The sequence below is a fragment of the Lacerta agilis genome, chromosome 16 (assembly GCF_009819535.1).
Source record: "Lacerta agilis isolate rLacAgi1 chromosome 16, rLacAgi1.pri, whole genome shotgun sequence".
Classification (NCBI taxonomy): Eukaryota; Metazoa; Chordata; class Lepidosauria; order Squamata; family Lacertidae; genus Lacerta; species Lacerta agilis.
In genome coordinates, this window is record NC_046327.1 from 19,397,479 (window position 1) to 19,506,361 (window position 108,883).

A 108,883-nucleotide genomic window follows, 5' to 3' on the forward strand; every position below is an offset into this window, starting at 1 on the left:
TTAGTACAGTACAGACGTCTCCCCCTAGTTAGAGAAAGGAGAGGGCAGGTCTTTATCACTGCCACTTTTTATAAACTTTGTATATAAACTATATCTCCATGTGCCAAAATAAAAAGTGATCTTGTTTTCTAAATGGCGTGCTTTTTTTTTTTTAACCCACTAGGGAGGCATGGTGTCTTTTTCTATATCTGCAGTGCAACTAGTTTACAGAAACGGGCCTTTTACCAAAGAGTACTGGTACAAAACATATGTTTGATTCTAACCCTGAAGTCTTGAATGTGGGTAAAGTTTTCAGTTCTGTGTAGATGTGAGTACGAACCCTTTGTCTGGAGCATGGGTAGGCAAAGTAAGGCCCGGGGGCTGGATCCGGCCCAATCGCCTTCTAAATCTGGCCCGTGGACGGTCCAGGAATCAATGTGCTTTTACATAAGTAGAATGTGTCCTTTTATTTAAAATGCATCTCTGGGCTATTTGTGGGGCATAGGAATTCATTCATTCTCTCCCCCCCCCCCCAAATATAGTCCAGCCCCCCACAAGGTCTGAGGGACAATGGACCGGCCCCCTGCTGAAAACGTTTGCTGACCCCGAGCATTGAAAACAGGGATCCTCCTTAGTGACACCTATTTCTTAAAACAGGTCTGCTAAAATATCACCATATTTAAGTAATCTTGTGTTGCACTTGGTTGATTTTACAGGAGAGGAGTGTGGTTTATGATAGCTGTATAGGAAGGGTTCTGACCTCATGTGACCACACTTAATCTTTTTTTAAACTGCCATACTTGCTTGAATTTACTCCCGATAAGTATAGTACTTGTTAACATGGTTGGATTGGATCTGATGTCCTTTCCTCCATATGGTTATCTGGCCCACAGCATACTTTGAATTTGGAGGTTGCTTATTAAGAACATCTAATGTCTTAATTTGTAAATACCCAAATTAAAGGATTTAAAAACCAAAGGAAAAGCCATTTAGGTTTTCCAGAAGAAAACAGCCGAAGAAAAAGGAAAATGGTAGCCTCAGGGAAAGTGGAAAGGAAACACTTTCATAAATACAGTATATTAAGCAGATAATGGGATCCTTATGAAAACGTAAATTGCATTATTAAGTAAAAATGAAAAAAGTCATTTTTGTTGCGCTAATGAGCTATTATTTTGCATGCTTTTGCTCATAATTATAGTCGGCTTGACTGAGTTGAAGGATTCACTTTAGTAATTGAAGACGAGTTATGCAGAAACCATTTTTAGTGCGTATGTAGTTTGAGAAACTACATTTTGTGTGTGCATATTTTATTAAAGGTACTACACCATTAAATAAACCCTTAGGAATATGATTGTCCTGGGCTACCTCTAAGAGAAGAACTGTTGCCATCAAAGCAAAAGTGGTTTGGTAATATCTATGTTTTGTGTTTTGCAGTCTGTACTCGTCTACTAAATAGATATTTCAGAATCATTCTAAATCAGTACAAGCAGAGGGGGTGGCCTTGGTAGTTCCACCACCTTCAGAAGTTCCAGGGTGGCAGTGGCCTGGAAGAGGGCGTTCTCCATGTGATTCTCCCTATGCTGTAGAATTCCATCCCCACAGATGCACTGGGCACTTTCATTACATAGATTTGTCATAAGCTGAAGATGCAACAGGTAGGCAGCTGAAGTGGTTCAGATAATTAGATGTGCATGACAGAAATCTGAACATCTGAAACAGCCCCTAGAAAAAGGTAGCCTTAAGTAAAACAGAAAAGGAATTGTTTAGAATGGGCATTGTGGAATAGAACAAGAACTAGTGGGACAAAATTATGGAAGAACCACATCTCAGCCCTAAGCATGTTTACAATTACATCCTGCTGACTTCATTGGAGCTTATTTGCAGTAAGGACTGTGGCTGTTGCCTGCTTATGAGAACAATCTGTGAAGCCTGTGGGATTTGAACTTAGCTTCCCAGGGGATGCTGTTGAGATTCTGTCAACAAGGGCATTTGAAATATACAAAGCTTTGGATTATGGGCTGTAATGGTAATAGCCGTGCATTGGCACCTTTGCTACTAGGATATCCTCAGTTTAATAATTTTGTTCATTGTTCATTCTTTTTTCCAATGCTTTTTCTATGAGTCAAGCAAATGTCAACCTCGGGTCTACCTCCACCAAAACCCTACCGATCACACTTCCAGTTCTGGAATCATTGGCCTTGGACAGAAACAACCCCACTGGAGCCAGGAGAAAGAAATCTTATCACCTTTTAATTTACTGGGCTGACTCAGTGCCAGAGCAGCAGTTAGAGGCATTAGAGCAGAGACACGACTGCTGTGTCAGAGCATGAGCAGAACCAGGGTATCTGGTTACACATCCCCCCCACAGTGAGCCTTTAGCTGGAGCACTCGCAACTTCAGTTTTGTCCCATTCCATGATCCTGCAACCGGGAAACAGAAGGGGAGGCACCTCCCCCGGGATGCCCAGTTTCCCCATTTGCAAACACTGGATATGACTGGAGACAACCGTCCAAAAAGGACATTACGGTATCAGCAGACACTGGTGAGTACACTGGTGTTGCATACTTCTCATTTACCTTGGGCACCAGCCAGGGAACCTTCAATTGTTGTCTTGTACCCAGTAATCTGCCACTTGAGAACCACTGTTTGGGATGCCTTTAGTTGTCCAAGCATCATGGAAAACCAGTGTAAAACGTGAAAAGTCATTCCTACACTTTCTGGGTGGAGAGAAAATTCTTTGATAGTTTGAGAGGCAAAAACAAAACAAAAAACAGTTTCTCCCTCCCCAAACAGATGTCCAAGCAGTTAAGTTCACTTAAGAGATAACTTGCAGTTTGGTTTTTGCCTGTGCTGAATTGGGAGGTAAGGTTGTTTGAGGTTAAAAGTTAGAAATAGTGCCATTTAGCTTCCAACTGAGGTGAAAAGTTGCCCCAGGATAAGGAAAAGGCAATAAAACTAATGCTTGAGTGCTTCGATCTTTGTAACGCCCGCTGCAGTAAAATTACTCTTCTGTCTTCCATCTATTGTGCTGGCAGCTATAATGTTTGGGTGGTTTGAGGTTACATTAGTATTCTGTTCTATATTGCTAAGCAGGAAAACGTTCAGCTCTTAGATTCTGGATTTTGTTTTTATTTGTATAATTTTGGAAGATTCCTTTCTCCAGGGTATGCATTGGGGAATTACTGATGAATATTATAGAAGGTGTCTTAGCTACTTCTTTGAATGATCACTGCCAGTGACCTGTATACTGTAATGCAAAATAATGAGTGCTCTGTGCTGTTGTGCAGAAATGATTAAGCAGTTTGCTCAGACCGGCAGTGGTTATCCAAGGTCTTGGGCAGAGGTCTTTCCCAGCTTGTTACTGGAGAGTCTTTTAACTGGCAATACCTGAATGGTGATTCTGTTCGCTGCCTTGAGCATGTCAGTGGAAAGGCATTATTATCAATCTAACAAATTAAATTTTCACCACTCCAGAAAAAATGGAATGATGGAATCACAAGAGGTGGACAGATAATGTGGGAAAAGTAGTTGCATGACACATTCGTTGTATTCACATGTTTTCGGATATACTATATACTGAGAAAATCTTCGGTATACACCTTAGAAACGGTGTTAGAAACTCAGATATAGAATCTAGGTGCCAAATAACTCCTTAAATCAAGGTTGCAGTCACCAAAACGGAATGTCTAGTTGCCATTTTGGGGCAAGATGGCTCTAAATTCTTGTTTTTCTAATGATAGACTGACTCTGATTGATTCGCAGTTAAACATCTGGGTTGTTCAGATGACAATCTTGAGCTAGGCTAAGAGCTTTGAGAAGAAAAGTTACTTGATCCAGGGACAGTCCACATATATATTGACCTATACCAACTTCTTTTTCTTAATGGTGACTGCTTCTGCTCAGGCTGCACAGAAAAGCATTTGGCTCTTGAAATTCATTTTGATGGTGCAGGTAAAATATAAGTTATAAAATTCTACAGGTTGTGATATTAGTGTGTGAAAACAGTCAAGAACTAATGATCCCCAGGCATGCACCTCCAGATGATGGAGATGTCAGGTGCCACCCTGGCACCCAGGTATCTTCACTTGGTTGCAAGTGGCCGATAGCTAGGTGCAAAATGCACCAGGCGTCTGGTTAATTTCAAACACTGGTTAGAAACATAACTTGTTACTTCAGTGTTTTAGTAGTAATGGAACAAACTGATAAAAACGTTGAAATTGTATTGGTTTGTAAATTTCAATTAAAAATAAGTCAGTTATTGGCAAGGGATATCCTTTCTTGGAGCAAGATATTGGACTAAATAGCCCACTGCAGGCCTACCTACACCACACCAAACAAGAACCCTTCATGCATTCTCATAGCATACATTCATTTCAGTGGATGCGGTAGATCTGTGGAAATGCTGTTGGCGTATTTGGGCAGTGGCGTTTTGTGGACACAATAAAGGTCCCATGCCCATTAAGAGTTCAGTGGGATAGTGTTCGTTATGGAAAGGATCGTAGAGTGGGCCTACAGTTAAAATAAATTAGTTGTATGTCTGCAAGATTGTGTTATTACAGGTTACCTGAACAAGCGATATTTAACAGGTCCTGAGAGAGACTGACAGGCCATAATTCATAGCAATAACTCAAGGCAGCTTTATTGCATTACAGTTAATGCCAAATACCCAGAAAAGCTTCAGCTTGAAGGCAGGGATACTTCGTGCCAGCTGTCATCTACTAGGCTCATTTTTTTAAAAGGCAAAAAATAGTATAATCATAACCCAAAGAATTTAATCACATTGATTTATTCACACAAAGTAAAGCATTTTGGCATAGCTGTGATGTGGGTTGGCCTATGAATGGGTGTAAGTTTCTTCTTCAGCTGAGATATTTGGCCTGTAAGTAGGGGCTGGCTTACTTGTGGCTATGAGGGTCGCCAGGCTAATTGATATAATTCCTTTGGGAGAAGAACAATTGTACTGATAGTAGCCAATAGTCGTTGCTGTGTTATTAGATGTCTGCTGAATACTCTCCACCCAGAGACTTGAGTTGGTATCTGTCTGTCTTAAGCGACAATTAAGTGTTCCTCCAGGGGTGAAGTCAAACCGCTGTGATAATTTAACTAATAATTTTTATTATTATTATCTAATACCATATGTAACTAACTATACATGCTTTTAAAATCTTGCTGACTTTATCTATTTAGTGATAATTGTATTATTTTTGTATACTGCTTAGAGATTTTTAATGATGTTTACTTTTTTTCTAAATAAATAAAAGCCTTCCTGTGTCTGCAAACAGGAAAGCTCAAGACGGTGAAAACATGCCCCATTCATCCACAAGATGGAGGGAGTAATTGTCTGCTGTTATGTATTTTTACATTTATTTTATGAATTTGTTGTTAGTTGCCTTGAGTGCTTTTTTAAAAAAGCAGAAGAGAGGGATTTAAATATACTACTGACTCATTTGTGTTTTGGAAATGCTTTTTGAGAACGGCGACTCTCTGAACTCAACCACTTTCATGCAAGCATCTCAAATGCAAAAGAGAAACACTGGCACCACTTTATGACACGTTCCACTCGAGGCCACATACCCTACTTTATAGAGGTATGTCCCCTGTTTGGAGAGTAGGGAGGGTTTTGAAGTTTCCCAGTTTAACAGCAGGGTAGCAGGCTGAAGAGGCACATAAGTCACCTTGTCATGAACTTCTTCGCTATTGGAAGAGGCATTGCTTTCTGCTTAAATTACTGTAATTTATAAATCTGCATATAAACTTGTAATATGTACATATTCAAACCCGTGCCCTCTTTTGTTTCTTTTTGGGAGATGCATTTCTTCAATTTTGGCATTGTGCTAGTGACCAAACTAAGCTAGAGACTCCAAGTTAATCGGGACTAATGCGGAATTTCAGTTTCCAGTGTTCATTACGGACAGATCACTTCCTTGTGAGGTTTAGACATGTGATGTTTTTGACTTTCTGCACGAGTGGTGGACCGGTTATGACAGCCACCTCCAGAGGTTCATGGATTCCTAAAGGGCACTGAAGGGTTTCCAGTTTGCATAGGTAGTACCCTTGTTGAGCCCTGGTCACTCTGTGTGGAAGTCGGAGATGACCTGGTAGAAAGGGAAATGCCATGTGAGAAGCAAAGAGGTAGAAGGAAGAAGAGATTTTTAATGGGCTGTGCAGGCAATCCCAGTGCATCTTCTTTTGATGCCCAGCTGTTGCTGGACACCCTTTTAAAAAATGATAGATGAGATCTTATTAAAGCTCCATTTAGACAGTCCACCACTTTCCCCTCATGCTTAAGACCTCACTGTGGTGGCCGCTCCCTTTGCTATTTCAAAGTTGCAGGAACTATTTGCCATCTTAGGGTTGCTTGGAAGCTTTATCCGGCGCCAAATGCAGCTGTCCATGTGTCAAGCTATATTTCTTTTGGGTGTTGGGTGTGTCCCAGTTTCTGTGCCATAAAGGAATGGCAGCAGAGAGTTCTCTCAACGGGTGGTGTAACAAATCTACTCCACTTGCTGAAAACAGCTGATGCCATTTTTACATAAACTGTTTTCATTTGTACATCCATATAGGATGAGAGAGTATCTACCTCATTCAACCTTAAAGCTAATATTACAGTTTTACCCTTGTTAAAAAGTGCAATAGTCACATGTAAGATCATGGAGGTCTTTTTATTTCCGAACACCTTAAGTTGATTCAGACCATCTCTAATCTAGAAATGTATGTCAGGGCTCTATTGATTCATTTGTATGGCGTTCTGGATATCTGTGGTCCTTCATTCTCGCATTTAAAGCTTGAAGTGGGCATTTGTTTAGCTAAGAACTATCTCCAGCACTGAGAGATGTTCAGGGAACCAAGGTGGCTGAGCTTGGCTGTTGCAAAATATGCTGGCAGACAAATACGAAAGCACTCTGGTAACTTCCAAAATGGATTATTGCTATAGACACCCCACATTAGTCAAATGTTTAGTCATTAGATGCACTGAAATAAATGAATATGACTAACTTAGGTTCATTAATTTCAGTTAGTTTACTCTGAATAGAACTGGGTTGACTACAACTCAGTTTTCCTGTTTGTTATGTTTCTATTTATTGTTGGATCTAATATTACCCAGCTGATATTTTGACCACATGGAATGCTCATTGTCTTTCAGGTCTCAGCACAGGCAATAGAGAGTAGAGGTATGCTATAAAAGGATGAAGTAGCAGGAGCACCAATGAACATTTTGAGAATCCTAAGTTACTCTTCCAGGGACAAGGGCAGCAGCAAAGTCCACATTTGGTTGCCGGGATAATTTCAAGTTGGTAACTGTGTCTCAGGTTGGTTCCAGTCAACCTGTTTGTTGAGCATTCATCCTGATTTGCTTGCACAAGATGTGCAGGGAGGTTAGACGAGGCCAGCAATTTAATGAGCAGTCTTTCTGATTTGTTGTACAAGAGCACTAAATCAACTTTTAATTGTGTGCAAGCTGAATTTGCTGGAATGTGATTGAATCCCACTCCAAAACAATGACCGTCTGTTAGTGCCCTCTGAGTCAGGTTTGACTAATTTGCACTAAAAAAGGCAAACTTAGTGAATGTGGCACTCACATGTGACACTTCTCACTTGATTACCGGTAGGCACTTCACCTGTGTGTTTCCAGCCATTATATACCAACTTCTTAAGGGTGGCTTTAGAGTCCCTACCTCCCTACAGCTACTTCATTCCGCACCGGGCAGCTTGAAAAAGTACCACTGAAATTTAGGTAAAGGTAAAGGACCCCTGGACGGTTAAGTCCAGTCAAAGGCAACTGGGGTGTGGTGCTCATCTCGCTTCAGGCTATGGGAGCGGGCATTTGTCTGCAGACAGCTTTCTGGGTCATGTGGCCAGCATGACTAAACTGCTTCTGGCATAACGGGACAGCATGATGAGTGTCAGAGCGCACAGAAACGCCATTTACCTGGAATTTAGGTACACTGGAATTTAGGTCACCTTCATAGAGAATCTCAAGTTGCTGTTGAGCAGCTGTGCATGCAGGACAAGGAGCTGCGGTTGAGCAGCTTCTCAAAGAAGAAGTCACTTGGGCTTATGAATCCACAACCGGGGGTGGACAGGCAGAGAAACTATTGCAAATGCATAAACCTAAAGTGGCTATTTGAATCCCACACTTTATCCAAAATCACTCTGAATATTCACCTTTGATTCCTCCTTCTTTGAGTTGCCCTTTATACGGCTTTATTATTTAATGCTAAAAGGTGTATCCTACCAGCTGGCCCGGATATGGCACCTAACCAACAACAAGAATAGATGTGCAATAAAAAGTGATTCAAACAATAAAATATTAAACAAATGAATTATTCAAGCAACCTTACAAAGTATTAAAAACAGGCAGCCAGCACTAAATGTGCTGCAGATTCCCATGATCGGGAGCCCTGATTCATGCTGAAAATAGAAGTAAGCAGTAGGAGTGAACACTTAATCTGGAAGGGAGAAGCAGAAGGCAGGGGATGGGTTACTTAACCCTTACCCTCCTGCTGCTGTTCCCCTGCACTTCTTTCCCCCATCATTCCTCCCCAACAAGCACATCTATGCAGCCCTGCTTTGATAGCCATTCTCCTCCTAGCTTGGTCCTAAACAGGAATATATTTACTAGCTGCCTGTCAGTCCTCAGTGAACTGTCCAAATTGGCCTCGCTCATCAGGGAGCAAACTGAGGAGGAAATTGTTTCTTGTTGCTGCTTGTCTTGTCTCTTGACAGTGAAGCCACCTGAGGCAGAGCCTCATCTGAAATTCTTAGCATCCAGGGAGCCACATTGGGCATTCACACAGGCTTCAAAGGTTGACACCAAAGGGTGAATTGAAACTAACTGGGTTTCCTCGAAACACTTTTGAGGACAGGTGAAAAGTGCTCACTTTTAAATCCCTGGCTGCTGCATTCTAGATAGCCAGCTAAACAACAAATTGAATAATTATGTGTGGGTGATAGCTTGCGGGCCGGCTACCTTCATTTAGGAGGCTTCCCCAAAAGAGCAAAACACGAGGATTTGTTTCTGCACAATCTGATTTCAAATGATAGATATAAATGCTTTCTAACAAAACTTGTTCATGCAATTTTTTAAAGTATCTAGGTTGCACTGTGCTGTCATGTGCAAACAGTGGAAATAAAGCCCAAAAGCCCACAAGTTGTATCCAGATATGTTGGTCATGCCCAGTGGATCCCCTCTGAATAGGGCTAACATTGGATTCAGCTACATATCTTAATTAATTGCATTGTGTATTTAATTCAGTGCAATGTGTATGACAGTCATGAAAAGATGTTTGCTAATTTCCTTGGCCTCAAAAATACGAGATTCAGTGTCATGTTCACTCTTTCAATGGTCATATTTCATGATCCCCCTGCAACTCCAGTGCATTGTGGGGAATTTTTGGAGCAGCTTGTTCAGTGTGGAACACTGACATGACAAAGCCCATCTATCAATGGCAATTCCTTCATGAAGTCATTCGTTATATTTATAGTACATGGCTGGCCGACTAGGACCGGTTGAAGATTTTGACACACTTTTCATAAGCAGCTTCATGTTGAGTGCATTGCAGGAAGTCATCCAAGAAGTTACCACAACAGTCCTCATCTTGTTTTTATGCTGTAATTTGTTTTTGTTTATTTGTGCTTTGAGCTCTTTGGTTAATACAGGATAATTGATACAGGAAAACAACAGTGACCTGCACACTTCCTTCTGTACCGTATTGCATTGAGAGTCAAAACTATTAATTCCCAAATGGGAGCCCTGACCTGATCGCCATCCTGAATGCACCAAGATACACCTCACTGCTGTTGGTACAATTTGATACTCCAGACATGTGATTTCCTTGTCGATATTCCTTCACCTTGTTTGCCTGGGAGACTAATTTTGCATGACACCTTTTTCACAGTTCCTGCCACAGATCATCACAGAGGCTCGCATCCAGGTTAGTCAGGTGAAATTGTTCCTGCAAGCTGTCAGTGGCTTGATGTGCCTGGCTCCTTCAAGTTTCTTTACAGCTGCTCCACAGGAGAGCACTAGACTCCCAGTGGAGTTTTAAGTCACATTTTAAATTTAAACTCCTCACATCCTTAAATGTGGCAACGCTCGTAGCTTTGGACCAACTCGATTTTGCAAACCACATTTCAGCCCCAGGGATGTATAAATAATCGTTCCTGTAGTGTAACAGAACGTTTTGTTAACTGGATTTACTTACTAATCTCAGAAACCCTGTTATTAAAGATTGCCAGTGTGGCACAAGTATACCTATGTTTATTCTACAGTAAATCCAACTGAGTTCAAAGGGGCCAACTAAGAAGGGGGCAACTCCATAATGAAAGGGAAGTGAAAAACAGCATTAGGGGAATGCTACACAGGAGGACCATAATATACTACAACAGAAAACAGAGCAAACTGGGATAAGATATTTTAAAGTGCCAGCTCCTCCTCACTATCTTTCAGAGTCATTCATGGAATTTAAGTGTGAATGTACATTTTAAAAACCCAGTGCATTTGACCTTGATTGTGCAAATAAATACTTTGCAAAACTGCTTCAACCTTGTGGGGTGGTTACATGTGCATGAAGAAGTGTGCAGGCACACGAAATCTCATACCAAGAACAAACTCAGTTGGTCTCTAAGGTGCTGCTGGAAGGAAATTTTTTATTTTGTTTTGACTTGTGGGGTGGGCATGTCTCCTCTTGGTTTTTGCTGTCAGTGGGGTTGTGTTACATCTGTGAAAGTTGGGAGATGCTTTGGATATGACTTGTTTTCTCCCTGTTTATGGCATGGAGGGTTTGAGGGCAAAGAGGTTATTTTATAGGATGGATGGATGGGTTTTTGCTGCACTATGAGACTGGGCAGGAAGCTGAAGGGCCTTGGGGGCACAGGTGGCTTTTTCATCACTTGTTGAAGGTTACAGCCTAGGAAGAGAGCAGAAAATACTGGAAGTAAACCACTGGCTGCATAGGTGGTATCATCAGGAAAGGTTTGGCTTCTTGGATCATGGTCTCTGCTTCCTTGAGGAAGGACTTCTGGCAAGAGATGAGTTGCACTTCACAACGGTTGGCAAGAATTTGTTAAGATTCTCACAAACCTGATCAGGAGAGCTTTAAACTAAATCCTGAAGGGGAGGAAGACAATATTATAGACAACAGGGGAACACCTAGTACTGGGGATAATTGTGCCATTGATGCACAGAAAACTACAAGAAGGAAGCAGCTAGAGGGAATAACTCATAGAATCATAGAGTTGGAAGAGACCACAAGGGCCATCCAGTCCAACCCCCATGGTTTTAATTGTCTCTGCTAATGCATAGAGTATGGATAAGAAACAAGATGAATTTGAGCTCTTAATGCAGGAAGGCAAATAAGACCTAACAGGCCTGAAGCCTAGTGGGATGAGACTCATCACTGGAATGTAGGAATTAAGGTGTATAACCTGCTCAAAAGGAATAGACCAAACAGGAAAGGAAGTGGAGTACCATTATGTGTAAAGGATGTGTACACTTGTGTAGATATTCATGGCCTGGAGCATGGAAGGCAGATTGAGAATATATGGGTAAAAATTGTAGGAGAGGAAACAACAGTGACCTTATTGTGGGTGTCTGCTATAGACCTCCAAGCCAGACTGCAGATTTAGGTTATGCCTTCCTAGAGCAGATTACCAAACATTCAAAAAGTAGAGATACAGTAGTCATGGGAGACTTCAACTACCCCAATATCTGTTGGAACTCAAACTCTGCAAATAATGTACGGTCCAACAAAGTCCTTGATATGCCTCACTGACAATTTCATTTCCCAGAAGGTGGAAGAAGCAACATGGGGGTCATCTGTTTTGGAACTGGTCCTCACCAACAAAGAGGAACTGATTGACAAAGTGGAAGTACTGGATACCTTGGGAGGAAATGATCGTGTCCTCTTGGGTTTCATGATGCAGAGGCAAGAGGGAGAGCTGAGTGCAGTTGGACATGCACTTTGGGTTTTAAGAAGGCTGATTTCAAAAAGCTTAAGGAACTACTAGGTGAGATACACTGGTTAGAAATACTCAAAAAGAAGGCCATCCCATTTTATGATTCTATTCTAATTTACTCAGCATGAACAGCCAGGTCTGGTCAGATGGTTCACCACCTCCCCTTCCCAATATGTTTAATTCTTTCTTTCTGAGAAGATGCTCTATATTCCTCCTTCATTTATGTCTCTCTCTCCCTCTCTCCCATTTTCCCCTGAGGAATATTCTAAATTTGCACACACAGTCACTCTCCATTAGTATATATATGTGTGTGTGAGAGAGAGACAGAGAGAGAGAATTACATTTCACTGCTGTATGCCTCCCTGGCTGCGTCACTGCTGCAAGACTTAGTTCTAAAAATATTCCACCATGCTCTGCTTCTAAGGGGTAGGGTGGGGATCCTCTGGCACATTGTTCTCTCCCTTTGTGCTTCAGAAAAGAATATTGGAGGGTGGGAAAGGAAGGGTGGGCAAGGGGCAGAACTGACAGGGGATCCCATTGCTAATTCTAGCCCTGGAGAGAGAAAGGCCAACCAGCCGGATGAAGATCGAGCCAAACTATGCAAACAAGGATACAAACAAATGCCAGGTGTTTGCTCCAAGCAAAGTGGAGAAGGGATTGAGATTTCTCTTGCTGTGGTTTGGTGGGATCAGACATTGCATGGGAGTTATTTGAAAGTGCTGTCAACTGCTCTCAAGGAAAGTGCCAATATTTTGCACTGCAGGGGTGGGGCAATAAAGGATGGTGGCCTTTTTGTGGAGGCAGGCAGGGGTGGAGAGGGGAAATGGTTTGTTTTCGATTGTCTGCAAGAGGAACTGGACTTGCCCACTTTGCTCCTTGGCCTCCCTTGCCACCTTTCTGTTCACCGTGGCCAGATTTATAATGGTGCAAGTGGTCCAATTGCCGCAGGACCCAAGTAAGACTTTGGCCCTGATGGAAGGAAAGTTATTAAGCAAAATGTGCAGGCAAGCTTCTACATGATTTCTGCAAGATAAGCCAGCCTGATTGCTCCCATATTTCAGTGTTTTTAGCCAATGAGTGAGGTGATGGATGAATTAGTTATTTGAGCAATAAAAAGATAAAGGGACCCCTGACCACTGGGTCCAGTCGCAGACGACTCTGGGGTTGTGGCACTCATCTTGCTTTACTGGCCAAGGGAGCCGGCATACAGCTTCTGGATCATGTGGCCAGCATGACAGCCGCTTCTGGCGAACCAGAGCAGCACACAGAAACGCTGTTTACCTTCCCACCAGAGCGGTACCTATTTATCTACCTGCACTTTGACGTGCTTTTGAACTGCTAGGTGAGCAGGAGCTGGGACTGCGCAACGGGAGCTCAACCCATCGTGGGGATTCGAACTGCCGACCGTCTGATCGGCAAGCCCTAGGCTCTCTGTTGCCCTAAAAAGCTACTGTTTTGCCTTCTTCAGTGCACTTTTCTTTCCTTCTGCTTTTTAGTGCACCCTTCTTTCCAATCCTTGGAACTTCAATAGTTCTTAAAGATGTCATGGAATCACCCTTTGTCCTTTCTTTACTCCAATGTGATTTTGGCTGAGAGAACTTACTCCCTGCAAGTTAATTATTTTCCGCAAATGCATACCGGTAATTTCCCAAAATCCAGTCATTAAGTATTCACGGTAAAGGTAACTTTTAATACAACACTTTACATATTTACCCCCTTTTGCAGCTGTTTTATGCCTCCTTCTGCATCTTCACAAAAGCCATTTGAGGCAGGTTATTCTGAGTGTTGGTGAATGACCCAAGTTAGGAAGGGAGCAAAAACGACAAGAAGTAAGTTTAAAATAAGAAACTGCGCGTGCTCAGAGTATTTCCTTTCTGTTTGTTAAGGGTGCTAAAATGTTTTTGCATTCTGTTGAGGATTGTGAAACTACACGTGCTCAGGCTATTTTTGGTAACCCACAGAAGCGTATGTAATAATAAGTTTGTCTCAGAACGTATTTTCTGTTACCTTATTTCATGCATTCCTTTTGGGAGGAAGGGGCCCCCTATTATGAGGCCAGCACCAGGGCCCCCAACCACTTTAACCTGGACTTGTTGACAACACTGTCATAGTTGCCTTTGGGGTGTGCAGGGCTAAGAAAGAGATATCATAATGAAAGAGATATCATAGTGAAAAGGAAGAGCAGGGAGCCAGCAGGGGCTGTTATCTTCTGGTGAGCTGAACTGATGCATTTAAGAAGCAATTGCTATGAAGATGGACGCCCTAAATTTCTCTCCCCCACCCCAAGGGCTGCAGGCCTTTCTCAGTGTTCTAGACTCTAGAGGCTTGAAGAAAATCAGTATTGAACAAAGGTTTTTTTTGGATTCTTCCAAATGTATTGAAGGGCATAAGGGAAAGAGGATGGAAATGCAATGTTCTGTTAATTGCACTACTATAAACTTCACAGCGCCTTTTCCATTTCATCCCTGCCCCCGCCCCCCCCCCCCCCAAAATCTGCCAGGTTAACTACCTGAGATGAACAGTACATCAGGGTTATCATACACAACCTCCACCCTTCCTTCAGTAATATGAGTATAACAAGACTGGGTTACTTTGCATGCATCTTGTAATATGAGCTTAATAACGCTGGATTTCCACCACACCAGCGTTAATAGTTTTTTGTTTAAATGGAAACTGGAAATCATTTTTAATTTTGTATGGAATAAACCTGAGCTGGAATGATCATGAGCTGCTGTCTTTGCTGCTACGTTTTGCTTTTGAGTTGACATATTACATACATCTCAACAGTGCTTTTTTTTTCTTCTTCTTCCGAAATTTATGGGGTACTCTCATCTTGGCTCAAGAAAATCACCATTTTATAGTTCAAATCAGGAAAAATAAATACAGTAAATGGACAAAAGTACAAAGATTTACAAAATATTTAGAGGTCTGTGTGGCCCCCCCTCCCCCCCGGAAAAAGCACTGCATCTCAGTCACTGCTATGCTACAATCCGAGATTCCTTCATTGTTTTCTATGGGGAAGCAATCGACCTTTCCACCAGGGAAGACCAGCGGTAAAGCCAAAAACAAACCAAGAGTACATATAGGGTGTTTAAGCCTTTTCTTTTCTAATGGCATAGATCCGCATTCCTAAATGTCAGTCCTTGCTACATTCCTTGGTTAAAATACTGAAGGTGGGGAGGAAGGCTACTTTTTCACCAAACAAATAAGTTGGATGGAGCCTGCTCATTTTTGTCTCATATGTCAGGTTGTACAAATATTAGAAACTTTCTGGTAAAAAAGGGGGGGGGAATAGAATTGAAGGAATTGGGCACAGCAGAGGGGACCCATGCCTGAGAGACTTAAGTGCCAGTTACAGGTAGGTAGCCGTGTTGGTCTACCATAGTCAAAACAAAATAAAATAAAAAATTCCTTCCAGTAGCACCTTAGAGACCAACTAAGTTTGTTCTTTGTATGCGCTTTCGTGTGCATGCACACTGAAGAAGTATCTGAAGAAGTATCTGGCATATTTCTGAATATCTGAAGAAGTATCTGAAGAAGTGTGCATGCACACAAAAGCTCATACCAAGAACATACTTAGTTGGTCTCTAAGGTGCTACTGGAAGGAATTATTTTATTTTATTTTGTTATGACTTAAGTGGTTACTGTTAATCAGTGCTTTTTCTGGGGGGGGGTGCAGGGGTACGCATACCCCAAAACATTTTGTGAATCTAAGTTTGGCCTCATTGAGGGGCAGTATTTCAATATGAGTAGGAAAATGAGAGTACCCCTAAACATTTTTTTTAAGGAAAAAAAGCACTGCTGTTAATTCAGACATAATAGTCATGTCAGTGGCTCCACAGTTCACCGCAGGAAAGCGCCAATAAAATAAATATAGCAAGGTCTCATTCTTACACTCTTACCAAGCAGGAAAGAGGGGGGAAAAGATCCAACCCTCCCCCCATTAATGTGTTAAGTCTTTAAAGAGCCATAAGACTTTTCTTTTGGCTGCAACAGACTAACCAGGCTTCCACTCTGGCAATCAAGCTGCAACTCTGCAGGACTGTTTTGCAAGAGAATACATGTAGTCGTCGCAGGAAAAGAAGATTAAACCTTCAAGAGAGTGTTGTTTGAACCTCCAGTGTATTGACCCTCTGACATGGATAAAAATATAGGTAGTCTCTAGGAAAAGTCAGATGTTATCTGAAACGAGGAGACCGATGACCTTCTCTGAAGGGGGCACTCGAGACACTTCATCATCCCATACTATCAAATGTATATTGTCGAATGCATTTGGTGCACCTAGGGAAAGGGCAATAAGTCTGTCTGTATGCGAGAGACCAACTTTTCATTTCTCTTCCTATCCCCATAAGCTTCTGTTTTGATTAAGTTTACGTTAAGTCAGGAAGTGTCTGGCATCTCCAGGAGCCAAATCGGGCTCCAGTAGGAAGGGTATCAGATTACAGCCCTGAGCAACCTTGGACCAGCGAAGCAATATGTTTGAGGTTGCTATGACACTGGCTGCCAAGCAACCCACAGCGTTTTTTGCAAGTGGTGCTAAGACACTTGTGAATGTTGCTAATGCAGGGCAGAAAAAGCAGGAAGGAGTCAACTTGAAACTGAATGTGCATTGCCACCAGTTACAGTCAAATGATAGATTCGAGGAAGCTAGTGCCACAACAAATACAACGGCATGCAGACATGAAGGAAAACTCTTATTCCACCCCCCCTCAATTAATGGTCAGTTTCAGCTAAATGCGCTTCATATTGCTGGTAGGAAAACCGCTGTCATTTAATACAGAAGGGTATATTATCCACTAGTCCTGGATACAAACCTGTAAACTGCAATCCTTGCTCTGGGAATAAGCACCACTGAATTCATGGTTTCTGGATTGACATGGTTAGGATTGCAGCCGTAAGCATTTAATAAAGGTTAAATGAGAGAGGGAGAAGATGCCCCCTCTATCTCCTTTCTCCACAAAGTGCCTAATTTTATACACATCTATTATGCTTTTTGAAAAACTTAAAAGCCCCAGATGTTGTAGCCTTTCCTCAAAGGAGAATTCCTTTAGCCCTTGATCATTTTGGTTGCTGTTCCCACCTCTGCTATATCCTTTCTGAGATGCAGTGTTCAGAATTGTACCCAGCAGTAGTCATGACATAGGTTTCCTTGCGGAAGGAGACAACCAGGTTGCAGATCCTAGCACCACTTTTAGAATGTAATTGCCATTTCTGGCATGACCAAGGGCCCAACCTTCAGGGCTCAAGTGTGTCATCAAGGCTCCTTTCTCAGCCCTGATCCTTTCTACTTGAAGGATGGAGATTGAACCTGGGGCCTTCTGCCATCCAACTCTGTGCTCTGCTAATGTGGCCCCTTTCTAAATGTACAGCTACCCAGGGATGTTCCCTGACAGCCCACATGGTCGGCAAGAGACCGCATACTCTGTGCATTCTGTATTCCTGGCTTTCCGGACTAAGCATGGGAAGTGCCCCAGGACAAAAGCTGCCTGTTTTTTTCTCTGGGGAACTTCTGACATTCCCAATGAGTGTCCTGATGTCACCTGAATGACAAGCCCATCCTAGATGAACAGGGGGACAAAGTTCAGTCATTATCAATTATACATCCTCTTCCAAATCTGCTCTCTGCGTAAGTTACAGCCTTGAATGTGTTGTAGATAAGAAGATAAGCAAGTGCCATGACGAAAGACTGAGTTACAGAATGTAAGATCCGCTAGTAAATTCACACTGGGTTTTGAAACTGGGGAGGCTTCCCTAGCCCGCCACCATCCAGATGTTTTGGACCACAGCTGCCATCACTCATGGCTACCACAAGTTCAAGAAGGCTGATCTACACCAGTCATTGTGTTTAACACTTTCCTGTGTTGCTATGTTTTCCCCAAATTACTCCTTACGAGATGTGGATGGTAAAATGTGGTTTTTATGTGGTTAGTTACAGAAGCACAGCACCTACAGACCCCACTCCCGCCCCTATTTTTTGACTGTATCTTTTACTACATTTATAAACTCCCATATCCTGTAGGATCACAAGTTGGTGAACACACACCACAACAAACTAATTCAACCATCTTTAAAACAAAAAAATAAAAAAAACCAACCACTAGTCCAATAAAAACAGTTCAGTAGCAGCAGCAGAAATAACCACAGCCACTCGCAGATGTCTCCCAAATGTTTGGCTGGAAATAGATGTTTTAAAAGCCACACAAAATCTATATAGGAGGTAGTTGCACAAACCGGGAGGCAGAGAAGGTACCAGAAGGAAGACCCTCTTCCACATCACATAGTGAGCCATGCTTACCAATGGGAACAAGAGGCACGCCTCCCCTGCACATTGCAGGGACTGTCATGGCAGACATGGAGGGAGGCACTCCATCAAGTCCCTGGGTGGAATTCGACATCGTGCTACCACAAATTTTCCATCTGTGCAAGCATGCCCAGCTTGCCTTACTGAACATTCACTTTTTCCTTTCCCCGGGGGGGGGGGGGGCTCTCACCCACGAGCCACTTTTGGAGGGTGCTGGGAGAAAGCCCCATGGCGCGTGTTGAAGTCCTTGCGCTTTGGGGGGGGGGTCCTACTGCTTGCAGGACTCCTTAGGTGAATCCCACTCAGTGTCTCCTAAGTTGTTTAGGGCTTTGTACAATTGAAGGCAGCACCTTGACTTCAGTCCAGTAGCAAATGGGCAGCCCGTGCCCCGTTTGTGCCAGGTCAGTGTTATGTGATCCTTCTTGCCGTACCACTTAAAACATGTGCGGCCGCCTTCTGCACCAGCTGCAGTCTCCGGACTGCTCTCAAGGGTAGCCCCATGGAGAATGCTGTGGCTGTTATTCCCCAGTCCTTTAGTTGCTTCTCTTGACATATAAAGAGAATGTGAGAGCTCCGTTCTCAATTAAACAGAGGCATTACCCCCCCACACACACTTTTTTTATCTTTACTATAGCCAACATTATGTCTGAAGTGGAAATGATATGTGGCAACATGGGAAACCTGAAAACGTGAGGATATGTGTGTGTGAGGAAATATATTGCTTTTGGTTAAGACCCTTCTGTTCCTTCCTTGCCCTTATGAATTCCCTATTTCACCAAATCCTTGGTTAGGATGCTTTTGCCTCGGTGTCTTGTTTATTTAGTTATACAGTGGTACCTCTGGTTAAGTACTTAATTCGTTCCAGAGGTCCGTTCTTAACCTGAAACTGTTCTTAACCTGAAGCACCACTTTAGCTAATGGGGCCTCCTGCTGCTGCTGTGCCACCAGAGCACAATTTCTGTTCTTATCCTGAAGCAAAATTCTTAATCTGAAGCGTTATTTCTGGGTTAGCGGAGTCTGTAACCTGAAGCGTATGTAACCTGAGGTACCACTGTATTACAGTTATTTACATCCTGTATTTCAGGCTCTGGATACTTTTGAGGCAGCGTGCAAGAAACATCAAACCACACTTATTAAAATAAACAATACCAGCCTATGAAGAGTAATTGGGATCCTTCTCATGAAGCAGTTAGTGCTGATGTTGGGCGGGGGGCAGCCTTGAAGGTGGGCTTCACTTGCCTTCCCCTCTTTGAGAGTGATGCTGGCCTTTTGCAAGGCACTTGTTTTTCCCAAAGGTAACAGCAGCAGAACTTCCCACTAGAGGGAGCTCGGCAAGAATAATAACTGCAGTGACTGGTCAAAACAAAACAAAATAAAATAAATGCCTTCCAGTAGCACCTTAGAGACCAACTGAGTTTGTTCTTGGTATGAGCTTTCGTGTAAATAACAGTTATTTACAGGAAGTAAATAACTGTAATACAGTGGTACCTCGGGTTACATACGCTTCGGGTTACATACGCTTCAGGTTACAGACTCCGCTAACCCAGAAATATCTGAGTTTGTTCTTGGTATGAGCTTTCTCAGTGCTACTGGAGGGATTTTTTTATTTTGTTTTGTTTTGACTATGGCAGACCAACACAGCTACCTACCTGTAACTGCAGTGACTGGTGAGAGACAGACATTGTTTAAATCTAAAGCGGGAAAACAGGCGAAGAAGAAGAAGAAGAAGAGGAGGAGGAGGAGGAGTTTGGATTTGATATCCTGCTTTATCACTACCTGAAGGAGTCTCAAAGCAGCTAACATTCTCCTTTCCCTTCCTCCCCCACAACAAACACTCTGTGAGGTGAGTGGGGCTGAGAGACCTCAGAGAAGTGTGACTAGCCCAAGGTCACCCAGCAGCTGCATGTGGAGGAGCGGAGACGCGAACCTGGTGGGAGCAACAGGAGCCCACACTGCCGCGTGGATTCAAACCGCCAACCTTCCAATCGGCCAGCCCAAGAGGCTCAGTGGTTTAGACCACAGCGTCACCCTCTCCCTGGCGCTAGGAATTACAAGCAGGGAACGTGATGCTGCACTCAGGTCTTGCTTACTTCCCATAGGCATCTGGTTGGCCACTGTGAGAAAACAGGGTGCTGGCCTGAAAACGGGGTCTTTGTCCTGATGTAGCAGGGGTTTTCTCATGTTCTTAATTTAATAATAATAATAATAATAATAATAATAATAATAATAATAATAATAATTTTAAAAGCACCTCTATACTATGAACATAAACGTTTTTTTAAAAAAATCAGCTGCTTCTCACAGAGCAGTTGGGGGCCGAAAGGCCCTGTGAAGTACAAGAAGCAATCTAGACAGTGCAGGCTCTGAGGTGGTCTTTGCCTGCATCCTGCCGTCTCCTGACAGTGGATGGGGAAAGTGAATTAGTTTTGTGCAAAGTGTAGAGCAATCGCCACAGGGGTGACACGACAGCCTTTCTCTCACCCACTTGAACTTCACCACAGGTAATCCAGCCACGAAGCCAGACATTCCTGTAATTAAGCACATTAGTCAAACAGCACACATCTCACAGGATGAAAGATGGGGAAAGATCTGGGAGGCGTTTGCTCCCACACACAAAGGGGAATTGTGTGCCCTCTTTTGCGCTCGCGTCTGAGCAAGGAGGTTGTTCTCAGATGAGATTTTTAGGCCACACACAGAAACATGGAGTTGAGCAATTTAACTGACCTAACTTAAAGTATACAGTACAGCTAATTCGCACTGTAACTTCCCACCAGAGGGGCCTCTTCATCACTGTGGCCTTGATCTATCATAAACGTGTTTAAATGCCTCTTTATATCACCTTCCTGTTTGTACTAGAGTATCATTTCCCCCTGCAAGGTCAGACCTTATCCAGAGCCAGAGGGTTTGGCAGGCTATTGTCCAGAATGCTCATCTGCATGACAAATTAGTCCATTCTGCCTTTATTCATGAGGTATATATGCGTTTATGCCTCATGAATGAAAAAAAGAAAACTCTCAGGTTTTGTTGTGGTTGAGAATTAAGGCTGGGCTGAAATCCCCCTACCCATGTCTCTCAAAAACACTGTCATCATCACCCACTCCTGAAAATGGGGGCCGATTTTCTACTGCTTTCTTTGGAGGGGGGTATTTTAAGGGGGTGATGTTGCCACTTGGTTAACCTTACAAGTTGGCTGTCAGTCGGGGGAGGTGGGAGGTTGTGTGTGTGTGTGTGTGTGTGTGTGTGTGTGTGAATTTAAGCCCCACACTGCCTGCAACAGCATGAATCGTGTGTTTGTGATAGTCTGCTGGCTATACTTCCCATAATGCTTTAGGAGTGATGTCATGTTACATTGCATTGCACTGCACAAGCTTCCAGGGCATTTCAGGAAGTGCAACTGGTAGGAAGCTGTGGAGTGAGCACGCCCCCCCCAAAAGAAAAAGCCCCGAAGTAGCGCGATTTGAGCATTTCTGTGCATGCGCAAAGTGCACAGAAGCGTTCTGCACATCCGGGGGGCGCGTGCACTCCAGAAACGCTTCCGGGTTGCGGGCGTTCTTAACTCAAATGTCCGCAACCTGGGGTGTGCGCAAACCGGGGTATGACTGTATTTCCTTGACATTTGATGTGAGGGTGTTCCATAAATGTCACTGTGACCAAATCCATCTTATCCAGGAAGGGGCTCAGTTGGCACACCAGTTGAAGCTAAGCAAAAGCACTTCTGGCCACAGCAATGACCTGGACATCCAAAATCAATGTGGTATTCAAAAGCATCCCAAAATTGCAAACCTGATCCCTTAGAGGGTGTGCCACCACATTTAGAGAACATTGTACTCCCAGTTTTGGATCACTTTGTCTACTGACCATCAGGACCTCCGCCCTGTCTAGACTGGCGATACCTAACTTTAAAATCGCAGGTGGCGTTTCCCAGCAACTGTATGTTTTAAAGCATGTGGGACAAAATAAGGACCTGAGGAACCTCACAGACCAGTGTCCAGGGGGCCGAGAATAAGTCCCTCAGCACCACCTGGGAATATTCATTAAAGGATGATGAGAACCACCATAATACAATGCTCCACAGCCCATGTCAACCAAAATGACCCAGGAAGATATTACGGTCATTGGTATTGAATGCAGAACTTCCAAGTGTCCCTATTTTCCATGGATAGTCCCAAATATACAAATGCCGCCCCAGCTTCTGATTTGAAAGCAGAACGACCTGCTTTTCCTTAGAACATCCCTATTTTCATTGGAGAAATGTTGGAGGGTATGGACTTATGTGACCCCCAAGCCAGGGAGATAAGTAACTATACAACCTTTAGAAGACATTTGAAGGCAGCCCTGGAGAGGGAAGTTTTAAAAGGTTTGATGTTTTATTATGTTTTTATATATGTTGGAAGCCGCCCAGAGTAGCTGGGGCAAACCAATCAGAAAGAGTGGGGAATAATAATAATAATAATAATAATAATAATAATAATAATAATGGAATAGGACATCCCTAATTTCTTTGAAGAAATTTCTTTGAAGGGCATGTGAATGCTATTGTTCCAGCAAAACCAGCATTTACACACTCCCCAAACCTGGCTAAAACTCAAAAGAATTCAAAAATCTGCCCCAGCCACATAAAAAGAGGGAGTGGGGCCAGTTTTTAATAGCAAAGTGAATAGGAAGGTAAGGAAGGTAGGACCCCAAACAACGGCATATCTCTTCTTCAATCTGCCCTCCAAAGTGTCATTCTCCTCACTTAAGCTCCTATCCCTCACAGGTATTCAGGTGAGAGAGAAAAACTTGGAAGGAAAGGCTGTGGGGAGGTAAGCAGTGGGTTGGGGAAGTTTATGTACTCCTCGTCAACAAATGCTTCTTTGCTGTTAAAATGGTCACTCACACACACACAATTTTGATGTGTTTGGGGCACCTCCATATTTTCCGGCACCAAGCCTAGTTCGGCCTTCTTTAAGGACCAGACTGGCCCTGCAGCTCACTTGCCCAAATTGCACCCCCTCCAACATTTCTCTGATGAAAATAGGGACATCCTAAGGAAAGGTGGGACATTCCAGGATCAAATCAGAAACTGGGATGGCTTCTGTAAATCAGGGACTGTCTCTGGAAAATAGGGACACTTGAGAGGTTTGAAATTGATTAGCCTCCAGTGGGCTAATTTTTTTTTTTTTTTTTTTTAAAGTCTGTGCTGCTTCCCACGTTGGAATTACCAATGATTATGTCACAGCAAGTGAGAAATGAGGGAGGGGGGGGAAGCAACTTCCAAGACTGCCAAATGTAATAAATCCCTCACAGGCAAGGCCAAAGCCATCTACTTGTCTTGTAAAACAACTGTCACCGGCCTCTGATAAGGGGATGACAGCAAAACTCACGGTGACACTTGTGGAGCCTGGGAGTGTGTGTGTGTGTGTGTGTGTGTGTGTGTGTGTGTGTGAGAGAGAGAGAGAGAGAGAGAGAGAGATTTCAGCGAATAGTTTTTTTGGGGGGGGGGCAGTGAGGCTGTTAGGACGTGTGTTGCGAGGCTGTGCTGAAACTCTGGTAGTGCAGAGAGCTCCGGCTGGCGCTGAATTTATTGCATGGCACATCAGGCACTTTGTCTGCAAAGCTCGTAAAACCAAAAGCTGGCGAAGATTATGCAGTTGAAAAACTGTGGCTGCTGCAGTGAGACCTGAGGGTGAGGGACAGCCGGCAAGGGCTGAGGGAAGCCACCTGCTGGGCACTGAAGCTGGCACGCTCTTTCCTCTGCAGAATCAAGGGGCAGGTGGGAAGGACAGAGAGACACTTGATAGGGCCTGAATGGGTGTCCTGGGCCAGAATATGGAGGGTAGGGGTGAGTGAATAGTGCATTAAAAACGGGGCGGAATCTCTACATTAAAAAGTATGAGTTTTCCTTTCCAGAATCAGACTTTTCTGCGAATCACATTGGCCATCCTGACAGTACGCACATGAGGGCATCATGTCTCAAGAGGGCTGGTGTGAACCAGAGCTTTCTCTCTCTCTCTTTTTTAAAATAAGAATTTATTAAATTTTAACAATAAAACATACACAAAATACAAAATAGAACAACAAAAAACTACAAAACTACAAAAAATACAAAAAACTTAACACATAACACTTATTTAACTATCCTTATCTTATTCCTAACTTTGTTTTGGGACTTCCTCTCATCTTCCCTTCTGCGTTCATTTCTAATCTTCTTTAGTAACTTTGTAACATTGTAAAATCTTCTTTCTCACCTATCTTAATCATTATAAACAATCAATTATTAATCTATTAATCCTAGTAAAATCAACTTAACATAGTTCTAAACTACTTCTTATATCCTATCTTTAACTAACTTATGGCATTATTGTAGCCGTAAATGTCCTCTGATTTTAATTTCAAATGTCTATCTTTTCACATCGTTTCAAATATTCTTTGAATTTCTTCCAATCCTCTTGCACCTTCTCCTCCCTCTGGTCTCGGAGTTTCGCGGTCAGTTCTGCGAGTTCCATGTACTCAATCAACTTCATCTGCCCAGAGCTTTTCCTCTCATCTTACAACCCCCTCGTCTTCCTTAGCTATAAGCACTTCAGATATTAAGGCTACGTCCATGTTAGCAGCTTAAAATGCCGCTCAGTGCTTTCCACCCAAGTCTCATTTGCACATTGCTGTACACGTTAGAGAGCCGGTGGTGATTACCTTCACCTGACATGCACGATCTCTTTGGTTTCCCCAACCCACTAAGCTTTCACTTGTGTGTGTGTGCAAATGCTGCATCAAATGTACACGCTTAAGTATGAAGTCAACAAGGCTTAATTTTTCTTGTTGGGTTGAAGCTGGTGGAGAGGAGGGAAAATGCATCAAGCAACAGTATTTCTCAAGAAAGTACAGGATCAATATGGATAGCAGCTACCGCTGTGTGTACATGGCTTCAAAACTAGCAGGGGGAGTTCACTGAATGCAAAGCAAGCTGTAAGGTGCCTACAGCCAAACTCTCTGTATCAAGATGTTCCTGCCCACACAACCAAGCACTCTCGGTTGAGGAAGGACAGCTTGGAGCAGTTTAGAGATTCCTTTCACAGTGGCAGGATACAGACAAATTCTAACAGATTGTGTTTGTGATTTGCTGTGCGGATAGCAAGGTACTGTTCATGAATTGCCTCTTTTCATTGGAGAGCTGTTGAAATTGATCCCTCTTCCAGGAGGCAGCTGTTATTTTAAGGCTGTAGCAACCTCAGAGTCCTGGCACCGTTATTTAAAAGGTACCCTTACTGAGATTCCTGAGAATGAGCACTAGGAGGGGATCTGTCTTCAGGATATATGCTTTTCTGGAGTGGCTTGTTCCGTTTACAAAACAGACAGAACACCTGCTACCTTCAGATGACTCAAAACTCAAAACCTTGATTAATTACTCGGGGAAACATTTATGGTTTAATTCCATGTGCTTTATTTACAAGAGGCGGAGCATCTCCAGACTGTCACTATTTTGCAGGATTCAAGCACAGAGCAGAACTTTAGGTTTGCACACTTAAAGTGGATTAACAGAGCTCTTTCATCCTAGTGCAGCAAATCTGTTTAAAAACACCGACAACACAGAGGCCGTTTGCAGTTTGGAAAGTGACAGAGTAATGCATTGAAAAGTATGGAATGAACGAACAGCTGATGGAAAGACATGTAAACACCCCACAAACAAATTCAGGATGAATGCTCATTGTCACAACAGATTAGACATGATCTAACCTCCATGTAAGTTTTGTTGAAGCAAATCAGGATGATTGTTCAATCAATTAGTCATCTTGAGGGGCCCTAACTGATACTTCGCATGTAGCATTGCTGTATGGGCACAGCCATGATTTTTATTGGGGGGGGCAGAACCTCAGTTAACCATGTGTTTTTATTGATTTGGGGGGGGGCAGCTGCCCCTCCCTACCTCTCCCCCTTGGCTACACCCATGCATTGCTGCCGGTATTAAGTTAACATCCCTTAGGAAGAAACCACGTTGGAATTGCCAAAATGAAACGAAGAAAAAAAATCAAACTGGATTTTTCTACGTATTTTAAAATGGCACGTGAATTCTGGAAGCTGCTACATGCTCCCAAGGTTAACATAAAATATTAATAAAATTCTATGCCATGGAAAGTTGGACTCTGAAGTCTCCATAGGGTATTCAGAACCAAGCAACTATGCAAATATGGACAGCCCAGTTCTCTTAAGGGTAAGGTACTTCTAAGCCCATAGATTTCAGTGGGCTAAGGCAACCTTATTTAACCTGATGCCCTCCCAATGTTGGGTAAGGTTCAGTTAAGGCATGGCTAGCTCTATAGAGGACTGGAGTGCCATTTATGTTTATAGGTCAATGGGTCTGGGCAAAAAGCTGAGAGGCACTGGAGCTTTGCCCTATTGGAAAAACACCACCCAGACACCCCTTTCACCTGTCAATGCCCACATGCTTTAAACATGCCTTGACAGGCATAAGGACTAGAAAATAAATATATGATATTCTAAATATACTGAATTTTGCAACTGGTATGGAATATTTCCTATATCAAAGTCATATAACATAAAGTCCAAATGGGTTTTTAATAAATTATTTTACATGAAATGTTTTAAGTTTTTTTTAATATACCCTTTATATCATTTGTGTCTGGAAATAATCCCATTTTTGTCTCTGTTTCAAGAACACCCTTTTATTAGAACCATTCATATTCACAAAATGTAGTAATCGTGACTCATAAACAGACAAGGCTTTTGCTGGCTTTTGTATTAATTCAGTCCATGTTCTGGTATTTGTCGCACGGGCCTCTTTCTCTAACATGCCTCTGGCGTTTCCACCTTTTTTGCTCTTTTCATTTCCACCTGATTCCTTCGTGTGCAAACCCCCCAATCCGTCTTTTCTCACCTCCTCCCAATCCCATCCCATCTTCCCTATGGATATCCCAGTATATGCTATTCCTCATACTTTCCCTCAGTATTTCTTTCTTCTCACACTGACCTCATCCAGTCCACCATTCCAACCCTCCCTTGCAAAAAGAACATTTTGCAAATCTGCAGCCTCCCACACAGCCCAGCCCCAGATTATTGCTTCTCAAATAATCTGTCGCATATCTTTCTGGCATCCCAGGCAGGCTGTCACATAAAAATATCAAGCCACATTAACTCTCCTCCTCCTCCTCCCCCCTTTCTCCCCTAATTAACAATCCTGGTATTTTTCTCTCTCCTCCACATCCAGGATCTCTATCTCTCTCTCTCTCTCTCTCTCTCTCTCTCTCTCTCTCTCTCTCTCTCTCTCTCTCTCTCTCTCTCTCTCTCTCTCTCTCCTTTTGCTCTGTCTTTCCTCTAACATTATCAGCAGAACACACATTATTACACCTGCTATTCTGGGCACTGGAAACATGTTGCATATAAATTTAGACGTAGCTAGGGTTGACAGGTGCTGGAGTTTGAGCCAAAATCTCAGAATCTGATGGCAAAATCCTATGCATGCCTACTCAGAAGGAAGACCCACTTAGTTCCAGGTAAATAGATAGGATTACAGAGGTAAACATCCTCAAAGAAGGAAATGCATCTTATGGGAAGGGGCCAGAAGCAAGACTGCAGTTTATTTCTCCACAGGGCTCATTCGCTCCTTTGCTCCAATTCCAGAGCATAACCCAGCCAATATTCAGGGCATTTTTCTTCCACTTCAGTGTTTTTCTATCTGCCAGACAAAGAGACTGTGAGGTAGACATCAATACAGGCATAATCCGTGCTATTTTTCTAGAAAAAGCTGTGCTGGAGCTCACTATGAACCTATCCCTTGTTCTCTTAGAATGGCAATGGCGCCCACCTGAAAAAAAGAGAGAAAGCCCTGGACATGATAAATCTATTTTGAAAAGACATGGGAAGGTGCCTTGGATGTCAGTTTTAATAAAGCTGACAGGACTGAAACCTTCATTGCTGGAACTAGGATTCTGGGCAACGTGGACAGAGATTCAGACCTGTGGATTTAGGGAGGTCCAATTCAACCTCCCATGATGGGCTGTGCCTCTCCAGGTCTGTGGTGGCTGTGCAATGTATGCATTACCAACTAAATATCTGGTACTGGCTCTTTCGAGACAAACAGCTGTGACCCAGGAGGGCATCTCTCCTGCAGAGTTGACTCCGAAACCACACTTGTCCCCCAGGCCTAGAAAGGTTGGGTCTGAGAGGTTTCCCCCTTGCCCCTGTTTTCTAAACATGGATTTGAGCGATCTTTCGTTTGCCACACCACTTTCCCAGGGAAAGTTGTTTGTTGCTGATTCAGAACAAGTGTCAATCCACAGAAAAACCTGATTGACATTTGTTCCGATTCAGCAGCAAAGTGACCGGGCAAATAAAAAAACTCCTCAGAGAAAAAGCAGGACAAGCGGAAGTGTGGGCAAGCTCTCCAAGGTGTTTGTCTGCACACAGTTTTTCCGGGTCATGTGGCCAGCATGTCTAAACCACTTCTGGAGAAACCAGAGCAGCACACAGAAACGTCGTTTACCTTCCTGCTGGAGCAGTACCTATTTACCCGGTATCTACTTGCACTTTGACGTGCTTTCGAACTGCTAGGTCGGCAGGAGCTGGGACCGAGCAACGGGAGCTCAACCCGTCGCGGGGATTCGAACCGCCGACCTTCCGATCAGCAAGCCCTAGGCTCAGTGGTTTAGATCACAGCGCCACCTGCGTCCCATCATATTGAAATACTGCCCCTCAATGAGGCCAAACTTAGAATCCCAAAATGTTTAGGGGTATGCATCTCCCCAGAAAAAAAGCACTGGTAATAATAATGCCTATTTTCTGTGCCTCAGCCAGATTTCACTGCCATCATCCTCACCATGCTAAACCTCTGCTGCAATGCTATAAAACTTCCATCTTTCCACCCCAAGCAAACACCTTATTCCTCAGGGAGAGGAATACCTGGGAAATCACAGACCTTTTAATTCTGCAGCTTCTAGATGGGAACAAGAGGCACTTACTAACCCAATGAGTAGGAAAACAAATAGGTGTAAGTGAGGGGGAGAACATAAAATTAATCCTTCCCCCAAGTGATAGATAGTGGTAGCATATGAGGTGATAAATCTCCCCTTTGGCAGAACTATGAGAGAGGCATTGTCATCCAAGGTCAATCTGTGTATTTTCCTCTTCCTCGCTGAGCCAGGGATTGCCAGGGGAAGTCTCAGGGTTTTCACCATAATGCTGAAACTGTTGGCCTGAAGGTGGGGAGGAGTAAGAGGCCGGGCACTATATTAGAGCAGCCTGAATATTAGCCTGCGAAACAGGTGAAAGAAAGGAGAATTGGGCTTCAGTGGTAGGTACAGATATGGCTGCCCAGAAGAAATGTCCACCTCAGGTGAGCTTCACTTCCCACCCCCCTTTCCTTTCCTTTCCTTTCCTTTCCTTTCCTTTCAAGGCTCTGCCATTCTTTAATCACATGCACACATGTGTTATTTGAGGACCAATTTCATGTTTCTTGGTCGTATGGAAGGACTTTTTAACAGTCATGTTGAGTGAGGTGGCCAGTCATGAAGAGGATTTGCAATGCCGGAAAGAAAAGAAGAAAGGGAGGGGGAGGACACAGATATGCATATGGAAATGTATATGTACGGATGCATGTTTTTGAAATAATTACCACAATTTGAATAGAAATATAATACATCTGATCACAGTGGGGAAAACACCAGCAGAAAACACCAGCAGAAAACATGGGAAAACACCATGCTTGCTCTGATGACTAGAATCTGCCAACTGTCAACAAGCAACATCAAGTCTCCTGTCGTCTTGTTTTATGGTTCCTTATCTTCAAACCAGACTTGAATTGGAGAGCCCTCAGACTAAGGACACTTTCAGATAGATGGCTGTCCTCTGAGAGCCCTCTGTAAAGTAAGACACAGGACCACCCTAATTTTGAGAGAGACATGCGCAAGGATACCAAGTTATTTCCATATGAGTAGTAGTTGTTGTTAGTATTGTTTAGATTTCTTTCCCGTCGTTTGCCATGAAGTCCCTGAGCAGGTTACAACAATTTTTAAAGTACAATATTAAAAACAGTTAAAAACAAGCTGCAGTCAAGAGAATAGGGCGGGTCCTAAGATATGCATTTCAGGTGTCAAAGGCAAGGGTAAATTAGACTGATATTGTGAGATCGGTGCTGCTCATGCATAGAGGGTTTTTTTCTTCTTCTTCCAGCATTCACATGACATCAGTGGCACCAAATGCTAGTCAATCCATGTCCCCCATTAATATTTCTGTTTATCAAGAAAACATTATAAATTGAAAAATCCCGATATCTCAATGGCCAGTTTGTGATATCGCAACAATGTGGTATGCAATCACTCCCATTTTCAGATTTTACCAGTAATCGGAGCACTTTGGGCCACATGCAGAAAATATTTCAGCTTTCTATGTTATATGGAAGTGTCTTAACTGCTTTAATATAACTGATACTGAGTTTCATTTCCTTAAAAAAATCTCAGCAACTTTGAATTTCATTATCTAAAAAAAGCTTCTAGAAATATGGCATATTTCTGCATTGCAGAGGGTTGGACTAGATGATCCTCAGGGTCCCTTCCAACTCTACAATTCTTTGAAATGCAAATACACACACACACACACACACACACACACACACACACACACACACAGAGAGAGAGAGAGAGAGTATTAGTAACGTGCCAAAAGGAGAAATGAGTGATGTCTGGAGAACATTTTTGTCCGCTGTGAAAGATGACCTCCCTATTTGGTGATCCCCCCCCCCTCCTTTGTGAAAAGAGTCAAAACTGCAAATTTAACACTTTGTCCAATCATATGCAGCTGACTAGTTGGAACTGAATGTGGATAAGGAAGCACATCCAGATTCACATCAGAGTGCACATACAAGGGCTTAATGTGATGCAGAGAAACCAAATCAAGATGCACGTTCAAATATGGTTCACACTGCATTAATTTCAATGGGATGAGCAATCGGCAACTCATCCAGATGTAGATCTCTATCCGCATTTCAGCCTAGCTAGTCATGCATGACTTACTACATGCAACGAGAGCTGGTTTAGGGTGAAAGTGATGCCTCAAAGCAGGCAAATGGAACTGCCGGACCCTGAGCATCACCCCAGTTGTCTGGGCTATAGGGATATGATCCCTTGCCACACACGTGCACACTGTAAACGATGGCGTTGAGAAGACTTTATTTGCCATCAGTGTTGTCAACACATAGTCAGATCTGACTGGCTATATGGTTCGCTACTGTCGTTGTGTGATGTGATTGGCTGGGATCATATAGTGAAGAAGCACTTTAAAAGTAAAAAAAAAAAGTAGCATTGAAAAAGCTACAAACAAGTGTGAAAAATATGTGGCAGGTTTTTTTTGCAAATCTCAGAAATGGCAACATTCATGTCAAAAATTTAGTATTTGGCACAGTATGTGTTAATATTTGAACTGCCGTGCAAATGTTTTTCTGCTGAGCGTATATGAATGGATAGTGTCTGAATCAGATGTATACGCAAAGCAAATCTTAGCAGACTACCAACACCTTGAGTATTTAACATATTTTAATTAGTTGGTTCTGTATATTTAAGCCTCATTAGTGTGCAGCTGAAAAGCTGGCTTACAGTGTTTTAAAACTGGGATGGGCAGACTTCAGGATGGCAGGCTCCACTCTCCTGGTGAGACCCACCAGCCAGAGCCAGTTGCAGAAGATGTGCACTTGCAGTTAAAAGTCTTCTGATCCCAGGAATTGTTTGGAATACAGTGGTACCTTGGTTCTCAAACTTAATCTGTTCCGGAAGTCCGTTCCAAAACCAAAGCATTCACAAACCAGAACACTTACTTCCAGGTTTGCAATGTTTGGGTTCCAAGTTGTTTGAGTACCAAGGTATTTGAGAACCAAGGTACCATTGTACTGGAATTGAATGAAGCCCACATTCCTGCCATGCAAAAAAATCCACAGCTCACCCCAAGTTTTCTTCATTTCAGAGTACAGTAAAAAATATTTGCATCGTGGGGAGGGTATTTTGTTGCTGCTGCTGTTAGCAAACTGGGAAATAGAAATTACTGTCACTTTAGTGTAAATCACTTTAGTGTAAATCAACTTCCAACCAGTTGTTGGAAGTTTTGCTGTTTATGCATAGACAGCATCAGAGGGGCAAGTGGGGGAGGATGAGCAGGAGACAAGTATTCCTGCAGGAAAAATGCCCCCAAATCTTTATCCCTCCACTGAACCTGTGGGGACCAAGTTCACTGGCACAAAAATGTATTTATCTCTACCTATGCTTCTGCCGGGACCCAGGTGGCGCTGTGGGTTAAACCACAGAGCCTAGGGCTTGCTGATCAGAAGGTCGGCGGTTCGAATCCCTGCGATGGGGTGAGCTCCTGTTGCTTGGTCCCAGCTCCTGCCCACCTAGCAGTTCGAAAGCATGTCAAAGTGCAAGTAGATAAATAGGTACCGCTCCAGCGGGAAGTAAATGGCATTTCCGTGCGCTGCTCTGGTTCACCAGAAGCGGCTTTGTCATGCTGGCCACATGACCCGGAAGCTGTACGCCCGCTCCCTCGGCCAGTAACGCGAGATGAGCACCGCAACCCTAGAGTCGGACACGACTGGACCTAATGGTCAGAGGTCCCTTTACCTTTACGCCCCTGCCACAATTTTGTTCCCCCTGGTGCTGCCACTGTCTTTTTGTCATACTCACTTTGGGATCGAGAGATAAAATAGAGGTGCTGAAAATTTCTCATTGGCAGAGAAGTCTTCTTTCCCTGCACACAATTCCTGCTTGGAATATGATCCGGGGGTCTGACACTCACATCCTCTTTTCTTCCTATTAATTGCTCTTCTAAGAGCTGTGTTGTTTACAGACAGGCCAAGTCATGAGCAGGTTCAAGAGCTGTCAGTGGGCCATCAGGGTGGGAAAAAATGTGCCCTTCATTCTTCTCACAGCTAAGCAAATAAGTGAGCTGGTCCCTTCCCAGCTGCTGCAGATAGAACTGTATATAATAGAAAACAGAGTGAGAAGGGGGGAAAGTCTATGTTGGGGAAGCTAGGACTAGACAACAGCACTGGGGGCAGTTGCACCCATAGCAGTACACCTATGGGTTTAAAGAACCAGCAAGGAACATGTGCTGCTCCTTTAAGTGGAGAACCAGAGTCTGGGGATTGGGTGGATGGTGGTATTCTGACTGTCAATACACACTCAACCTCAGTGTTTCCCAGCCTTTTTGGTATGACGACCCATCAGTTTGTTGTCACGTGAATTTTGGACCTTATGTCCTTGGCAGCCATCAGTTTCATACATTTTAACTGCAGGTATGGCTATTTTATAACCATTAATATGATTTTTCTTTTGTTTATTTATAAAAAATATTTATATACTGTACTTCCAGATCATAAAAATATATTGAAAGTTGTTTACAACATTAAAAAAACAAAAAACGTACAAAATAGCGTAAACAACTTAAGAACAATTTAAAAGCAATGAAAGGTAAAACCATTACTTGAGGTATGCAAGCAAAAATTTCCTTAACACCCCTTTTATATGTGGAATTCGATGATGTATTTATAGTACTTACAAAGTTAATCACAGTTGTTTTTTGGGGGGGGGGAGTGTAAGAACATCAGTGATTTTATTGCATGATATTTCTTCATAAGCGATAAACATTTATTCTAAGAACATACAGCTACACAAATATGAATATTTTAATAGTTTTATTCATAATAAAGCCCATTTGGGCAAGCGTCGGTGGAACAGCTTGCATTTTGCCAATGAGTAGGTCAATGTGAGGTTTGATGGGTGTCAGACATGGTCTCAGATCATTATTGATCCACGGCCTGCCGTTGCATTTTCTCTTCTTAGCAGTCATTGCTGAAAAGCCTGCTTTGCAAAATGTTATGTAGCACAGGCATTGCTTCATTATCAAACTCAAGATGCGAAGTGCCGACGGGTTTTAATAATGTCAAGCAAAATTCAGGTAACCTCACTTTCATAAATGTATCTTTGAGGATCCTGTCATGACAGTTTAGTTTAGTTGTTCTTTTTGCAGGAACTAGAGCTGCATACACACCAGGCATGGAATCCAACCCTGCTCTGATTTAATTGTTTCATCAGTTCACTTCGAGAATGAAGAAGAAGTAGGAGGGTTTGGACTTGATATCCCGCTTTATCACTACCCGAAGGAGTCTCAAAGCGGCTAACCTTCTCCTTTCCCTTCCTCCCCCACAACAAACCCTGCTCTGATTTAATTGTTTCATTTCTACTTGTTAGATAAAACAATATTCCCTCTCACCCCCCTGTGCAGTTTTGCGGGGTTCTCATGACCCTCCAGAGCAGATTTAGGTGTGGGGGGGGGGGGAGTAGAAAGCCCTGTTCCTCCTCTAGCTGGAAACCTTGAGCTGACTTGCACAAGTGCGCTAGGTTAGTTGAATCCAGCCCTATACATTTGAAGCACAGAGCTACGCTTTCCAGAGTTCCCTGTGAAGAGGGATTGATTGTTGTTACATCATTCTGGAAACTGTAGTTCTGGGAGGTCCCTAGGGGTGTCCTAGCAACTCTCAGCACCCTTGCTATAGACTACAACTCCCATAAAAAAAATTTGGGTGGGGGGCAGCCATGACCGGTTCAAGTGGGTATCATTGTGTGAAGGTGGCGTTAGCAGACCCTCCAAGTGTCCCTATTTTCCAGGGACAGTCCCGGATTTACAGAAGCCTTCCATGCTTCTGATTTGATCCTGGAACGTCCCACTTTTCCTTAGGACGTCCTTATTTTCATCGGAGAAATGTTAGTGGGTATGGAGTCATGCAACTCCTGAGCCAAGGAGATGAAGTAACTATGCAACCTTTACAGGGGTCAGCAAATTTTTTCTGCCGGTCCACTGTCCCTCAGACCTATATTTTTTTTTGGGGGGGGGGAATGAATGAATTCTTATGCCCCACAAATAACCCAGAGATGCATTTTAAATAAAAGCACACATTCTACTCATGTAAAAACACACTGACTCCCGAAGGTGATTGGGTCAGATTTGGCCCCCGGGCCTTAGTTTGCCTACCCATGCTTTAGAACAGGGGTCAGCAACCTTTTTCAGCCGTGGGCCGGTCCACCGTCTCTCAGACCATGTGGTGGGCCGGACTATATTTTGAAAAAGAAGAAGAAGGAAGAATTCCTATGCCCCACAAATAACCCAGAGATGCATTTTAAATAAAAGGACACATTCTACTCATGTAAAAACACACTGACTCCCGAACTGTCCGTGGGCTGGATTGAGAAGGCAATTGGGCCGCATCCGGCCCACGGGCCATAGGTTGCCTACCCATGCTTTAGAAGATATTTGAAGGCAACCTTGTATAGGGAAGGCTTTTCATGTTTTTTAAAAAAATGTTTTTATAGATGTTGGAAGTTGCCCAGAGTGGCTGGGGGAACCCAGTCAGATGGGTGGAGTATGATGGTGATGATGATGATAATAATAATAATAATAGAATAGAGTTTCCCTATTTATGATGATGATGATGATGACAATAGAAGAAGAATAGAGTTTCCCTATTTTCATTGGAGAAATGCTGGAGGGTATATGTTAGTTGTGCTGTTATTTGGACTTTAGGACCTGACGTAATGAACTGCCAATAACAATGCATATCATAGCATATGAATACGCAAATATGCAGAGCGGAAGACTCGCTACTGTGAGCAAGAGGAGAACTCTGTGTGCTTCACTCCCATCCTGCCGGCTTTCAGTTGCCTGGCCGCTTCTTCCTGTCTCCCTCATAGCTGCCTTCTGCTCCCCACCCCCGCTCCTTCAGGGTTCCCTCCTGTCACACACCTGATATTCAATCCAGGCCGAGTTAATGCCTCTTGCTCAGATCAGATGTGGCTTTGGTGGGGGGGGGGTCATGTGACAGAAGAAGGTTGTTCTAAATATAGTTAAACCCAGCTATCACTACCCCAGACGCCTTTGGGGGCTAGGAAGAGAAGAAAGTGAGAAAGACATAAGGGATAGGGAAGGAGAGGGCTGCAGACAAGAGGCCATGCCTTGGGCCAAACAGCTTGCAGGGCTTGGCGTTCCTCCTGCAGCGCCCGTGTCCCAGCTCAGAAGAAGTCGGGTATAGCGCAATGGAGCATTCGGAGAACAAGGCGGGTGGCGCCAAGAAGGGCCCGGCGTTGTGGGGCGGTGCCCCCCAGTATGACTATATGCACTATGAAAATTGCACCAGTTATGGGATCCCATCCGAGGCAGGGCACGAGACCGGGGGAACTGGGGACGGCGTGCAGTACCAGGAGAAGAAGGCCCTCAACCACATGCAGGTAGGGTGGATGGTATGGAATGATAATAGGCGGATGTGTCAGAATGGAGCCCATCACATGCGTGGTGGTCCTGAGGGCAGGCCTCTCAGTTTCCTAAAAATTTGCTGAGCACCAAGTGGACCAGGAGGCATGTATGTATGATGTGGGAAAGATGGCTGTCTCACTGTAATATATTGAATGAAAGTGTTAGTAATTTCCACCACGACGCCCACAGCAATCAAATGGATTCCTTGGAGATGATGCAGAAGGAAAAGTTCAGACCTGAATATCTGGGCCACGGTTCAGTCTTATCTGGTACAGGGACCATTATTATTATTATTATTATTATTATTATTATTATTATTATCCGCCTTTCACCAGACTCTTTCTACATACATATACAGTCATACCTCTAGTTATGATAGCTGTGGGTTGCGTTCGTCACGGGATACAAACGCGCCAAACCCGGAAGTACCGGAACGGGTTACTTCTGGGTTCGGCAGTTCGCGCATGCGCAGAAGCGCTGAATCGCGCTTTGCACCACACACATGTGTAGATGCGGCACTTCATGTTGTGTTCTGCTCATGTTGCGAACGGGGCTCCGGAACGGATCCTGTTCGCAACCAGAGGTACCACTGTATTCAGTGTTAGAATTTTGGAAAGGTTGTTATATGAACTTGGAAGGTTGTGATATAGAAGACTTTGGGATTTTGCTTTAACACGGGGTGTGGTTGAAATGGCCAGTCCTCTGCAGTGGTTTTAGGAGCTGGTCAGGGGAAACAGGCCACACTGGGGTTCTTGGTGTGGAAAATAAGAATCTGGCCTTGAGATGCTAAAATAAAACGCAGTATAAAGTAGTCAATGATGGGATACTTCTAAGGAGGATATATAGGTGTTATGCACATCAAAGATAAGCCTGTTCAGTCCTTTCACCTCTCTATATCAAGTGGAAGTACCGGTATTTTGCTTCTGAGGATCTTGTTAGCGTGTTATTTGTAGCTCAGTCCAACAAGCACAGAGTGATGCTGTTGCCTTATAACAATCCTGTGCGATAGATTAGGCCAGGGGTCGCCAACCAATTTGGGCCTATTGCACATTTGGATTTTTGAAAAAGTGCCATGGGTCTTCTGGTCAGTTCTCTCCCGCATCCCAAGGGTCAGCCTCTCACTGCCTTGGAGAAAAAGACTGAAGGAATAGACGTAGACACACAAAGCACACACCATACTTTTCCAAGATGCATGGGCAAAATTTGGATCCGCTATAATTTAAATAGATTCCCTTGAGTTTTTTAATTTTACAGTCTCCCGCCCCCCCAAAAAACCCTTTCAAATTAAAGCTTATATTGGTAGATAGCACAATAGACACCACAGATCCAGTGTTTGGTATGGATTCTCTTGGATGGATAGCAGCAAAATTACCAACAAATCACAGGATGCATCTGTGTACAAAGAGGCGAGTTATGATTTTATGGTGACTTTGAAAGACTCCCTTCAAAGTTATGTTGATCTTCCTTGTATCCATGGTTTTATACCAAGGCAAAGCTGGAAAGCACTAGATCCATGATTTTTATGGTGGCTGGGGGGGGGGGGTTGAGGGGAGAGACGCATTAAAAAAAAATTTTTTTTCTAGAGGATCGATTTTACTGGGTCCAACTTGTGTGTGTGTGTGTGTGTGTGTGTGTGTAGGGGGGCAATAAAGAGTGTCTTGCAGTCTGTTCTCTCTTTCCTGACTCCTGTGTCACTCGCTTTCCCACCCCCTAGTCTCCCAGATTTCTCTCATTTTCCTCATTTCCTCCAACCCACCTGGTCGTTCCACTCTCTGCTCAACTTCCATGATGGTTATCTGGGCCTTGAAAAGCACATAGAGCTGAAAGAGGAAGTGGGAACAAGTATCATCCTTACTGCTTCCCCTTTCATCTCCATGTACTTTTCAAGGGAGAATAAGACAGCTGCCTTCATCTCCTTAGGAACTTGGAAGCTTTGCAGGCACCAAGGAAAGTGCTCAGTGACACAGTTTTGCCCACAGAAACTGTACTAGGAGCCCTAAGGCTTGGCTAGACTGAGAAATAGGGCCTAACCCCAAGCTTCCCAGAAAGCAGGAGGGATTTGGAACTTGTCCCCCATGTTCTACCCAGCGGACTACAAGTCCTCTTCAGGCACTGCAATATTCAAAATAAGAGGCACGTGTGCCAACCCTGCATTTGCCAATGCTGAGCAGCAAAGTCTGGAGAGGGTTAATAAATGTATTTGCCTGTGTGCACAAACATGCTTCCATGTGATCCCTGCATAATGGGTTCTTAATCAGGTTGGAAGTGCATTCAGGTGAGCATGTTTGTAAGCCTCCCTTTAAAGTTTGCTCATCACAGCAAAGACATGGTGAAGGGGGCATGGATGCACGCCTCCTATACATAGCTGTCAAGTTTCGGATTTGAAAATAAGGGATCAGCAGCCTCACCTATCCTGGGGACAGTCACATGGCAGTGGTGGGCGGAGCCAGAAGCAAAAGTGGGCGGCACTGGTGTGAACGCGCGCAGTAGGCTTACTGTATTTTGAAAATGCTGCCTGTGGGCTACGACGCCTGTAAGCGCGGGAAATGGCTCCCGCTTGCTTTGAGGCTGCAAGGAGGCGAGGTCTTCCCAGTCCCTGGCCAGCAGGGGGTGGGAGAGGAGCTGCTTCCTTAGAAAAAACGGGAAATTAAAGGGATATAAAAAAATAAGGGATAGCAGCGGGAAACTGCTTGAAATAAGGGAGATTCCCGGGGAAAACGGGATAGTTGACAGCACTGCTCCTATATGCTTTGAATTTTTAATGCCCAAAGCGGGCTACGCTGGTCCATGAGAATGGCTCTGTTTTTTAATGACTTGGATGAGGTGTATATGTTGAAGGGGGGAAAGTGGCTCTAGGAGGATGGAAGGCACAGCTTGGCCAAGAAGATCACGACTGCTTCACATATGTGGCCTTGGGTGCATTTTGGACATAGGCAAGTTTTGCAACTAGAATTCACATATTCTGCAAATTGGTGCACCGTGTGAAAGCAGCATGGATGAATGCTGATTAGATGAAGCTCTCATAAATTACTTAGGCTGGTTTCCTGGGAATATTTTATTTGAAGTGGGAATTGGTAATCATTCATTCATATTTTTTTTGGTAACTGAATGTGGCAGTTCTAGGAGGCATTGGGATCTGAGTGCAGCTGAGAAGAGACTTGACAACATCCCTTTGATAATCAAGGGCCTTCTTCCTTCATTGATTTACATTCATCAGCCAACTCATTGAGAACCCATTGGCATGCGAATAAGGAAACTGATACTTCATCAGAATTAAACCCAACAGAATATAAAGAAATAGCACCAGCCACAAGTTCTGTATCCAGAAACAGGTCTCTTTGTACAGCTGATCACCTTTGTAATACATATAAAATTCATTTTACACTATCTGCATATTTGCAGGTAGGCAAGTATGTGCACAAGTAAAAAAAAAAATTCATATGCCTTGTTGAAGTGTCATTTTGATGCTAAAATATTTTTATCTCAGAAATCATACTCCAGGTAATCAGCAGTGACAAAAAACCCCTCCTTTAAAAAGTGATTTTTTTAGCACCCCTTGTGAAAATGTTCACATTCATTAACCATCGTTAACCAAACCAGATCTGATTTGCTATGCAATGTTATCACGTCATTCCATTCACTGTGTGATCCCTGATTGGGCAAGAGCATACCCTCCAACATTCCTCAGATGAAAACGGGGACATTTCTCACTCTCCACTGACCCTCATCGAACCCCCATTTTTGCCCCCACCCCACCCCGAGCATTTCCACAACCACTACATCAGCGGGACACAGCACACACACCCTCCGCCACCCTGAGAAAACCCCTTAATCCTGATTTTCTTTTATTCTATGGTAGATTTATAAAAAGAAAAACACACCAATAAATAAATTTTAGGAAGGGGCAAGATTAGATGTGGATGCACAATGCAACACACACACACACACACTCACTCACACACACACACACACACACACACACACACCAAAACTCCTTGCGTTCCACTCTACTCCCCCTTTCTTCCTGGCCAGGGTGGCCCTGCTCTCTGCCTGCCCCTCTGAGCCGGCACATCACACAGGGCTGGGCCTCGGTGGCCACAACCTCTCACCCTCCTCATTCACTCTCCAGCAGCCACTACAAGCTGCCCAAGGGAGGAAGCTGGCACTGGTGGCCATGGAGAGGCAACAGAATGCTCCCTCGCAGCCTCCACTTCTGCCACCGTTGCCACTCAGGACAAGCGCTGGCTGATGCTCATCTGCAAGATGGGTGGCGGTGGCACCGGCTGGGGAAATAGGGACATTCTTGGGTCAAATCAGAAGTCGGGATGGCTTTTGTAATTCCGGGACAGCCTCTGGGAAATAGGGACGCTTGGAGCATATGCGAGATGCAAGTGTAAGGAGCACTCTGCTCACCTCCTGTAAAATGGGTGCATGTGTGAATATTCACACAGTTTAATTAAATATCAGTGCACTGGTGGTGGTGGGGATGCTATTCCACTTAGTATTTCTGCTTTTAAAAAATGTAAACCTGAGAGTATTTGATGCACCTCTAAAACTGATTCTAGGGATGAAAAATGGAGAATTCTCTCAGCTAGCTGCTGAATGGAGGTGTAGGAAACTACAGTGGGGAAAATGAAGAAAGCAATGTCACTATTATTTAGCTACTCAGTTTGCGGACTTGACTTAGTATTTAAGGATACTGGAAAAAATAATTATCCACCCCCGCCCTGGCTGCTTTGATTCCCAGCTCAAAGTCCCAAGAGGAAGTGTGTGCATTACTAATGAAGGGTTAAGCAATAAAAGGCCAAGAGCAATGGCAGAGGTATGGGGGGAGCCCAGGACAGAAATAGCAATCGGCAAGGTTGTGTAGCGATAAACATTGGCCTGATGTGCTCTGGGAGAGCTACTGCAAGGGGTGAGGAGGAGTTCAGGATCAGGAGAGAAAAGGAGCTCATGGATTAGGCTGAGAATAATGGAAAGGGGTCTGAACTTTGTGTACCCGCTGCTATGTGTGGAGCCCAAGACGAGAATAGTAAATGAAAAACCTTGTGAGGTCATCACCACCCGCAGCACTTATATCTTCAGGCTGCATCGGAGTGAACTCAAGTGCTAGGGTTTCCCCAGTTCCAGTGTAACCACATCCTGCAGTCCAGCAGTCTTTGGTATTAAGAATTGGTTATTTAAAATACTGGGTAGCAATGTGTGCATTTATCCTTATTTTCTTTTTGCATTTTTACTCATAATTTCAGCTTCTCCCTGCTTGGTGTTTACACCCTTCAGATATTTGTGGGCCGTTATCATATTGCTTCTTAGTCATCGTTTAGCCAGCTCTTTTAATCTTTCTCCTCAGGTCAGTCTCACCAGCTGCTGTCCAAGGATCTCCTGCAATTTTTGCAGGCCCTTTCTGGCCCTGTGCCCACGCCGTGGCATAACAACATACTGCAAAAGCTCTCTTTAGAACTTGCAAGCACAATATTATAGAGCTCGCATGCGGGAGAAGCAGTTGGACTGATTTTCAGTATTGATCAGAAGAGGGTTGGTTTTTTTTTTTGGTGTCACATCCTTTCCAGGCTGTACCCAGGATTTTTTGTGGTGGAGAACTTAATGATATATTTGTGACTGAGTGGGGCTTATCCATCAATATGGAACAATAACACCCCCCTGTTTTTGGACTACAACTCCCATCATCCCTAGCTAGCAGGACTAGTGGTCAGGGATGATGGGAATTGTAGTCCAAAAACAATTGGAAACCCAAGGTTGGGGAACATGGATATAAAGTCAATCTAAGTCAAAGCTACATAATTTTTCTGTAGCTTTAAAATAATGAATTTAGTTGTCCTCCCTCCCCCCAAAAGGAGTATTTCTATGGCTTTCCAGGCTTGAGAATGTAAGAGGAGTATGCTGGATCAGGTCACAGGCCCCTTCTAGCTCACCATCTTGTTCTCCCTGTGGCCAACCAGAATGCCTATGGGAAACCTGCAGGCCAGACACCTGAGTTCAACAGCACTCTCCACATTTGTGGTTCCCAGCATCTGGTATTCAGAGGCATACTGTCTCCGTCAGTAGAGGAAGACCATAGCCACTGAAGGATGGTGGGTTTGCTTGTCCCCCTCCCTCTATAAGACATGCCCAGGGATAATGGGAGTAATAAAGGTAAAAAGGTAAAGGACCCCTGGACGGTTAAGTCCCATCAAAGGCAACTATGGGGTTGTGGTGCTCATTTCACTTTCAGGCATTCGTCCGCAGACAGCTTTCCGGGTCATGTGGTTAGCATGACTAAACTGCTTCTGGCGCAACAGGACACCGTGACAGAAACCAAACGCACAGAAACACCGTTCACCTTCCCACCACAGCAGTACCTATTTATCTACTTGTACTGCTGTGCTTTCGAACTGCTAGGTTGGCAGGAGCTGGGACAGAGCAACAGGAGCTCACTCCGTTGCAGGGAATCGAACCGATGACCTTCTGATCGCCAAGCCCGAGAGGCTCAGTGGTTAGACCACAGCGCCACCCACGAATAGGAGTAATAGTCTAAAACATCAGGAGGGCAGCAGTTTGGGGAAGGCTGGTACAGACAGAGGCCTTTCCTCACCTGTCTTCTGGTCCAGATGAGTTCCAGTTTTGAATGCTTGTACTGTGCCCTGATTGGGGGTTCTCTTTAGCCCTATCCAGGTGTTCAAGATCACACAAAAAGGAGATAAGTAATGCTGCACATATGCACCTTGCACATCTCACCAGCTCTTTCCACATATTGGGAGGGGGGGCATGCCCCGAATGCACAGAGGAAATTGGGGAGGGACCAGTGGAGGGGGTGGGGTGAGTATGCAGGGTCCAGCTTTCCTCCCTCACACGATTATTGCTGCATGATCCTCAAACGGGAAAAGTTGTACTCCTAACAAACTACCTACCTGAACTAATGGATGTAATATGTGGTTGGGAGCTCCAGTCTGTATTTTTCATTGGACCTTCAAAATTTATGTTATCACTGCTTTGTTTGGATTTCCTGGCAGCCAAGACAACCAAGGGGCTGTTCATCAGTCTAACACATGCAGGAGATCACATTCTTAAATTGGTCTCATCTGGTTCAGAAAAGGGTGGTCTGGTGGTAGTGATGAGCATAGCCAAGGGGGGCAAGGAGCGGCAGCTGCCCCCCCCATCAATAAAAATCATTAAAAATAGCTGAGGATCTGCCCACCCCCACCCCACAAAAGGCCTGCCACCCCTAACAAAAATCCTGGCTACACTCATGGTGGTAGAGGGTGTTTTGTTGATTCCTTTATTATGTTCAGATGAGTTTCTAGTTTCAATTTGTTGGTTAGCTTTTCTAGTAGGGCTGTTTCCCATACGGTTTGGTACCAGTGGTCCACGTTCACTTCTGATAGGTCCCCCCAGAGTCTAGTTATGATGCTCCTGGCTGCTAAGAGTAGGTGGCTTATGAGTTCTTGTGTAGCACGAGTGTGTGTTATTGTCTTGGGAAATATTCAATAATGCCAGTTCTGGAAACTTTTGAGACTGACTGGTTAAGAAGTAAGAAAAAAAAGCTAAGTGTGTGTGTTTTACAGCGGTTTTTAGTTTAAAATAGTTTTTTCATTGGACATTGGATTTACATAGAATCTAATTTATTATTTGTTAAGTGTGGTTTTAACAGTTGTCCAATAAATGTTACTTTTTATCTTTTAAGATAAGCCCTTGACAAAAGTGTTTGGGGCAAAACAGATTGGGCATATTGCATAACTAAAGGACCTGTTCTTCTTGGCATCTTTTGCATGACTATTCTGTTCTGAAGGGCTGGCGTACCCTGAAAGATAATGGAATCTCAGAGGCTTCTGAGAGCTCTTGCAGGATTTCCAATACAGTACTGCTGATGCCTTGGTCTCCCTGTGAAATTTGGGCAATAGATGTACTTGATCCAAACTGATCAAGTACATCCTCTCCCACTGAGAAAGGTCCAGCTGGCTCCCTACTTCACTGGAAAGCTCTAAGCTATATAGCAGTTTGGGAGGTGGCTTGAACACAAGGTGGTAGATGACTCACAGTGTGTCTCGCCAAACTTGGACGAAAGCTTGTTATTGAGCCTAATGGGGTATAGAACCAGTCTGGACAGGTGTATCTCTACATGCCCTACCTTTGCCCTTCCCGGCATATAACATCAAGTCTGGAGAGACTTTGATCAGCTGGACCAGGGAGATAGAGAATACCTTATAAGTGGGGAAAGACCCTGCTGCCCTAGATGAGGCAGTCGTACATCCACTAATGAAAAAGCCCTTCTGAGACACAGAAGATCGTAATAAATATTGGCAAATTCCAAATGTTGCCTTCCTGGGCAAGGTGCTTGAGTGGTTGGTTGCAGTTCAAGTCCAGTTGCTCCTTGATGAGACCAATTATCTACATCTATTTCAATCATGTTTCAGACCTGGTTTTTGGCATAAAAGCTTCCTTGGTCTCATTGATGGATGCCCCAGCCTGTTTCTAGGCACAATTCCAGGTCCAACATATTCTCCCTTTCAATTAAGCAAGTAAAAGAAATAGAGACACACAGTGGTCTATTCGTATTTGTTTGTATGCAAGTCCTACTGCATTTATTCCAGTGTAAGTGTTAGAGAGTTTCAGGCTAGGGCAATGGGCATACTAGGGCATATTCACACATACATGGGTTGCTGTTTCCACGTGTGAGTTTAAGTGCCTTCATCCTCACATGAGTGCTTTGAGTTTCTTTTTTTTTTTTTTTTCATAATCTTTTTATTAATTTTCACAAATGTACATTATATTTACAATTTGTTACATATAAGTCGTCATGTATTTTGGCCTCTTCAGGCCTGGACTTCCAACAATCCTTCCGTCTGGTTTTAACAATACAAATCTTTGTTTTTATATTTATTCTGTAAATTATTGCTTTTATTTTCTTATCTTAAATAATTTATCTTTATTCATCATACAATAATATTCATTTTTGACTACAAAGCTTCCTGTAAACCTATCAACGTATTCATTTGTGTATATTTCTTTAAATAATTTGTAAATTTTTTCCAATCTTCAATAAATTTTTGGTCTCGCTGGTCTCTGATTCTCCCTGTCATTTTATCTAACTCCGCATAGGTCATCATTTTCAAAATCCATTCCTCTTTTGTTGGCGAAATTTCCTGTTTCCAATTTTGGGCCCATAAGATTCTGGCTGCTGTTGCCATATATTGAAACAATTTTATATCATCTCTTTTAATTCCTATACCTGTTATACCCAGTAGTAAAGACTCTGGTTTTTTGGCAAAATTATATCCTAATATTGCTTTCATCTCATTGTAAATTTCGTTCCAATAACTCTTAACTTTTTGGCATTCCCACCACATGTGATAGAGAGTTCCCACCTTTTCTTTACATTTCCAGCATTTGTTGTTACCTTTGTGCATTTTTGCCAGTTTTGCTGGCGTTATATACCATCTGTACCACATCTTGAACATATTTTCTTTTAATGTATTACAAGCCGTAAATTTTGGACCTTCTCTCCAGAGTCTTTCCCAATCTTTCATCATGATATTATGCCCAAGGTCCATTGCCCATTTAACCATAACCGATTTCACCTCCTCATCTTTCAATTCCCATTCCAGTAAATTTCTATACATTTTAGACAGTATTTTGTGGTTATTACTAAGTATTTCTATCTCAAATCTTGATTTAACATCACTAAAGCCATTTTTCTTCAAATCGTTTCTAAATATTTCATTTATTTGATGGTAGTGTAGCCAATCCTTTACATATTCTTTGACTTCTTCATATGGTCTTAGTTTCCAATTCGCTCCATCTTTTTTGAGTAGTGTTTCATATGTTGGCCAATTCTCTCTCATATTTGTCTTTTTTAGGGACATCATCTCCAGTGGTGAGAGCCACTTTGGAGTCTTTCTTTCTAATAAATTTTTATATCTCTCCCATACCTCATATAAGGGTTTTCTGAAGACGTGGTTTCCAAATCCTTTGTGTACCTTGATCTTATTTTGCCATAGGTAGGCGTGCCAGCCGTACCTATTGTCATGGCCCTCTAGATCTAATAAGTGTGTATTTTTTAATGTCATCCATTCTTTGATCCAGCATAGGCATGACGCTTCATAATATAATTTCAGGTCCGGGAGTGCAAACCCCCCTCTATCCTTGATATCGGTTAATAATTTGAATCTGATTCTAGGTTTTTTTCCTTGCCAAATGAATCTCGAAATTTTCCTTTGCCAATCTTTAAAAATTGCTACTCCTTTAATTATAGGTATCGTCTGAAATAAAAATAGCATTCTTGGTAATATATTCATTTTAATTGCCGCTATTCTTCCTAATAGCGATAGTTTTAGTTTCTCCCACGTTTCCAGATCTCCCTTTATTTTGTTCCAGGCCAAATCGTAATTATCTTGAAAAAGATTAATGTTTTTATTCGTCAACCAAATCCCTAAATATTTAACTTTTTTGGCTACTTCGATTTCTGTTAGATCTTCTAATTTTTTGATTTTCTCGTTGTCCATATTTTTAGTCAACATTTTTGTTTTTTTCTTATTTAGTTTAAATCCCGCGAGTTGGCCAAACTCTTCAATTTCCTGCAACGCGGCATTGGTACTTTCTTCTGGCTCCTCCAATGTCAAAACCAGATCGTCCGCAAAGGCTTTTACTTTATGTTGTTTTTTTCCCAATTGTTATTCCTTTGATCTTCTCAGATTCTCTTATACTTTTTAATAGAATTTCCAATACTAATATAAATAATAATGGCGATAATGGGCAGCCTTGTCGTGTTCCTTTAGAAATTTCTATATTTTCTGATACCACATTGTTTATTATTAATTTTGCTTTTTGTTCCTTATATATTGATTTGATACTTCTTAATATTTGTTCTCCAATATCCATTAACTCCAGATTCTTTATCATAAAGTCCCATTCAACGTTATCGAACGCTTTTTCTGCGTCTATAAATATCATCACAGCCTGCTTTTCATTCCTGACAGACAGGTATTCTATTATGTTTACTATATTTCTTACATTATCTTTTAGTTGTCTGCCAGGTAAGAAACCAGCCTGATCCTCATTGATAGTCTTATTTAATATTCTCTTCATGCGGTTTGCTATTATACTTGTAAAGATTTTGTAATCTGTGTTTAATAATGATATTGGTCTGTAATTCTTGATCTGTAATGTGTCTGAATCTGGTTTGGGAATCAAAGTTATGTAAGCTTCCTTCCATGTCTGTGGTATCTCTCCTCTTTCCCATATATTGTTCAATACTGCACTAAATGGTTCTATAAGGATACTGCTGATTTTCTTATAATATTTCGCTGTGAACCCGTCTGGCCCTGGTGATTTTCCACTTTTTAAGCCCTTTATCGCATTTAGTATTTCTTCTTTGCTAATTTTCTCATTTAATTGGCTTTTCATTTCTGTTGGGATTTTCTGCACCCCTTTCCGATTTAAATATTCTTCGATTTTATCTATTTTTGTTTTCCCTTTATTCTTATATAGTTGTCTGTAAAATTTTTCGAATCCTTTTCTTATTTCCAATGGGTTTTCAATTTCCTTTTCCTCAATTTTGATCTTGTTTATAACACTTTGTTCCTTCCTTTTCTTTATTTGCCAAGATAGCCATTTTCCCGGTTTATTCGCATGTTCGAAGCTCTTCTGCCTCATCCATTTTATTTTCCACTCCACTTCTTGATTTATAATCAATGCAAATTGACTTTGTAATATTTTTATGTTTTGATTTGCTTTCTGATCATTCGGTTTGGACGCCAATATTTTCTCATTTTCCATAATTTGTTTCAAGATGTTTTCCTTTTCCTTCTCTTTAACCTTTTTTTTGAAACTATTTTTCTGTATGAAGAATCCCCTCATTACTGCTTTGCTGGTATCCCATACAATGTGTTCTTTTGTTTCTTTGTTTCTATTTAATTCGAAGAATTCTCTTAATTTCTCTTTAGCTTCATCTTCTATTCTTTGGTCGTCCAGCAAATTTTCATTGAGCCTCCATCTAAATGTTCTTTCTTCGAGTCCTTTTATTTCACAGTATATTGGATTATGATCCGATAGGGTCCTTGGTAAAATTTCAATTTTTTTTATTCTTGGCATTATTTCTTTTGAACTTATTACATAATCGATTCTTGCATTTGATTGTTTTGCCTCCGAATGATGTGTATATTCTTTTTCTAGTGGATGTTTTAATCTCCAGGTATCAACCAAATTGCAGTTCTCCATCATCGAGAAAAAGGTTTTAGGCAATTTTCCATCTTTCGTTTCTGTTTTTTTTCTACTTCTATCCATTTCTAAAGAGATTACTCCGTTCATATCTCCTAATATTATTATTTTTTGGTCCATATATTCTAATAGTTTTTCTTCCAATCCTTCATAGAATTTTGATTTGTTTCCATTGGGTGCATAAATTCCAACAAGAATTATCTTTTCTCCTTGCGTTTTGATCTGTACTGCTATTATTCTGCCTTCATCGTCTTTAAATAATTGTTTGGCCTCAAGATGTTGTTTTATATATAGGACTACTCCCCTTTTCTTAGTCTTGTCCGATGTTATAAATTCATTTCCTAATTTCCTTTTAATCAATATTTTCCTGTGTTTTTTTGCAATATGTGTTTCTTGCAGACATATAATGTCGAGTTTTTTCTTCTGTAATATATGTTCAATCTTGTTACGTTTTGATTTTTGGTTTAATCCGTTTACATTCCAATTCCATATCCTTAGTGTCATCTTTCAAATATATATATGTATATGTATATAAGTGCTGGTCTTCTTTCTTTGTTTTACTGTTCCTCTTGTTCTTCTTTTTCTTCCTCTTCCTCTTGTAGTTCCTCTTCTTCTTTGTTGCTGTCTCCTTCTTCTTCCTCTTCTTCTCCCGGTAGTGGTGCTGCTGTTGCTCCTTCTAATATTTCTTCCTTTTTTTCTAGTTCTTTATACCTCCTCAGAAATTTGGTCACTTCTGGTAATCCTTTTAGTTTATGCTTTTTCTCTTTGTAGTAAAATGAAATCCCTTCCGGGAATTCCCATTTGAAGTCAATTTTGTTCCTTCTGAGTATCTGTGTTAGTCGTTTATATTTCTCCCTTTTTTTCAACAAGTGCATGGGGATGTCTTTAAATACTATTGTCATTGTATTGTCCATGTAGATTTTCTTTTCTCTGTTTTTCATAAGTATTAGATCTCTCATTCCTCTATCTTTAAATATAATTAAACAATCTCCAGGGAATTTCTTTCCTTTTCTACTTTTTGTTTTTATTCTGAAGACGTTTGTAACATTTTCTGCAAATTCTTCCTTTTCCATCTCTAGCCATGCAGCTAGTTCAGTAATTATTTTTTCGGCGATATTTTCTCCCACTGTTTCTGGGATCGATCTCAGTCTTAGATTTTTTTCTCTCAATCTCATGTCCTGCATTGCAATCATATCCAGCATGTCTTCCTGTGTTCTGTTTACTTCTAGTATTGCGTTACTTAGTTTGTCATCTTCTTTTCTTAACTCCTTTATATCTTTTTGCGTACGTTTCACCCCTTCTTCCACTTTTTGTGTTTTCTTTTCTACCTCTTGAACCTGTAATTTTAATTCTTTAACCGTCATATCCCACTTTTGTTCCATTTTTTCTAATTTGTCTTCCACACTTTGTTTTGTATCTTTAATATCTTTTTTTAGCTCTGCTAGCATTTTTATGATTTCCTTTGAGTCTTCTTGTTTTGAGCCACGTCTATCTCCTGGTGTTGCTGAGCCTTTTACTCCATTTCTTTTTTCAGCCATTTTCCTTCTTTTATTTATTTTGTATCTAACGCTGTTTTTCTTTTGTTGACTATCTGTTACAAATATATCACTTCACTGTTTAAAATATACCCCTAATTTGTTAAAGGCTCTCAAAATAACGACAATATATCTATTCACCAATCCCACTCCTTCACTTATTCACCTACCAAGTCTAAATATATTAAATATTGCCAAGAATAATTTTAAATATTTCTAAAACATTAACCTATTTCCTTCTATCACCAAATCCTTATTGGAAATATTTTAGAACAAAGTTAGGGATATATATTAATAAAGTTCACAATATAGTTCGTTAATAAAGTTCAAAAGGGGTCTCCTATTAAATCTTCTTTTTTCTTGCCACTTGGTTGGCTAAATCCACTTCGGGAGATGGGAACCACCAAAGGGAATTGCTGTAAAGGAAAAGGTTATCAGGGAAAAGCAAAACAGTAGTTAATTGAATTGTATATCTTTGTGTCCTTATCCCTTCCACTTGGTTCCCTATCTGCCCGCTTATTTTACTTTAATCTTTTACTTTGATCCTCTTCTGCCACTTGCTTGGCTAGCTCCAAATGTGTATGGATAAATGTGTATATGATTGTCAGTAGCAGTTCTTTGTTCTAACTTAATGCCTTATTTGCTATTATACATATTACACATTCATAGTCCATATGTAATATACAATTGTCTCTTTTGTCTTTTCTGCTACTTGACGCTTCTGCCACTTGACTGGCTAAATCCACTTTCTCAGGTTAAATAATCCCACCAAGGTGCTCTGGCAGGTGTTGACATACCCTTCCACAAAAATAAAAAAAAAGGATTGAGAGAAACTTATGTCAAAGAGAAGGAAAAAAGAACAAATGGGGAATAGCCCCCCTCTGTAAAGAGAAGGGCAAAGTTTTATTCTTACTGTTCCCAGTCCTTCTGCTTGATTCCCTCTTTAGTCTCTTGGTAAATTATAGTTTCTGCCACTTGTTTGGCTAAATCCATGGGTTTTTGCTGTTAAATTCCCAATAGTCCAGGTACTCCAAGCAATACAGCCCTCCGCTTCTTCCTCTGCCCCCCCACTCCGTTATGGCGGAGCTCAGGGCAAAGCGACAAGCCAGCCGTCACGTAGGCACCTTCCCGTCCTCCGCGTTCCTAGATCATTTTAAAGTTTTTACCTTACGGCTAATTCGCGGTTCGTTGCTTCTAAATGGCTTATAAGATGTTAGACTTGTTACTGGTACGGAATATTTTGTAACAGTGTCCTCTTATTTGTTCAATTGTAGCTTTTTTCTTTGATACTTTTGACACTTTTATCTATTTTACTGTAGCGGAGCTCCACGAAAGTGAAAGTAGTTGGGGAACCTTCCCTCCAGCAAGCTCCGTTTCAGCCGAAGACTCTATTTCTAAAGTCCCCAGTTTCGCATTAAATAAGACAGTCTTTTAAATTTTCCAGTTTTTTTATACTGTTTTATCCTCGTTTTTAGGCTCACATGCAATATCTTCTTACCCTTTGCGCTATTTTAATATATATCTCCCCCCCCACCGTTGGGATTGTTCTCTTTTTTACGTCCCGCTGTCCTCCGAATTTTTATAAACAGTTTCCAGTTCGGTCACCAACCTTTATGCGCTCTGATTCGGGTTTCTTATTTCATTGAGGGCCGGGTTGCGAAGCTGAGAAGACCTGAGGCTTCGTTTCAGACGTGTCGGAAAAATGGCTACCCGTATCGGTGTCTCGATCTCGCCCACCGCACAGCCTCCGAAAAAAGAAAAATTGTCGGAGACCCTCCCGGTGGCGGAGAGACCCAACGATACTGCTGGGTTCCTGTCCTCAAAATACTCCTTTTGAGGCTTTATGGGGTGTCGCAGCGCCCTGCAAGCACCCCCTTTTTCCGTCTGAAACTGGACTTTGCCGCGAGAGCAAAGTCCCGTCTTCTTTCGCTTCTTCTCCCAACCGGAAATCCACCATGAGTGCTTTGAGTTTCATTCCTCCAAAATCCACCTCCATGTTTCCCTTCCACACTAGTGGGTTAATGCTTGATGGGGGGTGGGGGGTGACACTGTGGTCTAACCCACTGAGCCTCTTGGGCATGCCAATCAGAAGGCCGGCAGTTCGAATCCCCATGACTGGGTGAGCTCCCGTTGCTCTGTCCCAGCTCTGCCAACCTAGCAGTTTGAAAGCGCGCCAGTGCAAGTAGATAAATAGGTACCTCTGTGGCAGGAAAGTAAACGGCGTTTCTGTGCGCTCTGGTTTCTGTCGCAGTGTTCCGTTGTGCCAGAAGCGGTTTAGTCATGCTGGCCACATGACCTGGAAAACTGTCTGTGGACAAACGCCGGCTCCCTCGGCCTGAAAGCAAGATGAGTGCCGCAACCCCAGAGTCACCTTTGACTGGACTTAACTGTCCAGGGCTCCTTTACATTTTTGCCCTTTTAATGCTTGAGGATATGGGTACTTTGTCTTGTTGTCACCCTCCCCTCAATTAGTACTTACTCATCCGTCATAAAATCCAGAAACCTGAGGTCCAATTTGGGCATACATGCAAAAATTTGTTTGTTAATGCACAAACACCTTTTTAAAAAATATTTTTTTTTAATGGAAGTTTTCCAATATTCCAAACCTACAGTAGAGAGAGGAGGTGGGGAGAGAGGGAAGGAAAACAGCACGTGGACTCTCTGTCTTTGCCTCTTTCCCTCCCTTCCCTTCTGCATGAAATGAGGCTGGGAACCACATGTACCTGTAGCCCACTTTCTGCAGGTTCCCCACCACTGGCCTATACAGATGTTTTTATATTCTGTATTTTCTATTCTAAATACAGGTGTTTTATATTCTATCTTTTATATATTCTGTGATAGCTGAATGTGTGTACACACACTGTACCTTTAAAGCACATTCAAAACACATTATCCCCCCCTGCAAAGAATTCTGGGTACTGTAGTTTACCCCTCACAGAGATAAGAGTTCCCAGCAACCCTTAACAAACTACAGTGCCCAGAATTATTAGAGGGGAAAGAATGTGCTTCAGTTGTGCTTTAAAGCTATAGTGTGTTTGCAGCTGTAGGAGTACGATTTAGTTCTCAGCTAAGCATGCTTTAGTTCGTATGTTTTAAGACACCATCAATGCCTATCATAGCATTTCTGTTGCACCACAGCATCTTCCACATATTTGCTGGGTATGCTAGGGTATGATTCTTCTACACTGAACATTTTGAAATATTATCACGTCTTACCAATTACATATTTATCCTACAGCAACTAAAATAATATACAGCAATTGTATATTAGCATTATGGTGCAAGTGAACAAGAAGGGGGGGAGGAATAAATTAAGTGCAAATGGGAATTTTGGGTGTACCTGCTGCTTTCTAGGGTAGTTGGAGCTAACTTTGGCCTAAACAGGCATGGTTGGTTAGATATCTGAAATTGAAATCAGTGGATACTATAGGCGATAGCATTACAATGTTAGTTTAAAAGAGTGTATAAGAAGTTAAGTTAGTGATACATTTGAATGTTTTCTGTATTTTGGTAAGAATAAGATATTATATAAGTTGTTAGATAAGGATTAAGATAAGTTGTAAAGAAGATTTAAAGTAGTTACAGAGTTACTAAAGTATATCTGAAATGAACGCAGAAGAGAGGGCGAGAGGAAGTCCCCCCAATTAAGATATAAAATAAGATTAAGATAGTTAAATAGGTGTTTTATGTAATTTTTATGTTTTGTATGAGTTTTCTTTGTTTTATTTTTTGTAGTATGTATACTTTTTGTTATTTGTATGTTTGTATTGTTTTATTGTTTGTTTTTTTTGGAAATACCAATAAATTCTTATAAAAAAAAATAAACAGGCATGGTTGAATAGAAATAAGACATAATAGATTACAGTGTATAAGTACGGTATAAGGACTTTAAAAAAAGTTTTAAAAAGTTTTAAAAACTTGTTTATTGCTGCATCATCATAGTTAGGTCAACATCATAGATATTCACATTTTATGCCATCTGCAATACTTCCTGAAGCTGCTCTGTTATTCTATCCCATCATATTTCCTCCCTCCCTCTTTGTTTCCTCTATATTTCTTGGCTTTAAAAAGTGTTTCTCCCCTCTTTCTATGCAGTTTAAAAACAATCAGAAGGGTAAACATTTTATTTGATATATTGATGGCTTTTTACTTTATTCCCGATTGACTTGGGGAAAAGAAGTCATTGTTTCCAAGCTCTCTGGGAATGAATTGGTAGCATAGCTGTCAACCTTTACCTTTTTTTGCGGGAAATTCCCTTATTATAGCATTGGGAAACAGAAGGGAGGGTTGACAGCTATGATTGGTAGGCTTCCGCCATGTGCGTTTGTGTATTTGTGACACAGTAAAGTCAGAAAGGAATTATTTTCACTTGCTTTCCAGAACAGTAGTTGTATTGGTCCGTTCTACTATAATAATAATAATAATAATAATAATAATAATAATAATAATAATAATAATAATATCTCTGTATACTTATTTGACGCGGCTGGCGGGTGGCGCTGTGGGTTAAACCACAGAGCCTAGGGCTTGCTGATCAGAAGGTTGGTTGTTCGAATCCCCGTGACGGGGTGAGCTCCCGTTGCTCGGTCCCAGCTCCTGCCCACCTAGCAGTTCGAAAGCACGTCAAAGTGCAAGTAGATCAATAGGTACTGCTCCAGCGGGAAGGTAAACAGTGTTTCCATGCGTTGCTCTGGTTCGCCACATGCTGGCCACATGACCTGGAAGCTGTACGCCGGCTCCCTCAGCTAGTGACGTGAGATGAGCACTGCAACCCCAGAATCGGACACGACTGGACCTAATGGTCAGGGGTCCCTTTATCTCTTTATACTTATTCGAAGGCTCATCCAGGCTTTTGTTTGTCCTGCTGCTTTCTCCCAGGAAAACCTGCTCTTTAGTGCTGAATCGGAGCAAACGGCAACCAGGTTTTTTTCCACAGATGGACATTGGATCCAATTTAGCACTAAAGAGCCTGTTTTCCCTGCGAAAGCGGTGAGACAAGTGAAAAACAGCTCAGACCTGTGTCTAGAAAGCACGGGATAGGCGAAAAACTGCCTGGACCCATGCCTTCTATGCATGGGACAAGCGGGAGTGCGGGCAGTCCTTGAATGTAACTATCAAATACAGTAGGGCTTACTTTTGAATAAATCTACAGAGGATTCGGAATCGTTCACTAAGGTAGCCACGGTGAAAATTAATGCACTGCGGTGTTTATTCCAGGTTAGTTCTGCCCGTCCTTGGCTTTGGCTCTGCCCCTTACTAGCATGCAAACACCCCGCCAACTGTTAGTAGAGCTCAGTCGGTAGAGCATGAGAATCTTAACCTTCAGGGTTGTGGGTTCGAGCCCCACGTTGGGCGAAAGATTTCTGCATTGCTTGGGGGTTGGACTTAGATGACCCTCGTGGTCCTTTTCAACTCTATGTTTATATGAGGAGGGCTCCACACATTGGTGGCATGGGAATGTCCCCTAACATACTGCTGATGAGGAAATTGGATCTTCAAAAGAAGAAAAGTGGGGGGAAAGATTGCCCACCCTTTTGATAAACGATGGTTTATTTCAAGAGGGAGGAAACTTATTCAGCCCAAGGACCCTTCAGGGCAACTATCTGTGAGCCATTCATCAGCAGTGTGTGGGGCAGGCCCAAAGTGGGTGGAACAACAGGTATTAATTTTACCTTTGTATAGTAAGCTTGTTTCTGCACACACCTGTATACACTACTCTCTGTCCTCCATCCAGACAAGAAGGAGGCATCTTGGATTACAGTTTGCACAATCCCAGACCACTTGTCCTTGCTGGATGGGGCTGACGGGAGACCAACGGCATCAGAGGGGCACCACATTGCTATCCCTGTGCAGAAGGAAACAATTGTCCCTGCTGCCCCCAAAACAATCGTTTACGTCGTTCGTACAAGGATGGATGAAGAAATAGGGGTTACGTTTAGGAGTGGTGAAAACCAAACAGGGAGTCTCACTGCACATTGTGCTCGGATCTGTGTTTTAAAACCCCAACACCAAGGTTTATTTTTAATAAAAGCAAGGAGGAGGAAATTTGAGCAAATAAGCAGAAGACGATCCATGTATTCTTAACCCTTTCTGCTGCAAATCCAATGGCTCTCCCCTCGCCCTGTAAGAATCACAATGTCACATTTGTCAACGTGTGGTTACCCCTAAGCAACCAACTCCCCCCCCCCACATCCTTTCATAGGAGATGCAGAGCGGGGGAGCTGAGTTTTATTTGGCTCAATGCTCTCTGCCCCTCCCCAGCAATAGTGGCAAGGGCAGTGTCTTGTTCTGCTGATTCAAGCATCGCCCATCCTCCTCCTGCCACTTGGAGCATGTGTGTGTGTGTGTGCAGAAGATGGAGAGGAGGGCTGTGTTCTGCGAGGTGTGAATTGCCAAGAGCTCAGGACATTTGCTAGTGGGGGAACACGAGCCTCCTGGTGAGTGTTCAAGCCTGTGCTGGGTTATTGAAGGGCATGTGACAAAAGAGCTGCGTGTTCTCAAAGAACTCCTTCCCCAGGCCGCTCACCGAGAAATGGGGAACATGCAAAAAAGAAAGGGAGAAACAGGATTCAGAAATCTACTTGTTGTGTAAGGCAGCATATTCAGCTAGCTCAAAGCCCTGTTGATCCACAGCACTACTTCAAGATCAGAAGAGCACCTTGAACTCTGAAATACCCCCGGAGCCCTCTTTCCCATTGGGCTTAGTGGCACGTTGCGCCAGGGCGCCGGCCTCTCAGGGGCACCCCAGCAAGTGGGGGAGCTGCGCAGCTTTGCTGGTGGCCTCCTCTTTCCCTGCACACCCGCCAGCTGCGCCCTGTCAACCATATGGCTGGCGGGCGTGCAGCTTCCTTCCCAAGCCTCCGCGGGAGGAGAGCAATCCCCGCAGAGGCTTGGGAAAAGGTCGACAACTCTGGGAAACCGGGGGGACGGACGCCGGAGGGATCTTTGCACCACAGCACTGGATATGCTTAAGATGGCCGTGACTACCCCACCTAGATTCCACAATCATGCCTGCAATCCCCCAGGGCATTCATGAGCAGAAGTTAAATTGGAGAAAAGGAGCAAGAGGGAGAACAGGAAGAAACTAACCCTTTGGTTATTATTATTTTGCTGCAGTGGAAAATCCTCTTTTACTACTCCTCTATTTTATTGCAACTCAGAACTCACCTAGAACCACTAGGGGGAAGATCACGCACAAGACACAGCCACTCCAGAGTTTCTCACTGAGCCCCATTATAAAATATATTGCAGCCTTGTGTTATTTCCCACTGGGAACGGCTTTGTCTCTTCGGTGGCTGAAAATAGTAGTGCTTCCTTCTGAGGTTCGGTGCTAAAGTATTCTGTCTGTGCTTTGTGATCTGATGTGCCTGTAAAAAAAAAAAAGTTTGTTGAGAACATAAGAATAAATTTCGTATTTATTACTGTTGGAAATCTTATTTTACATTGATTTATTTAGTTTAGACAACTTACCTTTCTGCTTTACAGAATCAGTGTGCTTTATGAAAGCTGTTTTGACCAGGGATGGATGAATCTCGACAGTTTTCAGTTTCTTGTTTTCCCAAACTTAAGTTCGGTTCACCACATACTGTATCTGCATCAGTTTGTGTGTGTGTGTTTAATAGAAAGTCCTCGTGAAAAGAGGTTGGCATTTGAGAGCACATTTCTCCAAAAGTATACCCAGTTTTCTATACATTTTTGCCTAATGTGCGGACATTTGCAAGCAGCCTTCCCTAATACAATGCATTCCCATAAGTCATTTTCAGCAATATATACATTTTTATGTTTGCATTTCCTTAATGGGCATGTTTTTGTACACATCTATTTGGTTGGAGAACTGCATCGCAAAATTCAGAGAAGTGCGATTTCAAACAACGGCCACATTTAAATTAGCACCAGGAGTGGATTGCTCAGTGGGGAGAAGCCTCCAAAATGGACTTCACACAACAACCCTGCGAGGCAGGTTAGGCAGAAAGACCGGGGCTGGAACAAAATACCGTATTTCAACGCATCATCGTCGCCACCTCATAATAGTCGCACCCCTTTATTCGGGCCCTAAAATCGGTCCCAAAGCATTCACTACATCAGGCATCCCCAACCTTCGGCCCTCCAGATGTTTTGGACTACAATTCCCATCATCCCTGAACACTGGTCCTGTTAGCTAGGGATCATGGGAGTTGTAGGCCAAAGCATCTGGAGGGCCGCAGGTTGGGGTGCCTGCACTACATACTAGTGGCAGGGCATTCTCAGTAACAGCTGAAGGTGCAATATTAGTAGTAGAAAGTTGGAAGACTAAAAGGATGAGCTTCACTGGGTACATGCACTGGCGGAGGAAAGGGGTGCAGGGGGTGTGGCCCGCCCCAGGTGTCATCCCTGAGGGGGGATGAAATAGCCACACCGCCCCCTAGGACGCTCGCCGCTTGCCACGGCACCCCCCTGGGATGCTCACTGCTTGCCCCCGTGGGCGGTGTGCCCTGCCCCCGCATGCACACCGCTCCGGGTACTGGAGCAGCTAGATCCGCCTCTGAGTACATGGCAGCAGCGGATAAAGATTTCTTCATCGCCATCCCTCCTGCCTCCTCATAGACCAGCAAATTGATGTAAAGCTTTCTCCCAGCACAGGTCATGGAGAGTTTTGGGGAGAGGATGCTGAGAAGCAACCTTGTCAAATGCTCCAGATTGTCTTCCGTTCCACATCTCCACCAGGGCAGTGACAGAGGCATTGTCATAGTATTCTGCATCATCCTTTAGATATTTTGGAAATCTGTTGGATCTGTTAGTCTTTGTGGGGTGCGGGTGGCTGGCTATCCCAGTGGCATAGCATGGGCGGGGCAGCCAGGGCAGTGGCCCAGGGTGCATTTTTAAGGGCAATTTTTTTTGGGGGGGGGGATGCCTGTTGCATTCTCATGCCACCCCTGTGGCTCAACCCTGTGCCACTCTGTGAGGGCAGCTGCATTTTGTTTCGCTGGCATGGGTGGTGGAAAGACTATATGAACAGAAATGTCTACACAGAAAGTTGGAATGATAATTTTCCAAGCTTCTTCTGCAGAAGTATGAGGAACAATTGCTTTCTGGGTACAATGGCTCCATTTGGTGATAAAAATGATTTTTAAAAATTGTGGGAATGTTTAGGGATGCAGGAGAGGATATATTGTTTATTATATCCTATTCCAACTTGTGTTAACAAGTCCCAGAACTTAGCAGAGTTTTCATACCCCTTTTAAACACACACAGCGGATAGCTTGCTCAGACTCGCTAGAGTCTCTATAATAATATTGTCCTTGTATTTTCCCCTTCTAATTCCCTCCTAAAATAAGACACGACACCTTCTATAAAAGTATAAAGAGTTTACTTACAAGTATCATCTGTTCACAATCGAATCCCAGAAGGCAGACTTTTAGCTTAGAAAATACAATATACATTAGGAGACTATTCCTTAAGGGTGATAGCTCCTTCTAGTCTCTTGGGTGGAGGCCAAGAGAGCAGCTTGCCTAAGGACATGTTGCTCCGTTGAAAGAGAGTAGAAAAGAGAGAGAAAATGGTGGCTAGCCTGTGGTTTTGTATTACCTGCACAGGTGAAGCCACACCCATCTCTAGTTATGCAGAGGAAGTCTGTTTCAGCTCAGGAGAAACAGACATCCCCCTTTCTATGTCCACTCTAGGGATGTTGTACTTGACTGCTCCCGTGTTTCACATCCCACAATTGCAGCCTCAGCATCTTCCATTTATTGTTGATCATAGTCATTTTGAAAATAATGTATCTTATTTTCTTCCTGTTGCTCTGCAGCACTGGCTTATTTCCTGTGTCTGGCTGGTCTGTTGATTTTAATGCCAAAGAACTGATTACACAGTGGTAAATGATAATGATTTGTAAATGATATGATCACATGGGTTACAGGGATTGTACATGCAGGTCTGCCTATCATGCAAAATTTCAGTTATCTGAACACAAATAATTATACTCAAACTTTGCTACACAAATGGTTGATTCAGATATCCGAATGTCCAGAGTTTGCCCACTTCCTTAATTGTTTGTGTTTTGCTGGTCACCGGCAGTCATTTCAGGCAGAAACCATGGAGGGAAGGAGGGAGATTAGCAAGATTAGGGAGCAGGAGAGATCAGACAAATCACCTTTGTTTGTCTGTTTTGGGCAGAAACCAGGAACAGAAGGAGACAAATCACAGATTAGAAATGTTTCCATTGGAAATAATGGAAATTGCCAGCTCATTATGCAAACACTCACCTAATGAATGATTTTCCTGGGAATGCATTCTGTTCAGAAAGCAGGATCTGTGTGTACACAGAACACACACATATCTTGTACATATCTTGTCCCTTACAGATGGGAAAGCATCATAATTGGAAAAATGGTCCACAGAAAAGGGCTGTACATTCCAATGCAGTTTTTTCATTTTTTAAAGTACAAACACAAGTTTGGAGACTGTTACATGCATCTAGTTTGGACCCAACATTTCTCCAGAGATATGGCTTGATCACACATGCAGATTCATCAGGTGGTTACAGTCTGCTAGTTTCACATCATTAAAGTAGATGTAAATTAAAGACGGCACAGATCTAGGGAAACCACCTATGGCGTCTTGCTGCTATCAAGTCCCCTTGGCCTCTTTTTGTTGTCTTATGAGTGACTTGGTTGTACTAACTGCCCACTCCTCTGTCCACAGCTCTATGGCCAGTACACAGACAACCTCTGCAGTCTTTCCCAGAAGGAAGAAGATGAACTCCTGGGGGAGAAGAGGCCCCAACGCAATGGCCAGGGGCCCCTGAAGCGAGTCAGCCAGGCTGAAGTGAAAGCAGAACGCTACTCCAAGTGCCATGGTAGGCCTCAGGGAAGCTCTGGTTTTCCAACGGGCTTTCCACACTGGTACACTATCCAACATGAAAATGGATGGAGTTAATTGTGTCAGGGTGTGTGTTTGTGTGGATGAAATGAAACAATCCCAGAGGTGAACAGAAAGCGTTGGTACTTTCATTCCATGTTCTGGAAGCTATCTACCTTCAGGAGAACCTTCCTACTACACCGATGTGTACTGAGCTGCACATTGCCCACCAAATAACTGTGGCAGGGGTGGGGAACCTGTGGCCCTTCAGATGCTGCTGAACTACATCTCCCACCAACCCCAGCCAGCATAGACAATAGCCCAGGCTGATGGGAGATGTACTGTCCCACAACAACTTTTGGAAGGCCAGAGTTTCCCCACACCTGCTGCATGGGTTACAGAGGATAGCGTTAGATTTTCAGAAACAGGCTTGAGATAAGAGTTGAGGAACTTTTCACAAGTGACTAACTGGTTAAATTGCACTATTATGCACTACTCGTTTCCCAGCAAGGTGATGGATTCCAGGAACAGCTTCCTGTGTTTGGTTTCTGAGGTTGCTGTATATTTATGGTTGATTCTGTAGCATTTGAGTTTATTTACAAATATGCATGTTGAACGCAGGTAGAAACAAAAAGCTTAAATGTTCTTACAGTTGAAAGGAAGGTACCACCAGGAATGACTGGCCATAGCAGTAGGAAGACAGTGGAATAAATTGGCTCAAGAAAAGGATTAGGTGAATGTAAGGGTGTTCAGGGCCATTAATATACAGAATGAGATAATTCAGAAATGCTAACTTACTCTCAAAATGCCTCACATATTTTTGAGCTCTGGAAAGTAGGAGTTCATGGAAGGAGACCAGTGACTGACACCATGATGTGGCTTTTATCATATTGTTTTTGAATGTACAACATGTAATGTCCTGTTAGATGGGCTATTCAGGCCTGCCAGTTTTACAATTTTCACAGATTAGGTGAAATGGGAAACATTTATTATTTTTTCTTGTTTGTTTTAAGCCTACTGTTTGCTGATTTTCAGTCAAATGCACAGCCAATATTTGATGAAATACATGGATTGAAGCTGATTTGATCCTGTTCAACTTATTGAGGCTGATTGAACTGATATCCAAGTACTGAAGCTTTACCTGAGTTATAAAGTGGACCACCAGCCAGTTTAAGGTGCACCGTCATCTATACAAGAAGAAAAGAGCACAGTCTAGTGTCAGTTTGGCTCTTTTCAGTGGCACTGCTTTCTGTGGGAAAGATCTAAGCACATGCCAATTCTCCCAATGAAATAAATAGGACTGTGAAATACTGAACTTTGGCTGGTTCGTGTCCAGAAGCTTTTCATCAGTTTGCACTGTTATGGTCTGAAATTTCTTTATCCTCCACAGCCTGTGCTAAAAGAATCCAGAACTATGTTACCAAGAAGATGGGAGAAGACTGGATCTTCTTGATCCTCCTGGGTCTTGTCATGGCACTGGTGAGCTGGGGGGTGGATTACTCCAGTGCCAAGAGCCTGCAAGGTAGGTGGACTGACCCTTTGCGATCCTAACCAAACTCATTTGTTGTTCATGGGGTACATTGTTTGCACCACAAACTCTTCATTAATAACACAAATCCAAAAGAGTTGCATTTTAGGACATTCCCACCACATGTGGAAGTATGTGTCTGTGGAGGTGCATCGTCTCCAGCATTTTGGTGAGGCTCCTGGGCGTATCAGTGCTAGTTTCTGTGGTGTTAGGTACCACCTGTGAGTTTCAGAGTGAGTTCTTTTATTTTTGCTGATATGGATTTAAAGGGAGGTTTAGACCACATTCTGATCCAGGGGTCAGCAACCTTTTCCAGCCATGGGCTGGTCCACCATCCCTCAGACCGTGTAGCGGGCCAGACTATATTTTGAAGGGAAAAAAAGGAGAATGAATTCCTATGCCTCACAAATAACCCAGAGATGCATTTTAAATAAAAGCACACATTCTACTCATGTAAAAACACCAGGCAGGCCCCACAAATAAACCAGAGATACATTTTAAATAAAAGGACACAATCTACTCATGTAAAAACATGCTGATTCCTGGACCGTCCATGGGCCAGATTTAGAAGGCGATTGGGCTGCATTTGGCCCATGGGCCTTAGGTTGCCTACCCCTGTTCTAGTCCATAGGGTGGGGTTAATCTCATAGCCTATGTCACCCTCCTATTGTTTTTTGATTACGTAAAGGGGTTTTGTGCGATGTTGGAGCAGTATTTTGTCTATTGCGGATATCATCCCTTCGCCATGTCCCTTTGTTGTTAGGAGGAGGTTTTTGAAGGTTGTCAAGGGCCTAGTTGCTGCTGATTTTACTACTGGATTGTTTAAGAGGGCATGTAATTGGTGTATGTAACACTAATGTCTCACAACAAATGAAACTGATCTGTAGAAAACGCAACTTGAAAAAAGAGACAATGCGCGCGCGCGCGCGCACACACACACACACACACACACACATATATATATATATAACCTGAATCTATGCTACAGGCTGCTGGGAAGAGCAATAAAAAGGGAGAAGATCTGTGTGAAGTTTGAAAGGTCTTTAAAAAAACAGACCAGGTTTGCAAAGGCATTTATGTACTCTTGTGTAGACAGCTATGAGCAGAAGGAGGGTGTCTCCTCACCCATCTACACCAACTCTCACCTGCCCATTTGAAGAAAATACATCCAGATCCCTGTTCCTGAATCCAGGCTTTTAGTAATAGCTACCGTGGCTGCCTTTACCTTACACAGAGTCAGGGAGCAGCATTCAGTCTGCATGTGGCTCCAGCTTCAGTGACCCCCGAGGGGAATCCCCAACCCCTGCTGAGATGCACAATATGAACTGAGAGCTGAAGTAGTCACAAGAGAGTTAGGGGAATGGGGTGCGGGTGACAGGGACACAGGCAAACAGCTATGGCAGGCATTTGGTGCCTCCTGCATAATCAGGTGTTATAGATTGGGGGACCCCACCCCTAAACCCTATAAATTAATACATTATAAGATTTCGATTAATTGGGATATGAATGAAAGTACAAGCTGCAGAACTGTGCCAGATGAGGAATCCCAGGGCTGGCTTATGCAAACCAGCCTGGCTGGCCTAGCAAAGAGCAAATCTGTTGACATGGTAAAAGGGGTTGATGGACCACCGGAGAGGAATCCTTTGGCCTGGGGAGACGGGTGTTGCCAAGGTGATGGGGTGTGTGTTTGAGGTGACAGGGAAGAGTTTTTGAGCAAGATGGTCTGGGAAGAGGAAGAGGGAATAGATGAATAAACCATATTTCTTAAAGCTACGACAGTCTTCGCCGTGTCTCAGTTTTCCAAAGGTACACAGACCCTGGGTGAGTGCCTGAAATCCCATGGGCTCTTGCCACCGCTCGGCAGAGAGAAGAGGAGGCACCCAACTTTTGTAACCCATTGTTCCGCATACCGGTATATCCCACAATTGCTATTCCTCCATCTCCCACTGTGGTTGTGTACACCCTATACCTTTAAAGCACATTGGAAGCAGTTTCTTTCCCCTCAGAGAGTTCTGGGCTCTGTAGTTTGTTACTGGTTTCTGGGAACTGTAACTCTGTAAGTACTCAGAATATCAGCAGGTGATGTTTTCCTCCTAATTGGAGTTCCATATTACAAAAGGCTTTCTATATTTAATATCTGCTGCCACATACAGTAGCTGTTAAAGGCACAAGAGCCCTGCTCTCCCCCAATGCCAACCCTAAAACCATGCAAAGAACTCAAGTTTCATGAGCTGTAAAATAAGCTATGTTACTGCCGTAAGTCTTTCACCAGCTCATCTTCAGCTGGCAATACAGTGGAACTTAATTTGTTCCGGAGGTCCATTCTTAACCTGAAACCGTTCTTAGCCTGAGGTACCACTTTAGCTAATGGGGTCTCCTGCTGCCGCTGTGCCGCCAGCGCACAATTTCTGTTCTCATCCTGAGGTAAAGTTCTTAACCCGAGGTACTACTTCCGGGTTAGCGGAGTCTGTAACCCGAAGTGTTTGTAACCTGAGGTAACACTGTACTACATTCAGTGCAAGACCAGGCATGGCATTCCCCTCCCCCCTTTTCATTTCTGTGCAAAAAGGCTTTGAAATCCACTCAGCCATGGACTTGGTGCCCTTGCAACAACAACAACAAAAGCATTTACAGTGGTATCTCGACTTACGAATTACTCGACATACGAATTTTTCGACTTACAAATGAAAAAAGTGCCCGCACTCCTACGAATTTTTTGACATACGAAGGACATCCGTTGGCAGTTTTAGATGGGGTTTACTCGACTTACGAATTTTAGATGCGGTTTACTCGACTTATGAATTTTTTCGAATTTTTCATTTCCAATGCATTCCTATGGGGAAATCGCTTTTTTCGACTTATGAATTTTTCGACCTACGTATGTGCATTTGGAACGGATTAAATTCGTAAGTCGAGGTACCACTGTAAGTGTTTTATCTGCAGCATCAACTCCCCCTCAAAAACTCCACATTCCCCCCCCCCAGGTAGGAAAGCAACCAGTCTCATCTGTTTGTATACTGCTGCTCTAGTCAACTTAAACACCCCCCTGCTGTATTTCAGGGAGGCAGGGGACACATACTAAGAGATTGGGTAACCATAACACTCCAATCAGTTATGAAGTACACAATGAACATTTCTCTCCAGCACTGTGGCTGATGGGAATTGTAATCCCCGACATCTGGAGGGTGCCAGGTTGGGGAATTTGGTTTAGTTTGCTGCTCATTGGATTCTTTTCAGGCTCTGAAGTTGTTGGCATTTGTTTTTACGCCCCCTCTACAGCTTACAAGTGGATGTACAACTCGCTGCACCCGAGTATCCCTATGCAGTACTTGGCCTGGGTGACCTACCCCCTCGTCCTGATCCTCTTTGCTGCCCTCTTCTGCCAACTTGTCTCTCCGCAGGCTGTGGGTGAGAGAGAGCAAGGGATGGGAAGATTTGCCTGTCTGTCTAAGGCGAAGGACGCTTCCTGACATCCTTTTTGTTATGCATTTGTGATGATTTGTGCTTGTGATGCTGTCGGGGAGGTCACAAACAACCCCTCTTTCAGTGCAGTTTGTGCCTGCAAAAGTTTGGTGGCAGTCACACTGCCGTACCCATCAAGTGTCCCGGGAGAAAATGGGAAATCTCATTTTATAGTGCAAAATCGTGGCGGCCATTTAGGATGCTACATGCTCTCACACCGCAATCTCGCCTCCCCCCCAAGCACTTTGGGGGTTGTGATTGTGGCGTGAATCATGTGACTTGCCCGGGAGTTCATCCTTGAAGACGCGTGTCCCGTTTTTTAATCTGAAAAAGTTGGATGGTGTGCACTGCTTCATTTCTAGCTAGGACATAACTTTAACTTCCTTGAGAGCCAGTGTGGTGTAGGGGTTAAGAGCGGTAGACTCGTAATCTGGGGAACCGGGTTCGTGTCTCCGCTCCTCCACATGCAGCTGCTGGGTGACCTTGGGCTAGTCACACTTCTCTGAAGTCTCTCAGCCCCGCTCACCTCACAGAGTGTTTGTTGTGGGGGAGGAAGAGGAAGGAGAATGTTAGCCGCTTTGAGACTCCTTCGGGTAGTGATAAAGCGGGATATCAAATCCAAACTCTTCTTCCTGCTGGAATTCCATCACTTTCCGCACCACAAATGTTCTAGTTTATTTCTTGTTCCTTCTTTGTTGTGCTATCGCTCCTCCAGAAAGCAATAACATGGTAGCACAGGGGAAGCATTTCAAAACCCAGCCAAATGGGTGGGGGTATAAATAACAAAATTATTATTATTATTATTATTATTATTATTATTCTATAAACCAGAATAAACCCACCACCAATGCACTGTTACTGTGTTAAGAACATGTTGCAGAAAATATACTTGCAATGAAACACCAGTTTGGAGGGCCCTTAGTGGTGTAGTGGTTAGGAGCCAGTGTGGTGTAGTGGTTAAGAGTGGTAGACTCGTAATCTGGGGAACCAGGTTCGCGTCTCCGCTCCTCCACATGCAGCTGCTGGGTGACCTTGGGCTAGTCACACTTCTCTGAAGTCTCTCAGCCCCACTCACCTCACAGAGTGTTTGTTGTGGGGGAGGAAGGGAAAGGAGAATGTTAGCCGCTTTGAGACTCCTTCGGGTAGTGAAAAGCGGGATATCAAATCCAAACTCTTCTACTCTTCCTCTTAGATTATCCAGCAGCAACAAATCCATTTCTTTTCAGCCTAGGCCTGTCCCAGTCATGTGTGCAGTCTTCCCCCGCCTCCAATTTTTAGAGCAAGAAGGGACCATAGTCAGAGGGAGCTGATCTTTTCTGTTCTTGCCTCTTAATTCCCTTAGGCATTTTCCTCCCAGAAGATTGAGGTGGGGTGAGGGGAATGACATCAGGAGAGGGACCATGGGTGGAGATTAGCTGCAGAGAGGGGAAAGAATTTCGCTCCCCACATACCCTGTTTGTTCAGAACCCCCTGCTTTCTTTGCAATAGGAGCCAACCTTGTTTTCAGCTAACAGGTGTTTGTCACCTGTAGTTTGAGCCTCTGTCTCTCTGCACATGGTCCCTTCTGTGTCACCATTCCTCACCTGTCCTTTCTGTTTTGTTCAGGCTCCGGGATCCCTGAGCTGAAAACCATTATGCGGGGAGTCGTCCTCAAGGAATACCTCACACCTAAAGCTTTTGTGGCCAAAGTTGTAAGCCTGACAGCTGGCCTAGGAAGTGGGATACCTGTCGGGAAAGAGGTGAGCACCGCCTGGGCACAGGGAGGGGAGAAGGGCAAGTTGCAGAAGGCAGCGGGTGTAATTTCATTATATGTTCCTCTTTAACCAGAGCTTTTGCTGATTGATGTCCAATGCCTTTTTAAAATGTGATGGGGCGGGGAGAGGTTACTGGGTTGTTTTTGTTTTTATTATGTATTTTGTGATTGTATGTTGTAACTGCCCTGAGACCTGCAGGTATATGGCAGTATGCAATTATTATTATTACCGTATTTTCCGGCATATAAGACGACTGAGCGTATAAGACAACCCCCAACTTTTCCAGTTAAAATATAGAGTTTGAGATATACTCGACCACAGATTCTCCACCTGGCGTATAAGATGACCCCCAACTTTTGAGAAGATTTTCCTGGATTAAAAAGTAGTCTTATACGCCAGAATATACAGTATTATCATTATCATTATTATTATTAATGCTGGGGAGGCAGATTTCATTCCCATCACCTCTATTTCTGATGTTGAGGCTATGAGTGCTGTTGCTAATGAAGCCCAGACAGCACCACCTACACATAAGGGAAGGCTTGGGGAAACCCTGAGGTTTGCAAAAATAGAAACCTATACAGTTGTACCTTGGTCTTCGAACAGAATGCGTTCCAGAAGTCCGTTTGACTTCCGAAACATTCGGAAACCAAGGCTAGGCTTCCGATTGGCTACAGGAGTGTCCTACAGCCATTCAGAAGCCGCGCAAGCCACGCTGGACATTTGGCTTCCGAGGCAAAGTTCGCAAACTGGAACACCTACTTCCGGGTTTGCGGCGTTCGAGTTCCAAGTTGTTCGTGAACTAAGCTGTTCGAAAACCAAGGTACGACTGCGTTTAAAGTGAAAGATGTTCTGTTAGGGGAACCCAAAACAGCCCATTGAGGACTGAAGGTACTTAGTGGCCACAGAGTGCTGTTCAGCTGTTGGGGAAGAGAGAATAGAATGAAACAGCTGGGATACTGAACAGCGGCACCCCACACTGCAACATTTTGTTGCAGTTTCCAATTGTGGCCGTCTGTTTCATATTGCCTTAGGACAGGCATCCCCAATCTTCGGCCTTCCAGATGTTTTGGACTACAATTCCCATCATCCCTGACCACTGGTCCTGTTAGCTAGGGATCATGAGAGTTGTAGGCCAAAACATCTGGAGGGCCACAGGTTGGGGATGCCTGCCTTAGGAGGTTGATGGTGGCTCTCAGCCACTCTAATTTCTTAGAGGGACAGGCCAGGCAGAAGAGTTGCCCTTGGTCAAGCTCCTAGGAAGGGGCATAGGGGGTGATGGGTGTAGTGGCTGCAGGGTCAGTAGGCAGACTCATAGGATTGGAAGGGAACCACAAGGGTCATCTAGTCCAACTCCCTGCGATGCAGGAATCCTGGGGTAGGAGGCAGGTAGAAGCTAAGGTTGGAAGATGGAGAAGTCCTAATGAGGACAGGGCCAGGAGGGCTGGGGAGAAAGAACAGGCAGGCGGTCATGTGAGCTTTATCATGTGACCCAGGGGCTGCTGAGGTGGGGAAGGCTGATGCTCACACATTGTTTTGAAATAATAAGCAGACGATCCTTCGACTGGAGGCCTCTCTCTCTCAGGCTCCAGAGGGAGACACAAACCTAACCTTCTTCCTCTCCCATTAAGGACCTTTTAACTCACCTTGTCATTCTGATTACGTTTATGATCTTGCCAACCACGCATGGGCTGCCTAAAGGTAGATTTCAAAAGTGTACCTTTTCAGTGGCATGAGAGAGTCTGACAAAGATGTTGGCGGGTGTGGGAGTGATAAAAACAGATAGGAGAGGCAGAATCTTTGCTGCTTTTTGGCATAAAACTGACTTGAACAATGCTCCTCAACCTACCTTCCTTCCTTCCTTCCTTCCTTCCTTCCTTCCTTCCTTCCTTCCTTCCTTCCTTAGGGCCCCTTTGTGCATATTGCCAGCATCTGTGCTGCCATCCTGAGCAAGTTCATGTCCATCTTTTGCGGTGTGTATGAGGTAAGTGTTCTGCATGCTCCATCTGGTCTGTGATGGAGGCTGTCAAAGTGGGGGGGGGGGAGCCTCAGAGGCCCAGAATATTGAAGGCAGGACCAGAATGAATAAAAAACAGAATAATTCTAGACTAGCTGGCAAGAGGGAAATGACAGCAAGTGGCAGGTTTAGCTGTCAATACAGAGGAACCCTCCAAGAATCAAGAACCAAAAAAGCTTTGGAAGCTAAAACCACTCCATGCCTGGTTGTAGTCAGAATCAGGGTCACCCTATTTTCTTATTTAAAAAACAAAAACAAACAACAAATCCTAAAATATCGGAAGCAAAACTTGGCTCCCTGAAAACCACAGCTTCTTTGTAAACAAAATTGCTGGTTTCTAAACCATTTGCTGAAAAAGTTAAAAGGACTTCTGTCAAAGGATCAGAAATCAAAGAGGGTTTGAACAGGGCTCCTGATAGCTGGGGATGGGCCTTTGATAATCTGCACATCCTCCTATTCCTCACCCATGGCTCTACTTGTCCTGTTCAACACCTGACCTTGTAAAAACCTTGTATCCGCATTATTGCAAGCCTGAATCTTGGAAGTGAAATTTTGCAAAACAGGTGGAATGTACATAAAACACCGTACACTGGCACAATTTATTCCTCTTGCGGAATTTCACTTTTTTTGCCCAGAAATAGTGTTTTGTATTTTGGCGCACAAGGTCCAAACATTGGTCACTACTACCCATATATATATACTGTGTGGTTGAGCAGCTCTAAATAAGCACGAATGATTTCATCGAAGCTTGTGCATTAGCAGCAGGCATCAAGACGTCTGGAGGAGGGGTGGTGGGATGGGGGCTTTAAAAAATAAATAAATAAATAAATAAATAAATAAATAATAACAACACATAAACATTACAGTAAGAAACGTGGTTGTTGTAAGCAGTTGTGTTTTGAGGCTGGCGTGGCTCCGGAAGCTTATTGCACACAACGCTGGCTGAACGACTAAAGAGGCTCGAGCTCTGTAGCAGTGGCTGGCTTGGTGACTGGATGCGCAATAACGTTCCAATAACTGCCAGGCTAGTATGGAGAACTGGCACATAGGCTATATAGTATTTGGTGGTGCATAGAAAGGAACGGGGTCACCGTAGGTGCTGGCTGTGTGTAGTGACTGGCTCACTGCTCACTTCCTCTATGAGAGAAGGCTGATTTTGCTGCTCGCTGTTGCTTTGTGCTGGAGGAGGAGGGAGGAGAGGACTAACCTTCTGGCTGTGCTCCCTCCTAACCCTGGCATGCTTCTCTCTGGCTGGGCTCTCTATTCCAGAATGTGCACAGGCAGCTCGACCTCCTGGTGGCGGCTTGCGCAGTTGGAGTTGGATGTTGCTTCGGGGCTCCTCTTGGAGGCAAGTGCAATTCCCGTATTTATACCAGGCATTTACCCACCCCACCCACCCCGCTCCTGACTGAGGAAGTTTCTGGAATGGAAGCCGTGTTTTTCTGCTCAACTGACAACCGTCGTGGTGCTGCGGTGTGGTTCTTTTATCTCGCGTAACCCAACAGAGAAACAGAAAATGCAGCTAAGGGACGTCCTGTGGGAAATAGAAAGTGACTTTGGTGCAAGGATGTGTTGGGCAGGGAATAATAATAATAATAATAATAATAATTTACAGTATTACTTTTGTCTTTATAATTTTGTCAAATTATAAGCATTCCTCAGCCCAAGCTTCATAAGCATTCATCAGCCCAAACAACACTGCGACTGATGCCAGGAAACATCAGCACACTTAGGGATCCGTAGAGTGTGCACAGTTGTGTAACCGACCTCAGTAACTCAGCATGTAGGCTAATCTACTTTATTTACACATAACCTACACAGAGCTCTGTAACATGGCTCCCTCTCTCTCTAGCATCAGGCAGCAAAGAGAGAAAGGACAAAGGACAACAGTCCCACTTCAGGAAACACAGTAATACAAACATCCTGTCTTCCATCACTTCCCATTCCTGTGGAATCAAAACACACACCGTCATGTGAAAGACAACAATCCCATGACTGCACACGGGGAATGAATCTCCAACACTGGCTGGGTTTCCCCAGCCAACCTGGGCGGCTCCCAACAGAATATTTAAAAATCACGATAAAACATCAAACATTAAAAACGTCCCTAAACAGGGCTGCCTTCAGATGTCTTCTAAAAGTCAGACAGTTCTTTATTTCCTGGACATCGGATGGGAGGGCGCTCCACAGAGCGGGCACCACTACCAAGAAGGCCCTCTCCCTGGTTCTCTGTAACATCACTTCTCACAGAGAGGGAACCACTAGAAGGCCCTCAGAGCTGGACCGCAGTGTTCGTACTGAATGATGGGAGTGGAGACGCTCCTCCAGGGAATGACATAATTCACATATGCCAATGATCTAGCTGCCTCTATTTTTCAGGGACAATCCCTATTTTCCACCTCTCTCTCTCTCTCTCTCTCTCCTCTCTCCTCTCTCTCTCTCTCTCTCATCACTGTTTCTCTTCCCCCTACCCCATTTCTTTTGCATCTTGGGGAAAATCTGGAGTGCTTTTAAAATAAAATTGTTAGCATGGATACAGCAGGGGGTACTACCTTCTCTGTCATTCTTCTCCCATAACTGCCTATCCAGATAGAAATGAGTGAGAGCTTTACAGTATTTCCATTTCACACTTCCCTTCTGAAGTAGCACAATTCCATACCATATTATAGTTTTGCACATGGTGTATGGCTCTAACTTCCCCATCTTTCCTTGTCCAAACTTCACAAAGGAAAGTGTTGTACACCTATCTGCCATTTTCCATCGAATGCCTCTGAACTGTTCATAACTTGTTTTATTGCAGGGAAGTGTGTATATCCTACACATGTGCCAAGTGCTGCACTGGGAAGATGCTGCCTATTGTAGCTTCCTAACACATTTACATGCAGCCGTTGACACATGCCCTGAATTTTCACGCATGACCATTGCAATTTCCTACACTTCTGGGTAGGAGCTGTGTGATTTGTGAAATGTGTAACATGCACTACATCTCTTAACCTCTTGAACAATTGACACCTGAATACATTATTCCATGTGACTCTGGAAAGATGGAGAATTCTGCATTTACAAGAGCTGAGGCCTTGTCTCTTACATGAATCCCTTTGGTATTACATCACCATCTTGCTAAGTGCACCCAAGCTTGTGTGTTGATGAGAAATGAGGCGGGACTCTTGGCATATACAGGATCTTCCAGTGGTTTCAGTGTGTGTTGTTAGATAACTTCTACAGTATTGATCATTCTTTGACCTAGCTACCAATTCTGTCACTCATTCTTCCTTTCTCTGCTTCTGTGTCTCACTTTGTGTGGTCTGTGTGTGTCTTTGTCTTTCTCCTCGCTCATGTCTCTTCCACCAGTAGCAGCCATATTATTACACAGATGTCCTGACTGTGGGATGTGCAGTAGGGGTTGGCTGCTGTTTCGGGACACCACTGGGAGGCAAGTGAATGCTGGCTATCGTCTAACTTTCGCTAGAAACATTGCTTCGTTCCTCCTCCCCACCCACCCCAAATTATAACCCATCTCTAAATTCCTTTTCTAATGCAGGCAGGCAGATTCCAGGCTTGGTAGGACTCTTTGGTTGTTGTTTTTGTTAAACTAGAAACCCACGATCTACCGAGAGACATACAGGTGAATAAAAAAACAGGGTGCCTCTAAGTATAGGAATTAGCTTTTCAGTACTGGAACTGAACATCCTTACCTCACACAAAAGACCGCTCCTGGTTAGCGTTCTTCATTTCAGCAACCTAATTTATGTGGGGAAAGTCATGTTGTTCTTGCCATTGTTAAACAGTTGGGAGTCAGAAACCATTGCTGATCTACAGCAAATCACCCAGAGATCTACCAGTAGATCCCAATCTACCTTCTTCTCTAGCTATGTTTTTTTAAGCATTTGGTTTTTGGATAACTGGCCAGCACACCCACTACAGGTACCCTGGCAGCACAGAAGCTGTTTCCATATTGGCTTTTTCTCATACCATTCCAGCCAAACACTTACCTTGGAATCCTGTGTCCAGGGCTGATGCTGTGGTTCAGAGAAGCACCCATTAGTGTAGCAGTATGGAAAGAAACCAATTGGGAAGGAGTTCCCACTCCACTGAAGTTTCCAAACTTCTTTCTGGGGAACTCTGCCGTTTTATTGGAAGTTTATCGATAGTTCTTCATTGAGACCATCTGTAATGGTGACTGAGCTTCCCAGGAAAACAGATTGTTTCACTATTATAGAGTTTTCCAGCACTTTCAGTTCACACAGTAAGGACCAACACACCATCCATAATTTCATGTGAAGTGATGCACAGAATATGATCCACAAATCCCCTGCACAGGGTTCCCTCAGCAGAGATGGTTTCTTCAAAGCAGAAAGTTTGGAAACCCCTGTGCTGTTGAAATTGGGAATTGTTTCTTTTCGCTCCTGCTTAGCCTTAGCTGAAGGAAACCATGTAAAGGTGAAACAATTCAAACACAACAACCCTGCTATTATTTTCTTTTGCAAGTTCCTGTTAACTCATGCGCTGGGGGAGTAGAATTCAAGGTATTCTCAAGTGACTCTGGGAGCAGGTTGTGGTTGCTGTTATGCATTGCTGAGAACATCCTTCTTCCCCATAGGTGTGCTCTTCAGCATCGAAGTAACTTCCACCTACTTTGCAGTTCGTAACTACTGGCGCGGATTTTTTGCGGCTACATTCAGTGCCTTTGTTTTTCGAGTCTTTGCTGTCTGGAACAAAGATGCAGGTAGGATTCCAGGATTGACTTCCTTCCTAGTCTTTGCTCTGACTGTACGTCCTTCTCCCCCATCCCAAGGGCGTCACTGCACAAGCGACTTCTTCAAGGTTGTAGGGATGGAGGGAGAGAGTCGGGTGAACTCCTTTAGCATGCTGTTCTAGCGCTGTGAGGTGCTACCCCGCTCCTGGTTCCACTTCTTGCATTCATCTACATGACAGGCAGAAGCATAGGAGCCAACTCCTAGGGGCTGAGGGAGCTTTGTCACCCCCAATAAAATATTTGAATGGTGTCTGTGCACCACATTTTGTGATCGATTACATGGGGCGGTGTTTACTTGCCCCCTCCCCAATATTTTATTAAAGTTGGCACCCCTGGTCGGAAAAACATCATCCTCAGGATAGTTTCATGCATACATGGAGCCGATGGCTTCGACCACTTTGCTAAACAATTGCGAAACCTGTATCGGCTAGAACATTAGTTGACATTACAAATAGGAGCAGTGGTATGAAACCACCACTGCCTCCACTGTTAAAACATTGTCAGCCCTATTCAACCTGCCTCCAGTTTTCTCATTGCTGTGCTGTGGTGTTCTTGGAGGCCACAGAGATTTTTCTACTACTGTAGTTTGCTTGCCTTTGATATCTATATAAATGGCAGGCTATTTTCAAGAGGGGTTTTTCAAGAGGATTCAGTATTGGACTTTTCTGGGATGATGCAGGAATTCAAACCAAAACAACAGCAAACAGAATGAAGAATTTTTGAAAGGGCAACTGCTTCCCTCTTCCTGTTCTATTAAACTGAAAGAGAAATGTGTAAGGATGCCAAATCAATCAATCAATCAATCAATTTATTTATTGCATTAGCCCTATGGCCATAGCACATAGTAAAAGACCAGGCAGTAGCCTGACATGATTATACAACAGATAGAGTTAAAACAATTGGAAGTAAAATCGTACTGGATAAAACAAATAAAATAAAAAGCGCTAGCGGGCATGATGACAGTGTCCATGTTGGGAATATACATAAGACTAAGGCTAGGGGAAGTTGGCCAAAAAGGTGGTCCTGAGTTTCAAGGCCTGTAATATGTAGATGGCCACTCCACGTGAAACCAAGGAGTTGGCATCCACCAGTAGATATTTCATGCGGTCATCGTCCCTGGCGATAGTCGGTGGGATTAGAGGGAGAAGCCTAGATCTTATTGAGGCATATAGTGGGCAGTAGAGGAGAAGTGAATATAAGTCCTCTATCTTTCCATTGTTGCACGGGCAGAGTCGAAGATCCAGAGGGGTACTGGAAAATGCACCCTGTAAGAATGCTGTGGGAATGGCATGAAATCGAGCCAGTGTAAAGGCCCTTCTCAGTGTAGGATCCATCAGATCACTCAGATAGCCAAATCAAAATACTACATATATGCCATGGGGTGCTGCTTGTGAGCCAGAACTACTTCCTGATGACAGCAACAGCAAAACCTTTTCTTAATGAAGGCTAGAAGTATTCCAGGCCCGTCCCAAAACATATCAAAATAACATCCGCACCACCAAGTCTTTTCAAGTGAGGTGCTAAGAACAGTGGCAGTGCTGAAAGGAAGGCTTCTGTGACGCTTCCTTGCTGTCCCTTGTGCTTGCGCATTGATATCCCATATTTTTCTATGCTTTCTGCCACCCCCGGGGCTCCTGCTTTCTGTAGTACACATTTAAAATTCTCTCACATTCTATTTTTCCATGGTCGTAATTCTTCCTGTCTTTTTCACCCCCGCTTCACAGTCACCATCACAGCCCTCTTCAGAACAAACTTCCGCATGGATTTCCCCTTTGACCTGCAGGAGCTGCCAGCTTTTGCCGTAATTGGGTAAGCCCAAAGGGACATGGCTAATCATGATGCAAAACAATGTAAGGCGAGCCCCCACCCCCCCTCCCGTTGAAAATTTTCTGTATAAAGCAGAGCTACTGCTTGCTTAACAGTCCTCTGGAGGATCCAGGTTAGACATAACAGCATTAAGCAAAAGGGGAGGAAAAACCACTGCAGTGCTTCGAGAGGCCATTGAATGACTCAGTTCGGAACAGAAACATTGTCGTGTTTTTCTCATGAGAAATTCTGCCTACAAGGTGGCCAGATGCAAAGGAAAAGAGCAGCGCCCCTGAATGGCATCTGGGCGGGAATTTCTGCGGATTCGGCTTGCTGTCGTGAAGGGTTGAGAAGAGCTGCACCTGGCAAAAATCCCGCTTGCACACAACTTTCAAAGGCACTCTGGGATCCTGCTCATAGCCGTCAACTTTTCCATTTTTTTTAAGGGAAATTCCCTTATTCCAAATAGGATTCCTCGCAAGAAAAGGGAAAAGTTGACAGCTATGATCCTGCTTGCTCCTGGCCACTATAGCAAAGAATGGATTTCGTTTTCTCCTAAATCAGCCTTGGAACTTGCTTTCGTTCACTTATCAGGGCTGGGTTGAGGAAAGGGGACTTTTTATTTTTTTAAAAACAAGTTCACCAGTTGCAAATGGTGTTAGATGCTTGTTGAGCTGAAAGAAACTAACCTCTCCCCTCCATCTACCCCTTTTGTATCTCTTTCGAACCTCATTTGTCTCTCTTAACAATCTTCCCCATGGACAAAATGACAGGGCTTGCCCAAGGGCTATGGGGTGGGAATGAGGTTATGGCATCCTGAGGTGGTAGAATGGCCTGTAATACTGCAGGTAGTGGCTCACATTTTTTAAGAGCTCTCCTGATTTTTATTTTTATAATCCTTACTGCAAACAGAAAATTAGGGGTGCACAAAGTGGTCTGAGCTCACTGATGAGGCTTGGTATTTTTTTAAATGAGAGAGCGAGAGTGAGAGTTTGTGTTTATATGGAGGAGCATTCAAAATACACTAGTAACTCAGTTTAAGAACAGTCCTGTTTACGAACGATTTGGTTTATGAACTCCGCAAAACCGGAAGTAGTCTGAGAACTTTACCTTGGTCTAAGAACAGAATCTGAATGGTGGAAGGGCACCGGCGGTGGGAGGCCTCATTAGGGAAAGCGCGCCTTGGTTTAAGAATGGTTCCGGTTTAAGGACAGACTTCCGGAATGGATTAAGTTTATAAACCGAGGTACCACTGTGGTATTAACCAGCTGCAACTTGAAGTGCAATACCCTCTCATTCTGCTGGTATTTGTACGACCAGGCTCTAGGGTTTGTTTGTTTTTAGTACTCCCTATTTTCTGGATATGCGGCTGTCAGCGCTGCAAGCAACTCCCACGGCCGGTTGCCCAGGAATGTACAAGAAGTTTTTGGAACACGCCTCTTAGATATGGTGTTGGTCCCGAGTGAATCTCCACCCTTCCTTCTCTCCACTCCCTCCTGCACCATCCCTACGGGTGCTGACAGCACCCTCTGCTTTTGAGCTTTTTGCTCTCCTACTTTTCAGGCTTGGCAGGTTCTGGAGGGGGGGGGTCTGGAATGCTTTGTAAAGACACTGTGTTTGTCAGCTGTTGCCCTCCTGGTGCTTCCTCCTCCTCCTTTCTCATTATTTCCCAGCTTTTCCCCGCATCAGCTTCTGAGCTGTGACCTCCCTCAACCCCTGTTGTAATTCTGAACTGTCTTCCTCTTCTCTGGAAGGGTCAGGCTGGGGAGGTTGCCTCCACCATTCCTCCTCTGCCCAGTCCCTGACAGCTGCCTACTTTTTGCTTATCCTTGCTTAAAGAATAAAGTTAAGCTTTGGGAAGAGGGTCCTAGGTTCATATGGGCCCCGAACATGATCCAACGGGGCTCTCTTATGAAAATCTACATGGACATTTTAAAAGTTGGCAATGCCCACATTTATTTTATTTTTAAAATTTTCCTTTGCCGTAGGATCTGCTCTGGGTTCCTTGAGCGTTTTTTGTTTACTTCAATCGGCAGGTGTTTGTGTGTGCGCGACATACGGCTCTAAGTCAATTCCTAACCAAATAGTGAGTAGCTTTTATAGAGGTATTCTCTTCCTTTGCTCAAGGATGGGGCAGCAGGACCTGCCCAGCCACTGTACCAATGACCCTGCTCTAAATCCCAGCCAGTAGGAGCCTCTGGGAAGTAAATGTTCATTAGAAGCATCTGAAAAGACCCTGTGCTGCATTGATCTCCGATTTTTTATAGGGAAGATGGGGATTTTCATTTTAATGCAAACTGTATTGGTCGGGCGCAAAACATGACACAGGAAATGCTCTTAAATGTAGAAAGTAAACCATGGGTAGACAAACTAGGCCCTGGCACCGGATCTGGCCCAATCGCCTCTAAATCCGGCCCGCGACGGTCCAGGAATCAACGTGTTTTTACATGCTGTCCTTTTATTTAAAATGCATCTCTGGGTTATTTGTGGGACCTGCCTGGTTTTTTACATGAGTAGAATGTGTGCTTTTATCTAAAATGCATCTCTGGGTTATTTGTGGGCATAGAATTCATTCATTATTATTTTTTTTTCAAAATATAGTCCGGCCCCCCACAAGGTCTGAGGGACAGTGGATCGGCCCCCTGCTGAAAAAGTTTGCTGACCCCTGAAGTAAACAATAGTCTTTCATGAGTATCGCTTTTCTTTTGGAATAAGTTTAAGGAAGGCTGCCAACTGAAATATCACAATGCCTTCTTGTTTTGCAGAAAGCAGATATTGTTGAAGTCAGGCTAGAGACCTTGACAGAGTTCATTGGGGTTAGGAGGCGAGGCGAATTGCTCTCTGGTTTGATTTAAACAAGGGAGAGGGGCTTTTGCAGCAGTTTTTCTGGGTTTGATGTATGTTGGCACTTAACTTCTGTTTCTTTTCTATTCTAGCCGCCTTATATATCCAGGGGTTATAACCTTTGTGATAGCGTCCTTGACATTCCCCCCGGCTTCGGGCAGTTTATGGCTGGAGAGGTGGAATATTGTTATAGGTCCATAAATGCCTAAAGCCTATTTCACAGAATGAGTGTGTACGTGGGTACGTTTTCTCAACCTAGAATTTGTCTGTGCCTAGTTTTCCAACAGCAGTAGCTTCCATCAGCTGTGGGGGGACGGGACTTCTCTACTGATTGTGCTATCACTCCATTGGGGAGTGAACTAGCGCCATTCCTCTCTCTTTTGTGTGCATGCTGAGAAGGAAACTAGTAGTAATCCCATCCTACCTTGCATTGACTAAGACAGGTTAGGGAACCTCAGGCCCGGGAGTCAAATGTGGCCCTCAGGCCCTATATGTCTGGCCCTCAAGTTGCCTCCCCTCCCCCACCTTCCACTGGCACAGTCCCCAGAGCACTTTGCTGTGGGTGAAATGTGCCCTTGATGACACATCTTGTGCATGGAAAGAAGTCCATGTGGGATGTGCCTAGAAACCTGTGGCTGTACCTAGCCCACTGTACAAAGATCCAATCTGTTGCATGGCCCACTTTGGGCTCTGACACGGGTCACTGCTGCTGTGTGGCCCTTGGGAGGTTGGCTTGTGAGGGAATCTGGCCCTGAAGAAGATTCGCTGCTGGATTAAAAGGAAGATGGAGGATCTTGTCTTTCCTATAAGGCAGGCATGAGCAAAGTCCATTCCGGGGGCCTAATCCATTCCGCCAGTCGGTTTAATGTGGCCCCTGTGGCAGTTTTAAATCCTAAAAAAAAGCTCAACAACTTCAATCCTAAAGAAGGTCAACAACTTTGGTTGGCCCTCATGCATGTTCACTTCATCAAATCTGGCCCTCTTTGAAAAAAGTTTGGGCACCCCTGCTATAAGGCACTTGTGCCACCTGTTTCTACACAAGTTTCTAAATGTGGTCCCATCAGCACTATACCTTTAAAGCAGTATTGGCAGGCTCTGGAGGATTCAGCAGGCGAGACTAAGTGTGGATCCAATGGTCAAGAGGCTGTTTCTGCACGTTCTGTAAAGTAGCCTGTCTAGGAAAAGGAAAATTCTGATCCTAAACTTCCGCTGCCTTGCGGGATATCTTTGGGAGAATTCAAATCACAATACAGTAAAGTACATTATAGAATAAATAAAAGAAACAAAAAATGCAATTAAAGTTATATAGCATCTAGTACAGTACATTGAAATTGCTCCGACAGCAGAAAATTTGTTAATCCTCAGCAATTTTCAAGTGGTGCGTGAGGAAAAGTTTGGGAACCACTGAACTAGCACATGCACAGTGGTTCTGTGAACTGTGATCTGCTCACAATTATATTGCAAAATATGGTACTGTGTGGGTTAAACCACAGAGCCTAGGGCTTGCCGATCAGAACGTCGGTGCTTCAAATCCCTGCGATGGGGTGAGCTCCCGTTGTTTGGTCCCAGCTCCTGCCAACCTAGCAGTTCAAAAGCATGTCAAAGTGCAAGTAGATAAATAGGTACCGCTCCGGTGGGAAGGTAAACGGCATTTCCATGCGCTGCTCTGGTTCGCCAGAAGCGGCTTAGTCATGCTGGCCACATGACCCGGAAGATGTACGCCAGCTCCCTCAGCCAGTAAAGCGAGGTGAGCGCCGCAACCCCAGAGTCGTCCGCGACTGGACCTAACGGTCAGGAGTCCCTTTACCTTTACCTTTACACGTTACTGGCTTAAAATGTAGCTACGTCATTCCTTTTGTCAATTTGAAGCTGGTTTGGGAGCAATGTCATCAAAGCACAGTATTTCATAAGAAACAACAAGCAATACACAGAGTGTGCTGTGCGTATACCACTTCCCAAACCATTGGTGGGGGCACAATGGACGCAGAATTAGTGAGAGCTTGGATTTCCTCCTTGCAAACCTTTTGGTTTCTGAACAATTGTTACCTCTCGGCTGCATGAAGAGGTATTTATAAGAACAAACTGAACAGGAGGATGTCGAAGGCAGAACTGTTTCTGAAAGTACAGAAAGAGCCTCTGCAATTCACATCCAGATATAAGCAGGGCTTTGTGTGTGCCATGATTTCATTGGAGTACAGAGACCTGCAGAGAGTGGTACTGGCGACAGAATCCAGCTTCCTGAGTCTCTCAGTTTTCATTGGAAAAGACAAAAACTCACAAGCCAATGCAGTATTTTCCTAGCTCTTAATGAAGATATGCTTGAAAGTGTGCAGGCAATTTCTCATGAAACCTCAGAGGCGAGAGGAAGCAAAATAAGACCAGGTGATCCTATTTGTTCAATTTGTATAACTTGTGCAGATCACAAACATCAGTCCTTGCTGAATTTTGTTTTACCTTATCACAAAGAGCCTACACACATGGTTTCTTAGCACTTAATACACACAGTTCCAAACAGAATATTGTTCCCTTTGTGGCGAAAGCCTAGTCCCTCATTGCCTTGTCTCTCCTTGCAGTTGATGCCCAGAGAAGCCATTAGCAGCCTCTTTGATAACTTCACCTGGGTAAAGCATACAGGGGACCCCCAGATCCTGGGAAGGTCTGCAGTCTGGATCCATCCCAAAGTCAGTGTGTTTGTCATCATTCTTCTCTTCTTCGTCATGAAGGTAGGGAGCCTACCTGACTACGCTGAATGTAGATTGTTTCCTCCTAGCCCCTTGCAGCTATTTTCCTTTAGTGGGAGCAGTGAGCTGTAAAGTCCTCAGAGAAACAGCTCGTTATTTTCTAAGGCAATTGGTATGTTCTTTTCGACCAGGCCAACTGAAGAGGTTTTATTGGAGAGAGTTTAATGTAGTGGATGAGACACCCTGATTCATCCCAGATCATGCAGGAGAACATTCAGGGATAATGGGGGTTTCTTTCACATCAGCCACTTAGTCTGGAATAGGGATAATGTCAGTTTACTTAGCTGCCATGGACAATCCACACAGTGTCATTGTCAAATAATTGCATCCCAGTGTGTTCTGTGATATCCTTCTATCTTTTTTTCAGGCTCATTTTTCTTCTTCTTAAAGTACAATTGCAGCACTAGCCTTATCGAGTATGGACTTTTCAAGTGCTATAGAAGCTTTTCAGGCTATTACCCCTTTAATTAGTAGCTTTATTTTGGTAGCCCTTTATTTTAAAGTAGTTAATTAGTTGCTTCCTGTTCATTTGCAGCCATTGCCCTTTAACTGGTCCCTTCCTGAAACATTAATGACTCAATTAATCTTTTTTATCATAACCATTCAAAAGAAAGTGGGAAGCCACTAATTAAAGGGTGTGGGAGCTTAGCTGAACATAACTTATTTCTGACTATACGTAAGGAGAACTTGCCCATATGGGGAGGGGCATTCTGAGATTGTCATGGAGAATATAGTCCAGTATAAAGTGCTGTGTATAATATATCAACAACCTCAGATATGCTGATGATACAACCTTGATGGCAGAAAGTCAGGAGGAATTAAAGAACCTTTTAATGAGGGTGAAAGAAGAGAGCGCAAAATATGGTCTGAAGCTCAACATCAAAAAAACTAAGATCATGGCCACTGGTCCCATCACCTCCTGGCAAATAGAAGGGGAAGAAATGGAGGCAGTGAGAGATTTCACTTTCTTGGGTTTCATGATCACTGCAGATGGTGACAGCAGTCATGAAATTAGAAGACGCCTGCTTCTTGGGAGAAAAGCAATGACAAACCTAGACCGCATCTTAAAAAGCAAAAACATCACCTTGCTGACAAAGGTCCGTATAGTTAAAGCTATGGTTTTCCCAGTAGTAATGTACGGAAGTGAGAGCTGGACCATAAAGAAGGCGGATCGCCGAAGAATTGATGCTTTTGAATTATGGTGCTGGAGGAGACTCTTGACTGCAAGAAGATCAAACCTATCCATTCTCAAAGAAATCTGCCCTGAGTGCTCACTAGAAGGACAGATCCTGAAGTTGAGGCTCCAGTACTTTGGCCACCTCATGAGAAGAGAAGACTCCCTGGAAAAGACCCTAATGTTGGGAAAGATGGAGGGCACAAGGAGAAGGGGACGACAGAGGATGAGATGGTTGGACAGTGTTCTCGAAGCTACTAACATGAGTTTGGCCAAATTGCGAGAGGCAGTGGAGGATAGGGGTGCCTGGCGTGCTCTGGTCCATGGGATCACGAAGAGTCGGACACGACTGAACGACTGAACAACAACAACATAATCACTAGGTTAATTCTGTTTCCAACTGGTTGTTGAAAAGCAATGCCTCAGCGGCACTAAAGGGCCCCGGTGTGGAAACAACCTGAATACAGTATGTCCTCTATTCAATCTGTCCTGCAGCCAGGGTAGGGGAAGAAGATGGACGTGGTAGTTGGTGGGATGTGATCCTCCCTTTGGAATTGCATTAAAAGGTGCTATAGTGCAAATGAAATAAGTGGTTGAAAAGCTCAGGGGAACTATACTTCCCCACCTGGGTGGCTGTGTTGGATGCACAAGCACACAAAATGCTATACCTCCAATAGTCTGGAAAATCAACCTTGAATCTACTCATAGCTTGCAGCTGAATGCCAATGATTAGGTTACTTAAGAGCTGCTCACCTGGCAGCACTGTTAAGTCTTCCTGGAGCTGATATCTTTTATGTAGCACTGGGAGCCATAGACGATAAGCGCTGGGGGACCCTGCTTCTACATGGCTGGCAACAGCCATGAAGACAGGTATTCTGCATAGTGTTCACGGAGAGTGTTTTCAGGTTTGATTTGCCTTACTGGAGATTTATCAGCTGGCTCACAGAATCATAGACATGGTCCCTCCCTAATCTAACCTGCTGCTCAATGCGGGATGAAATTGTAGCATCCCTTCCAGTCTCTGCTAAAATATCTCTGAGAGAGCCTACCTCCTCCCAAGGTAATCATTCCACTGCTGGTTCGCTCTTGCTGCCATGCTGCTTCTCTTGATGTTCAGCCAAAACCTGTCTCCCTGCGAGTTCCAGTCATGCAGGAAAAGTCTGCTCCATCTTCTGGGTGACAGAAAATAGCCTCTTGTGCTGTAGCAAGTATTGAAGTTGAAAGTATCAAGCAATCTACACAATGGGCACCAGTGTTTCCCTACCTACACATATTGGGGAGGCTTACTGAACGAGATTGGCTTCATGCAGAGGCGAAATTATTCCCTGCGCCCCAAAGTTCTCCTCTATGAATTTTAACTGGTGAATACTCTCCATTAGGCGCAACTCCTTTTGTACCATCAACTAGAAATCACTTTGCTAGCAGTAACCTAAATATGTCTCTTGGGCTGCCTGCAATGCCGTGAAGTCTTCCCTCCTGCATAGCTTAATGAAAGTCCTATAGGAAAAAATGTAGTTACAGTACATGTTTCCTGCTTCTGAGCAGTAGAAAATTCCGGGGGCAGTGCTTATGGCAGTTTTGTTTCGACGAGAGAGAGAGTACAGAACCTTAGGGTGCCTTTGTAATATTTTATTGGTTTACAAACCGCAAACAACAGAGTATAAGAGGGGGCAAAAGAACCGCTATTGCAGGCAGCTAATACATTAACAATGCCACAGACTCCCAGAGACCCCAGTTTGCAGCACCTTCAAGGTTCAAAATAACTGTAGGTATAAACACTTGACTCTCCCCACCAATTCTCCACCATCCTCTTTCCAAAACCGAGCCTCCTTTATTTCTTTCCCTGCACCTCTGCACCAGCCCCAGGGGGATGTACACACAGGGGGTGAAGAAAAGAAAACAGGTGTCAGAATGAGATACTTCCGGCAAGAGAGACCAGCTCAACGTACTCAAAACAGCTAAAAAAATTAACAAGCTTATTCTTTGTGCGCTCACATACACAGGTCTGCTTTTGGGGTGGCTGCTGTTTGAAGAGAAGCACAAAATTCCAGAATACCTTTATGAACACTTAACTTCCTTTTTAACCAGACTAGACACTGAGACTGAGACTGAGAAGGGACAGGGAATAAGCCAGATTGACCATCCCTGTCCTGGGCAGTCAGCCATCCTAGGGTACGCGTCTGGCTTGCTTGAACTGCCCTTGTTGGTTTTATGCTCCCTCCCCCAAATCTGCAACTCCTTTGCTCCTTCCCCACATCTGTCATCTTCTTGGTCCATTTCTGAGTAAGTTCAGCAGAGCCGTGAGAGAGGCCACACACTAACTATTGCTGCCTCTCACCTCTGTCCTAGTTCTGGATGTCTGTCATTGCCACTACCATGCCGATACCTTGCGGAGGCTTCATGCCTGTGTTTGTGCTGGGTGAGTTTCTGCATTTTCCTCAGAGGGGGATTTTTCAGAGGCTGGGATTGTGAGAGAGGGAAGAACTGAATGAAGGTAGGTCCACACCACACGTTTAAAGCACCTCTGACACACGTGACTCCCCCCCCCCCCGCCCCCGAATGCTTGGAAATGTCATTTGTTAAAGGTGCTGGGAACTGTAGCTCTGTGTGGGGGGAACTATGCTTTAAAGCTGCACTTGAATGGGTTTTAAATGTATGGTGTTGATCTGCTCAGAGATGCAAATTCATGTTGGATGGTGCTTCTTTGAAATGATTGGGACCCTGGTTCTCTTCCCCTCTGGTCCCCATTAGAGAGTCCCTTGAAATTTCAGCTAGTAGCTGGCTTCTCACTCCCTGCCCCTTCTCACTCTCTAGCCACTCCCTACAACTCACAAATGCTGGACTGCACCATTCCTGTTCATGTGGCTCCAACACAATACCTTCCTTCGATAAGAAAACTTACTAGTGGTCAGAATAGGAAGATAGAAATGAAAAGCAACTCTTCTTTTGAGCTGAAGTATAGACCTCTTGAGCCAAAGGAGCAGCAGTAAGCTTATTGTTCTTCCTCTGCAGACATACAGTTTTAAAATTTAAAAAGTGTGGGTTAGTTTGCTCAAGCCCTGTGTGCATCTATTATATTACACAAGTATCAATTATGCCACCTGCTAGCAAATCCTGAGGCACAGGGGGAAATCCAACACAGGACTCTAGAAGATCATTCTGTCAGCGTAAGTCTTTCAGCTTGCCAGATGGAATGATCTCCTCTCTTCTTCTTCTGCGGTATTAGAGAACCACCCCATGGCTGTTCTGGGGGTTTCCCCAATACCCCAGAGCTAATTGGTGGTGGTGGTGGGGAGGCACAGACAGATGAGAAGGAGTGAAAAGCTCAATTGTGCTAATGGAAGACCTTCTGCTGCCTTCTGCTAGTGGGACTCGTTAACTGAATCCAGTGCTCAATATTTTCTTGTACATTGTTAGCAGAACACACTTAGACGCAGAACAGCTATGAAGGCAGGGAGGTGAAAGAATTTTTATTGATCTTGTATTAACCAGTGATCTCATGATGGCTTATAGGTGCAGCCTTTGGACGCCTGGTTGGTGAAATCATGGCCTGGTTTTTTCCTGATGGGATTCTCTTCGATGACATTGTTTACAAAATCTTACCTGGAGGTTATGCCGTGATTGGTAAGTCCACACCCCTTTTTTCCTTAGGTTGAAAACTCAATCTAAGCTATGGATGGTCCATATGTTGCTAACTTTCCCGTTCTTTCTCCATGCCCTGTAATTGGGGAAAGGAGCTGCCGCTTTGACTGGTGCAGTGAGCCACACGGTGTCCACAGCAGTGATTTGCTTTGAGCTGACGGGTCAGATCTCCCACATCCTGCCCATGATGGTGGCTGTCATCCTTGCCAACATGGTGGCCCAGAGTTTGCAGCCAAGTCTCTACGACAGCATCATCCAAGTTAAGAAATTGCCCTATTTGCCGGACTTGGGATGGAATCAAATAAGGTATTATAATAATAAGAGGGGATGAGAGGGAGGGAACGGAGTCAAATCATGAGATGATGAGAAGGGGGTGCGGCTGAGTCCACCCAGTGGTGTAGTGTGGGTTGCATGTTGCCCAGGGCAGTGCAGAGCAGGGGAGGAAAATGGACAGGAATATGCACGCGCATTCAGCTGCCTAACGGCGTCTGCGTCACCCAGGAGATTGCAGCCGCAGTGATAAGAAGATTCGTTTACGTTGTCTGGAGAGGTCACTTCCTGGTTTGCATGGAGAAGCCGTTATCAATGGAGTCCAGGGATGGAAGCGCACAACTGTATTGAGGCAGTGATGGGTGTTGAAATTTTGTGCCCTATATTGTGTCCGAGCAGTTTCCTTTTTTGCCTCGCCCCTTTCCGAGGGAAATCCTCTTCTTTAGCAAGAGAAGACACCAAATGGTGATCTGGGGAAAACTCAATTTGCTGTTTGCTCCGATTGAGTGCTAAAAAGTGGTGTTCCCTGGGGGAGAGCAGCAGGACAAGAGGAAGTGTGGATAAGCCCACAGTCTATTTCCTGCCTCCGTCTGAGGCAAGCCTCTCTGCATTGCTTCCATTTCTCTATGACCTTAACTCTTCTTCTTCCTGAAGCAAATCGCCTGCATCCAGGCTACCTCAAGGAATGCTTTTCTCCCAAATGGGCTTTCCTGAGTTCTTCAGTCATCAGATAGGGTCCTGTTCCAAGTGGCAGCAGCATTAAACTGGTGTGAGGCAGTGTTTTTCTCAGAAGGGGGGACCCCTCTTAGTGAACTCCCTCCCTGGAGTCCTTTGGCCAGCCTGCTTGATAGTCTGTTTCAAGAAGTCTCCTATACAGTATATAATTCTGGCAGACACTTGAAGTTATTTTAAGTAGAATTTCTCCTCCTATGTATTGTACTGCTATTTTATCTCTCATAGTCATCTATCTATCTATATTTTCATTGTCTGAATTTTACTACAATCTTATATGTAGCAGCTGCCCTGAGGATTCTTCGAGCAGAATACAGTTGTTGTTGTTGGGTGGGTGGGTGGAGGGCTATTAACTAACTAGCTGACAAATTAGTTAATTAAGCCAACCCCTCCTTTTTTAACTTACTCATTTTCTTCCCTTCCGCCCACTTAAGCAAATACAACATCTTTGTGGAGGATATTATGGTGTGCGACGTGAAATTCATCTCCTCCAACTGCAAATACCGGGACCTGCAGGCTGCACTTGAGCACACAACTGTCAAGACCTTTCCTCTTGTGGATTCACCAGGTGAGATGGGCAAGGGACCAGACTCACTGATGAATTCAGAGGCAGTTCACATCCCCCCAATCCCTCCCTAAGCACTTTGGTGCTCAGCAAACCCAAGAATTGAATTCCTGGTCAGTTCCTTGGCATGATAGCATATTGTTAGTGGGCAGAGGAAACTCAATTAGCACTAAGCCAAACTATCTGCATGGTTTCATTCTCACATTTTGTTTAAACACAACTCTGGTTTTCATTGGATTATTATTTTTTGATCCTGTTAGTATTTTATTTATTTTGGGGGACATGGCCTGAAGAAGCCGTGTGGTCTGATAAAATGAATTTTTGGCACAACCCTTTGTTTACCAATAAACATCTGTCTTGTCTCTTTACATGTGTTTCCTGTAGGCAAATAATATCTAGTTTTTGTTAAAGTATGTTCTATTTTGTTTCTCTTTGCTTTTAATATTCAAACCATTTATGTTCCATGATAGTACTTTCAAATCCATCCTTTCTCCTTCTCTTTACTCTTCCCCTACCCTCCTCCTATATTCTAACTTTAACTTTTTACCCTCTTTACTTTTATAACTTCTTCTCCTCTTAGCCCTCCCTCTCTCCTTCTCCCTTCCTCCTTACTTCTCCCTTTCTCTACCTATCTCTTCTCCTTCTGCACTTTCTTCTCTTTCGCCCTCTTCCACCTCTTCCTGTTGATGTTCTACTAATTCTCCAAAGTCTTATCTGTATTTGCTCATGAATGGTTTCCCAAGCTAGTCCTAGAGGGCAACGACTTTCCCAAGTCTAGTTTGTAGGCTCTACGCCTCCAGGGTGAAAAATAATCTATGTATATTTCCTGGTCTTGAAACAGTAAAATTTCAGTGCAGCCATCAAACTCCACCAGAACTGGTCTCAGGTCTACTAAAAAACAACAACCAACCCTGAACACCTGCCTAATAATAAGTCATGTGAATGCCTTTGTCACTTCTGATGCCTTGTACAATTCTGTGAGTTATGAGAGGGTTGAGGAATCTGCTCAGAGAACTTGGCAGGAGAAGAGGGAAACTGCAACAGAAGGCATGAACAGCAGGAACTGACCACCAACCACTTGGCTCGATGGACCGGTGCTTTCTGTGGGAGAGGAGGCTACAACAGGCCAATGTCAGATACAGAGTGGGCTCAACTGCTGCTGCTCTGTGTGAAAACCTCATACTATTTGTGAAGAGGGAGGAGGCACAGGAGAAAGATGAGTATATTTCTAGAGGGACAGCAGTGCAGTTAGGCATGTGTTTGAGAGCTAGGATGAGAGCCAGAAGCAGGTTGTTTGGCTGCAACGAGCTCTGGCTAAGAAAACCAGGACCTTGCAGAATTTCCCAAGTGGAAAATTATACCACCACATATTGGCACCAGACCAAAGATTTAAACAACCTTGGGCGCCACCTTTTCCTATCCAAAATGGCTTTGATTCTGGCAGGTCTCTAGGACAGTGTTTCCCAAACATTCTACCTTCAAAGAACACTTTCTGCATCCATGGGATTCCAGAGGTTTGCAGAGAGGATTCTGGGGCATGTTCTATGCAATACAGTTGGTTCTTTTGCAGGAAACTGGCCGGAGCCCTGTTGAGTCTTAATTTTTACCCCACATGTTCGGAGAATGGGCCCCAGAGGCCTAGAATGCAACTAAGACTTCTCTGACACCACATGTTGCAAAGGGTGAAACCTAGTAAAGATAGGGAAGTTGTCTTTTATGAAAACATGTCTACTGTTCCTGGTTTTCTCATCGAGGAGCCAAATATAAGCTTCCAAGAGCTCTTCTGAACATAGTTTTCTTTTTTCAAAAAGACTAGTGCTCTAGAACTTGTGGAGATGGTCACCCTCCTTGAAGTGGCATTCCTAGAGATACTAAGTGGACACTTCTCTGCCTTTGAGCCTACATAGAACTGGCCTGTCATGGAGGGTGGGGACTAGAGTATGATCCAGCCTTCAAAGCAATAGCAGCCAACATTGAGCTCTCCCCATGCTGGACTAAAGTTTTCACTATCCCTAGTTGTACTTGGTGGGGCTGATGTGACTGGCAGTTTGACAATGCTGGCAATCTGCTTCAGTGGCACCTTGTTTGCTGCATGACTAGAGCCTGGTTCTTGGACTTTCTAGACAAAATGCTTATCAGGACCCATGGGTCATTCTAGAGAGACCTTGTCTTCCACATATGGGTTTGGCAACAGCGGTGGAGGAAGCCACTTGGGCGCCTGGGGCAGCGCAAGCCACTCATAGGGGTGGGGTGAGCTACCCATAGAGGCAGGGCGCACTGTGGGGCCTCTGGAGTCTGCCTGCCTTCTCCCACTCAGCCGCCCTACAACTGGGGGGAGGCAGCCGGCGGACCGTTTGGGCAGCGCAGAGCCTGCACGCACCCAAGCCACCGCATCTCTCCCAGGAGAGACGCGTGGCTCGGGAGTGCTGCAGACCCCGCGGCGAGTGCTGCCCGGCATTTTGTCATCCCCCTCAGTGTTGACACCCAGGGCAGACCGCACCCACCTTCCTCCACCCGTTTGACGGTCCAGTCGACTCAGCAGCCTACTTGGGGCCTTCTACTTGTGATAATCCATGTGGTTTAGACAACTAGCTGCCAGGCCACATGTGTGCTGGGCTGGATCTGTACTGATTTAAAAAAATGCTATAGAAAAAAAATGCTATAAAAGCTCTCAGTGCAAAATACCATTGGTGATGGATCACTGCTCTACAGAGCCATCTGGTGTACATGTTTATAACATACTGGTAGTTGTAATGATATAATTGACCAGTGTAGCTGAGTCCCTGGGAAAAGGGAAGAAATCCCTACCTGGCCTTACCTGCTTTTGTTCTTTCCCTCTCCTCCTGTAGAGTCCATGATCCTGCTGGGCTCCGTGGAGAGGCCAGAGCTCCAGGCCCTTCTGCTCAGGCACCTCAGCACTGAGCGCCGTCTGCGCTTGGCCAGGGAAACACAACAACAGAAAATGGCTGAGACACCATATGATGGGCACAGGTGGAAGCACGAATCATTTGCGTTTGTGGATGAGGATGAGGATGAAGAGGAGAAGCCTGAGGTAGTGAAGGAAAAGGTGAGGAACGGAGCCCAAGAGGAGAGTGAAAGAAGGAACAGGAGTGGGGAGAAGGAAAGGGGGGGGGAACAAGAGCAGCATTGTTATATAAGAAGATGAGATTTGGACCTGGAAGTCTCTGGTTAAAATCTCACCTGTTGAGAATTCACTCATTCAACGTAAGTCCTACTTTGTTTGTAATGTATGTTTGGAGAGATTAATGCAGAGATTGCTGCAATAATGTAGGCGAAGAGTATTTGGGAAAGTTGCAAAATAGATGAAAAATATTTAAAGTTAAGTCCTGGTCCTTGTTTTGCTCATCTTTCTGCTGCAGCTTCCACAACAGCCTGCTTTCATCAGCAGTTTCTCAGAACCACCCAATGGCCCAGTGGCTCCTCACAAGCCGTTGCCAGAGTCATCAACCCCTCAGGAAACTCCAGGTACCCTGTTGTCTAGGGGTGGGACAGAAGAGCGTAAGAGGAGTCTGCTGGATGAGGCCAGTGGCCCATCTAGTCCAGCATCCTGTTCTCACAGGGACCAACCAGATAGCTATGGGAAACCAAGCAAGCCAGACTCAAGCACAAGAGCACTCTCCCCTTCTGTGGTTTTCAGCAACTGGTATTGCTCCATGACTTTGTCTAATCTTCTTTTAAAGCCATCAAAGCTGGTGGCCATCCCAGTCAGCACTTGGAAGCTTGACTGCCCTTGCCCGTCTGTTCTGTGGGAAATGGGAGAGGAATAGAGAGCGCAAGTGTGATGCTACACAGTGGATCATGAGTCCCGTCATCAAATCATCTTTGCTCACTTGGAGGAAAACAGGAACATGTGGAGTGAAGATACAGGAAGCCCTATAGTTTGGTCACATCTCCTGCCAAGGCTTCCCTTCATGCTGCTACATGATTTCTGTTGTTTCACAAATTCAGTCATGTTGCTTCCCATCCCCTTTCTTAGCTGAGGTGTTATGGAAATTCCATCCCGGTATCTGGTCCCGCCATCGCCCTGAATAAATCCCTGGCTGTGCCTCATCATTTGGCCTTTAAAACTCATCCCTCCCAGCAATTTCTTTTCCCATCCCACTTGATCACGTATATACTGGTTTATCACTTGATGCCTGCAGCAACAGGTGGTCGCTTGCATGTGTGGATGAGCCGCCATAGATGAGGCATCGCAAGTGCATTTATGCGATTGCACATCAACCCAAGCACAACGCTTTTGACAAATTCAGTTGTTGTGAGCCACCATGTGTTGAGTCATCAGGGGATGTTCACCCATGTGCGAACAAGCCTTTGTCGTCCTACTGTAGGGAACATCTGACATTGTTTTCTGAATGGCTTGTGCAGGGTTTTTTTTTTTTTTTTTTTTGCCCCTTCAGAAATAAAAGAGAATTGGCCAAGTTCTCTCCAGTTAGCATTCCGTAACTGCGTACATTTGTTTGTTGGTCTAGATTATGGAGTAGGTGGGGGGACCACACATTCCTTCCTCTGGTCTTACTTCCCACAGGACGGAGATTCTGGCGCTTGCGGAGACTGATGAGGTACCTCGTGTGCCTTTACCACTCTTCACATCAGCAAGAGATGGCTGAGCAGGTGAGGAGGCCAGAAGGCAGCGCCTTTGTGCCTGACCAGAAAGCAGGGGTTGCTGGCTTCTAAGGCAGGAGCATTTGTTGGGTTGAAAATGGAGAAGTAATGTAATGTAATGAGAGAGATGACATCTCAAAATGACAAACTGGTTGGTCCAGGAGTGTGACCAAAATGGCGGTGGTGGGGGGAGGAGCCTTTTAAAACACTTGGTCGACATAAAACTGCCTTTTGGTCTCTATTGTGTTTCTTCTGTTTTGCTTTTGTACTAATGGATTGTGGACAATTTCACCTCACAAGTATATATATAATTAACATTTTGGGCTTTATAACTGCAGCCATCTTGTCTATGTTCTGGGCCTTTGTGCCGTTATATCCAGGTGGGTGGGACGGGCACTATTTATTTGTTTGCTATTTCATAAAATAAAAAAGAACGTAACAATAAAACGACCAGTAAAAACATTGAAAACATATTTAAATAAACAAAAACAAATCCTTGATGACCTAAAACCAGATGAAAACTCGCATCAACATTCTACATATTTGTACTATGTAAAGAAAATGAATAAAAATAATAAAACCCTGAGGCTTATTAAGGAAGAAACTGTATTTCTCCTGTCCTGAGAATCTGATGTGTATTTAATACTTGATCTAATCTTGGGGTTTATTTTCTTTTCCCATCAGGAGTCCCCAGAGTTTGAAGACCCAATGAAGCCAGAAGAGGTATGTTTTGAGAGGGGCAGAGGGGTGGGGAGAACTGACCAGGCTGCCATTCTCAGTTGCCCCTTTCTCAGTTGGCAAGAAGTTGGGGCTTTTGTGCTTTACATAGCAATGAACAGTAAGCAGTTCCCTTGTCCCAAGTAGCTTACAATCTAAAATTTAACCTAGAGCAGGGGTCCCCAAACTAAGGCCCAAGGGACTTTTTTATCCGGCCCACAGCGCCCCCTGTCGCCCGCTCTTACCGGTGCTGCGCTGCGCGGCTCCCCACTGTTAAGACCATGTTTATGGAAGACAATTTTACTCAGCTATGAGTGATCACCAAAGAAGAATTAGTTTCAGTAGGGGATGAGGACTAATGAGTTAAACTCATAGGCTTTGTGGAAAAGGTCAGCGAGGAAGAGGGGAAGTTGTTCTGACAAGGAGTTCTAAGCACAACAGGAAACAAGGGCGAATGGGGTAGGAGAGACTTGCAAGGAAGACAGGAAATAAGGAGGACTTAATCCACATTAGAAATGGTTTCAGGCAGGCTTCCAGGGCACTAAGTGCAGGGAAAGTTGTCTGAGGAGCCTGCCTGAAGTGGCCCGAGGAAGGTAGAGCATACTGTATATGGTCTATGAGATATGGGTGCCAGAAGCAGCAGCAGCCTGAGAAAAGATTGGAGTGCAACCTCTGTGTGTGAATGCATCTTTCCTGTGTCAGATAGAAGCTTGGGAGCAGGAGGAGCTAGAGAAAAATGTGTGCTTCAACAGCTGCCGCATAGACCCCTCGCCCTTTCAGCTGGTGGAGAGGACATCCCTGCACAAGGTGAGTGTCGCTGCCCTGTCCCTTTCCGTCTTCCACTGCCCTCTTTGGCCAGCCCCCACAGTCCCCAGCCCTCCTCTTGCTTTCCAATCTTGTCTACTTTTTTTAACAACTCGTGGTCAAAACTGTATTTCGTAGAATTGCTGAGATTGGGGTTACTTGGTGCTACTTTTTCACATATGCAAGAGACAAACAGCCAAAGACAGAACTCTCAGACCTTCCTGTTGTAGGGCCTATGCCATGATTTTACAGACACAAAGCCATGACCTCCATGCCTCATCATTTCTCCTCCCTTTCCACCTCCCCTGGAATGCATAGCCATTCCTGACCGTAAGCTGGACAACTTGTGATTCCCAAGTGGAGCACAGCCATCACCAACCGTCTACTGTGAGCTGCCAGGTATTTGAGAACTTTAGGTTTTTTTTAGTTTCAGGTGAGCACCATAAACAAGAGGTTTGTTCAGTGCTATTTTCCTAGAAAAATAGGTGCTGGAACTCACCATGAACATCTCTCACTTTTGCATAGAATGGCAATGGAACCCACCTGAGAGTTCCAATGAGTTTGCCCTGAAAAAAAGCCCTGGGTTTGTTAAAACTTTGGTGGGTCACCCAACTTGTGTGGTGCCATTTGTCTGTTTATGCTGCTTGCCTGGACTTATGGGGGAGGTGGGGCAGACACAAAAGGTTCTCAAGCACCTGACAAGCTAACACACCTGGCAGTGGCCTGGATTGAGCTTGGAGGGTCACATGTAGTACAGAACTGCTCATCAGATTCATTCAGACAAAAACATAATCTGTAATTCAGTTTCTGTAGTTATGGTTCTAATGGTACATTAATTATGTGACGCTTAATACCAGCTGACTTGCCACAATTTCTTCTCAACACCAACAAAACATTACAGTAGGTGGGATCTGCACCATTAATGGTTCAGGTCCAAGCACGAAGATTTCATCTCTTGGCTTTGCTGAATTTTCTCTTCTGGACTTGGGTGCAACAAAATCCACCACGTCCCATTCAAAGTCTCCATGAATCTACAATGACCGGCCTGTTCTCTTTCCTCACTGATAGAAACTGTCTTATCTCTCCCCTCTCACAGACACACACCTTGTTTTCATTGCTGGGACTCAGCCATGCCTATGTAACTAGTATGGGGAAGCTGAGAGGCGTGATTGCCCTGGAAGAGGTACATTTAACTTTGCTACCTTTGTATTCCTTTGATCATTCTCAGATAGTCATTGCATTGTCCAATGCCAGTTGGCTCTTGCCTAGAGGACTAAAAGTTTCACCCACTACGATTCAAGGCAGACAAATAGTTTTAAAGGGAGGTATGATCAAGGCAGTCTTGGCATGTTTGTACATTAACACTGGTTTTATCCAGTGCTATTTTTCTAGGAAAAAGAGGTGCCGGAACTCAGTTCCAGTGAGTTCCTGCTGGTTTTATCTCACAGTTGCCCCACTACTGGGATGTTAGCTTAGTGGCGGTGTTGATGATTGTTTATTAAAGGCTTCTAGGCCCTGCATAGAACGGTCATTGTCAGGGTTCCCTGGGATGACACAAAGTCTGCTCAAACCACTGGTATCTGTGGTGTAGATATGGCCAAGTATTTCTATTGAGATTCCCCAAATTGAGACCCAGCATCCTTTGCATGGATATTTTCTGATCTTTTGATTTGAGATGGACTCATTTATAGCCATACCCACCCCCACCTGCCAAGGAGGCGCCAGGCACTCAGTGAATGTTGGCGGAGATTTCCAGGTAGACTTGTTGATTTGGTGGTGGTGGTGCATCTGTTCATTCCCTGTCTCTGTAACTCTCAGCTCCAGAAAGCGATTGAGGGCACCACAAGCTCTGGTGTTCGCCTTCGTCCTCCCCTGGCCAGTTTCCGTGACACTACCCAGACGGCGGGTGGCAAGGAGCAGGCCAAGTGGACTGCACAGATGTGGAGCAAGCAGGACAGTGATGCAGCGGCGGCAGCAGCAGCAGCTCCCAGCAGAACCGCAGCAGACTCAGGGACAGAGAGCCCGGTGGCCCCTAGCTCTCCCTTCCCGCCACCCTCTCCCGCCCCCAGTGGAGGGAAGGCGGTGGTGCGCTCTGCCTCAGCTGCTGACATGGAACTGGAGGAAATGGAGCTTTCTGGCCCAGCTGCTGAGAACATCTCAGGCATCCTGAAGGACCTCAACCTGCGCCCCACAGACGTGTCTGAGGATGACGACGACGTGCCACTATAATTGTACAGAGGAGGCGCCCGTCTTGCCCCTTCACCCAAGCTACTTCTGCCATACTTGCACTTCAAGGAAAGGCCTGTGGGCAGCTTCTCTGGCACTAATGGATGGTAATTCGCACTGGAGAGCCTTGGCTACGTGGGCTGACTCTTCCTTCTGTCACTATCAATAGGGTGGGGTGTACTTTGATTATCATGCTGTGCTAGGCATTCCATAGGGCTCCATCCCCTGTGGAGAGATGGTCATGGCAGGTTGTGCAGAAACTCCTCTTTAGACTAAATGACATGGCCACCAACATTTTCCTTGCCTTGCTTGATGAAATACTTAGATTAGAGAGGAAGTAGACAAAGGATTTAACCCAGACTGGCTGTGGAAAGAACACAACCCAGGTTGTCAACAGGCCCATAATAGGAGAATTTATGTGATGGTGCCCTTCCCTTCGTGCTCCCAGGGCAAAACTGTCTCATTTTTACCACTTTGAACATCTCAGAAGCCCCTCTCCTGAGAATTGCAGCTTTAAGTCACATGTGTTTTTCTGCTGCTTTTCCAGACCCGTCTTTGTCCAATGTTCCCATCCAGAAATCACATCATTTTTCCAATATACCCCACTCAAGTGTGTGGCTCAGGTCAGGATGTGTTATGGAGTTTAAAAGCCAAGCTCAATCTGTATAGAGAAGAGTATCTCTGCCACACCCACTGGAGAAAAAGAAGGCAGCAGTAGGAAGGCAGTTGCTCAGCCTGATCACTTGTTTTGTATATTTCTTGGAGATGTGAAAATTAAATGAAGGAAAGACTCAGTGCCCTGACTCACTGTAGGAAATGTAACACAACCAGGGCTCTGTTTGCAGAAGTCTTTTAAAATCCTGTTTTGGATTGCTGAGAGGGAAGAAGGGGAATTAACCGGGCTCCCCGCAAGCCAATAAATTAGTGCCCCCACCTCAACCCCAGAAAATCTATTAATAAAAACAAATTCAACCACCACCACCACATCTGTTAGATTAGAGAAATGAGCATATGCACAGCGCATTGCTCCCATATAGCTTCCCACCCAGCTAGGGAGACCTATGCAGAAGCCTTCTCTGGCAAACATAATGGCTGCAGCTTTATCTGAAGGCTGTAAGCGAAATGATACAGCCAGAAAGGGTAGTATTCTGAAGTTTTCTGATCATTAGCGAGGCAAAAGTTTGAGCAAGGTAGCACATAGTCTTAAATGGTTTTTGTTTGTTTTTTACGTTTTTATCATGACATGATGGACACTTATGCAAAGCAGTTGTCTTAATCACTAGAATTCCTGTGAAGAAACGGATGTGACAAGAGGCGGCAGGTGGAGGAAGAAACAGTTGCTGCTTCTGTGAGCACATCTCTATTACAGTTGCCTATAGGCTTTCTACCAGTTTAACAGCCATGGCTTCTCCCCAAAACTTGAAGTTTGGCAAAGGTGCTGAACATTCTATTATGAACAATCTGCAATGACATTTCCTGAGAGAGAATGACGGCTGACCGTTTTGTGGGTAGTATCTAAAAGAGAGAGAAATGACTGTCTCTTGAGCTAGCCATTACAAACACAGTTTGATCCCCCCCAAAGTCTTAGCTGTGTCCTCCAATCCTGCACTCCAGTTCCCTCGCTCCTCAGTTAGGGTGGGTGAATCAGTCAATCTTGGTTTCTCTTAGTTCCTCATTTTTCCTGCGCTCATTTCAGTTCACCACATCAGTTTGCTTTTTAAAAAATAAAATAAAAAAGCCCTCGTTAAAATTCATCAACACTTTAGGGCCAGTTTCTAATACACACTTTTTTGTATGCAATTTTCCCCTATGTAATGTGTTTTCTACGTAAGGGTTAGCATTTTTGTGCACTCTTCTACACCAGTATATGCTCTCTGTGCAACCCAAAATCCAGCACCTTCCGTTGGACTTCGCAGCTGCGGCACCCCAAAAGCTCTGCACCTGAACTGGTTCTGCTCCCCTAGATCTGCCTTTGCTCAACCCCCAATGCCTCCACACAGCTTTGCCAACCTGCTCAGCCACTGTCTGTGAAGTGGTCTCAGTTATTCATGATCCTACTCCTGAGCAAACCTTGGCTTATCAGAGAGGAGGATCTGCATTGGCATTTCTTGCACATGCAGGGGAATGCCACCTGGAGGAGTAAAGTGCCTGGCCTGCCTATGTGAAATTAATAACATGCAATGTTTACCATTTTTAGAATTCTCCAGCCCTCTTGGACAGTTCCATGGGGAAATAAAAACAAAGTTATTAAAAGCAGAAATCACCAGCCTGAAAGCTCTCATACACATGGAGAAAACACTGGAAAAGACATTTATGAATACACTCATGTGATGGTATTTTCTTAGGCTCAGAAATGGCACATCTGGGTGTGTGCGCGCATGTTTTCAACAGCTGCATGCTACTTGGAAATTCAGTAACCGCTAGGAAACAAATCACCTACTGAGTTTGTCTGCCGTGCAGTTGTTAGGAGCCCTTCTGGGGAAAAGATGGTGGCAATCCTGTCTGTGCTGGGTTTGGTAGCTAAGCTTGACATCAGTTGTCTACTTACCCCAACTCCATCAGAATAAATTTGGACAGCGTTTTGATACAGCTCATTGTCCTTTGCCAGCAATTCACCTGTTCTATTATATGAGCAGCATCTCAGGTCCCAGGGAGCTTGTGGCAAAACTGGATGTATTGAATCAGTATGCTCAGTCACAGACAAAATCCCCATGTGGTCAGGCCCAAGGGTGTACGCGCAGGATTAATGACAGGTCAGCAGCTGCATCTTAACATTTAAGCAACCTGTTGGTGACACATTCACTGCTGTTAAAGAGGAGTGTGGATGGAATGCGGATTCTGACATATGCATACATCACAAAGGGGATAGTGATTTAAAAAAATTAACCTGGTTATTTAAACGTGGTTCTGGGCAGATTTCAAGTTTAGACAGTTCTGAGCTCTAGGCAGATTCCAAAATCTGTGGGGAAAGGGAAGCAAAAATAGAGAGGTCTGCTGCCAAACGTGCTTATTTTGTTTGCCATCTGCATGCACTTCAGCACTCTGCAGTTTTCAACTGTGGATATGGAAGGCAAGAACTGCATAGTGCCTGCCAAGCAGTAAACATGGCACAGTGAGTCAACAGCAAAAACTATTTTTATTCCTCTTGTACTTGCCTATCATGTCTGCTGCACCTGTAGCCCTACCTTCAGCATCCTGCAAATCTGCCTTTAGATTCCTAGTTCTTGAAGCAGTAAGCCTGCTTCTGGGCAAGTACCCTTTCAGACTGCATGTGGAAGTTCACGTGTTTGAATTCTCCTCCATCCCAAAGTTCTTCTCGCATAGAAAACTCAGTGTCAGGCGGGTGTTACAGTCCAGATGCAGGGCTACTGCCACTGTAAAAATTAGGCCAGCATCTCAAACGCTGAGTCCTATGGGAATTCTGAAAGCTTTTGCAAGCTCCTAGTGGAAAGCTAAGACAAACTCATAGGCGTCTGCATATGTGCACACCTTGGGGAATAGTAACAATTTTGGCTTAGGCCCAACTATACTAATGTGAACCACCTTTGAGCATTTACAGCAGCACACAAATCCATACAATAAATAAATATTGTCAAAATATGCATCCAAGTTACAATGACACATAGAAAATATATTTATTAATACATACAAATGTTAAGGTACATATTCTGTGAACACAGTGACAGCACTTGGACGTTTTACTTAAAAAACAAAAACAAAAAAAACCCCAAACAGAATATGGTCTGGTTCTCATGGTCAGCATCAGCCCATGTCTGTCCCACTGCTTTCAGCAGCAGGAGTGGGTGGGGACTCACAGAACTGAATGCACCTCCATATAGGATTTCGTAGGAAAAGCTATCGAGCACCCCTTTCTGCAGTGTGAAATAGTACAGCCCAGATGCAGGTCAATTAGGCATAAAGTAGGATTGAAAAAGAAACCAAAACACGACAGCAAGAATGTTATGTTACTTTTTGCTCGTATTTTGTGTGCGTCAACAAGCATCTTCTCTACGTTTTGAAGGGTCTGGGATGTACCCACAGCTTTTTAGGCTGGGTTATTGGTTTCTAGGCAAACAATCTCAACAGGTGGTGTATATTATTATTATTATTAGCCAGGGGATACATAAAATGTCCAGTACCTGTCAAGGTGCACTTCTCGGAGTTGGTGGGAAAAAATTCTTCTGATAATGGTCTTGCTCACATGTATGGACAGAAGTGTCTTCATTGACAGCATAGGCCTTGGTTAGCATGCAGGAGAAGTGTGCTTCTTGGAAGTTGCTACACTCTGTTTGTTTGCCTCTTGATCTTGCCTCTTAGAATTGTACTCCTCTTCTGGGTCATGCCGCATTCTTTCATGGATCAATCCCCCCATCCCCAATGTTTCATATATAACGTGACTGTAATGGAATGTCATTCTGAGGCAGGGAAGGGGACAGGGCAAGCAAGTTACAAGGCTTGTTGGGCCAGACCAGGATCTCCAGTGTTAAAAAAGGCTGTTTTCTGGCAACAGGTCATATTACCTTTCATTAGTATCAGGCAGTGTCTGAGCATCATCTCCATTGATAGAAGGGGGAGCCCAAAAATGAAAACCCTAACGTCTAACAATGTATGTAAAATTAAAGAACAGAAACATTAAACTTTGTCTTATTTTAAAATATACACTGTGTCGTCTGGCTAAATATACTACATCTTTTAGCTGCTTGGGAGCTCGGCCAATGCAAAGATACAATCTAAGCCCCCCAAACAACATCACTACAAACCAACCTTTCCCGACCTGGTGCTGATGGGATTTGTAGTCTCAAGCAGCTGGAGGGCACCAGGATGGGAACAGCTGCTGTAGATGCACATGCTGTCAGAAATCACAACCGTGAGTCCATTTCCCAGCCCATTTCCCCTCCATAAAGTCTAGTGGGCGCTACCTCGGGTTATGCCATCATTATGTCCTTGCTATCTTTCCCACCACCCCCAACCCCATAATTGGCTTTTCATAGAACCGTAGAGTCGGAAGGGGCCATGAGGGTCATCTAGTCCAACCCCTCGCAATGCAGGACTCTTTCACCGAACGTGGGGCTTGAACCCACGACACCGGGATTAAGAGTCTCATGCTCTACTGGCAGGGAAATGTGTGATATTGTGACATGAACTAAGGCAAATTCTATCGCCATTCAGTGACCCAGAGATGGCCAGTGTTCTGCAAGTCAAAAAGGTAGTAATATGTGCCAGATATGAACTGGGAACACTACAGTGCCATTTTTCTAACTCGGTGGAGAAAAGCAATCCTTTGTCTACACAAAATGAGAGATTTTGTGGAAATGTGGGTGGGTGGGTTTTACATCTTTGGTGCTTTTTCAGCCCAGCCACATTTTCCCATCCTTTTCTCCTGCTCCCCTCCACCTCCCTTTCAGAATACGCACAGTGCATCTGGTAAGACCTCCCACACGGAAATAAAACACACTTCCACCAACCACAATGGCAAAACCACGTGCTGTTTAATAAACAATAACTTCACGAGGTTCATACATGCCCTTCCAGGCCATGTTCCCTCATCCTCAGTGGGTGTGAACCACAACCAGGCATGGACGCCATATAGTTTTTATATCTATTTGTATACTTACATATATATATTTATATATATGGTATATATATATATATATTTATAGAAGATATAATTCTCATAAGTCACATTATCAAAACATGCGCAGAATAACCAGCAAAAAAGTTTCAAGCAAAGACATTTTGGAGCTGGAAGACCAAAGGCAAATCTGTTTTTTGTTTGTTGTTTGTCTGGTAGGGGGCTTCCCCCTCCCCTAGACAGAAGGGGGTGTTGGTAGTGGTGAGAAGGTTACAACAGTAGACCCACATCTTGTCCTGCTCTTTCCTATTACCCTCTTTTCTCCCTGAAAAGTCACAGACCTCAATAAATGTCATCCATAAAGGATGGGAAGATTCCACGCTTCATCCCTTGTTCAGAAATTCAGAGCAGGAAAAGGACGTAGAGCAGCCCCCCCCCCTCGTAATCTCCTGATGCAATTCATATATTGTTTTTGTTTTGTTTTGTTTTTTTAAAAAACCACCCAAACTTAAGCCCCAAACCTTTGGTAACTTTTAAACGTGCTTTAATAGATCAGTCCCCATTGCTCCCTTGCACACAACCCCTGTAATCTGTAGTACCCCCCCTTGCCCACCCCTGAAAAGAGCTGTTAAAAAAAAAGAATTTGCTCATTGCAAAATTATTTTTGAGGCTCATTTCGTAGCTGGGAGGACCCCAAGGATTCCACCACTTCATGCACAGCACCAAATAAACCAGATAAATATTAAAGGATAGTAGCTTATACTCACAAAATTGTTTCTGTCTCACACATAGCATAGTTTCTGGAAACAACAGAAGGAATCGGAGCAAAGGTTGCTCAAATGGACTTTTGGACAAAACCCAGACATAGGTGATTGTAGACTTTAAGGAAAAGGCATTCTGGATCTGAAGAGACGGCTGCGGAAAAAGGGTTCGGGTAAGCCTGGCCTGGAACATGTGGAAAGAAAGTTGAACCCATTTCAGAGAACACGGAAGCCCTTTTTCTTTCTTTTTAGCACTGAAGTGATAACTCTGCATATGGACTGTACCACTTCAGGATACAACTGGGGGTCCACGCGACTGAACGCTCTTCCATACAAAAACTTCCTTGCACATGGAAAACCTATGTTGGGGAGAAGTCTAAGTTAGAACCCTTCACGCTCACATCTATTTTGTCTGGAGGAGCGTTCAGACCAGAGTGGATTAAACACTTCCAGTGCTTCTCTCTCTCTCTTTTTACTCTGCCATGTCACTCCCTGCAGGGTCTTGAGACCATGCAAGCATTGCAAGGGGGAAATAGCTGGGGAATCCCAGTTTTGGGAGGAGAGGGTGGAAATACTTGCCTGTTTCCTTCTCACTTCAATCCCTTCCCACTCCCATGGCTTTTATATGAATTGGTCTCAGCCAAGGGTTGTGCCACCATTAAATAAAGAGCTCTTTTCTTGTATAGATACAATAAAAACTTCTCCTAAGCATTTCATGCTTTTTTCTTTTTTTTTAGAAAACAGAAATAAGGTCTTGGGTAAGTGGATGTTCCAGAATAAGTATCCCTCTCTCCTGCATATGAAATTAAAGGAAGACCCAGAGCAAGGCTGCAGCAAAACCTCTGGTGCCGGAGCTGATTTGATGCATGAAAAGGTGACATTCAGGTGGAAAACGGCTACAGAATTTCACTCCTTTTGCACCCACCTCCATCTGCTGTCTTACCACCTATTTGTTACATGACCACAAAACCCTAAAACGAGGGCACCAGCTCAGCCACGGCTTGGCTACCTGAGACTCAAACTTCAATCTTATCAAAGTAACCAGAGAAAGGATGGTAAACAGAGGCACTAGCCAACGTCCAACTTTCCCTTCCACAGCACACTGGTTTGTGGGCCACAATGGCTGATTGTACAACACTTCTTGCTTTAGAGGCTGTCCAACAACTACAGAAAATTATTTTCACTCTAGGCCAGTGTAAGATAGGACTGCGTTGGGGGAAAAAACCAAATGACACACCCCCACTAATGTATCTTATTTATTTATTTTCTTACATCTATCTCCCATTTTTCTTGTGTTCATCATTGAACACAAGGCATTATATTTGTGGTTCCCAGATAGCCTGGCATGCCGACATTGCTCAGACTCAGACCTGTTTAGCTTCAACAAGGAGGCGGCTTCATGTGCTTTCAGACCATACCTGGAAACCCATAAAGTGCAATTCATTAAAACAGCACAGCACAAGTTCCATTGAAATGAAGAGGATCCATTATGCACTGGCTCATTTTGATGGAACTTGTGTAGAAAAGCTTCCCAGAAACCACCCTGATCAGCTGTTTGGTAAGGGGGAAATAAACCAAGATGCCACCCTCTCCGTCCTGAATAGCAGTGTTATTCCGTCCAAACTTGGGCCTCTAGCTGTTTTTGGACTACAATTCCCATCATCCCGGAACACTGGTCCTGCTAGCTAGGGTTCGTGGGAGTTGTAGTCCAACAACAGCTGGAGACCCAAGTTTGGGAAACACTGCTGAATAGCATCATTAGCAACTGCTGGATGAACAGTGCCGGCAGTGGAAGTGGGGTGGTTTCATTTCAGATCAGGCCAAACTTGAGTATGTCCGTTGAAGAGGTGGAGTCATTTTAGCCCTCCCTCCTCTTTGGGCACTGTGTTTGAGACTAAATACATGCAGCCCTGTGAGATGGATTAAGAGAGGAAACGCACAATCGCAGCACCTGCTTGTGCTCAGAGCCACTCACTCAACCAGCTAACAAAGCCCTCTATTGAGGCATTTATGCCACACAGAGAGAAAGCCTACATGGCTAGGGCAGGCTCCCTGTCATTGAAGTCACCTCTCTAGCTTACCGAGGGGAAGCGGAGCAACACAAACGTGACAGAAGGCAGCAGGGCCAACAAGGGCCCCTCCGCTCCCCCTGCAATTTGACCCACATGTGGGGTGAATGCCATAACAGGTTTATCAAAGCCTATTAAACCCAGGCTATCCTGCCAAATACACTGAAACTAAAGCCACGCATTATTAGCCTGGAATCTCTCTGTTTAAGCCATTCCATTTCCGAGCTCGTCAATCACACATGGAAATTACCACGGCCTCAGTCTGCTTTATCCGAGGGCAAGCTGCCAAAGAAACTAGTGCAATGTACTGGTTAAGAGAATGCGCTGCGAGTTGGGAAGTTCTGGGTTCAAGTATCTCTGCCATGAAATCCTGGGGCGGGCCATAGTTTAGGAGGTAGAAGGCCCCAGGTTCCATTTTCAGCATCTCCAAGTAGGGTGAGGATGAAATCTTAAGAGAGCCACTGTGAGTGCAGACGATACGGAGTTAAATGGACCAACGGTATGACTCTGTGTAAGGCGGCTTTCTATGTTCAACAGCATTTGTGTGAGCTGCTATCCCCCCAGCATCATCTGCTCCAGTGATGAAATGAGACCAAGACATACTTGTCTAACTTATAGGTTTGTCATGATGATGGTGAAAATGTTCTCCTTAGAGAGGCTTGCCTGGCTCCTGCCTTGATGTCATTCTAGCTTCAAGCCAATTCTTTTTTTGTTTGTTTTTGTTTTTCCAGTCTTTTGTTGTATTTCTCTTCTAATTTGATTTTCTTTTAACTCTGCTGCATGCTGCCTATTCTAAGGTATGCATTCTTTATGCACTTTGGCTACTTGGTATTCTAACTGTGCAAGTCACCTTATGCAAGCCACCCTGATAATTTGTTGAAGTCTTACAAAGCTGAGGTTGTACATGAATTATTCTGAGCGCTTGGGGAAAGTCTTACATATTCTACAAACTGAAGTAGAATTCCTAAGGTTTTCAAGCCACCTTGGGTGTGCCTGCCCATTGGTAGCAGGATGTATGACTACATTGGTTTAACGACATGCCTTACTAAGGAAGAAAACAGAGACAGCAGGTGCTGCTTAACAACACGCTACCAGATGAGAAATGGAGAATCATGAATGATGGATGCATTGCACTCAGGCCTAAACTAGGTTTGATGAAGGAGGCATAATAAAATACCTTCATCTTGTTTATTGCCTTTAGTGCAGCTGCAGAGAGCTCCAAATTTTTATTTGACGTATAGGGTGGAGGGAGTTGGCTTAACCCTTTCTCTGCAGGCTGCTAGTTTTCTAAAAACAAAACACTCCACCAATCTGCTTCTCCCCTCACAAGGGATAAGACTTGACATATTTTCCCCCTCATAGCTGGGTCAATTTGAAAGGCTAAGTACCTCTCCCAGCAGCAGCCTCATGAAATTCAAGGAACCTAAAGAAACATCACCTTTAATTTGACCCTCAGGCTTCAAGGACAGAAATTGGTTCTTTTTAAAAGGAATTTATTCCTAAATTTCTTAAGTTTACTATGCCCAGTGCCAGCACCCAGCAAGGCTAGATAGGTGACTGATTATCTGTGGCTGCTTTAAGAGCCCACAAAAGGCTTGGTGTGATCTGAAACCCATGCTCCACTCCTAGTCTTCTTTACTGCTCTTCCAGCAATGCAGATGGTGGGATAAGGTTCATGGAGTGAGCAAGCAGCCTTTTCCTGCTGTGAAAGGGATACAACTCTTGGTTGGGGGGGGGGGGAGAACCACAGGTCTCTAACTGGGGCCCCAAACCCCGAAGGCACCAGGGCTCTCAACAACAGACATTTTACAAAGCTACCCTTCCACAATGCTCTGGCAAATTTTCTAAAACTGAAGCAAAAAATTGAAATAAAACTATATAGCCTATGTAGCAAAGTGAGCATTGTGATATTACAGCAGAGTGAATTATGTAGTCATACAGATATGCTAGTCTTTGCTTTCTAGGCTCTGTTGAATGGTACTTTTGCATTCCTACAAAGGGACTAAGTGGCAGATTTTTTTTTTAAAGGCTTCTAATGGGCTGAAACCAAACAGCCGTGGCAAGAAAATGCAGAGCCAGATCTCACCTCATTAACAACTGGCTATTTCTAATTATTTCAAAGATAGTCCCTCTATGTCGAAAAGGGATATAAATCAATAATTTTGTGCATAAGCTTCCAGGCACCTTGTAACAACGTCTTGTGCATGAGCACACAATGCTTAATTCTACTGATGTTACTCTACACCAAAGACCATTCACTCATCGTGTTTTACATCCACTGCTTAAAGCCCATTGTTGATCAATTTACAGAAGCCATATGGGAGTACAAAATACATTTGCTATGGGCCATATATTTGAACTGTGTGGTTTCCAAGCTGGCCTTGGAGACCAGATCCTCTTCACTGCTCACGTGTATTTGGAGAGACCAAGCAACTAAAAATAAATAAATGCATGTGCAGTTCAGATGTGCTGCATGTACATTACTCAGGTACCATAGCAAAATACAGGGTGGGGGGGGGCATCACTGCACATGCAGATATTAATTTATAATCAGTGAGAGTCAAGAAACATGGCACCCTTCGACCTAGATGGTTGCTTTCCAACCAAGCAAAGCTTCAGTTTTCCTCCCTTGTTGAGCTTTCTACAAGAACTGAACATCAGGCTGGGGGGCCTTCGAACACAGGAACACAAGTGCTGCCACTTTCTCATTGCAAAACTCTGCCCTTGCCCCTGCCCCAGCTGTTTTTTTCTCAGCAATGCTTCATGTTCAGAAATAAACTGAGGTAATGGAGAAAACATCCTGGGGGGAGGTGGTGAGGGGGGGAGAGTGGCGGAGGGGGGTTCATTATGCTCTCCTATCTGCCACTTCTCTGATAGTGCTGAGAGCAATTTTTCTACCTGCCACTTTACTGCGGCTTACTTACGTTTGAGGACACCGACATAACCTCGCCACATGGAGTCCCGGTTTATCTTAACAGTTCCTTCAGGACATCTGCTGCTAATGACGATCCGATCCATCAGGAATTGCTTTTGAGCTGCCCTCATCCATTTCAACTGATGCCACGAGACACGTGGCTTAGTCTTTAGGGGGCCACAAGGCAATCTTGCAGTGCTTTCACTGACTATTCTCTCTGAATTTGGTTGAACAAACCGAGTCCCTTACCTCTTGAGAGCCTGGAAGGCAACACCAACAGAGGGCTGAAGTTTAAGAATTCTTCTAATCTAAGGCCAATTATAAAATTGGGGGTGGGGAGAGAAAATTCTCGCTAGTCAGGCAAAGTTTCGGTAGTGGGTTGAGGACAGAGTTAGAAACATACACACACTGACTTAAATGTCAGAATAATTTCAGAATGGCAAGGCAAGACCTCCCTTATTTAAAAAATAAGTTAAAATTGAGTTGAACAGTCCTGAAATAATGTTTATTTAGAAACCTTCTCCAGGAATTGTACAGTTTAATAGAGAATGGAGTCTCTGTTTTTAGTAGAGCTTTCTAGTGGCAGGCTGTAGAATGCTACAGCAGTTATGATTCTCTATTCCACTCTACAGAAATGTTCAGTATGGTTCCCCCAAAACACAAAATTAGCCTCCTTCTCTTTCTCCTGTTGTTTCTTTGCTAGATGCCAAGCCATGTGCCCCTCCATAGCAGCCTTCCCAAACCTTTTGTCCCCATATGTTGTTAGACTACAACAGAAGCGCCGCTTGTGGCTTAAGATTGG

The 108,883-nt window shown here is 43.9% G+C and overlaps 1 protein-coding gene across 1 annotated transcript; it reads left to right on the plus strand.

Annotated features, from left to right (window-relative positions):
• The first annotated feature begins 36,075 nt into the window (after positions 1–36,075).
• Positions 36,076–101,424, plus strand: CLCN1 (chloride voltage-gated channel 1). Its single transcript, XM_033173171.1, is given in 25 exon segments — positions 36,076–36,495; positions 60,949–61,102; positions 62,495–62,626; positions 65,912–66,040; positions 67,700–67,833; positions 69,755–69,832; positions 71,135–71,213; positions 74,466–74,591; positions 76,346–76,430; positions 78,416–78,432; positions 78,435–78,513; positions 79,364–79,410; positions 79,413–79,447; positions 81,845–81,994; positions 85,536–85,605; positions 86,700–86,810; positions 86,921–87,134; positions 88,265–88,398; positions 91,245–91,462; positions 91,776–91,881; positions 92,942–93,027; positions 93,703–93,741; positions 94,438–94,542; positions 95,636–95,722; positions 96,358–101,424. Coding segments are annotated over 25 exon segments (3,018 nt in total). The 5' UTR covers positions 36,076–36,303; the 3' UTR covers positions 96,769–101,424.
• Positions 101,425–108,883: the final 7,459 nt, after the last annotated feature.